This window comes from Arachis ipaensis, chromosome B4, assembly GCF_059453495.1.
Source record: "Arachis ipaensis isolate K30076 ecotype BB chromosome B4, ASM5945349v1, whole genome shotgun sequence".
Taxonomy (NCBI): Eukaryota; Viridiplantae; Streptophyta; class Magnoliopsida; order Fabales; family Fabaceae; genus Arachis; species Arachis ipaensis.
Window position 1 is genome coordinate 7,146,664 of NC_142439.1, and position 128,127 is coordinate 7,274,790.

General features: G+C 35.7%; 16 protein-coding genes and 1 pseudogene across 21 annotated transcripts; 7 read left to right on the top strand and 10 right to left on the bottom strand.

Moving 5' to 3' along the window:
• Positions 1-524: 524 nt before the first annotated feature.
• LOC107638681 (CASP-like protein 2B1) lies at positions 525-2,018 on the bottom strand. Its single transcript, XM_021120607.2, has 5 exons — positions 1,887-2,018; positions 1,727-1,788; positions 1,344-1,431; positions 892-1,127; positions 525-785 (listed from the first exon to the last, which is right to left on the bottom strand). Exons 3-5 carry the CDS (start codon positions 1,416-1,418, stop codon positions 635-637), a joined length of 462 nt encoding a protein of 153 aa, XP_020976266.2. The 5' UTR covers positions 1,419-1,431; positions 1,727-1,788; positions 1,887-2,018; the 3' UTR covers positions 525-634.
• A 422-nt stretch (positions 2,019-2,440) lies between these two features.
• Positions 2,441-22,813, top strand: LOC107638685 (umecyanin-like). The gene is made up of 3 exons (XM_088485753.1): positions 2,441-2,618; positions 3,366-3,468; positions 22,552-22,813. Exons 1-3 carry the CDS (start codon positions 2,441-2,443, stop codon positions 22,811-22,813), a joined length of 543 nt encoding a protein of 180 aa, XP_088341879.1.
• LOC148566572 (protein FAR1-RELATED SEQUENCE 5-like) lies at positions 19,554-22,096 on the bottom strand (annotated as a pseudogene).
• A 748-nt stretch (positions 22,814-23,561) lies between the features above and the next one.
• On the bottom strand, positions 23,562-28,160 carry LOC107638684 (uncharacterized). 6 transcript variants are annotated; one of them, XM_088485748.1, is made up of 6 exons: positions 27,961-28,160; positions 27,170-27,416; positions 26,750-26,792; positions 24,517-24,693; positions 24,050-24,280; positions 23,562-23,899 (listed from the first exon to the last, which is right to left on the bottom strand). In XM_088485748.1, exons 4-6 carry the CDS (start codon positions 24,685-24,687, stop codon positions 23,792-23,794), a joined length of 510 nt encoding a protein of 169 aa, XP_088341874.1. In that variant the 5' UTR covers positions 24,688-24,693; positions 26,750-26,792; positions 27,170-27,416; positions 27,961-28,160; the 3' UTR covers positions 23,562-23,791. The 6 variants fall into 6 exon arrangements, with proteins under 6 accessions (XP_088341874.1, XP_088341875.1, XP_088341876.1 ...); XM_088485749.1 differs by having other exon boundaries at positions 27,170-27,450; positions 27,961-28,101; XM_088485750.1 differs by lacking the exon at positions 27,961-28,160 and adding an exon at positions 25,164-25,196 and having other exon boundaries at positions 27,170-27,642.
• A 1,166-nt stretch (positions 28,161-29,326) lies between these two features.
• Positions 29,327-31,669, bottom strand: LOC107638680 (E3 ubiquitin-protein ligase UPL5). Its single transcript, XM_016342037.3, has 3 exons — positions 31,522-31,669; positions 30,545-31,319; positions 29,327-29,812 (listed from the first exon to the last, which is right to left on the bottom strand). The coding sequence occupies exons 2-3, from the start codon at positions 31,169-31,171 to the stop codon at positions 29,549-29,551; spliced, it is 891 nt and encodes a 296-aa protein (XP_016197523.1). The 5' UTR covers positions 31,172-31,319; positions 31,522-31,669; the 3' UTR covers positions 29,327-29,548.
• A 7,454-nt stretch (positions 31,670-39,123) lies between these two features.
• Positions 39,124-40,732, top strand: LOC107638682 (umecyanin-like). The gene is made up of 2 exons (XM_016342039.3): positions 39,124-39,486; positions 40,233-40,732. The coding sequence occupies exons 1-2, from the start codon at positions 39,309-39,311 to the stop codon at positions 40,598-40,600; spliced, it is 546 nt and encodes a 181-aa protein (XP_016197525.1). The 5' UTR covers positions 39,124-39,308; the 3' UTR covers positions 40,601-40,732.
• A 541-nt stretch (positions 40,733-41,273) lies between these two features.
• On the bottom strand, positions 41,274-45,695 carry LOC107638678 (transcription initiation factor IIF subunit alpha-like). The gene is made up of 9 exons (XM_016342035.3): positions 45,273-45,695; positions 44,884-45,042; positions 44,442-44,587; positions 43,941-44,317; positions 43,217-43,332; positions 42,965-43,108; positions 42,505-42,726; positions 41,776-42,009; positions 41,274-41,622 (listed from the first exon to the last, which is right to left on the bottom strand). Exons 1-9 carry the CDS (start codon positions 45,441-45,443, stop codon positions 41,524-41,526), a joined length of 1,668 nt encoding a protein of 555 aa, XP_016197521.1. The 5' UTR covers positions 45,444-45,695; the 3' UTR covers positions 41,274-41,523.
• A 3,904-nt stretch (positions 45,696-49,599) lies between these two features.
• LOC148566573 (uncharacterized) lies at positions 49,600-50,904 on the top strand. The gene is made up of 6 exons (XM_088484309.1): positions 49,600-49,786; positions 49,883-49,982; positions 50,085-50,293; positions 50,388-50,458; positions 50,650-50,773; positions 50,888-50,904. The coding sequence occupies exons 1-6, from the start codon at positions 49,600-49,602 to the stop codon at positions 50,902-50,904; spliced, it is 708 nt and encodes a 235-aa protein (XP_088340435.1).
• Positions 50,904-51,763, top strand: LOC107635940 (uncharacterized). Its single transcript, XM_016339488.2, has 4 exons — positions 50,904-51,002; positions 51,084-51,281; positions 51,384-51,464; positions 51,578-51,763. Exons 1-4 carry the CDS (start codon positions 50,904-50,906, stop codon positions 51,761-51,763), a joined length of 564 nt encoding a protein of 187 aa, XP_016194974.2.
• A 13,117-nt stretch (positions 51,764-64,880) lies between these two features.
• Positions 64,881-69,271, top strand: LOC107638686 (fumarylacetoacetase). The gene is made up of 14 exons (XM_016342040.3): positions 64,881-65,339; positions 65,794-65,872; positions 66,068-66,126; positions 66,222-66,346; positions 66,441-66,515; positions 66,863-66,938; positions 67,127-67,226; positions 67,316-67,375; positions 67,542-67,612; positions 67,733-67,795; positions 67,935-67,999; positions 68,229-68,325; positions 68,456-68,581; positions 68,858-69,271. Exons 1-14 carry the CDS (start codon positions 65,136-65,138, stop codon positions 68,918-68,920), a joined length of 1,263 nt encoding a protein of 420 aa, XP_016197526.1. The 5' UTR covers positions 64,881-65,135; the 3' UTR covers positions 68,921-69,271.
• Positions 69,272-83,892: 14,621 nt separating this feature from the next.
• Positions 83,893-85,166, top strand: BAG5 (BCL-2-associated athanogene 5). Its single transcript, XM_016342042.3, has one exon. It carries the CDS (start codon positions 83,893-83,895, stop codon positions 84,448-84,450), a length of 558 nt encoding a protein of 185 aa, XP_016197528.1. The 3' UTR covers positions 84,451-85,166.
• LOC148566574 (uncharacterized) lies at positions 84,548-85,096 on the bottom strand. The gene has a single exon (XM_088483765.1). It carries the CDS (start codon positions 85,094-85,096, stop codon positions 84,785-84,787), a length of 312 nt encoding a protein of 103 aa, XP_088339891.1. The 3' UTR covers positions 84,548-84,784.
• Positions 85,167-85,603: 437 nt separating the features above from the next.
• Positions 85,604-87,132, bottom strand: LOC107638688 (putative long-chain-alcohol O-fatty-acyltransferase 5). Its single transcript, XM_016342043.3, has 2 exons — positions 86,223-87,132; positions 85,604-86,058 (listed from the first exon to the last, which is right to left on the bottom strand). The coding sequence occupies exons 1-2, from the start codon at positions 87,072-87,074 to the stop codon at positions 85,816-85,818; spliced, it is 1,095 nt and encodes a 364-aa protein (XP_016197529.1). The 5' UTR covers positions 87,075-87,132; the 3' UTR covers positions 85,604-85,815.
• A 3,325-nt stretch (positions 87,133-90,457) lies between these two features.
• LOC107638689 (Immunoglobulin E-set superfamily protein) lies at positions 90,458-93,589 on the bottom strand. The gene is made up of 5 exons (XM_016342044.3): positions 92,938-93,589; positions 92,794-92,860; positions 92,091-92,309; positions 91,728-91,852; positions 90,458-91,121 (listed from the first exon to the last, which is right to left on the bottom strand). The coding sequence occupies exons 1-5, from the start codon at positions 93,181-93,183 to the stop codon at positions 91,050-91,052; spliced, it is 729 nt and encodes a 242-aa protein (XP_016197530.1). The 5' UTR covers positions 93,184-93,589; the 3' UTR covers positions 90,458-91,049.
• A 7,030-nt stretch (positions 93,590-100,619) lies between these two features.
• On the bottom strand, positions 100,620-102,598 carry LOC107637544 (uncharacterized). Its single transcript, XM_016340951.3, has 5 exons — positions 102,068-102,598; positions 101,778-101,889; positions 101,607-101,688; positions 101,180-101,231; positions 100,620-101,053 (listed from the first exon to the last, which is right to left on the bottom strand). The coding sequence occupies exons 1-5, from the start codon at positions 102,479-102,481 to the stop codon at positions 100,898-100,900; spliced, it is 816 nt and encodes a 271-aa protein (XP_016196437.1). The 5' UTR covers positions 102,482-102,598; the 3' UTR covers positions 100,620-100,897.
• A 4,527-nt stretch (positions 102,599-107,125) lies between these two features.
• LOC148566575 (uncharacterized) lies at positions 107,126-107,760 on the top strand. Its single transcript, XM_088483185.1, has one exon. It carries the CDS (start codon positions 107,126-107,128, stop codon positions 107,570-107,572), a length of 447 nt encoding a protein of 148 aa, XP_088339311.1. The 3' UTR covers positions 107,573-107,760.
• Positions 107,761-111,948: 4,188 nt separating this feature from the next.
• On the bottom strand, positions 111,949-112,845 carry LOC107635942 (uncharacterized). Its single transcript, XM_016339490.1, has one exon. The coding sequence runs from the start codon at positions 112,843-112,845 to the stop codon at positions 111,949-111,951; it is 897 nt and encodes a 298-aa protein (XP_016194976.1).
• Between the last annotated feature and the right edge of the window lie 15,282 nt (positions 112,846-128,127).

Sequence of the window (128,127 nt, forward strand, 5' to 3'; positions counted from 1 at the left end):
AACGTGTTCTTACACGTGTCACATCCAACACCAGCCTTTGAAAAACAAAACATACTACCATTAGTAACTGATATTATAACTAATACCGAAGCATTCATGATACCTAGTAAGGATGGATGAATACCTGAAAGCATTTACAGTATTTCTTTTGGCAGAATGATTTCTTACAGTTACATCCTCTCTTGTGGTCATTCTGAAAGTGAAAAAAAAATTAAATCAATAAAGTTTTAGAAAGTGTGTATGAGTATTAATAGCTCAATAGTTCAGTGTACATTATAGAAAATTTAGTATTAAAATCAACAAAAAATTACAAAACTCAGATTTAACTACACAAAAATGCTCCGAATAAGTTTGAAATCGCCATGGAAACACGCAAACCCCAGTGGAAAATCGGAAACACAATTGCAAACCCTAATAAAATTCCTGCATACTGAAAATGAACCTAACAGAAAATCGAAAAAGAATCTCTCTTCATGAAGACAGAGTTCAGAAAAAGAATCAAAATTATTCAAGGCTACTATGGATTACATATTAGAAAACCAAATTCAATATGATGCCTACAATTTCTAGGATATTCGGAGAGCAATTGAAGTGTTTTCATATGGAGTGTATATAGCTCTTATTATGTGATCTTTCAAATATAAAAGGGTACCTGATCAGCAGAGAAAATGGCCCAAGCTAAGGGCTTGTTGAAGAGAACACTTCCCCTAACCAAACTCACAACACAACGAAGTCCTTGAATCAAAGAGTATCCAGTAGCCAAACCATTAGCAACTACCAAGAATCTGCAAAGTTTTTTAATCCATCAAAAACTAATGAATTAGGACAACAAAACATGCAACACTTTTATTGCTAGAAATTAACATAGAACATAGATTAATAGATACTTACACCAAAGCCTTAACAGCAGTGAATTTAGCTTCCTTCTCAAAGGAGAAAACCACCTTCACTTGTGAATCAGTTCCAATAAGAACAGCTGTAACAACTCCAAGACCAAGAATCATAAACCTTAACACCAACTCAGCTATCTTGATCCTCTTATCCAACAATTTCAGGTTTGTGCTATGGTACACTGGAACTGTTCCAGGACTAACACCTACACCCAAATAACTCATTTTCTCTAGACACTAACAATGCAAAAGAAAACAATGGATATGAACACCAACTACTAAATTCTTCACCACTTAAATAGACACGGGTTTTAGTTCAACACCCAAGAAAACAGAAGGAAAAAAAGATTCAGACAAGGAAAAAAGAAATAAATAAGTCAAGACGACTTGTAATAAAGGCCATAAATAAACCTATCAATCTGCAAACTTTCATAAAAAACCAGAGTTTTGTACCTTTGTTGGAAATCCAGGAGTCCAATCCATGGCATGTTTAAACGACTCAAATTTAGACTTTGCCATTTCAACCATTTTCCACCAACATCTGCAGTTGTAAAAATCAGAAAGTCAACTATCTTTGGTCACCAACACAGAATCTGAGCCAAAAAACCAATGATCCTTCCTTTCGGGATCGAAAATGCAATATGACACTCAGACACAACCAATCCAAAAAAGCTTAAATTAAATAAAACGAAAGCACTTGCAAAGGATAAAAAACCAAAGAATCAGAGAAACAGAATAAGCACGAATACAAATTAAGCTCTTTGCCCTAATACATGACTCAAGTAACACAATAAGCACGAATAAGCTACAACAGAACAACAACCCACGCTACTTACCCGAATCGGCTAATCGGCTATGTTCAACTCGCCTTTTCAATTTCCGACTTTGACTACTTGAGCTGCAACCAACGAAATTAGGTTAGTTTCGTTGGCGTTAAATTGAATGAAACAACAAAAATGAAGAAGAAGTAGCAACCACTGAAAACAACATACAAACCAGATTGTGGAGATCGAATTTGAAGACCTAGGGTTTCAGAGACACAGCGCCAGAGATGACCACGCTCAGAGATCAAGACATCTATTCTCTTCTCTCAGAATCCACTCCCAAAAATGGGATCTCATCTCTGTAAACCCTTACCTACCACCACCCCAACGCTTTGAACTCCAACTACCCAAAGCACAGAGACAAGCAGAATACACCCGACCACATATACATCGTAATCCAGAGAGATACATCAACCACCACTAGAGAGGAGATCCGACTCAAATGGATAGCAAACCCCATCGAGAGAGAACCAAGGGAAGAAAGGAGTGTGGGGTTTTTTTTGAGATGTAGTGGGCGGAAGAGGGGCGCGTCAACTAAAGAAGAGAGAAGAGAAAGGGGAAAGCTGAGATGATTGAGAAACGCGTGAAGGGTTACTACGTTTTATTGTTTTTTTAACTCAAATGAATGTGAGACTGACGCGTGGCTTCTGAAGCCACGGCTATTATACAAGTAGTAGATATATATATATATATACTCTTCACTTTCTCCCCTTCGCTCGACGGAAAATGAGTCAGGGAATGTCTGGTGCTCTTCTTCTTCTTGCTTTTGTTATGGTTGCAACCAGCAAATGGCGCGTGGTGGCGGAGCTGCACCATGTCGTTGGTGGTGATCGTGGCTGGGATCCCAATTCTGACCTCCTTTCATGGTCTAATCACAGGGTCTTTAGGGTCGGAGACCAAATCTGTAAGCTTCTATCTATTTCTTCTTCTTCCATTTCTTTACATTATTTTTCTTGCTTTCTATATTTAACACTATTAAATACGATTAATACTCATCTGCAGTTGTCTTAGGTGAAGTGGATAGTTAAGAGATGTTAAACAATAATTTAATCAAATATATTAAATTATTTAACTATCAATTTCACGTATCATTAAATCTTTATTGAGTTTATATACCATGGATAACTCGACCTCACACTCTCTCTAATAATAAAATATTTATAATCTGTATAATTTCTCATATATATGTTAGTCCCTTATTTGTTAAAAAAATCATATTAAAAGTTAAAACATGACATAAAAGTTTTTCATTGTTGGATTTGGTTGGATGTTCATAGACACCTCTTTTAATGTCCAAGTATCTAAACAACTCTTCTAAGGAAAGAAAATAACTGAAAAAATGTGATACTTTTACTTGCTTGTTTAAAAATCTCTTTTGTATTATTACCTGTGGGTATTGCCCTTGATTTTGTTCTTTTTCAATATGGTTTTGATGATTCTCAATCAGTTCGAAGCTTCCTATTCGTTTGTCATATAACTTGGGACCTGGAGACATTGGGACCTCTACTTTGTGTCTTTTAACTTATATGAGAAAGAATGAGAAAAAATTAAAAATGATCTTATACTTATAATTAAAAATGACTAGTTTTAATTGATACATTAATGTTGTTAAATTTTTGGTGGGGTACGTGGCACGTGCCAAAATGGGCAGGGTTCACATACTCAGTGGCACAGGGACTAATAGCTGAAGTGGAAAGCAGAGAAGAATATGAAGCATGTGATGTGAGGAACCCTATCAAGATGTACAACGAGGGATTCCATATCGGTGAGTTATAGCATGCACCGGTCCAATTGAAGAAAATGATGTACCGTATTTTTTCTATATCGATGTCCAATTTGAGAGAGTGCCACGCGTAGATGAGGTACGGTGGCATTGTATGTGTCTGGTGCAATGTTCACCGGTGAAGGGAGGGAGGGATTAATGGGTGGATTTTGTATTTGGCCTCCATTGAGGGATGGTTTGTAACTGGAAAAAAATTATGGGGTGGAACTGAAATCGGTTTTTTAGTGGGCTGGTGAAGTTGTTTGGTCCAGTTATGGCCTATATTATGTTAAAATTTGTGGGCTTCATTTTTTTTATTTCGAAAAAAAAATAAATTTCAAGGGAACGGGAACAAAAATTCCAAGGAGGAATTGAACTTCATAAATTTGATGAAACGTTAATAATCATGTGTGACCACAAAAAAGAAAAGAAAAAGGTTTACAACCAAGCACCTAATTTCGAATGGACAATAAATGTTTGGGAGTTTATATATAGGCACATGGAGTTCACATTCCAACACTTCAGTCTGAAGGATAGGAGAGATGGAGGAGAAAATGCAATGCTTCTTGTTCATTACCGTTACGAAGGGGCACAAGCCCGGTGTATACACGAGTTGGGAGGAGGCGAACCAGCAAGTTGTGGATTTTATGGTTCCTGAGTTTCACGGATTCAATAGTATTGAACACGCTTGCTCATGCTTCAAAGCGAGGATGTCGTCCATTTGTGCTGAGAAAGGTGGTTGTGGTAAGACTGTTAGAGTGAGGGCGGATGGAGGTGGAGGCAAGAAATTGGCTATCTCCGGCAGAGGCTATCCTTGCCGGCCAGTTGTTTCATGTAAGACTTCTGAAATGGCATTCGGTTTTCAATAATTAGTGTATTTATGAAGCTATGCTTTGCAGTGATGGAATGTGATTTTATTCGAGTTAAAGATCTGTTAGTGCTATTTATTCTGATCAATTTAGGTTTGGAAATTTATTAATTTATGCAATTTTTGTTGTTCGATGACTGTGCAAAAGGGCTTCCTGTAATTCCGGTCGAGGAGCTTAACGAGATTTCGCAGTTGTGAGCAGCATGGAGGAGTGATTGCTGAAAGTTTGTCTGGAGGCAGAGATCCCTTGCCCTTGTTTCTTCAAGATGGAACGATTTGTCGGAGAGCAAAGCCCGTTCTTTGGCTTCACGGTTGTTATTTCTGGGCATCCATTTGAGATAGAGCTATTTGTCACTGGTCGTTTCTCGATGGTTGAAAAAGCTGCAAGAGAAGATGCTGCTTATGAGATGCTATGCGTGTTGCTTGATGTAACTGGAAAAGAGATTCAGGATTATAACTACAGAAAGGCGAAGCTTCTTGGTGACTCAAATAACGTGCTTCGAGCTAGGGTAGGTCAACTGGAAGAATCTTACGAGAAGCTGAAGGCCAGTTACGATTCTCTTGTAAGACGCCATGTCGAAGGAGAAAGAGTTTGATGTGTGTGTTCTGAATGTGTCGTTTGTGTTTGGTTATGTTGTAATTGTTCAGTTATTGTTGTGTGTCTTTTACTTTCGGTGATTAAAGCGCAAAGTAGTATGTAATATGTTTTAGTTTGTTGTTGAATGGCAAGGTTTAGTAGATAATGTGGGAAAATTTGTGTTAATTACTGATGATCATGTTATGATTAATGATGTTACCTTATAATACAACGAAGTACGATTCGGGTGGAATCCTATTTGTTTGACTCTCAATTTCTATTGTCATTATTGTGTAGTGGTTGTTTTAAACGTTGGCAGAGATATCTCTGTACGAGAAGAAGATTATGCTTACTTTTGTTTTGTCTTTTTCTATGGACTGGCTTGGACTGTACGGTTGTACCTGCGGTTACACAGTGTATAGAAGAAAATTTGTCGTGGGGTAGCGTTTGGAATGCATGTTCCGTATGTGTTCAGGTGTCGTAAACAGAGGATGAGGATAAATGGATTAACGGGTTAAAGTACTAAAATCACGTTTGAATAATTATACTTCGCTGACTTAATGACAGTTAGGCTGGAATAACAACGTGATGTTATGCGTGAACTGAGTATTAGATTAATTAATACAATAGATTATATGTTAAAAAGTAAACAAACGAATACAGTGAAAAGTAAGCCTGCTACAATGCAGGTAACATGGTGGTAGGTGCTGGTTTAAGGTTAAGAGGAGCCTACTTCCTAACCAGAGCTAAGTATAGGACCAAGATGCTAACAAAGATAAATTGGAGTGTTGGACTAACCGATTCTTGGTTCGATGAATGACAAGGACCTGGTTGAACCAATATATAAAAAAACCGAGTTGTTATAAAAGAGCTGTCTTAGGTAATTAAAATTTTTTAATATGGTTTGTTTTCATAATTTATTTATCTTGACATATAGAAATTATAACTTGTTTTTTAGTTTTGTAGTGTTATTGATGAAAAAATGAAGTCAATTTCAAAATGAAGTTAATTTAGAAACTAAAGCATGTTGCTTAGTTAACGAAATTTGATTAATTAACGAAATTTGATCTCACTATCGAATTATGTGGTACAGAACTTGTACAGACAAAGTATAAACACCAGAATATTAAATAGACATGGAAACCCAACTCATGGGATGTTGACGAAGACTAGCAACTCGTAGTCCGCGCGACAGTGGATGCAGGGGATATGAGCGGCCCCTCCAAAAGCATGGACGGAGTTTCGCTCTGCTGCCCGTCTGCGATAGTCATACAGAAGACCCATGTGGCCCCTGCTGGAGCACCTCGGCGAGGCACACATCGTGTGTTGTTCTTCTATATGGGGCATTTGGATATCAACCGGCCACGATATTGTCAGAATTGAAAAGCACCTTGCGTTACAATCGGCGAGTAAACCAGCCGCATCAAGCTCGCGATACAATTCGAGCCCTCTTCGGTTTCCCTCGTTGTCGTCCCTGTGAAGTAGCAACGTCATCAAGAGTGCGTATTTGGCTGCTTCATGGCCTCTACTTGTTGCACTATTCAGCATTTGGAAGCCAACGTCTTCGTTTCGTCTCATGAAGAGTTCCCGAAGCGCCTCCCAAAACAGAAGCTCTGGATGGCCAGTGGCGATACAGTGGTCAAAGAATCTCCTTGCCTCCGTGTCGCGGCTCCACCACCACGGCGTGGCATGCGGTGGTGGTATAGAAACACTGCGGTGAACAATATCGACGTCTCTCGCATCGCGTGCAGTCATACAAGTCATTCTGAGACTGCACAGGTCCTAAATAGAGTTTGACGCAACTTTAATGGTTAAGGCAACCCAAATGTCGTTCGGAAGGAAGGCGGTATTTGAGAAACGGTCGATTGTCATTTTCAGTTTGTTCCTGTTGGTTCGTATTTTGATGGGGATGGGGATATGTATATAGAGTTCCGAATATGGAGTGTGGCAAATGAGTGTGCCTCCATATTTATAAGTCCACGGATCCCGTTGGAATCCTGAACTGGAGTGTAGCAAATAGGTTTTCACTAATGTATGCGTAATATTAAACGTTAAAGTAAACGTAAATATATTAAAGTGAAAAACTCTAATTAGTAGTATAGATTCTTCCACGTGTAGTCAAAATAATGTTAAACGTTGGGACAAATATTTTATCGTTTACTATATGAATAATTAATTAGCTTTGTAATCTGCATAGTTAAGGCTTTTAGTGTTATCAGGTATTTGAATTTTTTTGTTTTTAAAAATTGTTTCGTACAGCACATAGAAAAGAGAGAGTGTGACGCGTTTAATTTGAAGTAAAAAAGCTTTGAACTTATTGTGGAAGGTGAGAAAAACGGATACGTGAGCTTAACACATTTATTATCGAATTTAAAGCCCTGGAGAAGTGGTGTGACTGTCCAAGGAGAAAACTGTGTATACATTATTGGATTGGAGAAGGTGATGAGGCATGTCATCTATAAATAAGTTTGATGTTTGAGATAAGTTCGCTGAGCATTTTGTGAATAAGATTGAAGGTTGTTACATCTTGTTCTGAGTGAATCGCTGTTTATTGGGTTGGAACAATGTCGATTCCCAGCGTTGGTCATGGAAGTAGTTCTTCCGGAAGAAATGCTCCTGGCGTCCTTCCCGGCGACGAGGGTACGCGGTTTTATATTATGTTTTTTCCCGGTTATGGTTGAGGTTTAGTTATTCTTATTGTTTTTTCGCGTATGAATGTTCAGAGGTTGTCCCCACAGTGAATCATGAAGAGTATGTCATCATCGAGGACTTTGAGCAGATGCTGCGCAGGGCATGCGACACCCTTAAGGCAGAGCCTCCAGTGTTTCTGCCGCGTGATTGCGTACATGTCGAGGGTGAGCGCTATTATGGGTATATGGTGCTAGTGCGTGGCACGCCGGAGGGAGTTAATTTTTCTGCCTTCGAGAGGTACTCAGGCGACAAACGCATGGCCAGGCAAGATGCCATTTTTGTATCTCTGCAGGCGTTTGTGGCAGAGTTCGGGAAGGAGATCCTGGACTTCAATTACCAGGTAGCTCACCGTTGCAAGGAACAGTTTTTGGAGTTACAGCGGGTTTCCAGTCTGTCCGTGGACTCCCATGTCGCTGAACTGGAGAATGAGAACGCTCTGCTGAGGGAGCGGCTGGTTTCTTACGAAACCTTGCACGGCCGTCGCGAATGTTAGATTTCTTGTGCTTTGTTTATATTTATGTTGTTATGTGCAGTCCGGTTGTAGTTAGTGAACTTTCTGAACTCTGAACTGCTAAGTCAGTACGTCGTGGATAATTTAAGTTGGGGTTTAGTGTTTACGGTTTAGTGTTTAGGGTTTGGGGTTTCTTGGTTAGGATTTATGGTTGACGATTTTAGGATTTCTGGTGAATGGTTTAGTATGCAACTTTTTGGGTGTAGCCGTGTAGGGTTTCTGACTTTTAGGTTTGTGTTACATTGTTATGTAATATTTATAATTTATTTCTTTATGCGTGGTTTACAAGGGTTCTTACACAGGAAAAAGGAAAATTATCGTTACATGCAGCTTCGAATATGTTATTGTTTTTTCATTGCATAATTAGTTTTGAAGTTTGGCGTTATTTTGATGTCTGACAGTGCATCGCATACAATTGAAGTTAATTTTAAAGTCATTCCATGTCAAGTTGAAACTAATTGAGAGTTTGACGTGTAACATTTAATACGGAGTAAAATTGAATAACACACAACTTTGTTTCATAAATGTGGCAGCCGAAAGGGTTGTAAGTGTTTGTGGAAGGTTAGAGAAACGGATAATTGACATTAATGTATTCATTATGGAATTTTATTAAGTCCCTGGTGAAGTGGTGTCATGTGACTGTCCAATGAGATACGCGGTAGTGGTGTGACTATCAGTTCCAATTGGATTCGAGAGGGTGAGGACATGGTTTATGGTATACGGTCCATGGTTCGTTATCGAGGGTTCATGGCTTAGGGGCTAGAGTAAGGTAACCCGCTCGGGGGTTTCATGGTTCGGGGTCAACGGGTTCATGGTTTCGGGTTCGGGTTTGAGTGTCTTAGATAAGGCGATTCGGGTTCATGTGGTTTCGGGTTTAGGGTTGCATGATTAGCACTCATGGTTTATGGTCTACGGTTTGTAGTGTACGCTTCGGGGTATGTTGGTTAGGGATCACGGCTAGGGGTTGATGGTTTAGGAATCCAGGTTTAGGGTTTAGGGTTTCCTGGTTATGGTTCATGGTCTATGGTCCAGGGTTCTTTGTCGAGGCTTCATGGCTTAGGGGCTAGGGTAAGGTAAGCCGCTCGGGGGTTTTCATGGTTCAGGGTCAATGGGTTTATGGTTTCGGGTTCGGGTTTGAGTGTCTTAGGTAAGGCAGTTCGGGTTCATGTCGTTTCTGATTTAGGGTTGCATGATTAGTACTCATGGTTTACGGTCTACGGTTTGTGGTGTACGCTTTGGGGTATGTCGGTTAGGGATCACGGCTAGGGGTTGATGGTTTAGGAATCCGGGTTTAGGGTTTCCTGGTTACGGTTCATGGTATACGGTCCAGGGTTCTTTGTCGATGGTTCATGGCTTAGGGGCTAGGGTAAGGTAAGCCACTCGGGGGTTTTCATGGTTTAGGGTCAACGGATTCATGGTTTCGGGTTCGGATTTGAGTGTCTTACGTAAGGCGATTGGGGTTCATGTCGTTTTTGGTTTAAGGTTGCATGATTAGTGCTCATGGTTTACGGTCTACGGTTTGTGGTGTACGCTTCGGGGTATGTCGGTTAGGGATCACGGCTAGTGGTTGATGGTTTAGGAAGTCAGGTTTAGGGTTTAGGGTTTCCTGGTTACGGTTCATGGTATACGGTCTAGGGTTCGTTGTCGAGGGTTCATGGCTTAGGGGCTAGGGTAAAGTAAGCCGCTCGGGGGTTTTCATGGTTCGCGGTTAACGGGTTCATGGTTTCAGGTTCGGGTTTGAGTCTCTTAGGTAAGGCGGTTTGGGTTCATGTCGTTTCTGGTTTAGGGTTGCATGATTAGTGCTCATGGTTTACGGTCTACGGTTTGTGGTGTACGCTTTGGGGTATGTCAGTTAGGGATCACAGGTAGGGGTTGATGGTTTAGGAATCCGGGTTTAGGGTTTCCTGGTTACGGTTCATGGTATACGGTACATGGTTCGTTGTCGAGGGTTCATGGCTTAGGGGTTAGGGTAAGGTAAGCCGCTCGGGGGTTTTCATGGTCCGGGATCAACGGGTTCATGGTTTCGGGTTCGGGTTTAAGTGTCTTAGGTAAGGCGGTTGGGGTTCATGTCATTTCTGGTTTAGGGTTGCATGATTAGTGCTCATGGTTTACGGTCTACGGTTTGTGGTGTACGCTTCGGGGTATGTCAGTTAGGGATCACGGCTAGGGGTTGATGGTTTAGGAATCCGGGTTTAGGGTTTCTTAGTTACAGTTCATGGTATACAGTCCAGGGTTCGTTGTCGAGGGTTCATGGCTTAGGGACTAGGGTAAGGTAAGCCGCTCGGGGATTTCATGGTTCGGGGTCAACGGGTTCATGGTTTCGGGTTCGGGTTTGAGTGTCTTAGGTAAGGCGGTTAGGGTTCATGTCATTTCTGGTTTAGAGTTGCATGATTAGTGCTCATGGTTTACGGTCTATGGTTTGTGGTGTACGCTTCGGGGTATGTCAGTTAGGGATCACGGCTAGGGGTTGATGGTTTAGGAATCCGGGTTTAGGGTTTCTTAGTTACAGTTCATGGTATACGGTCCAGGGTTCGTTGTCGAGGGTTCATGGCTTAGGGACTAAGGTAAGGTAAGCCGCTCGGGGGGTTTCATGGTTTGGGGTCAATGGGTTCATGGTTTCGAGTTCGGGTTTGAGTGTCTCAGGCACCCTCACTCAACAGAGATGAAGTCGACGAACCTGTTCAATGTTTCCGGCGGGACACAGCAACCTCCGAGGCTATGGTAAGGAAATCTATGGTGCAGATACATTGTGTTGCATACATCGTTCCACTTATATGTTACATGTGTAGATACCTAATCCCTTATGTCATCATTTGTAGGGCAGAAGATGCGAGCGGAGCAGCATTAGTCGTGCAAGCTACGCCTGAGTCGGCTGAGATTTTGTCCCAGGAAAGTGGTGTTGCTTGCGGTGCAATGTTAGACGTCACACCAATGGGTGTCCCAGTAAGTGGTCATGCGACTCGGCCGATAATAGCCCCTGACACGGACGAGGACCATCCTAATAAATAGTCTACAGTGCCAGCTATAAAGGGAAAGAGGCTATTTCGATCTCCTTCAGCCAAAGTGAACAGATCAGCACCTGCTAAGCGTGGCAAATCCACCTCCTCGACGGCTAACACATGGGTATGAGGAAATCATCTCCTTAATTAATTCCTCCATGTTTGCGTACTTGTTTGAATTGCATTTAACCCCGTCTGTTTAACGTAGAAGTTTAAGGCAACCTACGCTATGGACTTTAACCGAGCGGAGACACTCCTGTTCAACTTCCTTTTCTCAGATGGTCATTCGATGGAGTATGTTATAATCCCTGATTATTTTCACGTGATGTTTGTACAATTCTGCATCCTTAAACAACAACAATAACCATCCCATTTGTTGTAGGGACACTCTTGTGAGAATGCTCCAGTATAGACTAACCAGGCGGCAAATCCAATCCCTCATACTTGTGCGTTCCATTGACGGTGCCATCGTCGAGATGGTGGCTATGCGTAACGCTTTTTCTATACAGCACCTTAAGCATCTCTATTTTTGGTGTTTCCTGCCAAGCTTCGCTGTGAGTGGTTAACGCAACGATGCAACTACGTCTACATATGATACTGGAATCTGAACTAAATTTATTTGTTATTATAGGATGACGTTAGTAAGGGATTGTCTACTGTGGAGCTCAACGAGATATACGTGCCTTTCTGGTTGAAACCAACCAGATTCCTGAACAGGGTTTGTATCTCGATCCATACGGATTTTTTGGCATTCCGCATTAATTTCACGGCTGCTGACCCCATTCGAACTAATTTCGAGTTTTTTATTTTCTTCGTTTGCTGTCAGATCTTCATCCCCATCGAGGATATCTTCATGCACTGGTACTGCATGATGGTCGAATTTGGGGAGAAGACCGTGTACCACCTGGACTCTTTCCTGGACGTGAATATGGTCAACAACCGAGAGCAGCTTATGAAACGCGTGGTAATGTGACTTGTTCTTGTTTACTGTCCCATGTTTGAACCAAAATTATGCATTTTTGGTTGCTAATTTGGGGTCTATGCCTCACTCAGCTCGAAATGCTCTACGCGATGATGACTTCTCCGACATTTGGACCCCTGCGACAGTACACTCCTGAAGACATAGGTCGGTGGCCAATACAGCGAGGAAATGGGATACCAAATTGTAATACCAAGTGCATCTTGTTTTCTGAGTATTGGGTCTGTATATACGAATATTGTGTTAGTGTCAGGTATTACCCGCTCGAGATTTACATTCTGCAGCGACAGCTCTGCTGCCTGGGTGATACAATGGCTCCACCCTGAAGGTTCTTTCAACCCGTATAAAATTAGTGGCGTTGTAAGTACATGCATATGAATGTAAGTAAAACATGTCCATGTGCAGTAATTTACATCCCCATAATGTTTGTCTTTTGCAACTTGAGGATTCTACACTCCGCGGCAGAACGGCCGTCTCCCTTGCATGTGGACCCTTTAACGCAATCAGCCTCTTGGTTAGAATGTGTGCAGATCAGTGGCAGCGACGACGGACGCCGTGAAATCAGCTTCCTCTCAGGACGGACTTCTCGACGGAACGGGGGAGGACATGGTGGCCCAAGGCAATCAGTTGCTTGTGGATAAAATAAGGTTCTGCGAGACTACAACATGCCCCCTAGAATAATTTAGTTTGTCGATTTTGGTATTAGTTAAGCGTTATGTACTGCCTTAACTTTGAAACCGGATTAGCTTAGTTTATTAGAACAAAGTCTAAGATAGTTGTGATTCAAGGAAAAGTGTAATCAGGTGTGGCTTGTTGCAATTAATGTTCTACAGTGATAGTTGACTTTACCTTATTTGTCCTATGTTGACATTGTCTTTATGACAGTATGTGCAATGATAACTGGGAAAAAGTTAAGGATGGGACAAAATGAAGCCTGCAGAGAGTCCTTCTTCGCTCCCGTCGAGGTTTCTAATGTTGCAGCATTCAGTTTATTCTTATTTTGGGGTGGTTGAAGCTATCTTTTTGTCGCTTTAAACACTCACCCGAATAACAAGTTAAAAATATTTTGGATACATGCATGAAATTTCAAACGAAAGTGTAACCACATCAGGGTTGTCACTCCTACGAGAAAATATAATAACGCTCTTTTTCCAATAATAAAAAAAAAAAACACATACGTATTAAGCGTAGTAAGCATACATGCTAATATGTGGAACATGCTAATATGTGCAACTATGATATATGCATACATTAGTGGGCCGTAACATACATAACTGTTCTGTAGTATAAAAAATAAACAAAAGAAAAACCAAACCTTTTTGTGGAACATGCTACTAATATTAGCGAGCGTATTAAGCGTATTAGTGCGCCGTAACATGCATAACTGTTTATAAGGTGCAATTATTAAGCCTTATAAACGGTTTAATGCATACATGCACATTGCAATACAACGTTTAATTAGGGTTGCGTTAGGTGCTTTCCATGAACCCAAGCGAGCTTGCCATTGTCTTGGCATTAGAAACGACAATTTGGACACTTAATGAAAGTATGATTGATCTTTCCTCCTGTTCGGAGCCCATCCTCGTCCAATGCATTGACAATGACCAGTGAGCAGCTTTGGGAGTCTTTCACCTTAGTAGTAACTCCTTGCTGGAAACTTTATACGATACTCAGACGGAGTGTATACGAGAATGGAACTCCATTGGAAAGGTAGATGGCGCGAGATAGCAAAATATTGATTTCCTCTGGTTTAAAAGGGTTGTAACACAACAGGCGTAGAGCGCCCATATTACTCCCACTAACTTAGTCTTTCTTTGGAAAACAACATTCAACAACATGGCCGTTGTCGAGTCACCACCAGCCGATGACCACTTCGACATGACGGACGATTTTCCCGATATCCCCGGAGGAGAGACGTTGACCCAGCCACCACAAACTGTAAGTACAATGGTTAAGCCCTGCCTGTTCAATACGTACTAAGGAAGGGTACATGTAGATGATCTATATGTGGTAACGGCATCTTTTTTTCAGGATATTTCGTACAATGGTGACCTAGCCAGCAGCGTGAAGGATCTTGTCAAGACCATGCAGGGCATGTCATCCAAGGTTGATGAATGCAAGGGTCGTCAGCAACAGCGCGATGACGCCGTGAGCCTACTGTGTTTCGTCGTCAACATGATTCAGCAGAACGTGGTGAAGTTGACATCCGATAACACTGGGCCTGAGCTGCGAGTATGTGCCATTTCCAAGAGAATGCAAGCCGACAATGAGGCCTCTGACGCAAATGTTCTGTTTGGCGACAGGGCGCTCCCCTTCGTAAAAACATACACCTCAATCTATGGAGACCCTGACAACTACGACACCATGTTTCTCGTAACTATTGCGGATGACCATGACACACCAGTTCTCGCTGGCAATATTCCCCCGATGGGTGCGGCAGAGTACCAAAACCAGACAAGCATTAGTTGTAACTGGGGCTCGAAGGTATGTATGTTATTCAGTTACATATTTAGTTAGTCAGTATGAGTATAGCCATTATTTGTCATCTTTTGTTCCCTCAATAACGTCGACATTTTCTACACATAGAATATCCGATGGCCAGTAAAGATATTGTCTTCATCCTATTAGGTATACCTTGTTTTTTCCTTATTTTGGTTCAAGAGGTATAACTTTTTACTTTATAATTTTTTTACAAATATTTCATTTTTGTGTGGTTTCTCGTTGGTATTTCCAACGCCGTTTTCATAGAGGTTATTTTTTCTTGGGTCATAAACGCTGTTTTCATAGAGGTCAAATCGATTTTAAGGATTTATTTATGAATTTCTTGGCCAATATCTCAAATTTTAGTTCATCATCGATGGTATTAGTATATCTGTCACCGTTTTAAGAGAAGATACAAGGCTTTTTTTTGCTACACATTTGTGGCCCACTTGGTTGGCATCCTGGCCCAAACAATAACCCTTAACTGACGCAGGTTGTAGGGGACGGTTCCTCCTCTCATACAGGACAAGTGTCACATTCAAGCCGTATTACAGTTCCCAATCTTATATCAGGTAATGGGCTCCATTTTCTATCTGAACAGGGAGCATCCTTCTTCCTTCCGGGGGGAAGTTGTCCGGCAACACAATCGTGCCGGATCCACCACGTTCCCCGTTGATTGGTCGACCGACCAAGATACAGGGGAAAAGCGTCGGGATCTCCCATCCATTGTTCCCGCGAAAGGGCACTGTTGGCAACAGCTTGAAGTCGATCGTGGCAGGGGGCATCCATCATGGGAAGGGACTGGCCCCAAATCACGCTATTGGAATGCCTGCTCCGGCGCAAAAGGCCCCACCAGCCAACTCACTGAAACTGTTCGGAAGCCAGCTTAACACTGCGAAACCACTAGATATAACACTAAGCGAGTTCCAAATTAAGGTCGCGACATATGCTTTTGACCTTCAGGCAGATCCAATGTAAGCCTTTTAAATGTTGTATTGTCTTCACTGTGGAATTGGTTGTGCGGCCCTGTTAATCGCGCATTTGGTGCAGGGAGGAGCTAATCAAGTTGGGGGACGTCATCGTCAGGAGAAAAGAACTCCTCACACTCCGCCCAAGGAAAATGCCTGACGATATCATTTTTGATGCTCTGGCCATGAGACTCATTCTGGGGAGTCAGACTCCAGATGGGCCGACTTTTTGGTGCTTGCCCCTCTCATTCGCAGTACATCTCACGTAACTCACATTGTGGCCACTAACAACTTGTTATGTAATTAGAACTTACTTTTCCCCATTTTGTTGCTTTTTTTTTTAAGAATGAAGTTTTGGAGGCAAAGCTGCTGGCAGAAATGGTTAGGACTTATAAGGACACCTGGATGAAGCCCTCTCACAATCTAGCTTACGTGAGTTGCTCTGTTTCTGTTCCTTTCCTGGAAAACAAACCTAACCCCTAACATCATTTGTTGCATATAAGCTGATCTCCTTTACAGGCTTATATCCCAGTCAAAGGCATATCAAGCCATTGGTATCTGATGGTGGTCGTGTTTGATGAGATGAAGCTGTATCACTTCGATGCATGCATGGGAGATGAGAAAAGCACCACGAGGAAGATCATCATACGGAACTTGGTAATTTCCGTCCATGCACATACATTGCTTATAATCATCATTGTGTATATATATTTGGAAATCACCTTCACTTTGGACCGCAGGGAGATGAACTATCCAGGATTATATCCACCCCTGCATACCCCGCATATTTTTGCAAGAGGCCCAGGGGAGTGATGTGTTTTGGCATAGCAGAGCCAGATGGCCTTGCATCATGCCAACCCTGGTGAGTTCCGAAAGATAGATGCACTTCACGTTAACCAAACAGCCTTCATGCTCATGCCTAATACAAATTCTCCTTGTGCAGTCATGTTTCTGCTGCATGTGTTTTGAACTGGATGGCCATAGGGGGATTCCAGAGAAATTTCCTACAACAAGTTAAACCTGTTTACTTGGTTTTTCTAATTATGTCACCTCCATTGCTGGTCTCTCGAATTAATGAACGAAATCCTTATTTCGCAGGTGGACGACAAATCCATAAGGATGCAGACCACCCTTGGCCTGCTGCTGTCGCCCTTTAACGAACAAAGAGGCTGGATTGGGAAGTTTGGGTCAGTCTCCCGGAATTGACGCTAGCAACCTATTGGCGGCCTTACTCTTCACTCTTTCATATTTTTTGTTAAATTTTTTTGGTGTTCATCTTAGGCAGAAAACTCTTGTTTCCTTGTTTTTCTTGTTTCGTTGTTGAAGTATGTCATCTCCACTAGCAGTACTTGTGCTCAGAACTCAGTAAACTGTGAACCCAATCTTGTTAATTCGGATTCCTTTTATAACTGCTATTTTTGTGAAATTAATTAGCATTTTCTTGTTTCGTTGTTGAAGTATGTCATCTCCACTAGCAGTACTTGTGCTCAGAACTCAGTAAACTGTGAACCCTATCTTGTTAATTTGGATTCCTTTTATAACTGCTGTTTTTGTGAAATTAATTAGCATTTTCTTGTTTCGTTGTTAAAGTATGTCATCTCCCTCCACTAGCAGTACTTGTGCTCAGAACTCAGTAAACTGTGAACCTAATGTTGTTAATTCAGATTCCTTTTATAACTGCTGTTTCTGTGAAATTAATTAGCATTTTCGGGCCCAATTAACACTACGGCATGATTTACGCTTTCATGGGCCAGGTCAACGTAATAATGTGAGCCCAATAACCACTAACTCAGATACTCTATGCCCACAATATATGGGTCTATGGTTTCTTCTGCGAACCAAACTCTAGCTTAACAAAACCAAAAAAAAAATTTTCAATGTGACCCATCAGGTACGAAACCTTTTGGCTTCTAGAAGAAGACTACATGGAAGGGTGATGGCACATAATCCTAGGGAGTGAAAGTCTAACTACAGTAATTAGATAGGATTCACCCTTCATATCCCCCCGATTCACACGCTATCCAGTGTGTTGGTGTTCTTGTAAGTTGTGCTTCTCATAATTTTCCCTTCTTCTCCGTTGGTGCCTCGACGAAAAACTGGCCGAAGAAAAGGCAACATCCTCGCATGCACAGGGGCAGAACGATGGGAAAGCTGACGTCGTTAGGGTTATCAAAGCGGCAAGAGAGCCATCGCGACCGATGGTAGGTTAAAGCTTCCTCTTCTATTTTATCCAATATTTCCGATTCTACTCTCCCCATTTAGTACTATCTATTACGCTCTGTCTTAATATACCCATATCTGCAGCGTCTTCCATTACCAAATGGTCTCCTACCCAATGTTAGCAACAATATCTACATCACAGTCGCCGTCGAGTCAGACCGAACTTACAAGATTGCATGCAGCCCGAAGGGGTTGGGAGAGATCACTCTCGGGAGGGGTTGGCAAAGGTTTTATCATGAATACAAGATACAACCTTCTAACATTCTGCTGTTCAAGCACAAGGGAAGGGACGACTTCAGCGTTCGCATCTTTCAGTCACCGGGTGTAGAGAGGACGTGTTTTACTTCCGGTGGTGACTCTGCCGACATGACAACCCCCCAGGTGCCAACAAACCGTCCACGCACTCCTCCACCGCCCAGGCGTCGAACGGCGTGCATCAATGTCTCCAGAGCGCGGCTGCCGCCGAGGTGGAGCAGACATTTAGGTCCGAGAACCCCTTCTTCATCATGCACATCACAAAAAGGCTATTGGGCGTCCACTTCCTGGTAATGGCTTTCCCTCTCCACTATATATACACCTATTACGTTGGCAGTATTTGGGGTCCATATTATCTGTTTTGTTCTCCTGTTGTTCGCTCTATTGAAGGTAATGTGGCGGCCTAGGTGGTCCACATTAACTGTTGTTCTTTTGCTGCTCCTTATTTTTTATTTGTTGGGCTATGTGCCGTTGTACGTGGTCCACATCTTGTGTGTTCTTGTGCTGTTGCTTAATTGTTAATGGTTAGTTATGTGGTGGAGTAGTTGTTCAGTTGAAATTCATTAGACAAATTTGTTGGTAATGCCTTGTATCTTGTTGTTAAATTCCAATTTGTTACAAACAAGCACCCGATTGCATGCTAACTGTTCATAATGCCATCATCAATAGTGGCCGTTTTATTCTGGTTGACTTCATGCACATTGAATTCATGTTACACATGGATTTAAGTACATCTCCTTCTCGTTTTTGGTTTACCCAGCCAAATGTGCCGCACTTTGGTGACGACGTCAGCAATGATGTGATAATCACTCTGCGCGCAGGGGACATTTCTATCCGGGCCGTCTATGGCAGATACGGGGGCAACAGAAGGCGCAATTGTGGAACGATCAGTGGAGGGTGGGCGGATTTCTTACGCAAGTACAACATCACTGATGAGAAGCTGGCCGTGTTTGAGATCTCCAAGACCAACCCAGACGTGGAGCTATTGGTCCAATTTGTTGACTATGAATGATTCCAACTCGGTTGATGAACAAGCTGACCATGTTTTTTTGGATTGCCTTTTCTGATTTGGCAAAAACTTTATCTGTTAATATGTTAGAACTCCTTGACTTAACTTTTTATTGATGATACAGTGTTATGTTGTTTAAGTAATTTTATAAATATCAGTCTTCTTTATCTTCAGTTACTACAGATAATCTTGCCTCCTACAGTCTCATACAGCACCATCGATGCTCTAGATTAATGCACAATTTCAATTCATACAGTACCAGGGATGCTCTAGAATAATTTCCAATTTCAATATAGTGCGTTACAAAATAATGTCATATGGCGGCCTTAATATGGTCAATTTCGAAGTATAACAGTCCAAAACAGAGTTTTCTATAGCTAGCCATTGTTTCTCCAAACATAGAACATTACGCATGATCATCTAAGAAACTAAAACACCTGCTGCATAACCTTTGCCTAATATGAAGACCCATGTTCCCACTGGATTGAGCTGTGAGCGCACTAACCACATGAATGGTTACTAAATTGTGCCCTGTGAATCATAGCCCTCGTCCAAGCCAATGTATGCTGCATCGTCCCATGCCAGCTACAATGATACATTTCGTTAGCCATGAACTACCAATCGATAAATGGTCAATACATTAGACAAAAAGGACGACTAAACAAATTTGTTGACATAGTGTTACCTCCTCCTTCTCAGACGAGTCCTCCATTGTGCCAGTTTCACCCTCACCCTCAGCACCAAAGTATGATGCACCCTCTTGTGTATTCATTCGGCTATTGGGATTTAAGTGGCAAGATAGTCGATTATGCCATGTCTGCCAACAAAGACAGCACCTCTTCACCCCCTTCACCGTTTCCTTTTTTTGCCTCTTTCGACACCGCACCAACTATGAATCCCTCACACAGCCCTCTAGTGTTGAAACTTCCCCAACTTCATTCAGACCTCCTGCATCACCATAATCCTTAATCTCTTTCAGCTGCGCTATCTCATGAAGAACTTTATCTGTCATGTCGGCAAATTCAGCTTCATGACGACACGCCAGAACACACATTTCTCTGCATAGATCATTCAACATCCAATTGCGGTAGATGATCGTTGAATCCCAGCAAAACGAACCTTTCTCCACAAAGGCCCTTACTTTTGAGCGAGCACTCTTGGACCAACGATCCAGAACAAGACTGTCTGGTATGTCAGTCATCTCCAAATGTACCAACACTGCTACAATGTGATCACACGGTATGCCAAGGGACTCCATTCGCAAGCAAGAGCACTTGAAACTGTTACTGTCACCATAGTGACACACTTGCCACTCCCTACGCGCATTAGCTTACCTCGACAAAGTGAATGTATCAGAAGTCTGGCTCTATGTGTGTGTTCGTACCTTCAGTGTGCAAGCACGGAAAAGTATGGGCCTGAAGTTGAAGAAAATCGCCTTTGTGAGCTTCTTTGCAGCTGAACTCTCCAAATCATGAAACGGACTCTGTAGCACTGGTTTCCCAACCACGGATAACAGATCAGAGTGTGCTTCCCTGGACCTCATTTGGGATATGCAACGCATTAAAATGCTCAACAAAGTCCCTCAAATTATGGCGAGACTGGACAATTTACCGAGCATTGAGTGCAATCCTTCACACCTTGACGTTGTACGAAAACCCCCAAAGAAGTTGCCACGTATATGTGCAGTTGCCCACATCCTTCTCCTAGAGTAAAGGTCAGAAACCCATTGATTATCAGACAGACCTAGCGCATCGACCATATAATGCTAATGATCTTCAAACTCTGACACCTCATAATCGAACAGCATGCATTTCTTAAATTCAGAAGTAAATGCGGGGTTGCTTAGGTTAGAAGTGGCATTCTTCAGCAGATGCCGCGCACACAAACGGTGATAGGCCCCAGGAAACACCGCTTCGATTGCCTTTTTCATCACTCCATGCCCATCTGTTATCGCACACCCAGGTGCTTTACCCTTCATGGCATTCAGGAACCGTTGCAGCAACCACGTGTAAGTCTGCTCATTCTCATTTGCAACTAGCGCAGCGGCAAACACAATTATTTGATTATGGTGATTCACTCCAGAAAACACAACCAGTGGATACATATACTTATTCTTCCGATATGTCGCATCAAATGCCACGACATCCCCAAACAAACCATAATCCAGCTGATTGCAATTATCCGACCAAAACAGGTGCACCAAACGACCGTCCTTGTCCGCCAAATAACGCACAAACATTCCAGGATTAGCCTGGGGAGTTGATTCGAGGAACTTAAGGCAAGCCGTGGCATCCCCGCCAATGAGCCTCTGTTGCTTCCCTATCTGGTTTTACATATCCCTCTTTAGAAACGGAAGGTTTTGGAATCCCCCGGCAGTTTGCACAAAAGATGAATAAATCTGTGGCGTTTTAATCCTAACTCTAAGCATCATGTTCATTTGTTCCAAGGCGGCTGTATCCATTTTCCTATGCCCCGGTAGCATGAAATTCAGTCTATCGTCCAGCAACTCGTGGTTGTGTTTGAAAATACGATATTATCCATCTACCACTTTTCGAGTGCATGTGGACGCGCATTTCAGCCTCACAGCCGCATCTGGTCTCCGCCTTTGGCTCACGTCTCCATCACATTCCGTCGTTAATGGACCCCATTTCTCTGAACCCCTGCCGAAAACATACAAATTCTTGTTGCGTAATCTCATTCCTCACATTTTGCCAAATCTTATTCTTCCCCACAGCGAAACCATTCATCTTCGCATACAAACTATAAAACAAGAATGCCACCGATCGATCTGGAAAATGGCACATCATAATCTCCTTTGCAGTTATTTCCTTGAAATTTATACACCCCAGCTCTGCAATACCGTCGACTGCTCTCTCTTCCCAGTTGTCAAAGAAGCTGTCCGCGAAATTCTCCTATGCATCCGACTCCACCCCTAATTCCCCATCCTCAACTTCTTCACCGAATTTGTCGCCACCAGGACCAAAGGCATCACTTCCATCGCCTCCCTCTTCTTCAGCAAACAATGGCCGATAACATTCGTCCACCACGGATTCTCCCTCCATGCAGGCCTGCGCATAAATCGCGTTCACAGATTAACATGTTTTTACATAAGACATAATGCTATGTAACAATAAATTGCCAAAACTCTATCATGCTCTGTCCTAACTTGTTTGCCACCCAGAAATTAGATCATGAAATAATATCAGCGTCAACAGTCGCGGAAACCACTTAGCCTAAATCCTTTAAATCTAGGGCTTCGTCGTCACTTGAGACGCTGGTTCATGGTCGTAGCTCTTCATCGCGTTGTACTCCCAAATGGGCTAAAACTCAGTCAACAGCCTATTCATATGGGGTTCGAATGCAAATATGTATATATTTAGGTGTCATAATACTATATGCAGAACTATATAGACAATGTTGTAAAAAACAAAAAGACCTGACACCAAAGCAAAAACTTGTGTCAGCGGTCACCGGTGCATCATTCTCCTCAATTGGACCGGTGCAGGCTATAACTCACCCTCCATACCGTACCACTTGAGAGGGAAGGGATCAGGTACTTCGCCAACACAGACCCTCAAAACTACAAGACTGGTCTTAAGCTACACCTTCACGTTCTTCCCGAGGATCCTGATCATCATGATAATGCACCCCCAGTCACCAAAATAGTTGAGGCTGTTGCACCCTCTACCCCTTCTGCTTATTCTCTCTCTTATCATTATTGTCATGGAACAATTCTTGCGCTTGTGCTTATGTTCTTTGTCACCATGCTCCTTGCTTAGCTTCATGCATGGTACAAGCAAGCACATATATTTACATGTATGAGAGGAGAACAATAATACAGAATATTTTCAGATCTTTCCTCTTATGTATCTATTTTTTTTAAAAAAAAGGAACATATTATTGTTGTATGAATGATTAAATTGGTTACCTGTGCTTACAGAATTTCTGTGTGTTCTCTAATTTGTGAATTTTACTAAGTCCGCTGATTCTGTTTGTTCTACTTTTGTTGGTTGCATTTTGTTTCAAATAGTAAATATTATGTAAAAAAATATATATATAAATGCTTTTCTCATTTTATAATGAATTTAAATTTGATACATTTGCAACATAAAAAATTTTAAATTGTTGACCAATTAAAAGTTTTTAAGCGTCTAAAAGTTGGTGTGACGAGAAAGGGAATTATATATCCGTTGTTATTTTGGCGCTAATACTCCTAAACCGAAAGAATGCAGACTTCGGATTCTAAAACCCAATGGAATTATATAGCAGAATAAGGCAGTCGAGTGAGTAAATAATTTCTGATTTTTTTTTTGTCCCTATTTTGCTAGCAAATTCACCTGCTTCATCAACTTCATATGAAGAGAAGAATGGAAACCTGGTAAATGGGTATGGAGGCAATTCTAATAAAAAAAATATTATGTTTTCTGATTTATTATTTTTTTTAAACTTCGTAGCAGTGCCTGGAGAGAACCCTTGTGCAGCGTGTGACAGTGAATGGTGCGTGTGCTTGTGTCATGACCAAAAATAGATTAGAAAAAACTTAATTGATAGAAAACCAGTCATAATGATGTCCAAAAAGTGAAGAATTTACAAGGCATATTAAGTATCAACTGTTCTTTTGTTTTCTATATGAAGCTGCATCATCAGTCGCAGCCAAATACATTTACAGCCATCTCTCAGGACAACAGAACTGGATCCATTTTTTCCGTTTGAATGCTACATCATCAACCACATTCAATAGGTGGGGCAGCTGATTTTCACTTATCTCTCAGGATAACATAAGTTACATAACTGGATCTATTTGAAGTTGGAGTTCTCTGTATTTTAGATATTCTTTTCAGGATCTCTGCAAATGCATACTTATCCTGCACATAGAAGAGGCAGAAACCTTCAAAAACTGAACCCGGGAGAATACCAACAGTCCAATATAACTCACAGATGTATTATAGGAATAATCAAGCAAATATATCAGTTTAAAACGAGGGTAAAGGCATATTAGCAGAAGCAGAGCTTACCTCTCTACATCTTAGTCTTGCCTTAAATTTAGCTACAAGATACTGTGTGGTCACTCGAGTCTTTTGCTTTAACACAGCTCTGATTTCTTCTTCACTCACAGGTCCAGAAGCTGCAGTGGAAGTCCCAACTTTTGACGATGATGATGATGGCAGTGGTGGGGCCGAACCTTTTGCAGATGCATTACTTTTAGAAGCAGTCCCGTGTACATCTTTACCGGATGACTTTTGTTCCTGAGTCAATAAGATAACAAAGAAAGTTCGATAGTAGTAATCCTAAGTTCCTCTTGTAATCCAAGAACCGGAAAAAAAATATTTGACAACAATACATTTCAAAAATCCGGAAAAAAATATTTGACAAAAATTAAGTATTTTTTTATGTAATTTCCAATCCAAATCAACAAAGTGTGCTGTCAAACTCATATAAGTAAAATTTTAATTGAAGTCCAAGTGTTAGTGGTTAGACATACTCTATCACAATTTGCCGAGAGAAAATCTTGCAACTTCATCTTCTCGATAGCATTCTCTATATCAAAATGATCCCAGACAGCTGACCGATTCTTACGAACACCTGACAGTGGAGAAGATGGTTGAATGCTAGCGGACATCCCTGCTGCTTCAATATTATTGTTTTCAGTCATCTTACTCTGCATATAAAGCAAGGTGTATATAACTCAAAATTTGGTGCCAAACATGCTAAAATTAACACAAACTAATCCAAAGAAACAGCAGCCAATAAAACTTCAGCATGATTCATAAACTAATCCATGTTCATATATCTCGCAAAGAAAACACGGCCCAAAGATTATGAAATTAAAACTTCATATTAAGAATGATTTCAGCATGATTCATAAACTATACACAGCCCAAAGAGAGACAAACAACTGATTGTACCAACTTAGTGTCTTGCATTTTATGAAAATAACATTATATTTGCAAAGAGATATATGTACATGGATTATGAGGCTATTTCACATAAACTTACACAGTCTAAGCAAAAAATACTAAAATATTTTGCTAGCCATTCAAGTCAAGAGCCAATCTAGTTAGTAAGCTAGTTTTGCTCCATTCTACCATCATCACACAAATCATAAAGCCACTTGTACGTGGACCCCACCTCTCTAATACCCTGCCTTCTTGAATCCGTTTGCTAAGTGAAAACATAGAAACAATTAAAAAAAAAAGGTGTTACAAATAAGCAGGACTAACGAAAAGCATAATAGTTAATAACCTCTGCAAATTAATTCTATTTTACAAACTGGCTACTAGGTTCGAAGAAAAATTTGGCATACTTACTAATTGATATTTACAATATTTTCCCAAAATATCCACAACTAATAAAAGAAAGTGACTATTTTCTTGGATCGATGCAAAGCTTCTCTAGAAACATAAATTCCTGAGCGTAAAATTCAAGCCAAAAGGGATCAAACTCTGAAGGAAATAGCTAAAATCCCAACTAGCTATTAACTCTGATATTAGAGAAATACTTATAAATGAAATTCATAAAATCGAAGAATCATAGTCCTAAAGTACAAGAAATAAGGTCAACAGAATTAACCGCCTCCACATTCTTTTTCACCCATCTTAACCAAGACACCCAACAACCGTTGGATTTCTCCGAAAACATCATCGGACGGCACAAATTAGCAACCACATAAAAGTAAAACATCCCAGCCCAGTTTCTCATCAAAACAGCCCAGTTCCAGCAACAATTTCAGCAATTTTGCAATAACGTAGTAAATTTTCACACAAACAAACAATGTTCAAACTATGAAGGCTAGGATTGGTGGAAGCAATTCATTCCCTCTTGATAGAAAAAAAATCACATTAAAGTATTCTAAAATCTAAAAGCATACAGAAAAAACAATGTCACTATCCATATTTAATCAGAGAAGAATGTAGCACATCAAGAAGGAAGCTTTCTAAATCACAAATCAATAGTTAGAGTAGTTTTGTTATAGCTAGTTATGCTTTAGAGTTTAAGTCACCATTTGAAGTGCTATTTGGTAAATTTTCAAGTAAACTGCAGACTTTTATATTCACAACTCCTACTTCAACTGAAAACACCGCACCAGATATGAATCTGTCCTCCACTACTATTTATGTTACATAATTGCTAATTTCAAGCAATAAGACTGTTATAGATGTAAGACATGAGATTTAGTTAAGTTCCCAAGCAATAAGACTATTATAGGTTCTAAGTGGATTTTGCTATCAAAAGGGACCATTTAGGGATAACATTATACATTATACATTTGCTATCAAAAGGGACTGTTTAAAGGCATCACCATAGGGATAACATTATACATTTGCAGTATATATGCCATGTATGATTGCCTATGACATTTTATGATCTCAATGTAAAGACTCACAAATCATGGCTAATTTATAAAGCCAAAGAGAAATTATGTTGGAAGACCAATACCACTTATGTTCATGGAAATGCAAGCCAAAAATACAGAATTCAATATAAAATATCATTAGCTTCCCATCTATAAAGTATGTAGCAAGATTCTTGGTATTGATACCAGGCCATAATGGTGCTACTTAGAGGCAATAATATACATTAAGAACCACTGTTAAATCTTGAAACTAACAACAAAGAGTAGAAGCAAGCAATCACATCACAATATTACCAATTAATAGCTGCTTCGTTACTCAAATAATGATGAACAGAACAGAAGGATATCCAGAGATATCTACCTCAGCAGCACCCGAAGAGGATTCCAACCCTGATGAGCAATCCCTGTGAGCATTAAAAAATTTGCATCAGTAAATAACTAAATATTTAGCATATCAATTTTAAACTTCAGGAAAAGTTAGATTCAGAAGCATCATTGTCGCATGTTCTTTTTCTGCCTGTTTCAAGATTCATAGCCACCTATGATTTTTAGAAAAAAAACAAACATGGTGATCTCAAATTCACTCAAGGGTGAACTGACTGTCCAACCCTCTTGAAAATGAATGAAAGTAGAATCCGAAAATTTACACAGGTAAGTCTTTCGCACACAATAAGAATATTTTAGAAAACCAACACAACCCAGTGAACTCACTTTGTTGGAACTACAAAGTTGTGAACGGGTAAGGCATTTATAGTAAGAAGGAGAAATGGGTGGTACTAACCGTGTGAGGCGGTGACCCAGAGGCAAGAAGCACGAGCAGAGGCGAATGGAAAGCAAAAGAACCGGAAGCCCACACCTGTGACGGCAATCGGCGACGGTGAAGACGACGGCGGAGAAGACCAACGGCAGAAGAAGAGAAACAGAGGTGAGGCCCGTTCAACGTTGAATGAGACAATAGGGTGCCGGTGCCAGTTGCTTGCTCCGGTGCCGGCTGCAGCGGAGACTACCCGATCGAAGGAGAAGAGGAACTGGATTTCAGAATTTGTGCGAGTTAAGGTAGAACTGGTTCCCGAATCAGAAATTCAGAATTAGGGTTTTTTTTTTAGATTTGGATTTTAATTTGGAGGTGGATTTAAAACCATTTAAATGGATTGGATTAAAAACATGTAAGCACACCACTTGCATGCCAAGTTGGTGGATATGAGAGAAAATTGTATGGTTTGTTTTATGATGCCTCCTCCTCTAGGGTTACATGAGTTTGTTATGGTGTGTTCCATGTATTTCTCTAGGCTTCAATAAAATATTCTTATTTTATATTATATTATATCATTCTCTTGCTTTCTTTTTTTCAGATCGTTCATTGCCAAGTAGTTTTCTTTTCTATGATATGTATTAAAGTGATAGTTATAATGGCTATAAATGGACCATCAACTATGAATTTGACATATAGTTTTATTTTGAACTAAAACAAGTTTAACCGATAAACTAATGACAATAAATTTTTTATCTTTTATCACAAGAACATAAAACGTACTTTCCATAACAAATAATATAGATAAATAAAAAACTAACTTCTTAGAATGTTATCGCTTTTTGACGGTGAATCTCTACTGGAAGTAGAGATGAGAAATTTTCCTACAGGCTGTGTGGTGCAGGCAGCATGTTGTAATCCTCTGATCTACGAAGGAGAAGGGAGGCAGTGACCAATTTAAGGTTCCTGCAACAAAAAAGAGAGCAAATCGTGTCAGGTGGTCATACCCAAACCAGTTCATAGCAAAATAGAAAGCCCAATGCGGCTAAATAGAAAACGCTCAAGAAGGGTCTTCGAGCAATAATGGGCCAAAAAAATATACAAATGACCGAATTTTTTTTCAATTTAAAAAAATTATAAAATTATGTTTTTAGCGTAGCAGTTAGTGTGATAGTGTCTCATTTTGACGCTAAAATTAGTTTTTAATATTTGTTTCAGAAATTAGTAATAAAATTTTACTCCTAAAACACAATTTTAATCCATTTAATACTTTCAAAAAGTGGAGACAGATTTGTCTTTTAATCTCAGTCTTCCTTCCAAATACAGTCTTACTGACACTTTTTATAGTCACAGTAGAATACACCTATCTATATAATAATTTCGTGCGTCACTGGGTGAAAGAAAGGACTTTTCTAAATCAAAGACGCTGAACTTCCACAAATTAAGTGCAGCAAGAGGATATTAAACAAAAGAATCAATTTGGTTAAACATGCATAATGGATTTGAATATTTAACTAAGCACTACTATTTTGATCAGAGTTTTTAAAGCAGAAATAGATCTACCTTTAAGAGCATGTTTAGTTAAGTGATCACAACGGGTAAAAAATTTTCATAGGCACGTCAAAATCATCCATCCATAGAAGATTTACCTCATGTTTACTCAACTAAACATTCTTGAAAAGTTGGCGAAAAACCGAATGTAACTATTTAGCAAAATTACCAATAAATAAATTAGAAGAAAGAAGCCAAAGAACTCCCAACTCCCAAGTATTATAAACTGCTACATAGAAATATGAAGAAAATAACTGAATTTCCATTCTTTCTTCTTTTTCCCTAAACTCATCTAGAAGTATTCATACCAACAAGATAGGAATATCTAAAATCTAATGTAAACCCATATTTAAGCCCTTGACATCTAATGATTTTCTGTCACTGAAACAAGTGCAGTTTCTCTCCTGTGGGTTGCCTTGGCTGGAGTAGACGAGAATGCATAAGCCCATAAATAGGTTAAATAGTGAGAATGTTAGAAATTCTCAAACTCCTAATAGATTAAAAGGAGGAAGAGTTGCCCCTTGAACATGATTTTGTCCAAACTTACATGTCACCGGGGAAGATGAACCAACACCTATTTACCAGAACAATGACCACATCACCACCAATATAATGAAATTTTCTTTTTTAATCCTGTTTTATTTTTGACACTAGACCCCGATATAAACATTTGACAGAGCAGCAATGACATTCCAACCCTGAATTGATTCGGGAAACAGAACTACAGAACCTTCTCACATTATCCAATTCAAGGATAGATGGAACAATGATGCTATAACTGTACAAAGCAGAGCAGTGATACTTCTCTGTGCAGTCAAAACGAAAACCACTTGTAGCCCCCAAATTGCAAATGTATTCTCACCAGGTACCGAAACTGCAACCGATGTGTTCTTGAGTGATGATTCTAAGGCGATCTTGCATGACAGCCTTGGATGAATATGGCGGGAAACACAGCCTGTAAAAGCATGTGTGCGATGAAGGAAGGCGGTCTTCAGTTTTCATAGACCTGTAAATGTATAAACGGGAAGCTAAACCACGGAAACCTTCAACTGGCAGATATTTCACGGATGTCCAAAAGAACAGAAGAATCTTCCTTTGTTCTGCTGGCATTCTACCAACAATCTGCCAAATTTTTTTGGACGGAATATAATGTTAGATTTATTGTATTTCTGCAATTCATGATCCAAATAGAAAAATTTATAATATTAGATAATAATACAGTATAGCTCAAACTGGAAAGAATATGAAAAAAATGCAACTCATTAGCATATGGCTTCACAAAAGTACAGTGGCCAAACTATAGAAGTACTTTTTTTTTTCTTTTTTCTTTAAACAAAGCATCACCAATTATGATTAAAGTTAAATATTTTAAAATCATAGTATTTGGGGGCAAATGAACTGAAGGGAGACATCTGTGTGAGTGTGATATGTACTCTAGAACTGGTACCAGTAAGTGGCTATTATGTAAAAGAGTAGTGTGTAGAAAGAGGTGTTCTCAGCATGCGCTGAACATTAGAAATTTCGGAAGAATGTATATGTTAATCTGAGAGATTCAAGGAGGGAGTTAGGTAGCACCTAAAAAATTGAAGATATCAGGACTAAAGGAAGAGAGTTAGCTAACAAAATAGAAGAAGTTGTATCATAAATTCATAATTGTATCAGTGGCTGATTTCATGGCTTGAACCCAAAACCGTGAGGTCATTCGGAAACAACTCAACTGTTGCGCCAAGTTCTTCAAAATGGGGAAGTAAAATTACATTCGCAAAAGAAAAAGTTAACAAAAAGGGAGAGGAGAGAGTGGAGCAGAAAGGATGTAAAGACATGTTAGTTCCAGAAAACCAGTATCATTAATACCTCCCAAAACCAAGATATTTGACAGTCAGTCTCTTTATAGCCATTATACTCAGTATGAGCCTTCCAATCTTCGACAGAAATAGTACTTTCGCTCCCATGGAGCATCCAATCAAGGTCTTCAAGCTCTAAACTTTTAAAGAAGAACGGCTGTTGCCTTGAGTTAGAAAGGATATCACCAAAGCCCTTGGCAAAATGTGATACCTGCTCAGATATCGATGTCTCAAAATAATTTTGAATGAGAAGAGAAACATACTTCTCCCTGTTCGTACTATTCACTACAAGGTTTTTCCCACCAGAGCAAAGTTCAACCACTTTCCTGTGTCCTAATTCATCCACCTCTCTCACAAACGTCAGTCCTAAAGCATCTGAATCAATGAAATCAGCATCCATCTCCAATATTTGCTTGCAGCTACTGTACAAGTAAGGATCTGCCGCCTGTATATCTTCTAAAGTAACAGACTTTCCAGCCAATTGCTTGAAAAACAAACGGTCAAAAACAATACCCACTTGCACCTTATGCATTAAAGCTAATGCAATAACACGACCAGCAAAACTGAAGTACTTTAGATGCAGAGGATCTACCTTAGATGCTGCAAACAAGAAGACATAGTAAACTTGGCTATGCATGAGTGCTTTATTAATATTCACAGAGGATTAATGCAAAGCCACCAATCATCCAAATGGATGAGTATGCACGAATTAACATGGACTTGTATTTGCTTTTGTCATCAACAAGCAACTGGCCTCCATTTGCTTTGGTAACTTCCGGAACAGCCTGAGATAAAAGACAATGAAAACCAAATCACCTCAAATAGCAGAGAAAAATTTGCCCAGATAGATACCACTGGGATTGAAAAGAAGTCAGATATTGCTTCCAATCATTTGGTTTTTTTCAATTAGTATCTTGACAATTTTTCACTCCAATATTTTATGCAAAATATGGTTTACAGTGAGAAATCAAGGTTTAAACAAATAACCTCAGTTGAGCGTTTTCGGTGCCTAATCTTGGCACCAGTAGATGACGGGGCACTGGTACTAGTATCCTTCTGCATAGCTCTTCAATAAGATTTCACCTGATTGGAAGACAATGTGAAAATCACATGTGTAGCCAGAAGATGACACCTGCAAAGTAAATAACATAAAATATACTTCTCTATACATATGAAGCAGACAACTCAATACGCTTATCACACTATGTCCTATCACCTAACAAAATATCAGGGGGTAAAAGAAAATTCAAGTGAACTGAATCAGTGATTCCCGTTGAACGAAATTAAATTCTGCAAAAGAGCCTTAAATATTTTGGTATTTGATCTCATTTGCTATTTACGTATTACATCAACTCTCTTGTTGTCACTATCATTTTCATGTACTTCTTCTCCATTAGTACACCTACATAATCTGCCAAGGAACTTGATTATTTCCCATTAATTTAGCCACTTTATTTGGTGTGAAATATTGAATTTCACCTAAAAAAAAGTTTATAATCATGATCAGTCATCCCTTCTTATCAACTAGATACCTGATACAACTTCCCTAACTTAGTGGACTATAAAACAGAATTTAATACAAAATGCCTGATATGCCTTTTTTTATATATAGAGAGAGAGATACAAAAGGTGTCATCAACCACAGAAAACTCAATTTAACACTTTTTTATTTCATTCACTAAAGCTCAGAGATGCTACACAAAAAGTTAATCATGTATTAGAATGGTTAAATAGGGCATCACTAGAGGCCCTAATAGTCATATAGGAGGGGAGAGGTTAGCCATTGGGAGATGCTGGGTGTCAGGGATGACCCTCGGCCAAGGAATGTCTGCCAATATGGAGAAACCTATACTGGGAACTACCCATACTGATGAGCCATGGAAGGCTTTTAGCCTTTAGAGATTTCACACTGCCTTTGCAGTCAGCCTACCCTAAAGGACTCTATTTGAATTCTTGTGGATATCAAAAGTAAATCCCTCTTGCTGGCAAGTTCAGACAAGGGAGGCCATCCCCCCCCCCCAAACTTTTGTTAAAAAAATTAGTATACTTTTTTAGAAAATAAAAAATAGTTTAGTTTGTTTAAATATTTTACTTCTTACTTTTATTGTACAATAGTTTTTAGTTTTAAACATTCAAACCTTGTTAGATTTGAACTGAATTGAGTGTATTCGCATTTCGTATCTCTCTATTCAATAAGCAACACTTCTTCTACCTTTAAATTTAAATATAACAAATTAGGTATTTTTTATTTATGTAATTTAATATTATTTTATATTTTACTGTTTATTTAATTTAATTTTTTATATGATAAAAAATTTTAGAATATTCAATAAGTATTGATATTATTGTATTTGTATAAATTGATAAAAAAATTCAATAAATATTATAAATTTTAATATTTATTCTTCTAATTTTTTTTTTTACATATTTTATAGGATATATATTCAAATTTTTATATAAAATAATCATGAAAAATTAAAGAATTGATGCATTTTTAAGAGAAAGGCTAATATTCAAGAAGGAGAATATATAATTTTTACAATATCAACACATGTAGATAGTTCTTCTACTTTGATGAATCACGAAGAAAGTGAGATACAACCTTCAAAAGTTCAAAGAGTTAATCTAATGAGTTTGACCTTAATTCTTCGAGACACTGGAAAACGGCTTTAAATTTAGCAATATCACCCAAATCAAAGAGATGAGGTTAGAAGAGCTTATCTTAAATGGGATCCATATCATTTAATGAGTTACGCGTGCATACCATTTATACACTCCGACGGACACACTATTTTTCGTGTTTATTTTTTTAAAGAAGAATGGACAAAAATACACCTAAAAGTTCACACGCTGAATACAATTACACTTCAATCATTTAATGAGTCACGCGTGCACACCATTTATATACTCCGACGGACACATTTACCCTTCCGGCCATGCACACCATTTATACACTCCAGCGGACATATTTACCCTTCCCACCATTGGCGTGTGCCGTCGTTAAATGATTAAAGTGTAATCGTGTCCAACGTATAAATTTTTAGGTGTACTTTTGTCCCTTCTTCCATAAATTAATTCTGATGACACTTTAATTTTTCTATAATATATATTTACATTATTATTTAAAATGTGTTTTTTCATTGTATTAAGAAAAAATATTTTACTCTTGCGTTTGTTACTTTAAAATCTTATGTGTATCTATACTTTTATATATAATAGGTAAATTTTCTTTTCAAAATGTCTTTCATCATATATAATTTATAAAAGTAATATTTTGTTAATTAATATGTGTATCCTCTATAAAGAGCCGAAATGCGTATTCACCATTTTCTCTATAACGTGCAGAGATAGTAAGGGTAGAATGGTAGATAATTAGATATATAACGAATTTTAATGGTTTTTACTTTTTATGTTATTGTTATTACAAATTATTATTGTATTAATACAAAAAAAAATAATTTCTAGCCCAGCTTTAGAAAAAGAAAAAATAAATTGAAGAGATATATGGTTGAGATTTGTTGCTGAGGACATTCGTTTCTAGGATCGCAAGTTGCTCAAAATTCCAATGCAGGGTTGATATGCTTCCTCTCTTTAACAATTCAAAAAGACATTGCATATTTGCATTATATTTTAACATTGAGATTCTTCCAACTATAATCAATTCATCCCAATTAATTAACCAACGTGGGTATTAGGATTTACCTCCCAATTTTGATTAATTGGTAATTATTGGAAGCAACGAAGTTTTGGGAGTCCAAAATGGAAGAAGCTATAAGAACAAGGAAGAATTTTGGGCACAATATAAATACGCTTCAGAAATACTACTATATTGCACATGGAGATTTAATGGTCCAAAGTTTTATAATTAAATTACATGAATAATATAGCACGGAATTGAAGCCAATTCAGGAAATTTCCCATTCTATGCTTTAAGGTAAACCCTCAAATCTGTAAGTTAAAACGTGTTTGGCAATTGTTAATTATCAGAGGGAAAAAAACCATTCAAACAGACATATATAAAAAGATACTTATAATTTGTCTAATTTTTATCTCTAAAAATATATTGAAGATAATAAAGCAAGAATAAGAACACAGTACAATTGTTTTCTAATTTTATGTTTATCTCTATTATGTGCAATAATTTTGTACTTTCTATAATGAATCACATGTTAAGCACAACCTTAACTACCTTTGAAGTAACAGAAGGCACATATATAATAACGATCAATTTTCAAATTGTAGCAGAAAGTGACAACGCAAAAGACAAAATAGTCTAAGACACAACATAATTAATTTTCAAAATGATTTTGATATATTCAATGTTTAGTATATTTAGAAATGCTACATTATATGTTTTGGAGCTGAAGATTAATTAATTCGAAGATTAAAAAGCATAAGTTCAATTCTGAAAAGTGGCTCTTTATTCTAAGATGCTCTGCTTTTCAGTTGGTCTAAAATCAAAAGTCAAAATGTTTCATTCCAACCAATTGTGGCTTCTGCAATCATAGTAGCTAGAATCTCGATTTAACTCTTAAAATCTTCCGATATTACAATTTTAAATGAGTTTATCGATTTTACGAAATTTGTACTAAGTCTGACGATTTTACGATTTAAATCTTGTTAAGATTTTACGTTTTACGTTTTCTATTTATTTTTTTGATTTCACGTAAAATCTCGATTTTCTCTACCTTGTCTGCAATATCTCAATTCGCTGGTTTTAATATAACTCTGAAAGAACGTTACCCCTTTAAAAATGCGATAAATTATTGTTAGTGTAGATTTTATGTAGGAATCACAACTCAGCAGCTCTAAAGTAGATATTTAACTAATAATTAAATATCCTAATTATAACTGATTTTAATTTGTCAAAGTTCTTCAGTTGCATGGCGAACAGAACTATTTAGGTTGTCAAGTTTTTAAACGAATACAAAATATATTAATGTCACAATTTTAGTTATGCACATGCGGATTTTGTCATAAAGTCAAATAGTTACTAAAAGTTAATAAGTTATAGTTCAAATGATATAGTCTTTTTATACTCATCTAAAAAATTGGGTTCATTTTATATATGATTTATCTTTTTTGTGTTTTTTTTTTATTTTTTTGGTTTGTATCAGGGTATCCATCAAGTCGGAAGCCTAATGACTAATCTCTCGGGTACTGCAGAGGCAAAGTGGGCGACCCTCCCAAGCAAGCAAGTTCCATTCCCATCCTCCAGTGAGTATCGAACCCGGGAGAGATGGTTAAAAAACATAGACCATCATTCATCTGTGTTAACTTGCGTTGGTTTGTGTTATTTTTTATGTATGACTAATTTCTTCTCTCCCTCAACAAAATGATGTGTATCTTGTTAATATTTTGGGGTCCATAGAAAAAGCCATGAGTGGCTTCCTTGTGTTGTTGTTTTGTTGGGCCTTAAGCTTACTTACAACCAACCCGTTTGTAACATAGGTTAATAATCTCACTATCCAAAAACAGAAAATAGAAACAAAATCTCCAGTTCAAAAGAAGAAAGAAAATGAAAGAAACCCAGTCCCAAAAAAAAAAAGCAATTATTTGTTTTCCTAATTTTAGTTGGCCACTCAGCCACTATTACGCTTTGTCAGTTTGTCTAACTCTCAGCATAAAACTAATGTATTGAATAATGGAATTTACCTGAAATTAATCATTTTATATTACTAATTTACTATATCAAAAGGTTACACACTATGAAACTCATTCCATTATTAATTAAGTATTCTTTTGAAATTTTATTTTTCGACAATAAATATTCACTTAGTAAATTAATCTAACATTTTTACTTTTTCAGGTACTTCTACATTAATGAATACAAGAGAATAAAAGGTTTGGTTGAGGTTTTTATAAAAAATTAAAAATAAAATTATTTTATTAGAAAGATAAAATTTTCAATAGTAATAAATGTTTATAAATTAACTTCATCTAAAACAACCTTTCCATTTTTTTGAGTTTACAAATCTTTCTCTTTTTAGTTTTTAATAAGGGTCCTAAAAACAGAATTTATCAAATAAAAATAATGCAGATATATTAAAAATTTATCAATCATTAAATCAATCATTATCTATTTATATATATATTGATTCAGTCTCGTTACACATCTAAATTTTTATAACAATTAAATTTAATTAAGTTAGTTCAAACTTAACAAAAATTAATTTCATTAGTGAAAGCGTATAGACACACTCCAACTTTCAGCGACATCTTGCACTTTCTCCTCTTTTGTGTTTTTTTTTTTTTTTTTTGCCTTTCTTCTTCTTTTCTGCATGCAATTACTGCGTTTTTCTTTTTTTCTTTTTTCTCTTCATCTTTGTGGTGATTTTTTACAGTATTATATATGTCTTTTTTTTTTCTATTTTTTTTTTTAAGAGGGTAAAACAAGGAGAATTATGATAACGTGAGACAAAAAAAGAAGAAGATGATGATAATGAAGAAAGAGATAATGAAGAGTATTGAATTATGCAAAATTTATTAAAAAATAATACCGAAATATCTTAATAATAATAATACTGAAACTTCTTAATTTTGACACCGAAATTTAACTACAAAAATATAGTTTCTTTAATGCTGTATTTTTTTTTGCTTCTTATTACGATGATGATGGTGATGATAATAATGATGATGATGATGATAAAGAGGAGGAGTAGTAGTTTTGAATTGTTATTCTGATTTTTTTAGGAGTATTGCTTCTCATAGTAGACTTGAATAAACATGTATTACAATATTATTTAATTGAATGAATGTAAAAAATAAATTGCACATTAAAAGATTACAAGATAGTATCGAAATTACTTGAATGAACATGTTTATACTATATTGCAATCTTATTTGGTTGAATGAATGTAGTTTTATACTTATTGGATTGAATTTTTGACAGAAACCAAAAATATAAAAAATTTTAATTTTGACATCGAAATGTTGCTACAAAAACTAAAAATGTCTTAATTTTGACACCAAAATTTTACTACAAACACATAAATGTCTTCTTAGTGTTTTTTTATGCTTCAATGAGAGATTTTTTTCTTCCTCTACTTACTAACTAAAGATAATGAAAAAAAAATATTCTAATTTAGTGTTCTAATCTTGTTAAGTAATCATGATATAACGAAGAATAAGAGGAGGAGGAGGAGTTGCTGTTGTTTTGAATTGAATTGTTATTTTTATTTTTTTAGGAGTATTGCTTCTCATACTAGACTTGAATGAACATGTATTACAATCTTATTTAATTGAATGAATGTAAAAAATAAATTGTATTTTAAAAGATCACAAGATAAGGCCGAAATTACTTGAATGAATATGTTTGTACTATATTAGAATCTTATTTAGTTAAATGAATGTAAGTTCACACTTATTGGATTGAATTCTTGTCAAAAACAAAAAATATCAAAAATTTTTTATTTTGACACCGAAATGTTGCTATAAAAATACAGAAATCTCTTATTTAATATTGAATTTTTTGTTTTTTATTCTTTTTTTTCTATTGCTCTTACTTCTTTTAAAAGCATTGTTTCTCAATTAGACTTGAATACACACTTATTGGATTGAAATCTTACATGTGCAAAAATTTGAAAGAAAATGAAGGAGAAAAAAAATACTGTAATTTATGAACGGCATTGATGATGATGATGATGATGATGATGGAGGAGAAGAAAAAGAAAGAAGAAAAATAAATTCAAATGAAAAAGAAAGGAGGAGAAGGTAGTGATGGTAACGACCACGACAATAACAAATGAGAGAGAAATATGAGAAAAAAAAGAGAAGAATACGAAGAGGCAGTAACAACAGCGATATATGAAAAGAAGAAGCATGTGAACAAAAAATACATTATAATAATTTAGTTGGATTTAGTTAAATAAATGACTTGGACGTAGAGCTTTTCTTACCTAATTTTTTTTACTAAATAATAAACAGAGAGAATAACTAAATATATTATAAAAATAATTAAATCTGATATCAATATAATAATCAAATTTATTTATAATATTATAATAAAAAATATGAAATATTAAATATATTTTTTATAGAATTTAATTTTGTGTACTGTAAAATATTTTACGTAATCATGTAATCGTATCTATTTTTTTGGATGACTATTCACACAGTTAATATAAAAAATAATTATTTTTATTGATGTGATATTATCTAATTAAATATATATATAAAATTGATAATATATCAAAATTAAAATTTTTTTTATATACAATAATTAGTTGATGATTAAGTTTTAGTACACATGTAACATAATTGACAAATAAAATTCCGAAAACAGTTAAAACAACCTGATGCAATTAATGAAGAGAGAGAGAGAACTTTTTACAGTTTTATATATGAAAGAGTAGAATTGATATTGCTTAGCTTAAAATAATAGAAAAATGTGATATGTATTATTATATACGTTGTGTGCAATGAGGAAAAAAATTATACAGTAAAAAAAAAAAAACTATACACTTAATAATGTACTAAAAAATAATAAAAATATAATTTTCCACAATAACAATGATGATGATAGTGAAAAAAAAAAAGAGAGAGAAATGGAAGATAGGCATGTATAAAAGCAAAGAGAGCGTGGGAGGGAATATAGACGATTATTGAGAGTGTGAGCGTGTGAGCGTGTGATCATGTGAAGTGAAGGTACCATGCATCAACATTTTCCTCACTACATTTCGTAACTACCATTCTTCTATCTTCAGCTACGCGCAAATTAAACTCATCATATATATATATATACTCTTCACTTTCTCCCCTTCGCTCGACGGAAAATGAGTCGGGGAATGTCTGGTGCTCTTCTTCTTCTTGCTTTTGTTGTGGTTGCAACCAGCAAATGGCGCGTGGTGGCGGAGCTGCACCATGTCGTTGGTGGTGATCGTGGCTGGGATCCCGATTCTGACCTTCTTTCATGGTCTAATCACAGGGTCTTTAGGGTCGGAGACCAAATCTGTAAGCTTCTATCTATTTCTTCTTCTTCCATTTCTTTACATTATTTTTCTTGCTTTCTATATTTAACACTATTAAATACGATTAATACTCATCTGCAGTTGTCTTAGGTGAAGTGGATAGTTAAGAGATGTTAAACAATAATTTAATCAAATATATTAAATTATTTAACTATCAATTTCACGTATCATTAAATCTTTATTGAGTTTATATACCATGGATAACTCGACCTCACACTCTCTGTAATAATAAAATATTTATAATCTGTATAATTTCTCATATATATGTTAGTCCCTTATTTGTTAAAAAAAAGCATATTAAAAGTTAAAACATGACATAAAAGTTTTCCATTGTTGGATTTGGTTGGATGTTCATAGACACCTCTTTTAATGTCTAAGTATCTAAACAACTCTTCTAAGGAAAGAAAACAACTGAGAAAAAATGTGATACTTTTACTTGCTTGTTTAAAAATCTCTTTTGTATTATTACCTGTGGGTATTGCCCTTGATTTTGTTCTTTTTCATTATGGTTTTGATGATTCTCAATCTGTTCGAAGCTTCCTATTCGTTTGTCATATGGCTTGGGACCTGGAGACACTGGGACCTCTACTTTGTGTCTTTTAACTTATATGAGAAAGAATGAGAAAAAATTAAAAATGATCTTATACTTATAAAATGACTAGTCTTAATTGAATACATTGATATGGTTAAATTTTTTGTGGGGTACGTGGCACGTGCCAAAATGGGCAGGGTTCACATACTCAGTGGCGCAGGGACTAATAGCTGAGGTGGAAAGCAGAGAAGAATATGAAGCATGTGATGTGAGGAACCCTATCAAGATGTACAACGAGGGACTCCATACCGTACCACTTGAGAGGGAAGGGATCAGGTACTTCGCCAGCACAGACCCTCAAAACTGCAAGACTGGTCTTAAGCTACACCTTCACGTTCTTCCCAAGGATCATGATCATCATGATAATGCATCCCCAGTCACCAAAATAGTCGAGGCTGTTGCACCCTCTACCCCTTCTTCTGCTTATTCTCTCTCTTATCATTATTGTCATGGAACAATTCTTGCGCTTGGGCTTATGTTCTTTGTCACCATGCTCCTTGCTTAGCTTCATGCATGGTACAAGCAAGCACATATATTTACATGTATGAGAGGAGAACAATAATACAGAATATTTTCAGATCTTTCCTCTTATGTATCTATTTTTTTTAAAAAAGGAACATATTATTGTTGTATGAATGATTAAATTGGTTACCTGTGCTTACAGAATTTCTGTGTGTTCTCTAATTTGTGAATTTTACTAAGTCCGCTGATTCTGTTTGTTCTACTTTTGTTGGTTGCATTTTGTTTCAAATAGTAAATATTATGTTAAAAAAAATACGAATGCTTTTCTCATTTTATAATGAATTTAACTTTGATACATTTGCAACATAAAAATTTTAAGTTGTTGACCAATTAAAAGTTTTTAAGTGTCTAAAGGTTGGTGTGACGAGAAAGGGAATTATACATCCGTTGTTATTTTGGCGCTAATACTCCTAAACCGAAAGAATGCAGACTTCGGATTCTAAAACCCAATGAAATTATATAGCAGAATAAGGCAGTCGAGTGAGTAAATAATTTCTGATTTTTTCTTTGTCCCTATTTTGCTAGCAAATTCACCTGCTTCACCAACTTCATGTGAACAGAAGAATGGAAACCGGGTAAACGGGTATGGAGGCAATTCTAATAAAAAAAATTATGTTTTCTGATTTATTATTTTTTTAAACTTCGTAGCAAAAATAGATTAGAAAAAACTTAATTGATAGAAAACCAGTCATAAAACTCATAATGATGCCCAAAATGTGAAGAATATATAAGGCATATTAAGTATCAACTGTTCTTTTGTTTTCTATATGAAGCTGCATCATCAGTCGCAGCCAATTATTGGGCTAATACATTTACAGCCATCTCTCAGGACAACAGAACTGGATCCATTTTTTCCGTTTGAATGCTACATCATCAACCACATTCAATAGGTGGGGCAGTTGATTTTCACTTATCTCTCAGGATAACATAACTGGATCTATTTGAAGTTGGAGATCTCTGTATTCTAGATATTCTTTTCAGGATCTCTGCAAATGCATCCTTATCCTGCACATAGAGAAGAGGCAGAAACCTTCAAAAACTGAACCGGGGAGAATACCAACAGTCCAATATAACTTCACAGATGTATTATAGGAATAATCAAGCAAATATATCAGTTTAAAACGAGGGTAAAGGCATATTAGCAGAAGCAGAGCTTACCTGTTTACATTTTAGTCTTGCCTTAAATTTAGCTACAAGATCCTGTGTGGTCACTGGAGTCTTTTGCTTTAACACAGCTCTGATTTCTTCTTCACTCACAGGTCCAGAAGCTGCAGTGGAAGTCCCAGCTTTTGACGATGATGATGATGATGGCGGTGGTGGGGCCGAACCTTTTGCAGATGCATTACTTTTAGAAGCAGTCCCATGTACATCTTTACCGGATGATTTTTGTTCCTGAGACAATAAGATAACAAAGAAAATTTGATAGTAGTAATCCTAAGTTCCTCTTGTAATCCAAGAACTGAAAAAAAAAATATTTGACAACAATACATTTCAAAAATCCGTAAAACAAAGCAAAAAGCCACATTGTGTTTATGCATTGAATGGAAAGTGCTTCCAAGCTAAGGTTAGAACCTTTGAGAAGTTGGAGTGTATTGGGTTATCAACTTCTATATTATTCTCACAGGGCCCACAAATAATGCAAGATATTTATCCAAGGGTCTACACAATCCCACACTTTTCCATTTAAATTATACAACCTCAGCTTTGATAATTAGCATATAACAGTTTTCCAGAATAAGCTGAAGGCCAACTTAATTGCTCAATTCTGAGTTATTTACTTATTTTCAAAAGTTATCCACTATATCTTTCAAAAAGCCAAAGTAGAGTAGTAATTACAATAGAGGGTCCTCATAATCAAGCTAGCTCAAAAAAGAAGCAAGGACTTACATTTTCGGACTTAACCTTCTTTGGTGTTGCAGCATTCGATGGTTTTGATTCCTCGATTGTTTTTCTCTTTGCCTTTGAAGACTTCGAAGTAGAAGGTGCTCCCCGAGTTGCCCCTGCTGCAGCTGGTTTTGAAGGGCTGTTGTCAACAGGTTCTTCCTTAGGTTTAGGTGCATCCTTCTGCTTTGTAGCTGTCACAGGAGGAATGTTGACCTCATCATCCATCTACAAAAACAAATGTGTGTCATAAAGGGATAAAAAGGAGCTTATTGTCCAATTATAAATCTGAGGTATTCACAAACTCCAAAGAAATAAAATAATCAGCCACTTCCCCATTAGAGAAGTTACAGAAAATGCAAAACGATATCCGTCCTACTCATCATAGCAAGTAGTTTGCATTAAGCTATGCTTATCTTTCATCCTAGACATTGCCCAAAATTAAAAGAAGGAACAAAGGCCATACATCATCGTCGTCGTCATCATCCTCCTCCTCCTCCGCATCAGATTCATTCATACCACTTGCTCGCCCTAGCAACTCCTTCAGCTCTTTCCCAGATTTACTCAGACCTTTCCCCTCTTCATTATCTTCGTCTTCTTCCTCTTCATCCTGCACGTATAATTCAAGAAAGAATCACCAAATATGCTACAAGGGTAACTGAACATGAATATGTCCCCAGGTCACTGCTCAAAAGTGTTGGTGGAGATGAAAACTAACCTGCTTGATTTCAGGAGGAGCAGGAACTTCAGGAGCCAAATCTTCCCTTTCCTCGGGATCATTGCCTACAGCTTCATCATCATCAGTGAAAATCTCTTCATGCTCCCAATCATCACCTGTATACTCGGGAGAAAGAATGCTAAGCATAACTTACTGCTCTGTAAGTTTGAATAACAAGCCAATTAGCTTATGCATTTCATGCTTAAATTAACTGTCTATTAATGCTTTTTAGTTCTAATTCATTTCAAAAAATAAATATTTTGGTTCCTGATGGCTATGCCAAAGAAGGGGTTGCAGTAGGAAGTTATTTTTCCACACAAAAATAAAAAATAAAAAATAAGCAGAATATGATCACTCTTTGCATAACATTCCGATGAGTCAGCAAACATTCCAATGAGTCAGGTGTATAGACCAATGTCAAACTAATATGGAATTCTGTAAACTCAACACTGTTATTGGACTAAACCCGCAGCTATTCATGAATGGACTTTTTAAGTTCTGGTATGAGAAAAATTCATGCTCTGACATTTCACATTTCATAAACAATCGTTTATTATGGCTCACCTAGTATGACATGCAAACTGATTGATGTTTTCTTGACACAACAGCCAAGCCTTTTCATAAACTACCCAGATATAAAATGATATGATATGACCTTCACCAATCATCACCATTCTAATCAAAAGATACAATGACTAACGAGCAAACAAGGCAAGATTCTCACCCTTCTCAATATCATCATCATCTAGATCAAGGTCTCCACCCCTTAGACCTTCTTCATCATCATCATCACCATCTCTTTTATTAAGTCCAAGTCTATTCTTTCTTTCTGCTTCCTCATCTTCGTCCTCCTCCCCTTTATCTGAGGCTTGACCTTCATCATCCTCGCTAGTTTTTTTACGGCTTCTTCCTCCACCACCGCCTGTGTTGCTTTCCTTGTCATCTAACTTCCCATGTTCCCCGAATGCAGCAGGCCCATTATTTGCTGCTTTCATCATCCATCTTTGATATCCATCTGCAGTTTTCTTTCTATTCCTTATCTTCTCTTCTGCTTCCTCCAAAGTCAATTGCTTGTACTGTGCAACCTTGTTAAAGTTGTACCTAAAAAACCAAACATGGCATATTACACATCTGCCTACTTTCTCTGACTGGTAATTAAAATAGAAAATTTCAAGAAAATAAAATCAAGGAAAACTAAAGGAAACTTCTAGCACAGCCACAATACCAAGAACCAGAGGGGATGGCAGAAAACTCCTTCTTTTCCAGCATAAGCAGGTAATATGAAGATGATTGTGCACCCTCTAGATGACCCTGGTACTGGGATTGACCAGTTTCATCCTCAAGGAGCCAAGGCTTGTTCTTGTACTTTTCCTGCATAGCACAATAAAAAATTATACACCAAAAATAAATAAATAATCACAATTCACCTCAATTGTTCACATCCTTCCTAACTGAATATAACCATATATGAGAATCCTCAACAACCATGCACTTAGCAACTCAAGCCTCCGTTAAATGGCACAACAAAACATGGGTTTCTAGAAGCATTTACACGTTTACAACCTCTAATTGAGCATTTCCTCTATGAAAGATAGTGTTTAGAAGCCATACAAAAATAGATGACAAAAGCAACCAAAGAATCAATAATGAAAGTATAGACTCAATACCCTCAAAGAATCAGTAATTTGGCGGTTCTGGAGCCCGTCTTTCTGCAAAGACCACTTGTTCTCGGCGCTTTTTTTCTTCGAAAAATCTGGCAACCCAGACATGAATCTCCCAATAAAGTAGTTTTTGTCACTGCTAGAACTCGAACGAACATTATATTCCTGTCACAAACACACGTATGTAATCAAAACCTCCACTCCCAACGACCAACAACAACAATAGCCCTACAGTAATAATTATTCTTGCAGAAAACAATGATAAAAAGAATTCCACCAAAATAAGCATATAATCGAATTTAGAATTTCAAAAAACAGTAGAATATAGTAACAGCAAGAAAGGTAAGGGGTAGGGATATTATACGAGGGGAGTAAGAGAGGGAGAGAAATCAAACTCGAATCAAGCGAGTGAGGGTGGCGCCACAATCGTGGCACTTAGCGCGTTTCTGTGCCATGGCCTTGCCGCAGTTCAAGCAGAGAGTCATGTGCTTGCAGTTGCTTCCGTAAAGGTCAGTCGTCGATCCACAACCGCCGCAAGACGGTTTCAGAACGAGGTCTGCCGACATTCTGAGTGGGCAACAGAAAAAAGATAAGGAAAAATAAAGAAAGAGAGAATGATTATGGAGATGAGGGGAAATTGCGGAGTAAGATGAATGGGAGAGATTCTAGGGTTTCATGAATAGGATTTTAGGTGAAATGAAAGTTGGGGAGGTGCTCGGCGCTCGCTAAATGAGTTTCGAAAACGAATCGCAGAGTTCCAACGCAACCCCCCCGCACCATGAGACACCGAATAAATCATCTTCCGTTACCAAAATTTCTATTTATAACTTTTTAATCTAACTAATAAAGTTTAGAGGAAAAGACAAATAGGTCTTTGACCTTTTGGTCCACTAATATTTAAATTTTCGAAAATTTGAAAATATATTTAAGTTCTTAATATTTTTAAATTTTGGACTTATCGATTTCTCATGTTTACTTGAATTTGTCATACTCAACGAAAAATCAAATATAACTCTTATTGTACTGACCTGATTGATATAAATCTACACATAAGAGTTTTTAAAATAAAAACACTTAGATTCAGATGTGTCCAAATTTTAAAAAAATAAGAATTTTAAATATATTTTTAAATTTTTAAAAACTTAAATATTTGTGCAGAAAAAATCAGAAATTAATTTGTCATTTTTTTATAGTTTAAAATAAAAAAAAAAACATAATTAATTTACTTAAATTCAAACTTTTTACTTGTGATATGTTTTCTTTAAAGAATGCCCTTACGATATTCAAGAGTCAAGACACTTGTTTCCAGTCAAAAAATAAATAAATAAAGACCCTTGTTAGGATAAAATTAGTGGAGAAATGATTTTGCTTTTTAAAAGTAAGTATTTAACTTTATATTTGATGAATAAAAAAATACGTTATTATATTTTTTATTTTTAAAAATTAGTGATATTTTTAAAAGGATCTATAAATATAATTTTTAAATATAGTTTATGTTTTTTAAATAAAAAACTTAATAGAATTTTATATTTATTCTTATTTTAAAAATTACAAATTTACCTAACTTACATTTAATAAGACCATTGTAATAATGGATTACACAATATATCTTGAGTAATGTTAAAGTTTTGTCTTAGGTAAAAGAAAAAGAACTTAACGATAATTTGGTAAGAGCGAAAAGATTATTAGAATACAGTTTTGAGAGCTTTTTAGATGAATTCTAATTTATTAGGATAATAAATCACATTTATATGAGATATAATTTTTTCTTATATACAAATTATAATAAATTTAATTAATAGTTAATTATTTGTACTATATAACTAACTATTTATTATGCATTACTAAGCTAATTTTTTAATTGACTAACAAATCTAAGTAACCTAGCTTGTTAACTGAATTCTATTATATTATCAAGGAGTTAACATTTCTATTCCCCAACATTCCCCTTAAACTTGGCGTGTGAAAATCTATTAAGCCAAGTTTGGAATAAAAGGTTGAAAAAGGTCATGGAACAAGTGATTTGGTAAGTACATCGGCAGTTTGATTTGCTGAATATATTGGCAGAAGTTTAAGAACACCTTCTTGAATCTTGTCACGAACCACATGACAATCAATGTCTATATGTTTGGTTCTTTCGTGAAAAATTGGATTTGTGACAATATAGAGAGCTGCTTGGTTGTCACAATACAAAGTGATTGGTTTTTCTTGTTGAATTTTGAAATTATTGAGGATATAAGTTACCCACAAACCTTCACGAGTGGTTGCTGCCAAAGCTTGATACTCTGAATATGCGTAGGAGCAAAAAAGCCAGAGCTCGATACTTTGTCTCTGCGGAGGAGCAAGAAACAGTAGTTTGCTTTTTTCTTTTCCAGGAGATTAGGGCTGATCCGAGGAAGAAGCAGTAACCTGTCATGGATCTCCTCGAATCCAGACACGTCCTCCAATCTGAATCTGAGTAACCGGTGAGTTTAGAATTTGATTGAGCTGGGAAGTAAACTCCCTTAGTCGAAGCTTGTTTGAGGTATCTAAGGATGTGTAGGGCAGCCTTAAAATGAGCATTTATTGTACAATCTAGGTATTAACTCAATTTGCTAACAGCGAAACAAATGTCAAGCCTAGTGTTTGTGAGATATATGAGTTAGCCAATTAATATTTGATAAGGTTGGAGATCATCCAAAGGAAGCTCTAGTGACTTCGAGAGAGTTGGTGTGTAGTTCATGAGAGTGGCAGCTGGTCTTGCATCTAGTAATCAATACTCCTTTAATAAATCTAAGGTGTATTTCCGTTGATATAATGAAATTCTTTGGCTGTTTCGAGCCACCTCTACCCCAAAAGAACTTTAGTTTCTCAATATCCTTAATTTTAAATTTTTCATCCAGCAACTTCTTCACAAATTCGATCTCTTGCATATCATCCCTAGCCAATATTAAATCTTCAACGTACACCAATATTGATATAAAGTCAGAACCTGAATTCTTGGTAAACAACAAATGGTCAGTCTTTGACTGCGTGTAACTTAAACTGAGGAGTTAGAATATAGTTTGGAATTCCATTGCCTCGATGCCTGCTGCAACCTATAAAAGGACTTCTCAAGTTTGCAAACCATGCCATAGGGGCTTCAAGGCCTGGTGGGAGGTTTCGTGTAAACGTTCTCTAGTAAATCACCATGCAGAAACACAGTAATAACATCTAGTTGGTGAACGTGCCAATGCTTTTTAACTGCCAAAGCCAGCATGATGCACAGTGTGGCCATGTTAATCATAGGGCTGAACGTGTCGAAATAATCGAAGCCTTAAACTTGAGTAAAACCTTTAACTACAAGTCGGTCCTTGCGCCTTTCAATGGTGCCATCCGCTTTGAACTTTATCTTGAATACCCACTTGCAGTCGATCGCTTTCTTTCCGGGTGGAAGTTTAGTCAGTTTCCAAGTCTTATTTCCCTCTAATGCATCAAGTTCGGTTTTGATTGAGGCTGGTGCTCGTCTTTGCAGCTTGTGATTGAAACGACGAGAATTGTGCCATTATTTTCGCAAACTTCTAAAAATCTGACACGGTAAATTCTTGATTCTCTGGATTTGTTTGATCCATCGTTCTTTTCCGTGTGTTTGTCAAAATTGGGCTTGAACCACAGTATCAGAATTTATGAAGCAATTAAACCTTGAATGGTGGAAGGTACTCACGGATCTTTGCAATCGTCTATGCTCACCGTACCATGATGAAGTTTTGTATCAGGTAGCAGAAAAAGAACTTGATAATGATTTGGTGAAAGCGAAGAGATTGTTAAAGCAGAATTTTGAGAACTTCTTAGATAAATTCTAATTTATTAAAATAATAAATCACACTTACATCATATACAAGCTTTCCTTATATATAAGCTTAACTAATAGCTAATTATCTGCATTACTAAGCTAATTTTTCTAAGTGACTAATAAATACAAATTACTTAGCTTACTAATTGAATTCTATTATATTATCAAGGTGCTAACAATTTTATTCCACAACAAGTAAAAGTCTTAACATATTAAATTAATGAGTGTCTTTATATTATATATTTTATTTAATTCATTCTCAAATATCTCAATCGTTATTAACGAAGACTTCGTTCGATTAACTAAAAAAGTTTAAGTTTTTATTAGTAAAAAATAATCTTCCTATATATAATAGGAGACTAGTGGCTGGTTTGGTGCTCGACAAGTAGTGGATCTATTCACTTGACACGTGTTGGGTCATATAGTAAAGAAAAAAAAATATACATTCACTAATAGATTCCAACAAAAAAAACCATGAGGATACAGTAAAGATTTATATCTTCCTCTCTTTTGTACTCGCTTTCCATCAGTCTTATATAAAAGGCTGAAGGAAGAATAGTATGCACAAATCATTCTCACAAGTAAACAAAAAAAAGGAGAAAATGTCTCAAACCTTTGATTACCTGACTGATTTAAATGCAAGAAAACTACAATGGAATTTCAAAGTATATATAATAAGGGTGTGGGAACTCCTTAACAGATATAATGAGAGAGAAGTTGGCACCATTGAAGTGATTATTCAAGATAGTCAGATAAATACATTCATTCTATTCAAATTTCAAAATTTGTATTGATATAAGCAAGTTCTAAATATATTCAAAACACTGCAGGGCACTAGGTTGCAAGTTTCAATCCCTAAATCCTTGGTGAGCAAGTGGCGGGGTGTCTTGGTTCAGTTTCAAATGTATATTATGACCAACTTCGTTGTTGTTGACAACCAAAAGGGTAACATATCAAGAGGGAAGTATTTATTATTCTTCAGTCATAGGACAATCGTCAGTCATGTCGAGAATCCCAGTTTTCTGCTAAATGCTTTCCGATTCAAAACCATCCGTGAGTTACTATATGCTGAGAGGATCGATGACTCTGCATTGTTTGGTAAGTTGGTTTTATTAAATAGTTGTTCAACTTCTTTCATATTCAAATGCATTGTATAGCTATGGTTCTCTCAAATGTATGTTTTATTCTTTTTAGACATGATTGGTGAAGTAGTTGGTAAAGAAGATCCAAAAGAGTTTATCACCAGCAAAGGAAAGGAGACTAAACGACTGGCTATTATCTTGAAGGGCCTCAAGTATGTACATTCAACACTATAACAACTATATTGCTGTGTGTATAAAGAAATTTCGGTTTTTAAAGAGTTAATGTGATGTCTTTTATATTTATAATGTTTCAGAAACAATAGGATTGGGTGCACTATATTTGGTGAAATGGTTGACCAGCTACTTCAACACATGCAAGATGGAAGGGTTGAGCCACTAATAGTTGTGGTCCAGTATTTTAAGGCAACGAGATGGAATGGCAAGACATCTATCCAAAGCCATTTTGACATGTCACAGCTGCACATAGACCCGACCTTAAAGATGTTGCTGAATTTAGGAGTAGGTGAGTTGATTCTATCTTATATAATCATTAAAATGGCTTGATTTTATAATTTGTATGAAAATGTTGTGATCTATATGTATATTTGTTGATGAAGTTGATGATCCTTTTGAACTAATGTGTAGGCTGCTTGGCGGTGAACCATCATCCTCTGTGAGGATTAGTCAAGTTCCATAAAAAACAGCTTGGTCAGGGGCTGAAGAGCTCAAACAAGGTGCTGTGTCAGTGAAAATAGTTGAAGAAGTTCTTATCCAATATGAGGTAATCACAGTTATGTTTTTGTGAATGTTTTTTTTCCAATGTCTATTTGGATTGGTTGTTGATGCAAAAGTAATCAACATTTTAATATGGCTTAATAGGAAGGTCCAGCTTGGATTGCTGCAACCATTGTTGCGATTAATGTTACAAAGGATGATTGGTTCTATAAATCATGTAGAAAATGTCCAAAGAAAGTAGAAATTCCTATTGAAAACAGATATGAATGTGGGAAGTGTGGCCATACACATGGATCTACAGCCCTAAGGTTCTTTTGTATAATATTTGTATGGAACTTTTTAAATAAACTACATGTTCATTTGTATTTTGTTTGTATTATAGGTTCAAAGTCGAGGTGATGGTTTTTGACAGAACCAGTAGCATCTGCTTGCTACTGTGGGACAAGGAAACAAGTATGCTTTGTGGGAAGAGAGCTGAACAGATTATGGAAGACCATGTAAGCACCTATTGTTATTCTTAGGAATTACTATCTATAAGCTATATAGTAAGAGTGAAGTGTTGTTTTATTTGTTTACAGGTTATAATGGGAGATGAATATCCCAAAACACTTGATAACATGATGGACAAAAGAGTCCTTTTCAAGATAAATATCAAAGAAGCCAACATTAATCAGTTTGATCATGTGTACATAGTTATGAAAATTTGTGATGATGAGGATATCATTGACAAAAATCTTCCCAAAGAGTTGTTTACTAATCTTCCGAGTAATGTCAGTGTAAGTTCTCTAAACGATTGAGTGCTACCAATAAGCGTATATTCTTATACATGGTCAATTCACTGTAACATCTAAGCAGAACAATTCATTCCCTAAACACAGGAAAATGGCTGCAACAACTATTTGGAAATTTCAGGAAATGTGGCTAATCTTAAAACTGATTGTGATATTGAGTCTTCTATGGTATGTTCAAAATATCTATTTTCTTTTATGTTGTTACAAACAAGTGCAGATTTCTTGACAACTTTTAAGATGATAGTTTAACCTAATAGTTGTCTCTTATTTATGTGCTATAGGATGTCGTGGAGGAGTGCATCTCATCCCTCAAGTACCAAACACCATCTAAAAGAATTACCAATGTATTGAAGAATTCTTCCCCAAGTCTGGATGAACATGAGGAAGAAGGCCAGCTGTCAACCAACAGGTTTAGCAGGCAGATGGGAAATAGACAGAAATGTGTTAACCTTGATGCAGATATATGAGTAGTTGAAAATTGGGTTTATATTTTGAGTAGTAAAAGAAACTCTATTGCAATCACCTAATTATGTGTTTTAATTGTATGACTTTGTTATTATCTTTCTATAATGTGAGACTTTGTTAGTCCGGTGGCATTCAATTTATGATGAACTTACCTTAGAAATTTGATTGATTCCTAATATGATTTCTAGATAGTTAACTTTGTTTTGACATGGTTAGTAGCTACCTACATACACTCATTAAAAGAATTGTTTTTAGTAAGAATTCTTCTTAATGAATTTAATCATCTAATGTATGCTTTGGCTTATATCGGTAGTTACACTAACTAAAATTGTTTCACATAGTCGGAAATAAATCATGTACACATCAGAGTAAAAAGAAGTATGCATTCACCATGAAATTCTGATATATACTGTACAACTACTTAGTTAAGCATGAAATATGTATGAAATGCTAGATATTACAAAATAATAATTTATAAAATAAGTATGAAAAGCTACTATATAGATCGTGATTGAGTTGAAATAGTATAACACATGATATTGGACCAAAACCTATATAAGGATAAAAAAATCAGTTAAATACAATTATATTCTTATCTTACAACACTAATAGAATTTAATAGAAAAAATGGCCAGGTGGAATAGAAAGCAATATCCAGCTCAAATACGTAAACCAAACATTTGTGATGGACTATGTTACGAAAATTTTTATCCGTGAAAAGAGACATAATTCAGTTTCATAATGAATTTCTATGTACTTTTACTAAAGTGGGTTCACTGAATATAGTTTGAGTTGTACCCAAGTGATTAAATATTTTGTTTGTTTAATCAATATTGTAAAAATATTAGAAGAAATAAATATGCCAAAAATTAGAACACAGTGAAAAGTGAACTTTACGAACTTATTTGTTAGGGATGCTGACAAATAAATAATTTGATCTAAGCTATTTAATATACTAACTTGGTAGTGGAAGTGAAATTTTTGAAAGGAAAACTATCTATATTGACATGTAAGGTTAAATTTAACCCGATTTTAAAACAATGAATATAAATATTTAAAATGTAACTATCAGAATTTTATTATCACTGAAGAAATTTGTCGATCACATGAGTAATTTCAATTTATGGTATAAGAGATATTACATGAGGTATATACCCTGAAATTTTTCCTGGGCTATAGACATAGTATACAACAAAAAAGGATAAGTTTATTTCAAGCATTTCCTGTGTACATTACGTGAAGTAGAAGGGTCAAAACATGTAAAAACATGTTAAACCAGATACAACGAAGGGATGCATGATGAATACTCTGAAGATTTTCCTGGGCTATAGACGCAATATAGATAATAAAAGATAAATTTATTAATTGTTATTATAATCAGATCCTCCCTGTGTACATTGCATGAAGAAGAAGCATCTTTACTATGTACAAAAACTTAACAAAGCAGTGTTAGATGAGGTAACCGATGTACATGTTTTGAGTATACGTTGCCATATATTACTAACAAATAACACTACAGATTAAAGTAATATTGTTGATAGCACTTTTAGCGTTTAAAAAACGTCAACTAAGACAATCTACCACTGATCCTATTGTCAATAATCGGATAGCTTTTAATGGGATGTGATAGTTGTGTAAAGTGTAATTGCTTTTTCAATGAACAATGCTATCTTGATAGATTTTACATAGTAAGTATATATTATTCGAAGTTTTCAATGCTTGGAATTTATCTAAAAGGATGAATGTCAAATAAAGTCAACCCCTATTAGTGGCATATCTTAGGTTCAGAAGGTAATCACGCAATGCTATATGACCCAGTAGTTAATTTATTTTTGTTAAAATAACTTTCTCAGACTAATATAAAATGTTACACATTAAATAAATTATGTGTTTAAAAGTTTTGTATTTATCATTTATCTATCATCCATCACAACTCACAAGGACCAACTAAATAAATACTAAGCTTGGATAGATATGGTCAGAATCATAGGGATTTATATACTTTTTTAAATACCAAGTATTTTCAAAATCATAACAAAATTGGTATTTTCAAGTTGGTCTTTTTCAATCGTTGCATAAAAGTGCAATGTTTAGAAATAACGTTTACTTGCGTATGACGAAAGCTTAAGCACATACATAAATGTATATAGACAAAGAGAGTAGAAGGCTAATGATACAAAATAATCAAGCTCTAACCTCAGCCTGCGAAGCTGAAGCTAAGCCGGAGAATATTTATATACATACAAATAGAGGTCCGAGTCCCAAAGTACACAAAAGAAATCCTAGTTCTCCATAAACCTCTAGGAGGTACAAAAGTAAAACAAGTCTATAGGAGAGTTCTATACATGAGCATATATCTAAACAGAACAAAACATAATATTCCAAAAGTCCAACCTCGCTGCAGAAAACTCTAGACGCCTAATGAGGTGCCTCTCAACCTGTATCTGAAAAACACAAATATCCGTATGGAATGAGAACCAGAGGTTCTCAGCATAGTAATGGTGCTACACATAATTAATACATAAGGTCCCGAAAAAGCCAGAAGCATTCCTAGAACTTCCAACATTTGATTCAATCTTATAAAACACAACTAAACTAAAAATTTAGGCGACTAACTAAGGACCTTCCTTCTAACTAACACTCCCCTTTCCAATTCCTTTGGACCTCCCAACTGCCATTGGAATTATTTGTTTTCAAACACAGATATTACATGCAAAGAAATCACAATTAGAATACAGATACAATAGATAAACAGGTAGCAAGTAGTTTATGAGATCAGTTAGGCATTTCAAATAAAGCACATCAAACAAACACATAAATGCATATAATGTATGCATGTCCTATGGCTGATGAGTCTCATCTATCGGTTATACAGCCAATCCGACGTAACACCCTACCACACTGAGCTTTACGCTTAAGTCGTAAAATAGAGGTGATGTAGTATTACAACCTCTAAAATAATATGTGTGTGTGTGTGTGTGTGTGTGTGTGTGTGTGTATAATAATTGAAAAAACGTAGTATATGAGGAGCCTTAAAGGATAGGTAAAACAAAAATCGCGAAATTAAAAGCGCAATGCTCAAGAATAGGATTACTTGCGTATGAAAAAAGCTAACGTTTATAACATATATATACAGAAAACGAGAATAGAGAGTCAAGAGTACAAAATAACAAGCTCATAACTCAGCCTGCGAAGCTAAGGCTGGCTGGAGAATATTTACATACATAGATATGAAACCCACAACCCAAAATATACAAAAGAAACCTTAGTTCTCCATACACCTCTAAGAGGTACAAAAGTAAAACAAGTCATTAGGAAAGTTCTATACATATGGTCATATATAAACAGTACACAAAATAATGTCCCAAAAATTTACTTCGCTGCAGAACTCCAGACGCCTAACGAGGTGCCTCTCGACCTGCATCTGAAAAATACAAATATCCGTATAGAATGAGAACCGGGGATTCTCAGCTTGGTAAAGGTGCCGCATACATAAGATATAAGGTCCTGGATAGCCAGAGGCAATCCTAGAACGTCGATACTCAAGTTATAAAGCTTAAAGAGCCTAAGGTTCTAAACCTAATAAGAGCCTAACTAAAACCCTCAATTTCTCCACCTTTCCTCCGATCCTCCATCTCTGGTAAAACCGCATAGACAAACAAGCAAACAATTGGCAAACATAGGTAGAAAACAAGTAATGCAAATAGCATATTAAATTCATTTAGGCATTCCCAATTAATGCACAAGCAAGCAATGCAAACAATATGCATATGATGTATGCCTATCCTATGGCTGATGAGTCTCATCTGTCAGTTATAAAGCCAACCCGACAAGTCCGGCTACTAAACCCTGGACTGTCCCCCGTCGCGCATCCCCAAGAGTCTATGTATAGATTTTTCTCATATATAAAATATGCTCATTGGGGGTATCCTTCCTGGGAATTTATACGTGCCCGGTCACCCTTACGACGTAGGGTCAACAGAGTATCGAGTCTCGACCTGGAACACGTGGTAGCAAGCCACGGTACTTTATCCAGGAAAACTCGTATCTCAGATACAATTGAGTGCATATGCCACATCAACATTCATAATCATTGCACAATTATTCATTATATCCATGACATCACATATGCTTCACTTCTTTGCACTTTTCATACATAATTCATCATTTTTCAACCATATTTTACATCCCCAAGTTACCACATTTTCCTAACTTCATCTAATTACTAGGCATACCAGTAAGATATAAGGCCAAAAGAGTAAAAATAGAGGTTTAGAGGTTCGAAATTAGGTTTTAAAACACAAAAATTAATTTTGCTGAAAACAGGGGTCACACGTACACGTGGACGTACATTTTTCCCTGCTCGCGTACGCAAGCACCAAGATTGCATACGCGAGATGCCCAAACCGGAAAAGTTGGTCGCGTCGCGTGCAGGTGGTCGCGTACGCAACCCCTCAAAAATCACTGCTCACATACGCAAGCACCCTGCTCGTGTACGCAAGATGCCAAACCCGAAAGGATTGGTCGCGTACGCAAGATATGTAGAATGGCAAAAATGCTGAATGCTGCAGAATTTTAGTTTTTGCACTCCGAACTTTCGACGCGCGTAACTTTTTTGTTTTAAAACATTTTTCATCCGTTTTTCAAATGGCATGAACTTCACAAACCCAATTTTCATATGAAAAAAATTTGAAACAATTTGGAAGTCCGGAAGTCGAATTGTGGCTCACCGAAGTTCGGTCAAAAATAAGATTTTCATAAAAGTTCATAAACCTCTATTTTCACCAAAATCAACTCAATACCAACACTTCAATGATACAAATAGCACCATAACACACCATTTATAGCACCAAAATCTCCACATCCAACCACAATCAACCATACCTCAATATTACACAATCTCATACATAAATTCCTCAATTAACCAACAAGATCATCAATAATTCATCACATATACATATTTATTACTATCAACTTGTCAATCATCATTAAATAATAAATTAGTATTCTATTTCCATCACCATCATCAATCACTAAACTAATGCTCAACCTATTTCAACAATTATCATCAAGGCACTAAATAATTAACATAGTCATGCATTTTCACTTATTCTATGGTCATCTAGCCTAAGTTTTCACAAGACATTATATATTAAATACGAGAAACCAAAACCATACCTTAGCCGATTTCTTCGTATAACCTAAGGCAACACAAATAGGCAAGATCTCAAACTTCACCACCAAAATTCAACAACTTGTACCAACTCCAAGATTCCAATTAAGCTTCCAATATTTTCAATTTGCTTCATATCACATATATATACACACCTAACACATTTTATCACATATACATACCCAAAATTCAATACCCAATACATATAATCAATGAATTAACTAGGGTTCTAGGATCCTCACCTTACTTAAGCACCAACGAAGCAAGGTTGAGCGTTTTCCTCAAGTTAATCGGATCCTGTAACATGAAAGAATCAAAATCTCACACCCACTCTATTCAATTTTCGAAAATTAGGGGAAAGTGAGGCTGAGAGAGAAATGAAGGTTTCTTACCAAATTATGCACCGGGCTTTGTAGAGCTCAACGACGTGGATGCGTGGCCGCAAACGATGTGGTGATCGGAGCTCAGAGTAACATGACATGGTGATTTAAGGTGGAGCAAGGGTTTTGAAACCTCACTTCTTCCTCCCTTATGTTTTGGAACGTGAATGATGAAATGGGGGAAGGAAATGAGCTGAAGCTCATTAGTTAGTGAAGTGTGGGTTAGGCCTTGGGCCCAATACGAGTCTGGTTTGCCCGGTTCGGCCCAATTTTGGGTCAAATTCTTATTTTAATTAGCTCTATCTTATTAAGCTATAAAATTCACATTTCTAATTTTTTTTATTAAAAATTAATTTATTGATTATTTATTCGTTAATTTTACGGGATTTACACCCGACATGTCCTGGTGGTTAACCATTGGACAGTCCCTCTGTGTGCGCATCCCCAAACTCAAAAATAATATTCTATAGAGTCAAACTCCAAGCTCAAATATAATATTTCGTGGATTCAAACTCCAAACTCAATAATATTCCATGAAAAAATCCCAACCTCAAATTTATATATATGCATGCCTCGGGAGAACCCGGGAAGTTAAAGTGTCCGGTCACATTTTGCGACAGAGGGTTAACAATTAATCTCAAAATATACAAGCCACATAATAATCTATTTTCTTTTTTAAAATAACACTTCAAATCAAATCTTTAATTTTTATAGAAATTTCGACAGCATCTCCTTTAAAACTCAAGCTTCTGCCACCCTTCAAGGGTCCCAACCACAAAACCAAACACCTCTCAGTCATTCAAATCATTTCCAGTATCAAATTATTTCAAAATTAAACCAATTTCAATATTAAATCTTTTTCCAAAATCAACCAACTCCAATAACAAATCGCTTACAAAATCAAACCACACATCTCTCAACCAATCCATTCAATTCAATTTCACAAACTCACCATCGATCCTCAACACATCAACAATCTTCATTATTTTTGTATACTTATCAAAGACATAATCCAACACATACAAATTCATTAATCCTTTATACACACATCATATGCCATATACATAATCCATCAATAATTTATTCTGTTCATTCCTATCTTAAGGTCTTCTAGCCTAAGTTTTCACGTGACATTAATATTAACTACAAGAAACTAAAATCATACCTTGGCCGATTCCTTGAAAAACCTAAAAACGTCACAATTGACCACCATTCCACAAAATCCAAGGCTCTAAACCTCTCTAAACAGAAAATTCAGCAACCAAGTTCCAAAGCTCAAGCCTCTAACTCTATAAATTTGCCACCAAGACATATAATTCAATCTAATATCATATAAACACTACTAAATCAACATAGGGTTTGCCATATACACAATTTCACATGGGTTAAAGATATCTCGCCTTACCAACGGGAAATTGGAACAAGACCTAGCAAGTCCACGAAACTAATTCGACCCTAAACACTGAAATTACACAATTTCTCAACACTAAACTCAATAACTTTCAAAATTAAGGGATGACCTGTTGGGAGTAAGAATGAGGCTTACCTATAAAATTGTTAGATGGGTCTTGTAGAGCTTGTCGCGGTGGCCGCGTGGCCACAAACGGTGCAGCGATCGGAGTTCCAGATTGAGAGTTATGGTGAATTGAAATTGGAGCAAAAGTTTGCTCTTCTTTCTCCCCCTTTCCTTGTGTTTTCAGCATGTGTGTTTATGAATGGGAAAGAGAAGTGGCTGATGCCATTTTATTTAGTGGATTGGTAAATCTCTTTCCATCAATATAATAATTGTAGATAGTTGACCTCTTAATATAGAGATATGACCTTCTCATGTGATAATACTTGAAGCTAAAGTAGATATAATTTTTGCATAAAAAAGTGAATAAGATTGATAAAGACAAAAATCTCTCAGGAGTAGAATATTCCAAATATATCTCATAGGAACTACATTCAAGATGAATTAGTTATTCACAAAATAAGAATATATATATATTTATTATGACTACATATAAGTAATAAAGATAGAAACACAAAATTATAAAATAAAATTAAAGGAGGTAGATATGTGTCACATTATGTCTTATATCCACTAAAGCAACTCAATGAAATATTAGTACAGTATTAGATCAGCAATATAGGATGAATGCATTCTAATCATTTTTTCAAGTTGTATATATTTAAAATAAATTGTTAATTCTACAATATTAGGGTAAAATTCATGATATAACTTTCATGTGAACACATAATAGCTACACGAGCATATAGTCATCTATTCGCCCATTTCATAATTTATTTTATTATACAGACGGAGAAAATGTCAGCTGATATTATTTTGTAAAAAATTAAACAACTATAAAATCGAAACTTATAAAAATATTATGTTGGATTCCAAATGGATCTACTGAAGACTTTTTAACCGTTGAACATGGCTTGAAAATATTATTTCTTGTAAAAAAATTGCTTAGATAGTTCATCTTTTAATATAGTTGCAGAGTATGTTTTTGATAAAGAATTTTACTTTTTTATAGGTTTGCATAAAATCATAAATAATATTGAAAAGTGATGCTTATACTCAGAAGGAACATCAACTATAAGGATGATATAGGCACTACATTCAAGGTGCACCAATCAATCAGAACATTCATTTACTATATATATATATATATAGTAGACAATATATTAGTAGTGACAAAAGTGATTAATATATAATATAAAGTTACAAGTAATATGCTCAGATATGCCTTCTAACTACTTCGTTCATACTAAGAAGGTACAGTTAGACATTGCTATAAGAGTTATGACAGTAAATATTTCATTCATGTAGATTTTCTCCAAAATGTTCATATTTATCGTTAATAAAAAATGATAGTCAGGAGATTAATTTAAAAATAGAGCATGGTTATTTATATGAAGCTTATATCCATAATAAAAATCAAATATTTTCAAAGGATAAAATATTAGATTTTATGTATTGCATTTGCCTTTGTAATGTAGGTAAAAAATAAGTTCAGATACAAAAATGAGATATTTTAAAAGATGAATGAAACACTTTCGTAAGAATTATCGGTTATGATGTATATAGGATATTTAGCTATAAATACCATTTATGGTCTTACGGATAAATCTACCAAAAAATATATTACTAATCCTCTGTCTAGCTAAAAACCTTTTTAAAATCATTTCTAAGATGAGTGACATTACATGTAATCACCCTACTCTACGAGGCCTGTGATTTTTTATTCTTTACAATGTTCACTGACACGCATAGGTATATATATATATATATCATAGATAATAAGTTAGTAAAGGAACAACCTTAGATGTGTTACCAACTATTAACTCGATTTTTTCTTTCTCCATTGCAAAGTCACGGTTTTTCTTTTCCTTCTTTTAGTTCAACCAAACCAAGCTTCCTTTAACTGAACCAAAGTCCAAGGGAACTCTGATTAAACTCATTCCCTCTTTCCCTCTCACAACTGAATGGCACTCCAGGGAGAACCATGGTCAACTCTTCATGCAATGAATGCTGTGATGTGATGTTAAGTTAGTAAAGGAACAACCTTAGATGTGTTACCAACTATTAACTCGGTTTTTTCTTTCTCCATTGCAAAGTCACGGTTTTTCTTTTCCTTCTTCTGGTTCAACCAAACCAAGCTTCCTTTAACTGAACCAAAGCCCAAGGGAACTCTGATTAAACTCATTTCCTCTTTTCCTATCACAACCGAATGGCACTCCAGGGAGAACCATGGTCAACTCTTCATGCAATGAATGCTGTGATGTGATGTTGCAAGGAGAGGAAGCCATGAAGCCTTGCCACACCAGCTCACCTTTTCCCACCTCCAATAAATATAGATAGATAAGCCCAGCCTTTCAGTTCCCCTGGAAACCACATAAAGAGAAGAAAGGAAGCAAAAGTGGCGATTGATCAAGGAAGAGAAAGAGAAAATGTCAACAGGATCATCATCATTTGCGTACATCACCATCAAGAAGGAAGAAGAGGACCATCAAAGGAGTTGCTACCCAAAGCCAAAGAAGAAACCCTACCCTTTTTCTTTGATTCCCTTGGTATTTTTCTTGCTAGGTAGAATCAGTAACCCTGTGCTCTATTGTTCTTCCTAATTTAAAGGTTCTACCCTTGTTAAGCTTCAATTTCTTTAATTGATGACCAAACCAATCAAATTCATCCCATCACAAGAGTAAGAACTCTTTTCTTGCTCCATATGCAGCTCGACCAATTGGCCCTGTGAATTGACAAATCTTTTTAATTATGTTTATTAGGGTTTTCTGAGTAAAGATAACAAAGGAAAGACTTTGGTTTGTGAAATTCTTGAAGAAAGATAAGGGTTAGACAAATTAGATTAGTGTTATGTGCAATTGGTTGTTATAGTAATTGATGATAATGATTGTGTGTATTCTGAAGTTGTGTTGGCTGTTGGTACCAGTTGATGATGATTTATTATGTGATTGAATGATAACAAGTGCATATGGAAAATCCTGTTTTTAACATGATGCAGAAAAATAAATGTTCACTTGTGTATAAGCACTTGAAAACTTGAAAAATATTGACTCTAGATTTTTGGGGTTGTGCTAATCACTCTAGCAACTTTGGTTAGTCAAAAGAAAGATATAATTTTGGTTTTAGAAGAATTTTAGGCTTAATTATAAGGTTCGGTATGTGAGGTTGTTAAATTACTTTTAGAAGAACTTTTTGCATATTTTGCATAGAAGGTAAGGTTCAGTTTTTCACACTCCATCCTTGAGAAAAAGGCCATGAATCTTATTATGCTTCCTTCGCACAAGAGTTTGAATATGAAAGAATCTTGTATTCTTATCCCCGAACCTTACCCACTACTCTCTGGACTTTTGGAACCATTGGAGCTCTTCTTGCACTAGAGTATTATTATAATCATCAAGCAACTGTTGCTCTTTCTGACACAAATAAATGCTATCCACCACTTCCAAACGTTTTTTGTAAATAATTAATCTACTGCTCTAATTCACATTTCTTAACAAAAATGTTACCAAATACCTTCGAGTTAAACTCTAGTGAATTCTTCTGTACTTTCGAAAACTTGCCACGAATCCCTCTATTACCAGACCACCATGACTGATTCACAATATCCCTATACCTAGGATGAGTAGCCCAAACAGCAACAAATCGGAAAGGTCGATTCCTTTTAGGCTGATGACGACCTTTACAACGCACCAGTATAGGGCAATGATCAGAATGAAGCCTATTTAAAACTTCTGCATAAGCCTCTGGAAAGATAGATAACCAACTATTTTATACAGACTCAGTTAAGCTTTTTTGCCACGTCAACATAATTTTTCACCCTCCTGTACCAAGAAAACTGTCTCCCAATAGTCTTCAGATCAAACAAACCACTATCCCCTAATGAAGTAGCAAACATGTTTGCTCTTTGATAAGAAAATTGACAGCCCTTAAATTCATGAGAAAATATGACTTTATTAAAATCATCAAGAATAATCCAAGGTCTTTGAAAAACCATGGATTGTGCAACAAGATAATTCCAAAGGAGAACCCTTTTATTAAATTGAGGACTACCATAAATACCACTACACCTCCAAATTAAATTATCAGATTGAACCTCAATAGTAACACCCTGATCAAAAGCATCAATGAACTTACAACAAATACCCTTCATAGAGGATAGAAACCAAATACCCCCCTTATGCCCTTCTGCTTCCACTATACCAATAGAGTGATACCCCAACCTTTCCCAAAATAATTTTAAATGCTAAAAAGGGGAGTGAGTTTCAACCACAATAAAAAAAATAGGTCTAAATTTTCTAACAAGTTCCTTACAATGCACCCGGGCTAACTTATTAGAAGCACCCCTAATATTCCAAATAATCATATTTAAACTATTCATAAATAATAGAAACAGAATAAATAAGAACATAAGCTCTAAATAGAATCACCAACCTCAATAGGTGGTTTGTCCTGCGATACTGACACACTCTGATCTTCAATAATTGCCACCTGCGGACCCCCTAACGCTGCACCTGCCATGCTTTCATCTACTAAAGTTTTCTCCGTTGCGCCACCATTTTTATCAACTGGCGAGTTCTGCAGGGAGGAAGGCCGCGGACGCTTCCGAAGAGAAATTCCACGACGTGCAGGAGTTCTGCGCGATGGAGATGGCGCAATTTCATGTTTTTCTCGCTTCCCCATCCTAATGTCAATTGATTTGCCTCCATCACCATGCAAATTGGGCCTTGGAACCCTTCTCGAACCATACTTGACTACTTGTGTTGCTTTTCATCTTGGTCTTTCAAACCTGATGGCTGGCCCATTGTAAATTTTTTCTTACGCAACACTTCTTGCCAGCCCTCTCCATCATCCATGCATGCCTAATTAACATGACCATTAGGCATGTGAGGAGCCAATGATTACGAGAATTCTCACCCAAATCGCGAGCTTCCGATTCAGCCTCTTTTTGAATCTCATAATTGTTGTGTGGCACCAGTGTCGGGGCTTCATTATTTTTTCTATCACCAAAAGAATCACTGTTTTCTTTCAAGAACTCTTTCTCCATGCACAATGATTTATCATGCCCATACCGTGCACAAGTAGAACAAATAACTCTCGTACTCTACTTCATGGGTCATACCCTCCACTATAATATGTTTGATTATAGGCAACCCAAGATTAATTTGAACACAAGCTCGGGCATATTTTCTCTTTCTGCAAGTTTAGTGGCCAAGTCTACTTTCACCGGAACCCCTATTGCAGAAGCCATTCGCAGCATTGCTTGTTTCTGGTAGCATCAAATTGGAAGTCGCGAGACTTGAATCCATACTAACATTGATCCGAAGGATTTTCTGCACGGCCTAAAATTCACGTCCCAAGACTTTACTGCAACATAATGACCATCTATCAACCACGGGCCACCAAGAATGACTTTCTCACGATCCGTAGCAATATCAAATTTAACCAAAAAATACCAAAATCCCACATCCAACAAATCAAACCCTCATTTGATGCGTCATACTATCCGAACCTTATGCATAAGAGCCGTGCACTAGACAGCTCTTTGCCTCCTTAGTAAAACTGACATTTGGTGGACGAGAATCACCCTTCTTACCTGTCACCCCAGATAAAGACTCTACTAATGCAAAGGCAAAAGACTTTTCTGCACCAATGACCTTATCTCTAAAAAGGACCTTGAATGGCTTTTCTAAACCCTCTAAAAAAAACTCTCGTTAATACCGGATACACACCCTCCCACGCTCTCCTCCTTATCTCTTCTGATGGCATAATCATCTTTCTCACCGTATTTTACTCTCAACATTTTACCCTCAACCGCTCACTTCCGCTCTCTCATTCTCTCATTTTCTCGAATACGAAGTACATCCTCTTTCTCTACTAAAATTTATGTACTCTTTCTCTGCTAAGGTTTCTTTAATTGATATTAGTCCGTGGCAATAAAATTCTTAAATAAAAAAGCGACTAACTACGCGGATATACTCGAATAGTTTATTGAAATAATATTGACTAATGTGATGTAAGTCATTGAAAAATGATGATTGCACAATGTGCGTAGTGAAGCGTGGTAGATAGACTATAGACGCATCTAATCATCTCTCAAATCCACTAAATTAACATTTGCCGGTCCAAGTAACCCGGGGCTCAAATCACGTTCCTTACGTGTACTCTCATTCTTCGCATCATCATTTTCATCTTCTTCTTAAATCTTACGTGTGTATAAAATCGCATAAACCAAACCTTCCTTCTCATTGTTGACTAGGAAATAGGGATCACGAAAGCTTCATCTTTTTCACACCCTGCTCTACTCACTGATGGCTCTGAAATCGTTCATTGAAGTTCACCCTGACTCTCATTTCCCCATACAGAACCTACCTTACGGTGTCTTCAAGCCCCAACCAGGTTCTTCACCTCGACCCGGCGTAGCCATAGGCGACTACGTCCTTGACCTCTCTGAAATCGCTTCTGCTGCTCTCTTCCATGGTCCTCTCCTCAACAACTCTGATTGCTTCCACCAGGTTCACACAACTCTTTCTTCTCTCTCTCTCTCTCTCTCTCTCTCTCTCTCTCTCTCTCTCTCTCTCTCCAACACAGCAGAAATCTGAAATTGAAGCTTACTTTCACTGAAATCTCAAGTTTGGTTTAGTTCAAGTGGTTCGGTTATTGTTTAACTGAGCTAATTAGTTCTACTCCTTTCGGATATCGATACTAGCACTAAAGGTGCTCCCATTTTTTGGGGCTAAGATATCGTAATTTATGAGCTTTTTGCTTTGCTGTGAAACCGGAAGAAACGCAAGGAATGTATGTACCTGTTATTTAGATGAACTCTTTTGAGTTTTGACCCCATATTTTTCCGAAGATTTTTCCTTTTTTTTTTCAATTGAGAAAAAGTTTTGAACAAGGCGTAGTTTTGGAACCTCTGTAACTACTAACTACTAATTGGTTCCCATGTTGTGTTTGTAATTGAAACAGCCTAATCTAAATAAGTTTGTATCCCTTGGAAGACCAGCGTGGAAGGAAGCTCGTGCTACTCTTCAAAAGCTCCTTTCAGGTACATGTTACAACCTCAATTTGTTCTTCTTTTTTTTACTTGCTTTATTATTATTCACTCTTTGTTTGTATATTACAGCATTTTTTTATGGAAGAGGCTGATGTATCTTTTAAATAGCTGATTCTCATGTCAAAATTGTTAGGGTCTTTTTTTTTTGGCTGAAAAACAAATCTATTTTCTTTTTGTTATATGTAGCAACTGAGCCAACCTTGAGGGATAATGCTACTTTGAGGGAGAAATCACTTGTGCCTATGGTATGACACATTGTGATTCTTGTTTTGGTTATTTTACTACTTCGTGTTTGACACTTCTTACAATGGTTTTGATTTGTTGATGTATACATTTTCAGAGCCGTGTGGAATTGCTTCTTCCTGTTCAGATTGGAGACTACACCGACTTCTTTTCATCTTTGCATCACACTAAAAATTGTGGCCTCATATTTCGCGGGCCACAGAATCCTGTCCTAGAAAATTGGTATGTTCATTTGAAATGGAAGCCTTTTACAAATCAGCTAAGAGAAAAATTGTTTGTAATGGAAGAAATGAAGAATGTGAAACTTCTTTTGTAGGTATCACCTACCCGTTGCCTATCATGGACGAGCATCTTCTGTTGTTATATCTGGAACTGATATTGTTCGACCAAGGTTAGAAGTTCGGTTGCTAATTCTAACTTGGTTCTATTCCAAGTCAATGTGCTTAAGCTACTTTTTAAGATATCTGCATTTTGTCGGTCTTATGTTTTTGAAGTTATCAAATTTCGCTCCATCCAAGTTGTGTTGGTTAACATAGGAAGCTTTGTCATGCACCTAAATATAAGTAGGCTAATATAACTTTATGTCAAATGCTTTAAGAGTAATTCTCAAGTGTATATTACATGAAGATTGAGAAAATTTAAATGAAAGAACTAAGCTTCGGCTAATTTTAGTTCATACAATGTTCTAATTGCTCTGCACCCTATCTCACAATGTATGCCACTTTGTGGTAATTCCAGAGGTCAAGCTCATCCAACACCCGGATCTCCACCTTACTTTGGTCCTTCTCGAAAGCTAGATTTTGAGTTGGAAATGGTTAGCCTTTTTTCTTTGTGGATATTCTTTTGCCATTTTATGATCTAAATACATGTATATGTTGTTGTTTTGAAGATATAAAACTCTGGATTAGATATTCATCCATTTGATTCTTCCCTTTTAATTGAGCTGTCAAGGTTCTTCTGCATTACTTTTCTCTTCTAGTAAAATTCTTAGTTTTCTTACAGGCTACTATTGTTGGACCTGGAAATGATTTGGGGAAACCTGTGGATATCAACAACGCAGCAGATCATATCTTTGGTGTTGTTCTAATGAATGACTGGAGTGGTAAATATCCAATTCAATCTCTTTTTGATGTCAATTCGCGGTATAGTTGACAACAATGTGCTGGCAGCTTACTAAATTATGTTTTGCAGCTCGGGATATTCAGGCATGGGAATATATTCCTCTTGGCCCTTTTCTTGGCAAGAATTTTGGTATGAAGCTTCAATTAATTACTACTTCATATTCTTAAAGACCAACTGGGGAAAAATGGGAGTTGCATCTTGCATGTGTTATTTTTTCTAGAAGGAAAACTTTTGGTTTATAGCTGCTATTGTGTTAACCTTCCGTTACGGTCTTTGATCATCAAACATTGTGTAGGCACAACAATATCACCTTGGATTGTGACCCTAGAAGCATTAGAACCTTTTGCGTGTGAAGCCCCAAAACAGGTGAATGGTTTCTTCCTTTGGATATTAACACTGGAGGAACTGTATTTTGGGCCTCTCACTTCTAATATTCATCATATAATGATATGGCATACTATCTAATCTGTTGTGTGTGAAATGCAGGATCCTCCTCCACTTCCATATTTGACTGAAAAAGTATCTAAAAACTACGATGTCGCACTTGAGGTATTTCAGAGCACTTTTATATCCATTTGCTTGAATAGTATTCCTTCCTTTTAACATTCAGATTGAAATTGATGGTTTTCTTAGGTGATAAACCTTTTATATTATTATTCTAAATCACATAATTGTCTCCTTCCGCAAGGTTCACATTAAACCAGCTGAGCATGAGAAGCCAAGTGTGGTGACACGGAGTAATCTCAAGCACTTGTAAGAGTTTCTTTCCAATTAGCGTCAAAAATTCAGCACATTTATTTAGCTTGTTTCCCCACTGTTTAATTTTTATACCTGTCATTTTACCTCAACGCACAATTAGGCTTACTACATGACAAATGCTTATGCTGACCTGTGAAAGTTCATCCATGAAATAATTAGCGCAAATAACACGTCTCTCATACATAGTGTATATATTCACATATGTAACCCTCTTACTCTGCAGATATTGGACACTGACTCAACAGCTTGCTCACCATACCATCAACGGTTGCAATCTGAGACCAGGAGATCTCCTTGGAACTGGGACAATTAGTGGTCCTGTAAGACTTAATATCTTATGTAGTCTCGAGTTTTGATTCCTCACTGCGGGGTCTTCTTCAATCTTTTGAGTAATTGTTCCTTGACATTTGTGCGAGGAGATTCAGTTAAAATGGGTGTTCTTTATTGCAGGAGCAAGAGTCCCGTGGATGCTTGCTGGAGTTAACGTGGAATGGACAAAACACACTGTCATTGAATGGGGTAGATCGGAAATTTCTTGAAGATGGAGATGAAGTCACCTTCACTGGATATTGCAAGGTTACAAACTTACTATAGATTAAAGTGTTCTAGTTATTTTCAATATCTCTCTCTCTCTCTCTCTCTCTCTCTCTCTCTTCTTGGCTATCACTAAGTGCTTGTTCAACCGAACAAGTCCTTAGCCATCAACTCAATTTTTTTAGTTTAATAATCCAACAACATAATTTATCCCACAAAAAATAATAAATTCTGATGATCCTCTAGCATAACTCTGCTTTTATTTTGTAAAATGGAGTTTGCATAGAGAATAAGCTAAAATTCTTTGTTGCTTTGCAGGGAGACGGTTACACAATTGGGTTCGGCAAGTGCTCCGGCAGGATAATTCCATCAGCTCCCTGAGGACGCCATTTTTGTTGCATGCTTTTCTGCAGCTAAGAGTAGTTGAACTGTTGAAGATCCAAATCTGGTATGCAGCCTGGTTTTCCATTATCACGTGAATTGATGTGTGATGAAATAAGTATACACATTTCTTCAATATAATAAAACTAGTCCTAATCTTTTATCTTCCGGTCCATACTGTGGTCTGTGAATGTGATTCATTTCGCAACAGTGGACCTTATGACTTCATCTCATATTGTACTACTAGAGGGCTGCACGCCAACCCCTCAAGGCTCGTGTCTATTGTAAATGGAATAATGCCATGGTTAATTGTAATTTTTAATAAAAAATGAAAATTGTTTTCTTACAAAATGAAAATTATCAAGGGAAAAAAAATGTGCATTGCACATGTTCTTTAGAAATTTGGTAAACGATTTCCTTCTTCACTCAATTTTACTTTTTATAAAAAATTTATCTTGAATAGTTAATAGTAACTACAATGGGCTTTGTTAACCAAAAAAAAAAAAAAAAAAACACTACAATGGTCTTCGTCGCGTGTAGTCCTACTAGTCGCCGGTAGTTTTTAGTTAATTCCTTAATTTGGGTTCAAAATGTTAGCTTATTCTGCTTTATGACAGACCGGTGGGTTAGTTTGTTTGATTTTTTTTGTGAAAAATAAAATTTATTAAAATTAATAAAAAAATAATAATTAAAAAATTAAATATAAATAAAAAATAATTAAATTATAATATAATTTTTTTTATTTTTAATTTTAATAAAATTATTTAAAATAATGTCAATTGAATTATTTTTATTTTAAAAAAATAAATTACATAATTTGAGTATATATACAAAATTGTAAAATAAAATAAATAAATTTAATAACTAATAAAATAAATAAATTTAATAACTAAAAAAAAATAAAAAGCAAAAAATAAAAAAAAGTATTTAAAAATTATATAATTATTAATTTTATAGTAGTAATTATTCTTTTATTTATTAAAAAAAATAAAAACCTTTGGTCCGGTTCACCCACCTCCGTCAAAACCCACAAATTTGATGAATTTTTTATTCAGTGGATTCTAAATCCTAGTCCGACCTGTCTTTTTTTAACGAGTTCGGCAGATCAGCCGGGCAGGTTCGACCGTTTTGTCACCCCTAGCTCTTCAGCACGTAATTTCCTAATCGAGCAGCGTTAACTTCATTCAGCTACTACTGTTCCAAAATAATAAGATTTGTTAACTATTCATACCTTAACTCAAATTATAAACCAGATTTAAATTAAGCTAAAAGGCTCAATCTAAAAAATTGGTCTTTGCCGTCTATCCGACTTCCACAAAGAGATTGGATCAACACCAGCAGGCATTCATCGTTTATCCAAGAGAATAACTGTCTCATAAATCTCTCTCCCACTTTTAGAAGAGAGATCTCAACCACTCTAAAATAAAGGGATGGTTATAGGAACGGTTATCCACCATTAGAAGTGGAACTATCCAACAGTGGTTATTGACTCATCACCTATAAATACACTGATACTGGATTATTTAAATTAATTTATTCCAACAAGTGGTATCAGAGCCATCCATAATTGAGTCATTGAAAATATTAAGGTTTTTTTTTCACGGGATCAAAACATGTTTGCTTATTACTTTCTGTTTGGATCGAATTCGATTTTCTGGATCCGGTGAATTTATATTTGTTTTAGTGTGTATACATTAACTTTATAAATTGAAGTGCCCTCTTTATATGTTGATTTATTTGTTAATGTCATGTTCGAACAACATATGTGTGTGGATAATGATTATTCATGAATTCGTTCTTTTTTTTTGAAGAAAACGGTTGAATATAAGTTGCCGATAGTATATATGAAATTAATCGGCGTTCTTAATTTCTTTGAATATATATATATATATATATATATATATATATATATATATCTATACCAATATATAAAACCAATACCAGAGTTTGGTGTCCAATTTTTATAGACACCATTTGCCCTCAAATAATTCATTTTACAAATTAAATTTATGGACAAAATAGTAATAATATATTTTTGTTTATAATTAAAAAAAAGTCATTAACCCATTAAATAACTGCTGTAATCGTGAGGAAATTAAATAACTGCTCCACTTATAAATATTCCTCACTATCGTCGATCATTTTTCCTGCATCTTGCTATCTTTTGGTTCTGACATGCATTTACTAAGAAAGGGATACCTGCAAATCATCGTGAGAGGATTTGACAAGGAAGTTGATACAATTTTTATGCCAATTCCATTGCCAAATACAGGTACTTTTTTGAAAAATAATAATAGACGTCATGATAATACAAGTGATTGGTATTTTATATTTACCGTTTATTTTATTTTTGAGTACTAATTTTTAATTTTTTAAAAAAAATTCAAAGAACAAGTACTCTTTATCTTATTCTATTTTTACATCTAAAGTTTGTATTTTTTTTGTATAATTATAGATCGAGCACTACTACTCAAATATATTCTATAGTACTAAAATTTATCTATAAATATATTCTATATTTACTAAAATTTATCAATATTTTTTTTTTGCATTGTTTGATACGTGTTATCAAAGTCTATGTTTATTAATTGATACGTATTATTAAAGTCTATGTTTATAATTTCCTAAACTATCTAAACTATTAATTATGTAGAGTATTGAATTTGACATTTATTTATAAAGAGTACTAAAATTGACCTTTACTAATTTTTTAAATTATTGTAAAAAGATTAATTAATTTAATATTATTCATTGTCATATGATTGGCATATAAAAGATGTAAAAAAATTTATACTTACCAATGGTAGAATAAAAAATCTCTACGTATATTTTGTTAATTTTTTTCTTTATTTTTAATATATTTTATATTAAAAAATATTATTTTTCAAGATAATAAGTTTGAATTTTGGTAATTTATTGAGTCTAATTGAAATAAACACATTGAAATATAATAAACAGAATCGTTAATTCAACATTTATTAATGAATAATTACTAAAAAAATATTATCTATACCAATATATGATGGGATATGGAATTGTGGTATCCAATTTTTTCTTTTCTTCTTATTTTACCCCTGTTTTCTTTTTATTAAAAATTGACTTTATCCTATGACAGGACTTAAAAACAGATTTCAATCAAAAAAATTGCTACTACGTACTCAATTCTTTTTATTTTATTTTATTTTTTTAAAAACTGGCTTTAACCCACGACAGATTTAAAACTGATTCACTTTCAACCCACGACAGAATTTAAAGTTGATTCACTTTCAATAAAAAAAACTATTAATACGTACTCAATTTAAATACCGATTCACTTTCAATAACAAAAACTTCTGCGCCTTCAATCGTATTTTACTCAAGAGAGTTAAATATTTGTTTCACTTTCAATCATGCTCTTGCAATCATTCTTTTTCTTTGTGTCTTGCTACCTTATGTTCTGACAAATATAATTGAAAAATTCAACGAATCAGCAATCATAATATATCAACTAATATAATTCCTATTCCAAATCCATTGTCAAGTACAGAATTAACTACAATTAGACAAATGGTAAGAGCCACCCATCATCATCATCATTTTGTTTCAGGTAACATAAAACTTAATATGTATTATGATAATTTAATTTTTTCGGCTATAAATTCAATTTTTGCTTAATATCTGTATTCTACTCTTTGAAAAATCTAGAATTGAAAGCGCATGATAATGGAGTTGGTCCAAATAACAGAAGTCATAGTAACATAATTGGTTGGTATTCTATAACAAAATTGATTAAATTAATATACACTATTTATATATTTCTTATGCTTATTATTTAACTTAAAAAAAATTACATATATAACAGAGCACTCCTTAATAAAAAATACAAAAAGTTACTAAAATTTGGTGTCCAATTTTTTTTAGACTTCGTATATCCTTACATAATTTATTTCATAAAATAAATTTAGTGGACAAAATAATAATTTTTTAATATTTCATCTTTATCATATAGTATATAAATAATTAAAAAATTAAAATAAACAATGTATTCATAAAACTAATAATAACAAATAGAATAAAGAGAAAAAATATTAACATATCGCTTATTTTTTTGTCATGTGTATTTTTTAATTTGAGTGATTAAATATATTTTACAAAGTAATAACTATAAAATGAAAATAAATTTATTGCTCTAAATTATTAAAAGAAGTATTGAGTACTCTTTAACTAAAACTTTTATTATAAATTTATTACAAAAAAAATATATTTATGTTTCAAATTAATATAGATGCTTGGGATAAAATATTAAAAATAAAAAAATATGCATTTATATTCTCATATTAAAAAAATAAATGAAGTCATTTTAAACACAAAAATACTACGTTATAAGATAATTATAAAAAGTTGTCAAACATAATAATTTTATTATCAAAATAATATTTATATATTGTGTTAAATTAATGTAACATAATGATTTTTAATATACTTTAATTTAATTTTTTTAGTTTTTATTTTAATTTATATATTTTCATATTTTAAAATTTTGGTAATAATATATATATTTTATAATTTTAAAATAAAATCAGGAGAATTCTGACTTAAATACAAACATAATGATAGAAGAAGAATACAAGAATATTGATATTTCATCTCATGTATTTAAATACATGGCATAAATAAAAATTAATCCTTCTTATTAAAAAATTATTTTCCATTTAAAAATTTAACAAATACCAAAATTTGATCACAGTAAAATGGATCATAACTTTATAAAAAATTTAAATACTATATTAAATATTACAAACAATGATTGGATAAATAATTTTCAAATTCTAAAATTAAAAACATAGATAACGCTTTACATATTTATATGAGTTACTGAATCAATTTTTATTGAATAACTATCTTAAATATCAATTATCAAAAAATGCTACTATATCAGCCAATAGTAATAATAATCATGAGACACGTAACATTATTTATTATTAAAAAATATATTAATTTAATAATATTAAATATGTAATAAATTCCTAATGTGAAATGTTAAAATATAAACACAAAAAATAAAGATAAATTAGAGTATAACAAATAAACTATTTTTTAAAAAATATTTCTGCAATCTTAACGGACAAAATACTCATCATATTGTTAATTTATCATAATAAATTAAAAAAATAAATTTAAAAATGTCACAAATTAATGGACGATATTCAAACTTTGAAAAAAATCAATGAAAAAAATATAATAGAAGAATATTATTTTTAAAATATTCTCTGTTTCGGAATAAAATTAAACAAATTTAAAATAATTAAAATCACCTTTATACGCGACATAAAAGTTAACTTTAATCATGATAACTAATTTTAATCTTATGAATTCAAATTATGCTTATTATCTGTATTGCTCTTTAAAAATATAGGTCTGGAATCACATTATAATGAAGTTGTTCAAGTAAAAGATGTGGTGATGTCCTAACTGGTTAGTACCCTATATACTCAAAACATGTAATAACGTCGTTTTAAGTCATTTTGCCTACACATTAAATCTTAATATAGAAGATTAACAAAATTAATTAACTTAATTTACGCGATTTGATTTGGTTTCTGAGAACTAATTTTTAATTCTTTTAAGATAATCTAAAACATATTAAGTTTGTATTTTTTTTTTTGTATTAGTGTAGGTCGAGACATACACCACGGCTACTAATTCAATGCCTCAATCAATCTCTTATAATGAACCAGTTACAAACAATCCTAAAAGCCATGCAAATATGAAGTTAGTACTCATTTACTCTACTTATATTTTTAATATTTTATCTTCATCGCATAATATTCATTTAAAATATTTTTTGTATTGAATAAATTAAGAGGTTTGATATTATGCACTACTATATAAAATGCCTAATGTTAAACAAAATGATGAATTCTATAATAACAAAAATAAAACAAATAATTAACAAATACTATAAATTTTAAATAGGCAATACATTCATAAGACTAATAATAACAATAACTTTGTAAAAAAATTTGGTAACAACATATATCTTTTAAAATTAAATAGTAAAATTAGAAAAGATCTACCTTAAACACAAAATAACAATTATTGTAAAATAGTACAAAAATATGTCTTATTTTATCTCATGTATTTATTAATGTATTGTATAAATTATATGGATCCTTTTTATTATAGAATCTTTACCAATTAAAAATTTAATAGATAGTAAAATTTGGTCATGGCACAATGTGTTCTAATTTTTTAAAAAATATCAAAATACTATATTAAATATTATAAGTCAATAGGTAACTAAACTAAAAATCCTCAAATTAAAAATATAGATAACATTGTATATATTTTTATGAGTTACCGGACAAATTTTTATTGAATACCTAATCTAAGTACAAACTAAAAAAATGCTACTACAAATATTATTTAATATTATTTAATGGCAATAACTGTAATACACATAACATCATTTAGTGATGAAAAATAAATCTTAATTAAATTACAGTAACTAAATAATAAGTCCTTGATGATAAAAAAAATTATCAAATTAAAATTTAATAATGTATGAGAATATAACATAAACACAAAAAAAAAAACAAAATAAAGTACAATGAATAAACTAATTTTTAAAATATTTTTGCAATTTTAGCGGACAAAAACTTCATCATATCGTTATTTTGTCATAATAAATTTAAAAAATTAAATTAAAAATATTATAAATTAATAGACGACAGTCAAAATTTTTAAAGAAATAAAATAGAAGCATTATCATTCTGAAAATACTTTTTGTATATTTTAGAATAGTTGAGAATAAAAATTTACTCTATCGAATATTTCACCTCATATATTACCTAAAACTTTAAACTATGACGATTTTATATTACCTCTTTAAATAAGATCACGTCAATATTAAAATAAAAAAATATTTATCTAATAAATTTGAGAAGTAAATAATATATTAACAGAAAAATAAAATTAATTTCTTAAAAACAATAGAAAAGCGGCTGAACAGGCACGTAAGTGCCTGTTGAGCCGCTAGTATTAATAAAGAAATAAAATTAATTTCTTAAAAACAATAGAAAAGCGGCTGAACAGGCACGTTAGTGCCTGTTGAGCCGCTAGTAAAAGATAATATTAAAACTTAAATTTGGATACTAAAATTTTGAAGTGAGTCATGTAAACTATGTACAATTACTCTCACTTACAATAGTAGGTGTTTTATAAAATATTTATTTATTTATTTTTAAAAATATAATTTTTTAAATTCTAAAAGTATTGGTATTTTTTATTTAATTTATAGTGCAAATAATATTTTAGTTTATTTTATTTAATACCTAATAAATTTAGATTCGATTTTTTTTTCACATGATTGAATTATAACTTTGCTATTGTATCATTGACAATTTTAATTTTTGTCTTAATAACTATTTTCTCCTACTATAATGTTACGGATTAAATATTTTTTAATTTAATTTATATTGTAAATAGTAATATTTTATTTCATTAGTTACTTGATAAATTAAAAGAGATATAAGAGTTTGGTGTCCAATTATTTTTTTTATTTTACTTCTATCACTATAACCCAAAACAATCGAAACAGTTATCATTAATTACCATATTCTCCTATTTTATTTATTAATTATTCTTATAGTTTGATATTTAAAAATAAAAAAAATAAGCATTCTCATTTCTTTAATTAATTTTTTCATTATTTATAGAGAAATAAAGGCCTATCCAGATTCAAATCTATATTTTAGCATACCACTTATAAAAAATAAAAACAAATATAAAAATCCATGATATTTAAGTAAAATTATCTTTTATAAATAACTAACATTTATTTTCGTTTATATATACTCTTTTTAAATCAGGATAATATTATTATCATTATTTTTTTAACTATGTTTTTTCTTACCTCTTTAGGTGTGCTTTTATAATTTAACATTTTAAAACTTTTTATAGTAATTTTATGGTAAAAAAAATATGATATAAATAAGATTACGTCAATATTAAAATAATATAAAAAATATTTATTTAATAAATTTAAAGGGTGAATAATATATTACCAAAAAAAAATTAATTTTTTTAAAAAAATAGAAAAGCGGCTGAACAGGCACGATAGTGCCTGTTGAGCCGCTAGTATATATGAGAAGAATCATTCGATCGTATTATTATTATAATTATCATTCAATTATATGAAATCCTTGATTCTTGTTGTCCTTCTGAAATTGACGCAATACTGTGAATTTATATATATCACGAGGTTCTCAAGAAAATTTTATAAATTTTGATCCTGTTACATCAAGCATGACAATTGATATATTAATCGAATATATGTATTTTGTATTTATTAAATTATAATTGTCTTCAATTTAATTATATGTGCCATTAATTTGGTATAAAAGTAATGGGTTATCCTCTTAGGATATAAGGATTAATATGTATATGTCACTTATGCAAATATTAATTGATCTAAAAAGAGATTTATATTTGGCCAAGTTATGTGTACATAATAATAATAATAATAATAATAATAATAATAATAATAATAATAATAATAATAAGAGTAAAGTATCGTTTTTGTCTCCAACGTTTGGGATAAATTCTATTTGTGTCTCTAACGTTTAAATCGTCCTATTTGTATCCCTAACGTTTGTAAAAGTGATTCGATGTTATCCTGCCGTCAATTATATATCATGAACGCTTTAGTTTGAGTTTTAAAAATCTCTTCTTGAAGTTAGAATACAAATATCTGGGATAGAATCGATGATCCACTCAGAAAAATAGCTCATCAAAAGTTGAAACTAATTCCTACAACATTTACATAATTCACTTTTCTAGGGAGATAATTGAATCTAAACACAAATAGTGGGTATAATATTAAAATCGAACACATCCAAGTGAGAATAATTGAAAAATATAATCCGATTTGTTAGTATAATTGATAGTAGGATAACATTGAATCACTTTTATAAACGTTAGGGATACAAATAGGACGATTTAAACGTTAGGGACACAAATAGGACTTACCCCAAACGTTAGGGACAAAAACGATACTTTACTCTATGATTGTTACATAAGAAAACTAGTAACAATTCAGATTATCATACCCATCTTTTATAAAGATTTGGTTTTAAAATAAATTGATTGAACATTATGCTGCCAAAGTAGTCTCTGTTGTGAAAATTAATTTATTCAAAACATTAGGAATAAGATGATATGTAATTCATGCCAATATTGGTCAGCCCAAAGGAAGGTCTATATTTGGCCGAATTACATACACATATTGATAGTAAATACGTGTCTGGGTATAACTAATTAAGAATAAAGTAATGTTTATTATTTATACAAACAATAATCGGCCCAAAGGAAGTTTATTATTTGGCCAAATAATAAGCATTGCACACTTTTGTTTATTTTCTATTAATTATGCGGTCAATAATCGGCCCAAAGGAAGGTTATTGTTTGGCCAATTAATAGAAAATATATGCGGTAATAAATAGGTTGTGAAGTTTAAGTTTCCATGTGCGCATTAAGTCGGTCCAAAGAAAGGCTTAATGTGTGACAGGAATTTTGACAATATTTGATTACTGCAATGAGAGTATCACTTACAGTTAATTTTTCTATCCAAAGATTGAAAATTAATGTTGTGCTAGATATCTCAATATAGATTTTTACCCATTAATTAACTAATATTTACTGCATGTTCTTTTGTTCTAATCCAGAAACTATGGCTTTAGCTACCAATGTTTCTGCGCAAATTAGCAGTATTCCTATGCTGAATGGTTCAAACTTTAAAGTTTGGAAAGATACCGTGGAGATTGTCCTCGGTTGTATGGATCTAGATATAGCTCTTCGAGAGGAGAAACCCACTTCCACTCCGGAAAACTTCAATGAGGTTAAAATAGAGAAGTGGGAGAGATCCAATCGAATGAGCATTATGATCATGAAACGCTCAATTCCTGAGGCGTTTTGGGGCTCAATTACTGAGGATAAAGATGCCAAACAGTTCCTAAAGGATGTTGAAAAATTCTTTACTAAGAATGAAAAGGCGGAGGCAAGTAGCCTTTCGAGCAAACTTGTCTCCATGAGGTATAAAGGTAAAGGGAACATAAGGGAGTACATTATGGAAATGTCTCATCTTGCTTCAAAATTGAAAGCACTAAAGTTAGAGTTGTCTGAAGATTTACTCGTGCATTTCATTTTGATTTCCCTTCCTGCACACTTTGGGCAATTCAAAGTGAGTTATAACACTCTTAAGGACACTTGGTCCTTAAATGAGCTTATATCTCACTGTGTGCAAGAAGAAGAGAGGCTGCAGCAAGATAAGACTGAAAGTGCTCACATGACTTCATCTTCTCAGTATAAAAAAAAGCGTGATACTACTCCGGATGTGCCTTCTAAGCAGATAAAGCTAAGAAACAAGATCAAGTTTCAACTTGTTTCTTCTGTAAGAAGGTGGGACACATGAAGAATGATTGTACCAAATATGCCACATGGCGTGTAAAGAAGGGTATAATTCTTACTTTCGTTTGTTCTGAGGCTAGTTTAAGTTATGCACCTGTTGATACTTGGTGGGTAGATTCTGCTGTTACTACTCATGTAAGTGTTACTATGCAGGGTTGCCTGTGGAGCCGACCACCAAATGATGCTGAAAGATACATCTATGTGGCAGACGGCAATATAGTTGCAGTCGAAGCTATAGGAACCTTTAGATTATGTTCCACGAGTGGATTTTACTTGGATTTATTAGAGACATTTTATGTACCGTCATTTAGATGGAATTTGGTTTCTGTTTCTTGTTTGGACAAATCAGGTTATTTTGTTCGTTCGGAGACAATAAAGTCAGTCTCTTCTATAATTCGAATAATATTCACTCTGGTCATTTGGTGGATAATCTATATAGCCTTGACTTAAATTCCTATAATAATGAAATACTGCAAACGGGTACAAAACAAAAACTAAATGAGAATTCGACATCATTATGGCACAAACGCCTGGGTCACATCTCTAAACAGAGAATTCAGAGGCTCGTGTCGGATGGAATTTTTGGACCCCTAAATTTGGCGGACTTTGAAGTCTGCATTGAGTGCATAAAGGGGAAAAGGACAAACGAAAGGAAATTAGGTGCAGAGAGAGCTAAAGATGTCTTAGAACTGATACATACCGATATATGTGGCTCATTCCCTACTGTCTCTTAGAATGGACAACGGTACTTTATTACGTTCATAGACGATTACTCTCGTTATGGATATCTATATTTAATTCATTAAAAGTCCCAAGCCTTGGATGTTTTCAAGTCTTTCAAAGCTGAAGTTGAACTTCAACTTGGAAAGAAAATTAAAGCTGTCAAATCTGATCGTGGTGGTGAATACTACGGAAGATATGATGGTACAGGTGAGCAACGTCCCGAGCCTTTTGCTCTTTTTCTAGAGGAGTGTGGTATTGTTCCCCAATACACCATGCCAGGAAAACCTAGCATGAATGGTGTTGCAGAGCGAAGGAACCGAACTCTTAAAGACATGGTGAGAAGTATGATTAGTCATTCTTCCTTGCCTGAATCACTCTGGGGAGAAGCCTTAAAGACCGCAGTGTACATCCTTAATAGGGTGCCAATCAAAGCAGTTAACAAAATCCCATATGAAATTTGGACTGGGAAAAGGCCCAGTATAAAGCATTTGCATATTTGGGGATGTCCAGCTGAGGCGCGACCTTATAGGCCGCATGAAAGAAAATTGGACTCAAGGACAATTAGTTGCTACTTTGTTAGTTACGCTGAGCGTTCACGGTGGTACAAGTTTTACAATCCTGCATCAAGGCCTATTTTTGAGACGGAAAATGCGAGATTTCTTGAGAATGTTGAGTTTGGGGGGAAAGAAAATATTAGGAATGTTGCTTTTGATGAGGATTCTGTAACTGACAATGATTAGGTCTTTGTACCTATTATTGTTCAAGATACAGTTATAATACAAGAGCATAATGAGAATCCTACTGCAGATCCAGTTACAGTACAAGAGAACAATGAGAATATTGTTGTTGCTCAAGATACTGCTACAGTAAAGGAAAATAATGAGAATCCTCCTCAATCCCAATCCATACAGCAAGCTCAACAACCTCAAGAAGTGTCATTAAGGAGATCCAATAGAGAAAGGAGAAAATCCATCTATGGTCTCAAACAAGCTTCCCGTCAATGGTATCACATGTTCGTCAAGTCATTACCTCATGGTTTTGAGGTAAATATCATAGATGAGTGTGTATACCGCAAGTTCAGTGGGAGTAAATACATCTGTTTGGTCTTATCTATTGATGACATTCTATTTGCCATTAACGATATAGGTTTGTTGCATGAAATTAAGAAATTTCTATCGAACAAATTCAAAATGAAAGATTTTGGTGATGCCTCTTTTGTATTAGGAATCGAGATACTAAGAGATCGCTCTCAAGGTATTCTTGGATTGTCACAAAAGAACTATATCGAAAACATTTTAAGTAGATATGTCATAGAAAGTTATAGACCAATGGACACACCCGTAGTTAAAGGAGACAAGTTTAGTCTCAAGCAATGCCCCAAAATGTTCTTAAGAAGACAACAATGCATGATAAACCTTATGCATCAACACTAGGGAATTTAATGTATGTTCAAGTCTACATACATCCCGATATATCATTTATAGTGGAAGTGTTGGGTAGATACTTGAGCAATCCAGATATGGATCACTGGATAGCTGTTAAACGCGTAATACGTTGTTTAAAGAGAACAAAGGATTACATGCTTATTTATCGGAGATCAGAAAATTTGGAGATCATTAGGTACTCTGATTCCGATTTCATGACATATGGTTGCGAAACTTTGTCACTAAGCTTCATATAGTAGATGACATTGAAAGGCCATTAAAGATATTTTGTGACAATAAGTCAGCAGTACTATACTCCAATAACAATAAGAGCTTGACAAAATCGAAGCATACAGACATCAAGTTCTTAGTTGTCAAGGAGAAAGTTTAAGAAAAACAGATTTTCATAGGACATATAGGAACAGAGTATATGCTAGCAGACTCATTACCAAGGGATTGACCCCTAAAGTTTTTCATGAGCACACTGCTCGGATGGGTGTCAATATTTGTGATGCCTTGGTTTAGTGAGAGTTTATGCTATATGTTCTATGACAGATATTGAGTTATTTTTCTGCAGAATTAAGTTGATGGTTTATTTTATGTTATGTGAAATGTTCATTTTGCAATATTTGTATTGTGTTTGATCTCAATAAAGTTAGACCAGCTGAAAATAGACATGCATGAGATCACTTGGCATGTAATTTCCATATTACTCATCCAAATTTGATCTATGTCGTTGAGTATATTAGGATGGTGATTGGCGTAGTTTAGTCACGACATTTAATGTGATCAAAGCTGCGGTAGTTCCATATCTAATGTATGAGACGGACCAGATTGTTAAAGTAATGAAAGAAATAGCATTCAGATGTGCGCATAAAGTTTATAAAGATGTGATTATGTCAAGAAATAATATATGTATAGCCCAAGTGGGAGATTGTTAGGAAATTATTTGATTTCCTAACTTATTTGTGGGCAATACATATATTAATTATAATCACAAATTATGCTATTTCAAATTAAATAACTTATATAATGATGATCTCCTTTATTGTTATAAATGCTAAATTGAATAAGTCATTATTACTTTTGATTTGGAATTAAATGAGAATAAAACCAGATATTATTTTTGTTCCTTAGATAATTATCTTTTTGGATCTTAGATATATTATCTTCTGGGCTTTAGATACTATTTTATTTGAGCTTAAGGGTTTAATGGGTGCCATGCTCAAATATAAATAGGCCTACAGGGTTTTGGTCCCCAATATGCCAAAGCCGCCTTTGTTACTCTTTCCCCATCAAAAGAGTTGCAGTTCAGCCTCCTAGAAATACAGAAGGTTTTGGCTGAGGAAGATCGAAAAAACCACAAGATCCAAACTCTTCCGGTCGTATGATTTATGTTTATGAATTCAGGTACGCTTCCGCATTCGAGTATGATATATATTTTTGATGATTCAATATGGATGATCTGGATTATTTAAATTAATTTATTCCAACAAGATCTACAGGTATACTTAAGTTCCAATATACTTAAACTTGCTAACTTAGGCATCAGAGTGTCTTGTAGGTACCACCTCCTACCTTTTCAAACACATAATTCGAACGGCGGCTCTCAGGACAAATCGAAGACCCACCCTTTGAACGTTTGGGCCTCGTAATCAAACCCAATCCACATCCGATTTCAGATAATCCCGAAACCACTAACCATAGCCTGAAACTGAGTCTGAAACCTCACTAAAGAGCAAAGACTTGAGACCGCAGAGCCATGAGCCCTTTACGCATGAGGAAAATAAACGAAGCCCATTGCCTTTAAAAAGTGAAAAAGGAGCATGAGAATTAAAGCATTTACGCGCTAACACCATTCAATCAAGAACCAACAGTCAGCAGTCAGCACTGCAAGGCTTGTTCAAGTGGCATGACCGTTGGTCTATGAATCCATATAATATGCGTGTGAGTGTTATGAACCCAAAAAAAAGAAAAGAGAAAAAAAAAAAAACAGTCAAACCCCCATCCTCTAAACTAAAATTAAAAAATAAGCATACATCCAAATAAGCTTTTAAAATATTTTATATCAGTTTTGCCTTTAAAAAATATTTATTATATTAAAGTTCTTAAATTTTATGAAAATTAAATATATAAATTTTTATTTTAATTAAATTAATTATTTTTATTTAAACAAATAAATTCTAAAAAATATTACGGAATGACCAATATGACATAGAGACTATTTAGTGATATACTTAAAGTAAAATAAAATATTTGTTTTTTTTTTTTTAATAATTTTCCTTCTCACTCTTTTGCGCACACAGAAACAGTCACCTACAAACTTTCTCTCTGCGACTGTTGCTGTCTGCAATCCCTGACTCTCAAGCACTCACTCCAATGAACCATTCTTCCAGATCCACCACCGCCGTTTCCCACCATAATGACCATTCTGCCCCTCCCGAATCCAAAATCTCCAACCCCGCCCTTACCATCCAATCCGCCTTCCGCGCCCACCGCATCCGCACCCTCTACCGCAAGATCTCCACCGTCAATTCCGAGGCCGACCGCCTCCAGCGCCTCATCCAGAGGCAAGAAACCGTGGACGCTGTCCGCACCAACCCACTTCAGAAGCTCGCTATCAACGAGTCCCTCATGTCCCTCCTCCTCACTCTCGATTCCGTCCCCGGATTCGATCCAACGGTCAGGGAAGCTCGCCGGAAGATAACACGCCGGATCGTGAGCCTCCAGGAGATCCTGGACTCCGTGTCCGAGTGCAAGTTCGATGAATGGGGTTGGTGGAACAGTTACGACGACGTTTTGGTGAGGAATTGGGACCAGGTGATTGAAGACATGGAAGAGAGTGTTTGCAGGGAGAGAGGTGGCGATGATATGGATAAGTTCTGCGCCCAATATTTAGGGTTCCGCTGCCTTCAAAGGTTCCTTCGTGAACCCTGATTTCAATTGCCCCCTTCAACATGTATAAGTTACTTTGTTGCTTGTGTATGAATATTTTAGTCTCTATAGATATGTGCTTTAATTAGCAAGTGTTATATGGTGAAATGAATAGCATGTATAGATCTGTTAAAATACTACTAAGATAGCATTTGATGAAATTAATACACAATATATGATGTTATAGTTCACAAAGTACAGCATCCTTCAACTATTGGATTTGCCACTGTTCCGATTTAAGGGTGAAGTAGAAACTTTTATTTTCTCACATGTTATAGTACCTTTAGATCTAGTAGTGTGGGTGATTAGGTGTGGAGTAGTAGAGTTGATGGTGGTGCTAATTGAGGCAGTTGCATTTGCACTTGAACATGCATCTCTTGCAGTCAGAGAGTGTAGGGTAGCCGCCTTTGTTGCAGTCGCACTTGCTGATGCAATCGGGCCTTGAACCCCCACCCCACAAGCACCGAGCCATGCAGTGCAGGATTGGGGTGCATGAGGGACATGAACTTCTCATCTGGTTCACTATGCAGTCCTTGCACCCCATACCATCTGACGGCATGCAACTCAGTGCAGGGGAAGCCATAACCACTACCATTATCACCAACACCGCTTCTACTTGGACCCCCATTGCATTCTTCTTTGCCTCCATATTAACCAGAGTTACCAAGTTATTCTTTTAGGTATCTATCTATATACCAGTTTCAGAAGCTAGTATATAAATTTGGGGAAACAGTTTAAGGTAAGACTGAATTTAAGATCCATATGAGGGCATCGAAAAGTGGGGATGCATTCATTTGGAGAGGGTTGCCTGATACTGATATTAAACTCGCACTTGCTCTCATAAAGTCTCTGGCAGCACAAATCTGTCTTGGTTTGCACAATACTCATATTTGTCAACGCTATCATCTATGGATTGCCATGGACATTTGATTTGGATAAATACTTGCATGATCTTATTAAAGTGGGATGTTGTTTTTAATTTTTTACTAACTCTGTCATGAGTCATCAACTTTGAGTGTCAGCATAAGGATATGTTAAGTAGCAGCCTGATTGTGTGTGCATTGTGTCAGCGAGAATACATCACCAAAGTTTTTATCTTTTGATTTTTAAATTGTATTTTCAGGACATTTATTGATAAAACAGTAAAAAAACTAACAAAAAAAAAAAAGGTTTTATTGCATTTGTGAATTTTTTAACAAATGTCTTGAACAAAATCTAAAATTAGAGACAACGAATTGAAGGATCTAAAATGATTCCTCCGATAAATTCAATAAAATCTATGCAGATCCTCAACTGCATGTCCAAAATACGCTCGATTTTCCAATCAAACAAATGTACTGAGTAGGAACTCAAGGGTTCTCCCAAATCTCATTCTACATTTCTAGTCACGTGAAAACAAGCAAACCTCAAAACGCCATAAACTTCCTTCCCAAACTCCACTACCGCATTCAGCTCTCCCATGGCCTTTTCATAAACCCGGCACCTTGCCAGCGCCGGAAAAAACAGCCGCAACGCTGTCTCGTACACAAACGCCACTGTCAAAATCCACGACACCACTCCCGGCAGACGCCACTTGCTCCCCCTGGCCCTCAGCCACTTCTTCACTGCCACCTGTAAGTAACATAATCAACCAGAACGAGTTTAGAAAAACAGAAATTCTAAACTGCCAATATTTTATCAATTTTTTACACGTATACCTTTATGAATATAATAATATCAAATCAATAAAGAATATAGACAGATAAATTATTATTATTTTTTAGGAAGAAATGAACCTCAAAAGCCAAACAAGTCCCGTGAAGCATAAAGAAACAAATGGCATCCCAGGAAGGCTCCCACGGTTCCCACGCGCCGCGCCTCTCACGCTTGATGTAATAGAACACGAGCTCGTGCATGGCGGCAGACACCGCAAAAGTGGCGAGTATCGCGGGGAGCGGCGCCCACCTCGTTCCAAGGAGACGGGTGGCGGCAGTCACGACGGGCTGGTACACCGTGGGCTGCAAGACTTTGTGGACCACGATGTTCCACCTTCTCCCCCAGAAATCCTGCAACGACGTGGACAAGTAAGGCTGGTCGAACTGCGGCTCCAGCTGAACACCGAGAAACTTCCGTGTGAAGAAGGAGAAGACGAAGAAGATGAACTCGAGACCAATGTACATGTGGAGACTGTACAAGAACAACACGAACTTTGGATGAAGACTCTGTTTGGCAGTATAGAGAGGGATGAGAGTGGCTAACACCACAATCGCTGTGGGGAAAGCGTAGTTGAGGGATGGTCTTTGAATTTCAGGAGGGTAGTTTTGTAATTTGATAGGGAAGAGGGAGAGGGGGACGAACTGGCGGAGGGGGAGGAGGTGGTGGAGGGGACCTTTTCCGAAGGAGAAGAGGAGGAGCTTGAAGGTGGTGAGCCAGCAGAGGATGAAGGCGGTGGGGCCGCCGAGGTGGACGGAGGTGACTCGGAGAGGGAGGAGGAGGAGGATCACTATGGCGGGGAATATAGCGGCGAATCTTGAAGACCCTCCCTTTGGGATGAAGTTTCCGATCGTACGGCAGTAGCATACTGTTGCTGCTGCTGTTGTCCATACCATTATCAAGTTCAACGCTTCTCCTTCCATTAAATGCCTCATCAAAAATCAACTTTATTTGCACTTAATTATAAACTCTCCTTTATCAACTTATCAACTTAAGCGCTCTTGTCAAATATATTAACATCATAAAAACAAACTTCAATTAAGAAAATAAAGTGATGTTAGTGACGTATGACCAAAGAAATTATATTTACACCTTTCTTTATTCAAAATAACACACATTCATTATATGCTATAATCTTTAATTAATTACTATATAAAGATTTTTTTATTGAATAGTTGTGTAAATAATACATCAAAAAGCTTTTTATTAATTACTTTTATTTTAATACCAGAAATAAAATTTATTTGGGTTGGATAGTGGCCTACTGGCCTGAATTTATATTAGATAAATATTAAAATTAAATGAATTTAATATATTATAAAAATTAGATTAACAAATAAGAGGTGTTTCTATAATAAAATATGATCGGATCCATCAAAGTACAAACTATTTAGAAGTAATCCAGTAAGTAAGAAGAGAATTGAGTATAACAGGGCCATTTCAATTAACAAAACAACTTTATTTAGGGTTAATAAGATGGTTTATGTACTCTGTTATGATACATCCTTATTTAGTTATTTATAATTTTCCATGTACAAATATCGTTACTTCTTGGCTATTTTATTTTAAATGGATTAGACAACTTCTATTTCTAAACATTACAAATTTACTCACACCACACTTATATACTTAATATTTAAAGGTTTCATACTTTCATCTCTACTTGTCCTAACTAAATTTGAACCCAAATACATTTATTGTAAGACATATGTAGTGACCACTAGCTAGACCAAACTCTTGCAGCCTCCTTGGCTATTCTAGAAACCGTGACTCGTGTAACATGCGGATATTACATATTCTATTATTTCATTTATTTGCAATAGCCCACATGTTCTTTAAGAGAAATCAACCTCAGTCGTTTTATTCTTCTTGCTTTGCGATTTTTACTTTTTTTAATATCTCCCTTTACTGTATAGGAGAATGTGATGCTTAAAATTTTTTTTAATTTTATTATTTTTATTATTAATAAAAATATTATTTATACATTAAAATTAATTATATATTTTGTGTATAAATATATGTGTTGTTTAATTTATTTTTAACATATATTTTGTATTTTTTTATGAACATATATTTTATATTTTAATGTATATTTTATATTAATAGTTTATTTTAATGTCTAATTTTAATATAAACTTAGTTTATGAAATGCAATTTGAGTCTCTAGCTAGCAATGCTTTTCGTTTAATTTTGGAAGACTCATTAGTCGTGAAGATGATTTTTCATACCGTGACAAAAGACAACGACAAAAATAAGCTTATACTAAATTAATCGGCAATAATTAAGGTGGAGGATTCGCTTGGTACGTTTTCTTGGTTATGACTTATGAGTGTTACCAACCACCATTTTCCTTCATAAACTGTAAACAAAGTTATAAAAATCAAGAATGGCGTCCTTTCCCGTTCAAATTCAACCAAGACCAGGTTAATTTTAAAATACATCATGTAAAGTAATGAAATCAGTATTATATTAATTTATATATTTTTTAATTAAATAATCAGTCATCAAAATAATTAAACTTAAAATAAATCAATAATCAAATTTATTTAAAACAGTATGATAAAAAATAAAATAAAATGTCAAATACATATATTTTTTTGTGAACCAAATACATATTTATATATATAGTGATTGAATGATAACTAATTTTTTGTGTACGGTGTACCCATAATATCATGGTAACTTAAACTTAGCTTGACACACCTTGAGCTCTTGGCATCAATCATTTTTGTCTAATATAAAATTTAATAACAATTTTTCAAACATACCTATCTAAAATTTTGATTAACCTAAAAGAATTGAGAGAGTAATTAACCATAGTTAAATAGTGTACTCTTGCATAATATTAGTTAAGTAACTCGTTTGCCCTCAAAGGCTCAAACCATGCCTTATCCACAAAGAAGAAAAAAAAAAAAAAGAGTAAAATCCCACCCCAACCTTTAATTATTTTGCAAACTTTCATTTCGTCCTTCGTCAATTGAAAAATGATACTGTAACTTCTAACCATTATTTCTGCCAAATTTTTTGTCTCCTCTATTAATATTTGTCTATAGTTAACGGATGTTACTTATATATACCGTTAACTCAACATGTGTCAAGCAACTATTTAAAGAGATAAATCGCCTTCTATGACTCAACAAAAATGCTGCATTTTGCCCCCCTCTTCAATAATTTTTCCGAACCTGATTTTGCTAATGGTTTAGATAATTTCACTATCAGCGAAAAAGTAGGACAAATACAAATCATGACGGTAATTGAAGGCAAAGCCTCCGGTACAGTTCTAGGGGGATTGAAATTGTACAGAAATTGCAGTGATGAGCTCGCTATGAATGTGCTTGATTCGTCGGAGTTGTTAGAATTTAGTAATGATAGAATTGTGAATTGTAATAATAATGGTAATGCTATGGTTGAGGTTAGTGAGGTTAGTGAGAATTGTGGGGTTGGTGATGGTGATGCGAAATCAAAAAGTAGAATGGATCAATTGGATAATGTGGAGAGAGCAGAGGTAATGGATTATCAGATTTGGAGGAAGAAGATTCAATGCGTATGATAGGTAATAGTGATATAAAATTGGAGGATGGATTGTGTGATAAGAGTAGGGGGATTGAATCAATTTGATAATTTTAGCGTGCAATTGAGGTTGGAAGACAAGGAGAAAAGAGAGAATGAGAGAATGAGAGAATTAAGGAGGGAGGGTTGTCCGATTTTAAGCATTCAGAGGATGAGGATGAGGATAATAATAGATAATGATAGGTTATTCCTCTATGACCTTTGGCTCAAATGACTTGGATGATTTTCTGCTAGATAATGATGGATTTGATCGAGGTTCTTAAATGTCTATTTTTTTCTGCGAGAAGCAAAAATAGAACAATGAAATTGAACAGTAAAAGGAAGAAGAAGTAAAGTGTTCTTGACCTCTCCAAAACGCAACGTTTTGCTGAATTATCAGGGGACGATTTGTCCCTTTAAATAATTGTTTGACACGTGTTGAGTTAATAGTACACGTAAGCAACATCCGTTAATTATAAACGGAGACATTTATAGAAAAGACAAAAAATCCGACAAAATAAAAGTTCGCAAAATGATTATAGACCGAAGAGGAATTTTACCCAAAAAAAAAAAGACAAATAATCAGGGAGCAATTTTTGGGATACAAAATTGCCAGTGGGCCTTAAAGGAAAAGGAGTGTGTGTGATAGGGTCTTGACAAAAAAAAACCCCGAAATAAACCCCACAATCAACAAATCGTTTGAGTAGACAGAGGGCAAGATTCTACGGCCAATTAGCCCAAACTACTTTGTATTAACAACAATTATCTATCAAATAAACGAATAGCAATTTCATTTCATCCTTCAAAGTCAAATCCTCTCATCATTGTTAAGATTACCCGGTCTCAGACAGGATTAGAAACAAATAAACAATGGAAAAGTAAAAGGAAAAAAGCATTCAAGCAAACACCGAAGAAAATTTCAGCCGAAATAACAAGGACTAAGGATTAAAACATAATAAGGATAAACCACCAAAAATGCATCCGAATTATTTTGTCGCTGATAAAAATCTCTCAAATTTTGTTATCGACAAAAATATTCTTAAATTATTTAAAAACGTAATAAAAATGCACATTCGTAAATTGAGACGTTCTTTGTTAACGGGAAAGGGTAATGTGACAAACACAACTTCTTATATGACAAGTGAAACTTAGACATTGGTATGTGAACCACGTCACGCTTTCCCGTCAACGGAGCAAGTTTTCTTTATCATGACTGGGCATTTTTGGCACGTTTTAAAATTATTTGAAGATATTTTTGTCGATGATAAAAATTGGGGACATTTTGTCGACGCAAAGATAATTCGGGTACATTTTTTGTGGTTTACCAGCACAATAATCATAATGGAGAAGTAGGTCCACTCCTATTGCCAGTCCTTGCGGATATCAAAAGTGTAATTGATCTCCAAGTAGCATATATTGTCATCATCAACAAACTGAAAAAGGCAACAATAACAAATAGGAAACAAACAAATATGAAAAACTTAGCTATCTACAATAGAAGTTTCTACTTTCTACACAAGAATTTAATGACTTGTGAAGCAAACAACATTTATTAAAATAGTAAAACAAAAGTGTCTCAAATTTGAATTTTAAATTAGTAGTTGAGGGTATACACATGAAATCCGGCTCCAAATTTATTAGAGCATTTATCCTTAATAAGATCATATATCATATATTTTCTTGTTCTCGTTATCCTGAATGGATCAAACTCTTCTAAAGTGAAAAAGTAGGTAAAGTGAAAAAAATGAGGATCTAATCCCCATGGAGCAAGGTAATCGGACTCACACATGATGAAAATTACAAATTTAACTGTGATTAAATTCTCACTTTTTAATTTTACCAATCTCTTTACTTTAGATGATCTATTTTCTGTCTCTAGATACTAGATAGTGCCTCATGAAAAAGTAGGATAAAAGTAAGTAAATTCACACACAAGTTACCGTTTTTGCTTTTTGTATTTTTGTCTTTGTCTTAACTCATTATCCAAGAGTATGCAGCATGCACATCATAACCATAATCATAATATGGTAGAAGTTTACCTTGCTTTTAGCTACATATGTCCCTCTGGCAAAAATCCCAGAAGGTGTTGTCTCTTCAGGCATCTCATGCGTGTAAGGTTCTGTTTGGGGGCTGAATGTTCCAATCATCTCTTTCGTGCTATCAACTGCATCCAACCGAGGCTCAACAATCACATTAGTTCATCTACAAGTAGTTATCTCTTTGCCATCATAATTTGATTCAAAGTATTTCATCACAACTTGTGTGTATCATCATTCAAAGTATATATGATCTTAGCATTATTGTCTGCTTATTTGTTCAAACGTTCAAATTAGATATCAGCCAAAGAGATTATGACAAAAGAAACAACAAAGTTAATAATGTGGTGTGTAGAAGTTGCATACCCTTTAGACCAGTCTTCCAAACAGTGTTGGTGTATTTGAGGCCTGAAACAATGTTATTGAGGACCTGGAAAGTGAACATAAGCCTGTATTTGCTACCTTCTTTCAAAGTAAACCACAAACCATTCGGCGTCCCTCCCTCTGGTATTGGAAGAACAATATCAGGTCTACCAGCTGTCTTTATTGCAAGGCTCAAGATCTTCACTTCTGGCTCCAGAGTCTCTGATGAATCATCAATCCGATAACGCATGAGAATTCAGTTCATGTGAGGAAATGAAGCAATTGAAAGTGTTTTCAGTTTGAATTTCATATTTCAGAACTTATTAGTATAGAAATAGAGAGACATTAAGGGATAGAATTATACAAATTTGTTTGGAGAAGAAAACAGATTCAGAGACAAGAATAAAATGTCTCTTGTCTCCATCCCAAGAATAATATGGATATAATGGGACAACAAACAAACATAGAAGAATCAAGGCTCAGAAAGATTATACCAATGAAGAATTAAATCAATTTAGGGCAAAGTGACATTCATTCTGTTCTGGATCATGTTTGATGAAATGATTGAAAAAATGTCTAAACCTACCTTCATCATACAGAAGTTCATACTAACCTGAGGCCCAAATACTACAAAATTTCATAGATAACAATATAGAGGGACAAAAAATTGAACAAGTTAAATTTAAATGAATTTAAATAAAATTACCTCCAACAGAATTGATGTCAACACTTCCAAGAAGCTGCTCCTTCCACCTCCTCAAGCTCTCATCATCCTAAAACATATCATTAATTAAGAGAAAAGAAAGTAAAAGAAAGAGAATAGTTAATTAAGGGAAAGATATTATGGTACCTTATCCTTTTCAAGCTGCTCCTTTAAAGTGCACTGAGGACCCAATTCAATCTTCTTATCATGATCATCATCTTCATCCTCTGTTGCAACAATGGAACTCTCACTCCTGTGCCTTCTGAGTGTTCCTCCTTCTCCTCCTCCAGAAGCTCCTTCATCGCCACTCTCATAACCCCGAGAAGGGGTGTTATCATCTGCGGCACCTCCCATGATGTTTTTGGAATTCAAACCCACTCCAATGCTCAACATGAATCAATATCCCATATAAAAAACACGACAAAGTTGTTTAATTTGTTGGATTCTGTAACAGAAAAAGAGAAGAAAAGCAACAAATAAACCCCCACCAGTGGTAGAATCTTCCACAGAACGAGAAAAAAGAAAAAGAAAAAGAAAAGAAAGAAGGGTTTGAAGTTGGAAGAGGTAGCTCGAGGTGCAAGAAAAGACGCCAAGAAAGCAGAGGGAGAGAGAGAAAGTTCTCAACTTTGTTTTGTTAGGAAGAGAAGTGAGAGAAGAAGAAGGAAAGGGTCATGTGGTGATCCGAAAAGAGAAGAGATTGAAGCAGAAAAAAATGGAATGGAGTGAGAGAACGTGGCGCTCACTCTGTTTTTTTGTGTAGAAGCGACCTTTTTCTTTCCCTCATCTTCAACACTTCAACGGATAAATTACATCATTTATTTTTGTTTTATGCACAATTTTTATCTAAAAAATGTTTTGTCTTTTTGTGGTTGTTTTGTATGAAATGAAATCATTGTAACTATAATAACGTTTAGGGAGAATGATAAATTAGTCTATGAGTATTTAATTGGTGGATAAATTCGTTCTTGAAGATTGAAAAATATAAAATTGTCTCTCACCATTCAAAATGTGTGATAGATGGATTTTTTTGTCCAAAGTACTCCCTCAAATCTAATAGAGACAGCTTATGTGAGATTTATTTAGTGTGTTATGTGCCTATTTGTTAATACAGTATTATTAAAAAAATTTTGTGTGTCTGTTGTGAAAAAGGTCTAGAACAAATAGGTGTCTATCACTTAAAATGTCACCGTTTTAGAATATTGAGTGTAGTCCCTGCGTTTAAATGTAATTTCGCTCATATGAATTTTATACAATTACTTAATGTCCTAGCACATATATCTGTGATTTTTTCCTCTAAAAAATACAATAATTGATCTTCTTCGTGTTGTCGTTTTTGTATAAAGTAACACCATTAAAGTTTTGTTAGTATAATTTAGGGTGTCATATATACTGGTAAGTACTTTTATTTCGAAATTTATTGTATTTGTGCTTTCTAACATTATTTGTTATGCATGTCGTGGGTTGGGGCTTTTGGGTAATGTAGTTAGTGAGGGACATGGAAGATAGGTTATGTGGGGTTTAAGGTTTAGGTAAGTGCTGATTTAATAATATTTAGAGCTAATCCTGGTAGATAAGTTTGGTTTTCGGTGTTAACTATTTGGATTTTTTGTGATGAACAATATTGTAGATGGATGATGTTTTTGTTGTTCCTATTTTTCATCATGGGACTATTTTTCAAAGGTTCTTACTGGTGAGTTAGTTTATCTACATGATAAAGTTGAGAGGTTCCCACAAATGGACTTGAATTTTGTAAATTTCGGTAATTTGATAACATTGTTTAAAATACTGGAATATCAAGCATATAAAGAGGGATACTGGTATAATCTAAAGAGTAAGGATATAGAGTCAGGGCTGTATATACTAATGGAAGATGCAGGAATCAACCAGATACGACAAGTTAAGATGAAAAACAAAGACACTGATGAGTTCTATATTCTTTTTATCATCCTATTGATGATCCTGAGCTTGCAAAGGATGCTAATAAGGAAAATACTAAGGTAGAGGAAAATGTTCGAATTGAAATGGAGAAATTGGATAACTCGCCGTCTGATCATGATAGTTATGAGAGTGTGGAGGATGAGTTATATGCACCTCCAACTTCCGGTTATAAAAGTAATAGTGAAAATGGCGAATATGGTGTCAGTAGGACTATAACTGCCAAAAGAAAGAGGAAACAACTGCTTGATTCCTCTAAGAGAACGACCCAACCCAAGAAACAACCAAAAGAAAAGCAAGACGTGTGTCTCAGAGGACAAAGTCTAATGCAAGAAAGAATGAGCCTGCTCATGAGCCCGACACAGCTGGGCCTGCAAGACAGCCCAATGGAGCTAAGCCTGCAAGGGAGCCCAATAAAACTAGAGTTGCAAGGCCAGTAATTCTAGACTATGTCAGTGATGTAGACACAGATTATAATGACATTGTATGGAAGTATAAATTTGAGGAGCTGCATACACCTATTTCATTTGAGGAGTAGGAAAACAAACATCATTGGCCTGAGTTCAATGACCAGTATAGTTTCGAAGAAGGAATATTTGAGCTTGAAACAATATTTGCTACAATTGAAAAGTTCAAAGAAGTTGTAAAGAATACCTTTATTGCTGAAGGCAGAAAATTGGCTTGGATCAAGAATGACAGAGAAAGAATTAGGGTTGGGTGCAAAGATGAAGATTGTTCTTGGATTGTCCATTTGTCTTACAATGAGCAATTACAATGCTTCCAAGTGAAGACATATAGAAATGAGCACACTTGTGCTAGAGACTCGAAAAACAATGCAGTTGATCAACACTGGATCAGTAAGAAGGTGGAGAAAAAAAATGCTAACACCCACATATAACCACTCACAAAGCTATTGATTTTCTGAGAGAAGAGTTTGATTTTACTCCGCATCCAAAGATGGTGTATAGAGCTGTAAAAGAGACAAGAGAAAGGATGATGGGTAGTGAAAGGGAACAGTATAACAAATTGAGGGACTATTTGTTGGAGATACACAAAAGTAATCTTGACTCTTCTGCATTGCTAGGCGTAATTCTTCAACCACAAACACCCTCTACATTTGACAAATTGTATGTTTGTTTTGAGGCCTGCAAACTTGGATTTAAGAGTGGCTGCAGACCGCTACTTCACTTGGATGGAGCATATCTTAAAACCTAATAATCTATCATAGGGGACAACTACTCTCGGCAGTCGCACAAAATGCTAACAACTAGTTCTATGTAGTTGCATATGTAATTGCAAGATCTGAATCGAAAGAATCATGAAAATGGTTCCTAACACTTTTACAAGAGGATCTTGGTGATGTGAGTAACCATGGTTAAAATTTTATATTAGACCAACTGAAGGTTAGTTTATTTTTTGTCAATTATTCTATGTTCTGTGAGTTTTTGTGTAAATTGTATTTGTTTGTAAACTTGACAAATTGATGATTGTTTCAATTTTATTAGGGCTTGCTATCTTAAAATTATTGTAACTATAATAATGTTTAAATTAGTTTTTAACAAATTTTAGATTCCATATTTTATTTTTTAACAAAATTTTATTTTTAAAATATCTCAAAAATTAATTTTGTAGAAAAACTATTATTATTTAAAAAAGTGTTATGCTCTTCAGATTATATGATTTTGAATATTATATATAAAAAACATTTAAAATTATAAAAATATAATTATTTATTAGTCAACTTCAATTAATTTTTTAAATTCGTTTTTCTTTCATTTTTATATTTTCTCTTCTCACTTATATTTTTCTTCTTTATTTTTATTCCATATTTACATTTTTTCTTCTCACTTATCTTCATGTGTTCATGCTATTATACTGAATTTTTCACAATTTTATATTAGTTTATAATTTTTTGCATTAAATTAACATTGGAAAAGGGGAGTAAATAAAAAATATATTTTTTAAAAAAGTTGATTGAAAAACTAGTTATAAAAGTACTTACTTACCTTACATTTGTATTCTTCTTATAAGTTCTACAATACAAATCCTGAAATCCATAATGAGAGATATGATATCTATAACAAACCCATGACTAAGGCAGGAAGAGAAATTTTCTAGATTACAACAAAATGCATCGATTATTATTTTTTCTCTTTTCATAATGGAAACTTTAATAAAGACAGTTTATCTATCTATAATCTATGCTTTAACTAAAGTAATGCATCATTATGTAGAACATATAAGACATAATAAATTCTTGAATTAAAAGGATGTCCATAATTTATTCGAAAATGGTAACATTAGGTAGCAAAGCATGCTTTAATGATGGATTTAGAGGAAGGGAAGTTTCTTCAAACGTTTGCATCTGAAAGCACTATATATAAACCAATCACCACCACTTGCTGTTCTTGGATTCATTGTTCCTTCCAAATTCATCAACTTCCTTACGTCCAAAATGTGGATCAAATCATATCATCAAAGTCACAATTAACTTTCACATGATATATGATCATCAATTCCACTTTTGAAACCTTGCATAAGATGTCAAAACAGGGGAAGAGAAATGACTACAATATTCTTTTTACAATTAAGAAATAATGTTCAATTTCTGAACTAATTTTTTTTTTGTATTGAATTAGATTTTCAGTCAACTTTAATAACATATAATAATAATAATAATATAACAACGAAGATACAAGAAATAGTCAAAGAATTTTTTAAGAAATCTATGCTACTAACCAAAGAAAGAAATCCTCATAAAAAGGTGAATTATATTCGGTCTTATCTTGGGCTAACTTTATCAACAATTTTATATGTAAAACCCACAATTGTTTCACTCTCTTCCACACGTGTTTAGGTACCGTGACGAGGCTGCAAACCAAATAGAAACTTATTAATTATATATAATTTAAGGGAAAAAATTAAGCACATTGACTTTTAACACAAAATCGCAAATGCAGAAGCTATAATTTTAAATTTTTGAGTCATTTGAAATCGAGAAAAATATCAAAATTAGAAGCCAAATCATCGATAACGAGTTTAATTTGTATCATAATTATGTTCCAAGTAAAGTCAAGTGATTGAAAAAGACATGAGAGAACCTATAAAGTAATAATTAATCTTAACGGCATAGTGTGTGGTCCTAAGGGGTTAAATTTATGATACCCGACTCATACGATTGTGAAATGCATTCAATGACGGACCTTGATATATCTATATGATTACATGATATCATCATGATAATATGATTTAATATGAATTAACTGAGTGAAGTTATTATATATTGAAGGAGGCAGCAGCATTTTTAAGGTTTTTGTATACACTATTCGTACCCCAGGATCCATTTCCCGAGACAAATTTAATTTGACATCATGTTGTTTGACTTTAGCCTTTCATGCCGCCAATTTTTTGTGTCCAATCCAGATCCCAGAATTCGAAGAAAATAGTAAATTCAACATATACTTCTAAATTCAACGGATTATGGAATTATTAGAAGTATTTAGTGTATTTATTTGAATTCGATCCAAAAATTATAGATATGGATCCGATTCGCATACTAATAAAATCGGATTATAAATTTTGTGTAGGTATTTGCATATTTGCATATCCGCAAAATAAAAAAATAAATAAATAAATATATTTTTATATTTTATTTTAACTAATAATTATTATATATGTTGTATTATTTTAATTTGTTATTTAAGAAAAATATGTTTAATATTATTTTAAAAGTAAACATATTTAAAAGAATAAAAAAATAAATTTTATTGATATTTTTTAATAAAAATAAATTTTTTAAAATATTTTTGTATTTTACGGATATATCTGATATGGATATATCTGATATCCGATCCGATAATCAAATGTACAGATCAGATCGAATTTAAACTTAAAGAGTTTTTTACTTAAATAAATTGTATGGGAGTCAAAATTACCTGATTCTCCTGAAACGGATTCTGCAACGTGAATCCCCTCTTGGTATTATTATATAAATCGTCCTAGGCTGCATAGGATTACATAAAACGTGAATCATCTCAGCCTAGGACGATTTATGCATGAACATGTTAGGCAAATCAAACGTAAATCGTGGCAGGGTCTCCAGGGTTAGAAGAAGAGCATAAATCGTCCCAGGGTGGTAGGTTTCAGGTGTTAATGGGCTAACTCTCACTGGGCTACCATGATTTATGCATTATTGGAACCCTATTCAGCCTGGCACGATTTATGTTTGTGTTCGTAACACTAACTGGGCTGGGACGATTTATGCCCAAGTTGTAAGAACCATAGAAGTCAGAACCGAACCGGTGATCGAACCGTTCACGTAACCGGGTTAATGGTTCAACCGGCAAGTAACCAGTTAAACCGATTGACCCGATCCTATGTAAATAAAAAATAAAATATATAAAAAAATTTAAAATTAAAATTCAAAATACATATTTTCACTATTAACCCAACTTCAACATTTTAAAAAAAATTTGAAACTCAAGCGGTTCGGTCGAACCGGTCTCACCGAGTGATATCGATTTAAACCAATTCACTCACCATTTTGACCGGAGAGGAAGTTTGGGGGGAGAAGTGTTTCGAGCGTGGGGACCAGCTCGCGGCGGAGGTGCAACTGCTGGTGGGCAGAGGCGCCTGAGTGGCGCAAGTGGTGGTGGCAGTGGGCCGCCAGTGACCGGCTGGTGGAGGAAGTAATCTGTCCGACTGTGATAATGGCCGCGAACCAAGGAGATATGTACTGCCTGAACGGCATTGCGCATGTTACCGGATTTATTGATCAAAAGGTATGTTTTTGAATTTTGTAATGTTGTTGAGTCGAGGCCATGAGTATGTTAAGTACATTGATATGTTGGATGATATAGTATGTTGGATGATATTGTATAGGGTGAATATGCATCTTAGAATATTTTTTTATTAAGACGTTGCCCGATACCATGTTTAGTGATTTAGTTAGTTTTTGGTTTAGTATAAGACGTTAGAAATCAGGGTTCTTAGTAGATTATGGAATTCACTCATGATAGGGGGATGGTTCTGATGGCAGAATCCCCAAAAATTCGCTGTTGTTACTATTGTTAGCAGGACCGGACTGGACCGGAGTGAATTGGTTTAATCGATATCACTGGGTTCGACCGGTTTGACCGAACCGCTTGAGTTTCAAATTTTTTTAAAAATGTTGAAGTTGGGTTAATAGTGAAAATATGTATTTTTAATTTTAATTTTAAAATTTTTTATATATTTTATTTTTTAATTACATAGGATCGGGTCAATCGGTTCAACTGGTTACCTGCCGGTTGAACCATTAACCTGGTTACGTGAACGGTTCGATCACCGGTTCGGTTTTGACTTCTATGGTTCTTACAACTTGGGCATAAATCGTCCCAGCCCAGTTAGTGTTACGAACACAAACATAAATCGTGTCAGTCTGAATAGGGTCCCAATAATGCATAAATCGTGGCAGCCCAATGAGAGTTAGCCCATTAACACATAAAACCTACCACCCTGGGACGATTTATGCTCTTCTTCTAACCCTGGAGACCCTGTCACGATTTACGTTTGATTTGCCTAACATGTTCATGCATAAATCGTCCTAGGCTAAGATGATTCACGTTTTATGTAACCCTATGCAGCCTAGGACGATTTATATAATAATACAAAGAGAGAATTCACGTTGCAGAATTCGTTTCAGGAGAATCAGGTGATTTTGACTCCCATACAATTTATTTAAGTAAAAAACCCAAACTTAAAAGCAGCGAATATAATTTTAATGCAGATTGGTTATATCCAATCTATTGACCTCTAAAAATTATTTGCCAATTGTCTACTAAAAGAACTCTTTCTGTTTTTTGGTATTCACTTGTGCTTAATATGACAATAAATAAGAGGAGTTGATGGGCTTTTTTTTTTCGCTGCTGCTATTTTGAGGATCCATTTTATAAACTTAATTAGCCAAATGCATGCATGACCTTGTTAAATTGAATTTGTTACTAATACTATTGTGTTAGTATTTAGTTATTTATACGGTGAAAATTCAGGTGTAGTCGACTTCACGGGAAGTTGATAACTGAGAGTGGTTAGATAATTTGACTGATTTGACTAAATTTTCATCTAACGGCTCTCAAATATCAACTTCACGTGAAGTCGACTGCACTTGAATTTTCATCTATTTACACGGCTCTTATGAAGTAGCAAGTTTCATGAACAAGAAGGAGGCAGTTACGGATAATAAAGCAAGCACAATCAACAAAACTTTTTTTGCTTTTTTGTTTCCAGATTTCTCCGCCGTAAATAAGGCGATCTTCTCCGCCAACTGTGTCAGCCTTGATGTTATTATCTGCGTCACAACAAACATAGAAACAATTTCACAAACAAGCATGTGTGCTACAAGGTTAAGGTTCTCGGAAAATATATATAATAATAAACAAATTAAAAAGAAAGAAAGAAAGTTGATGATGCTTACCAGCCTATATGGTTCCAAGTGGAGTAATGGCTCCATAAACATCTCAATATTTCTGAATTAGATATAAAAACTATAAGAAAATACTTATAGGGAATTAATTTTATTCTAATATAATAAAGGAAATATTAAACCACTGGCATGAATATATCTTTATATGATGATAACTGAGATATGATAGATAATTTGACTAAATTGGTTAACAAAACATGCATACACAATATAACTATTATCTTTACATAAAAATATCTTCACGTGAATAATCGCCGGTAGAAATTCAGGTGCAGTCGACTTCACGTGAAGTTGATAACTGAGAGGCGTTAGATGATTTGACTGATTTGACTAAATTTTCATCTAACGAAAACTATCAACTTCACGTGAAGTCGACTGCACATGAGTTTTCACCATAATCGCCTTAAGCTAAACATACTTAATTACAGCTTTTCCGTGGTAAGTTTGGCAAATGTGGAAGCTGAAACCATTGCCTAGAGGGACATGAATCTTTTTCCATTCTGCACCCAACAAAGCACATAAGAATAGCTTGGTATGCAAGTAAATAATATAATTATGAAGAGCAGAGAGAGAAGGAGAGAGTAATAACCAAATTTCCAATGGACACCAACGTTCATGCCATCATGCAGAGTTGGTTTCACCACAATTTGGATGTGGTTTCCAAGTATTTTTATCAGATAACCGAAGAATTCCATCACTTGCTGCAATGCAACATCACACTAATTTTACTTTGTCTCTAACTATAGAATTTTGTGAAGGAAAAATAAAAAATTAAAACAGAACATAAAAGCAAAATACAGAATTTTATTGTGTTTATTAATTTTTCTTCACAGAATCTTAAAAACAGAAAATATAAACCAAATGCACCCTAATTTGTACCGTTTTTCCATGGAAGGCTTGGAAGAATGAGAGAAAATTGCAGACACAGCGGCATTCATCAGCAAGTATATCAGCTAAGTCTTGTGTGTCTTTATTCTTGAAGGCTGAATACAATTTCATAACTGCATCCATGGCTTCATTGTTGTTACCTTGTGATTCTGATTCTGAGTAGTTCTTATTATTAGCATCATATGCAATGAGGGACATGCTACCTCTCTGCCTCTCATCACAACACAAGTTTCTATGCATCAATGAATTGTATGAAACTAGAGAAACAGAATTTCTTCTATTCACAAGAACATTTCTTGACAAGTTCCTAGCTATTGAAACATGACATGATGAATTATAGGTATGTGAAAAGGAGATTATTTCTCTGCATTTCATGGGGCCAGTGAATGAAAGTAATGGAGCCATGCAAGATTGGCAAAATCTAAGAATGTTATGTTCAATTCATCACAAAAAGCAAAGTTAAAGAACATTTGATGGCATGAAATAAAGGGAAAAAAAAAAGCTGTTGGTCCCAAACTTGGAAGCTTGGTATCTCCTATGAATTGATTCATCAATATCATTGCTTCATATTTATATTATTTCAAGCACTCTCCTCAGGAAGACACTTTAACTTTGGTTTTAAAATAATAATAAAAGGTGACTTTTATTTTATAATTTTTATTATTTTTCATCAATATCAATGCATTTTGATGACTTTTCACTATGTTTTGCTCTGGGTCATTTATACATCCGTAGGTCAAATAAGAATTAGAGTTGGCCCAATAGAAAAAAAATGTTTCGAGTCTACACCCGAAAAAAAAAAGTGAAGTGCACTTAGTTTTCTATTTTTCATGGATTGTGAAACAAGTCCACTTCATGTAGTGTAATTAATATCGAGAATAAGATATAAATAATAAAAATATAAAAATTAATATTTTTATATTTTATTTGGTGATAAATTAAAATAAATTATTAAAGTTTAATTTTTTTTATTTTTTTATTTAAAAAATATAAAAATATATAATAATAAAAAATATAATTATAAAAAATTAATAAAAATAATAAAAATAAATTAAAAATAAATTATATTTTTTATTAGTGTTTTTGTATTTCTTTTTAATAAGAATAAATACAAAATACATAAATTCAATGTCTTTAAATATAATATTTTTATTTATGTTTTATCTGTCAAAAATAATTTTATATCTCAACATTCCATACATATAAACAAAACAAACGCAGCCTTACATATGTGCTAGTTTTCATTTTTCATACAATTAAGATGCTATGGGCAATTCCACAGTTCAATCTTCGTCTAAATTTCTTTTGAAGGGACTTAAACCCCACTTCGATTGTTTTGTTTATCACGATATATCAAAGTTGTTCCAAGATTTTTCGTGCTAAAGAAACATTTTTCGTGCAAAGTTTGCACAAATCTAATCATCCATCATCATCATCGTTCATATTTCATCTTTTTCTTTACAGTTTCTTTTATTTCATTAACATCAATGCTTTTGACAATGCCTCAGATTGCGGTTTGAACGCACCTTTGTCCGTGCATAAATATAAAAAACTATCGTTACTGAAATTACGTACTACTGTTCACTAAAATAAAGTAAATATCAAGAAGAATTACGATTAATCTACCTCAGATTTTGATAAAAAAAAAAAAGTAACAAAAAAAGAAGAATTCGATCTTTCTTAACCAATAAACATTTCAGTGTTAATTATAGTGATTGAGCACGGGTGATGAGTGTGAAAATTGTTGCAGCGCGTGCTGAAGCAAAATTGAGACAAGTTATAAGTAGAACAATTCATGGAGTGGCAGCTTATTAATTCTGCATTCCAAAAACGGGATATCTATAATATCTTCAACTTTTGCTGTTATAACTTTTCCATATATACTTCATTTTTTTATTTATTATTCAGCTATTTATGATTTATTTTATAAATGTTTTTGAGAACTAAGGTGAACAAAGAGGAAGTCTTGGTAAACAACATTACATAATAACTAACATTGCAGCTAATATTCAATATAAAAAAACATTCGAAACTCTTAAAAATAAGAACTTTCGAAATTTAATTAAAAGAAATATCCGAAATCCAATCTTAACAAAATTTCATTTTTAATATAGAATTCATATTGAACTTGTTTGACAATAGTATTGGTTGAAATTAACTGATATAGTATTAGTTCTTTAATATTACTCATATTATAAAGTATGAATGAGTTGCTTCATTCTTTTTTTTCAGTGCTCCTTTTTATCCATTATGATATGATACAAATAATTTAAGATCCAACCAACCTTAGTTGGCTGAAACTAAATTGACCTCTTGAATCATAGATTGATGATACCATATATATATAAGTCCAATCTAATAGAAATAGCATTGTTACAAGCGCTTTTGTTTAATTTTATTTCCATTATAAAAGTTTCCGAGTAAACGGTGTAAGGGGACCTAGTATGTTTCTAATTTGGGACACAAAACGAAGCACCAAATGCGTTGCCCAACACAATAATATATAATATAATAAAAGGAAAGTTCCAAAAAGAAAGATCAAATTGAAAACGATGTGTTTGCCAATATAAGTGGTCGTTCTCCAAATACATAAAGCATGTCTCCCAAAAGCAACTTGAACAATTACTCCCGGCTCTTGACTTTCAAACTCAATTGCATCTGATTACTAGTGTAAGACTCGCCTTATGTGCGTGTCAAATATTGTTTCATTGTAAAAATTTGTTAATATATATCTATTAATATTAATAGTTGTTAGTTTTAACTTGAAAAAGTCTTAAACACTGAACAAGAACTATTTCTTCCAATAATAATAATAATAATAATAATAATAATATTTTTTTTTTCTTACTTTTCTTCCTAAGAATTGCCCACGAAACGAATGGGTTGGACACTTGCAAAGAGACTCCAACATTCAAGTAAGTAAGGGTATGAAATATTCAGAGTAGAGAGTAGAATGAATTGCGTACCTGTGGCCTAGTAGGTCGCTAGTATATATTGAGTTATTCTGAAGTGGTTATTCGTATCCTTGTTGCTAGTTTTACGGAGTCTTTTGTTAATGCTCCGATATTTGAGATTCTGATGGTTTGGTTGGAGAGATTTTCGGAGGGTTATCTGTTTTAACAGTTTTCGATTCCGAACTTTGCTGGGTTAGACCGGTTTTGGTGGTAACGGATCATAGCCCCCAAGCTAGACCTGTTTTGAGGAACTGAGCTATAACAGGTTGAGTTTTAGAGGTATAGCTCACAATCGGAGATAGTTAAAGCCCCCAAGTTCAACTTGATTTATGCAAATTTTGAAAAATAGGGAAACGCTTGGATTTTTCGCAACAATTTACATGGAGTTATTTTGAAGAGAGAGAGAAGGTTTTGGAAAAGACAGGTTTATTTAATGCTCGTTGGGTATTGAAACGGTGATAAATATTTGACTGTTGATTTGTAGTGTACCTTTGTTCATCGACGGATAGGGTTTGTTGTGATGTTCTAACTTGCTGAAGGTGTGGGTAGTGGGCTAGTGGGTTGTTTTGGTTGGACTCTTTGAATATTTTTTGTGTTTTTACATCTCTTGTATTTTTGCTGAAGATGAGTAAGAAATGTTAGTTACTCTTACTTGGTTTCTGTTTGCTTTATTGCTTTCATTTCATTTTTGAGATGGAAAAAGGGAAAAAGGTTGTGGTAGGGAGGGCTGCTAGGGGTTGGGGTAGAAAGGAAGTTGACGAGAAGGACAAGATTGTGGAGGAAGTTTGGGTCTGGGATCCTAATGATCCTTTCGCGTGGGTGGCTGAGTCGGTGAAAGAGTATGCTTCTGTTTTTGATGATGATCAAAGTTTATCTCAGTTAGGTTTAGCATCTTCGTGGGTTAGGGAAGGTTGTGGTATAAGTCTGAAATTTTTGTCTTGCAATGCTGATGATCGCGTATGTTATTGTGGTGAAGGGTTTGAGTTTTTCTTTATGTATAGTTGCATTTTTGTAGACCTAGGTGTTAGGTTTCCCGTTACTGAGTTTGAATGTGGAGTGTTGATACAACTTAAATGCGCGTCCTCTCAATTGCACCCGAACTCGTGGGCTTTTGTTAGGGCATTTGAGGTGTTGATGGAATATCTCAAGTTCGAACCGTCACTGGAGGTGTTTTTTGCTCTTTTTTCAGTGTAAGGGTGTGAAAAGGGGTGGGTGGTTGAACTTGGCCAGTGCTCCTAGTCGAGCTATATTTAGCTTGTATAAGTCGTCTTATAAGGGGTTTAAATCAATGTTTCTGAAAGTTAGTGTTACTGAGGATGAGTTTCCCTAGTATGTGGATGACTTTTTGCTGGAGAAGTTTCCTTTATTTTGGTGTCCTAGACCTAGGTAGATATTGGGGATGGATGAGATGGAATATAGAAATGAAATGGTGGTGAAATTTTTGGTTAACAGTATTTCCTCTTCTAGTTTGTTGTCCATTGTGGAGCTTCTTGAGTGGGAATCTGATAAAGATGATGTTGCAGAGTATATAGGTAAAGATTTTGTTTGGACTTTCCTGCTTTATTTTATGGTTTTTGATATGTCTCTTATATTTGTATTTTGCAGTTGAGAAGGCTCTGAAAGTGACATCGAGTAGTTTGAGGGCGTTCTTTCGATCGAAGGACGTGGATAAAGAGGGGTCTAGTAGTCATGCGAAGGCTGAGAAAGGAGCTGAGGTTAATCAACCCTCTCCTACTAAGAAGGTAAGTTATAAGCGAAAAAGGGGAGATGGTAAGAAAGAAAAGATGGTCGGTTTGGCTAATGACAAAATTGGCGGGAAGGATGTCGACTTGGATCAGGTGAAGAGGTTTACGGAAAATCAAAAGGTATTGCATGGTTATAAGGGAGATGAGGATCTCACCTCTCTGTGGAGTGAGCACTTTTCTCTGTCGATGGTTGCTGATAAATATTGTCAAAGTCCCGCCGATGTCAAACTGGTTCAGGAGGTTGGTGATATTGGCATTTGTCAGTATCTTCAGGTATAATATCTTTGCTCGTATTTCCTTTGCAATGTTAGTTTGTGTTGGTTTGATTTTATTGTTTGTTGTTTCAAGTGATGGGAGCTCGGTTGATGTCTCTCGGCCAAACTCAGGAGTTAAAACATACCAGGGACTCGTTTGACAAAGCTACTATAGACCAGCTGATGCAGGATAATTTGGATAAAGGGAACAAACTTCGCACTGCTTTGGACTTGGTGGACTCTTTGCAAGAGAAGCTAACTGCTGCCGAAAATGTCAGAAAGAAATTTGATGAAGAAAAATCCGTATTGGAGGCTAGGCTGGCTGTACTGTTGGCCGAGAAGAAAGAGCTCGAGACTGGTAAAGAAGACCACGGCCTTGAGATGTTCGCTGTTGGTTTTGAGAGGGCTATTGAGCAAGCGAAGCTTCTGGCGCCTGCTGCTGATTTATCTGCAATGGATCCGTGTAAGGTTATTGTTGGCGAGGAGTTAGTTGATGATGATGAAGATGGTATTGAGGGGGAGGGTGAGAACCCAAATGTTTAGTTATTTTCTGTAGTAGACTTTTGTCCTTGCGTATGTGTTTTGTAGCTTCTTGCTTATAGCCAAAAATTGTGTTGATGTAGTTGTTTTTGTTTAGAACTGTTGGCTTGTAGTACTTAGCCAAAAGGATTTGGTATTGTTAGAATTTGATCGCATGTTTAAATTACATGTTTGGTTGTGTGATTTTCTCATGTGAAGAATCTTTTTGAATACTCATGCTTTGAGTTAGTATTATTTGTTGGTAGTACTCGGCCGAGTAGGATAGATAATTTATTATGGAAAGTAGGTTATGTTTGTTGTATTGTAGGATGATAATTGAGAAAGTGCGAGGTGGTGTGCCTCATTAAAACCTCTCCAGCAAAACCCTCCTTAGGGATAAAATCTAGTAGTAGGAAAAAGAGTGCATCACCATGCCCGACTTATAGACTAACTGAAATACATTCTTAAAGAAGATATGTTCCAATTGTTTGGTAGGATAGTTCCATCAAGTGTTTGTATTTTGTAGGCTCCTTTGCCGATGACTTTATAAATCCGGAATGGGCCTTCCCAATTGGCGCTTAGCTTACTGTGTCCTGGTGGCTTTCATACGTTCTCTATTCTCCTGAGGACAAGGTCGCCTTCTGAGAATGTCCTCGGTTTGAGTTTCTTGTTGTATTTCCGAGTTATAGCTCGCTTTGCAGCGAGTTGTTGTAATGTTGACTTGTTTCAGTTTTCTTCGATGAGGTGAAGCTCTGTTCTTCTGTTTTCAATGTTGTTGTTTTCATTGATGCTTGCAGTTCTGGTACTTTGTAGAGAGATTTCAACAGGTATCATGGCATCACATCTGTATACCAGCCTAAAAGGAGTTTCATTTGTTGATGATTATTCTGTTGTGTTAAAGCTCCACAGTACTTCTGGGATGAGCTCGACTCACTCTCCTTTGGAGTCTTCGAGTTTCTTTCTGAGACTCTGTAAAATGATCTTATTCACTGCCTCAGCTAAACCGTTAGTTTGTGGATGTTCTACAGATGAGAACTGTTGAACTATATTGAAGTTTTGTAAGAATGTTGTGAATTTTTTATCTATGAATTGTCTACCGTTATCAGTTATAATGGATTGAGGAATACCAAATTGGCAGAGCATGTTTTTCCATACAAAAGAAATCATTTTTTCGGAAGTTATTTTTGCCAATGGTACTGCTTCTATCCATTTTGTAAAATAGTCAATAGGAACAATTAAAAATTTAACCTGGCCTGGTGCAGGTGGAAAAGGTCCGAGGATGTCCAGCCTCTACTTATTGAATAGCCAGCTTATCTCGGACGAATGTAATTGCTCAGCTGGATTGTGAATGACTGGTGCATGACGTTGGCAGTGGTCACAATGTTTAACCTTATACATGCAGTCTTGTTGCAATGTTGGCTAGTAGTAACCTTCTTGGAGGATCTTGGAAGCTAAGCTTCGTCCTCCTATGTGCGTTCCACAAACGCCTTCGTGAACTTCATTCATTGCCAATTTAGCTTCTGCCGTGTTCAGGCATTTTAGAAGAGGTCTTGTAAAGCCTCGCTTGTATAGTTCGGCCGAGTAGTGTGTAAAAACTGGCTCTTCTTTTGAATTTTCTTTTGTTTTGGACGCTATCAGGTATGCGACCTATTTGTAGGTAGTGTATGAAAGTCGTCGCTAGTCTTCTTCCTGTGAGATACTCGAAATTGCTGTTAGCAAAACACTAGGTTCATTAAGCGTTAGTTGAAATAATATAAATGTTTTAGTTTTACTTCTGATTGTTGCTAATTTTGAAAGGATATCTACTCTATCATTTTGTTCCTGAGGTATATGGGAAATTTCAAATTTTTGGAAACCCTGGACAAGGTTATTAACAATAGCGTTATACTTTTCCAACAGTGGGTCTTTTACTTGGAAGTTACCTGTTACCTGCTGTACCACAAGTAAGGAGTCACATTTGACACGCAGTTGTATTATGCCTATTGTGTGGGCTAGCTTCAGTCCTGCTATGAGTGCTTCATATTTTGCTTGATTGTTGCTTGCATGGAAGGTGAATTGTAGAGACTGTTCTAAATCTGTGTCGTGTTCATTCTCAAGCAAGATTCCTACTCCTGAGCCTTTGTTGTTTGAGCCTCCATCAACGTATAGTGTCTATGTGTTCTCTATGGGATTAGATTCTTCTAAGGTGAGTTCTGCGATGAAATCGGCCAGCACTTGAGACTTTATTGCTCCTCGACTTTGGTATTGGATATCATACTCAGATAGCTCAATTGACCATTTAATCAGTCTTCCAGCCAGCTCGAGCTTCGTCGGGATTTGCCGAAGGGGTTGTTCTGTTCTAACAATGATGGTATGACTCTGTAAGTAGTGTCACAAATGTCTGGCCGTTATTACTAAGGCCAAGGCAAGCTTTTCTAGTTTTGGATATCTGACCTCGGCGTGTTGGAGGGATTTGCTAACAAAGTATACTGGGTGTTGTTGCTTTTCTATTTCTGTTTCCAAGACATAACTGATAGCATGGTTAGTAACAGATAAGTATAGATATAACGGTTTACCAGGCTCTGGTTTTTGGAGTATGGGAGGTTCTAATAGTATTGTCTTAAGCTCAGCGAATGCTTCTTCACACTCCTCGGTCCACTCAAATCTTTCTTGTTTTCTCAGGGTCTTGAAGAAGTGATGTGATCGATGTGCTATACGAGGTAAAAATCTGGCCAGGGCTGCTAGCCGACTAGTTAGTTGTTGAACCTCCTTGACCGTCTTGGGGCTTCTCATGTTTAGAATTGCTTGGCATTTTTTAGGGTTGGCTTCAATACCTCGGCATGTTAGTATGAAGCCGAGAAAATTCCTCCTTACACTCCAAAAGCACATTTTTCAGGGTTGAGTTTCATGTTGTATATACGGAGTTGTTGGAAGATCTCTTTTAAATCATCTATGTGGTTTGTGGCATGTAGTGTCTTCGCGACCATGTCGTCAACATAGACCTCTATGTTTCGGCCAATTTGATTTGAAAAGATTGTGTCCATCAGTTTTTGATATGTTGCACCTGCATTTTTGAGTCCAAAGGGCATGACCTTATAACAAAAACTTCCATTGTCAGTAACAAAAGCAGTCTTATCCTGGTCAGTCAAATGCATTAGTGTTTGGTTATAACCAGAATAAGCATCCATAAATCTTAAACATTGGAAATCGGAAGAGCTGTCAACTAGTTTATCAATGCATGGGAGGGGATATGCGTCCTTTGGACAAGCCTTATTAAGGTCTGTGTAGTCCACACACATCCTCCACTTACCGTTGTTTTTTCTTACCATTACCACATTGGCTAACCAAGTGGAGTATCTGAGCTCTCTTATGAATCCAGCATCGAGGAGCTTTTGGGTTTCTTCTAAGGAAGCTGCCCTTTTATCTGTGCTGAGATGTCTTTTCTTTTGAGATATAGGTCAGATTGATGGATTGATTGCCAACATGTGGCAGGTGATGTTCGGGACTATTCCTGGCATGTCTGCCGGAGTCCATGCGAATAGATCGACGTTTTGCCTCAATAGCTCGGCCAGGCTTGCTCGTTCTTCGTTTTTCAATGCATTGCCGAGGTATGTGCATTTGCTTTCGTCGGCTGTTAGTTGGACTTTTGTGAGATCGTCTATTGGCATTGGTCGTTCTTGATGATTGGTCCGAGGATCTAAGTCGGCCAGTGGGGGTAATTACTCTGAGTTGTATACTGCTTGGACATGTTGTTGCTCGGGTCGTCCTGAATATTCATTTTTTAGGCTGGCGTTATAGCACTGCCTGGCTTCTCTCTGATCTCCATGGATTGTCACGACTTTATTATCCTGTGAAAGAAACTTGACACACAAATGCACAGTGGAAATAATATCATTGAATGCGTTCAAGGAAGGTCTGCCTAGAATTATATTGTAAGGACTTTTGCAATCAACTACTAGATATTGTATATCAATGGTTTTGCATTCGGGATAGTTTCCAAGTGTGGTCTGTAACCATATATAACCTCAGATAGAAACTCGCTCACCTGAGAAACCTACCAGTTCTCCAGATGATGGTTGTAGGGATTTGTCACTTATCTTCATTTTCTGGAATGTTGAGTAGAACAGTACGTCTGCGCTACTCCTCGGATCCATCAGGATTTTCTTGACCAATGGCTCTACAACCTGCATAGAGATAACTACGAGGTCGTCGAGGTTGCGGTCGGTTGCCTTATTGTCGTTGGGGAGAAATGAGATCTCTGGTTTGTCTGGATTAACGGGTTGAGACGAGGTTGATGCTGTCACAATCATCATAGCTCGGTAGCATCTCTTTCTGGCCGAGTTTGTACATCTTCCTCCTGTAAAACCACCAGAAATGCAATTTATTATTCTGCGGGGTGGATTAATATCACTGTCTACCTTTTACCCTTTATCCCGGGGATTGTCAGTTGTTTTGGGATGTTGGCCGAGGTCTTCTGTGTTTCGCTTTCGTCCTCGGCTGTCGATATATTTGTCCAGTAGGCCTTGGCGGGCTAACTTTTCGAGGAGATCTTTCGCTATTACACAGTCATCTGTGGTATGACCATATTTCTGATGGAAGGCGCAATACTTAGATTTGTCTACGTATAGCTGGTCTTGGTATGTGCCTTCCCTATTTGGGGGTTTGATGAGTTTTAAAAGTAGAATGTCTATGATGATTTCATCTCTCTTGGTGTTGAGAGGGGTATAGCTGTCAAACTTGGGCGTGAGCTTGAATTGCTTTTGTTCTATTTGGTTGCTTGGATATTTATTTCGCTTCTCCTCTTCTCTATTTGAGTTGGCTTTGTCTGCCCTTCGAAGTGCTTGGAGTTCTTCAATCTCGATTTGGGTTGTTGCCTTTTCTTGGAATTCAGCTAGGATTTTTGGTTTTGCGATGACTATGGCATCTTGGAATTTTCTAGAGCGGAGGCCGCTTTTTAAGGCGTGAAGATAGACTTCTGGGTTTAAGTTGGGTATTTCATTAGTTGCTTCAACGAATCTGGTCATGTAGTCCTTCAGGCTTTCGTGCGGCCCTTTCTTTATAGTGCTCAAGTAGTCAAAATTGTGCACATATATCTTGGATGCAGCAAAATGGTTGACGAACTGGTTGGCCAGCTCATCGAAGTTGGAAATGGAACCCTCAGGGTGGTTGGAGAACCAGATCAGGGCAGCTCCATCTAGGAAGGTGGGGAAGGTACGACATAGGATTGGATCGAATTCTTTGTTCAAGAACATCATGGTATGAAATTTGGTGACGTGGATATTTGGGTCCCCTATTCCCACATAGGGATTCAAGGTCATTGGTAGGGTCAAATTTTTGGACATCTGAAAGCTCATGACTTTTTTGTGAAATGATTAGTTCTTTTGGTTACGATTTTTGGGGGAGTGGGTATGGTGTGCTTTGCCTTTGACGTGTGCTCGTCATTGTCGTCCTTATTTTCAGTGTTCTTGTGCTCTCCTCCTTTACTCTGACTGTTTTGCTTTTGACGCAAGAGCTCGGTCATTCTTAGATTTTCTGCTCTGAGAGATTTGTTGATAGCTAGTAGCTCGGCCGAGTTGGGGTTTGAAGGGGCATTGCTGTGAGCATCCGCCATGTGTCGTGACCTGCAAGGGAAAGAAAAGAAGAAGGCACAGAAAATATACAAAAAGACGTGGGGTTAGAAAATCTCAGGCCCCACGATGGGCGCCAAATGTTCCTGCATGAGAGTGGGTATTCCGATGTATAGCTCGTCCCGCTAACGCTTGAACTAGCTTTCCTTGGAACAAGGGGGTGGAACGTCGTCTTCTTATAGGAGAGACGGCATTGGACACCTGCAAAAAGACTCCAACACTCAAGTAAGTAAGGATGTGAGATATTCAGTAGAGAGTAGAATGAATTGTTTACATGTGACCTAGTAAGTCGCTAGTATATATTGAGTTATTTTGAAGTGGTTATTCTTATCCTTGTTGCTAGTTTTACGGAATTTTTTGTTAATGCTCCGATATTTGAGATTCTGATGGTTTGGTTAGAAAGATTTTCAAAGGGTTATCCGGTTTTCGATTCCAAGCTTTACTGAGTTAGGCCGGTTTTGATGGTAACAGATCAATTTCTATTATTGATCACAAATATTTCCAATCATTAACTCTATCAATACTCTAAATTGGTTTTCAAGAAATATTTGCTCGAATACTTTAATTTTAACAAATTTTAATTATCAAATCAATATCAAATTTTCTATATTGTTAAATAAATTAGTCACTCATCAAATTTGCTACAAGATATATATTTAAATTTTAGTATAGAGAGTTTTATTTAATTTGATCCTCGTTTTGTAAGAAAAAGTTTATTATATTATTTTGAGTGAAAATTAAACTTGGTTCAACCCCATTCAAAGTTTTCTCGTATTATGACGTTTGTTTATATTCTCATACAAACTGTTCCTGCGCTATAAGTCGAGGAGAGATATAACTCCTCCTATTTAAAATTGAGCTTACCTTCATTTGAGAGGGATGAGTTATACGTCGACTTCAAGAATAATGGTGGTTGTAGGTGCCTACAAAAGTATTTCGACGTTTAAGTTAGTAAGAATAGAAGATGAGTATAATTTATAGAGTAGTATAATCTTTTGTAGAGAGGTTAAAATATTTATCTAATCTCCTTAGTTTATTTTTGAATAGATTATTATTAGCGAAATTCTCTCTAATTGAAGATAAGTAACGTTTGTTATTGTATTTAAATTTCGATTTATAAACATAATTAGACCGAATTATAATAACCGTATCACAAATCATTTTCATGTTGAGCAAATTTTTAAGAGAGATGGAGCACGTGAAAAATAACTTTTTCGCCATTAACCAGAAGTTCCATTATATTCGTGTTGAGAATGAAAAGAGAGAACTTATATTAGCTAGCCAGAGAACGTGAACGGAAAAAAGACCAATAATTATAATGAAGTGGAGAATGAACCCGATATTGATGTTGAGATGGTAATAAATTAGGAGGAATGCCGAGGAGTCAGCAATTTTGGTATTTTGTAATCATCAATTAGTTATTAATAGTGTTTTTAATGGTGTGAGATTACATCTAATGGTAGAAAATTATTCACTTTTGTTTTAATGGTTAAGTGCTGGCCAGAAAATACAAAAGTTACTGGATTCTAAACTTTTCTATAAATTAAACAAGGGTAGAAATAAACCGCTCAAAAGAATTAAGAAAAATAAAAGATAATAGAAATAAAGTGATTGGCGTTTAGTTATATGAATAAAATTTGAAATACCATTGTGATAGTTAATGTACTTGAAACCAAAAGATATTTTTTTAGGAAAGATGTTTTAAATTCTTTTTCAAGGATTATATTAAATCAACCAACAGCTGATAATGATGGCAAAATTATTAAAGCTAGATATATAACTTTTAACAATTGTTACCCCTTCAATCGACATCAATAGGAAGATTAGCAATTCATCTTTGAGACCTCATGAGCTGATATATGAATTGAGCTCGAATCAGTGTGTATGTTAAGATAAGATAAGATGTGGTTATAGAAAACCAAATAGAACACTCTAAGTTCTAATATACTATAGTTGACAAATCACTATCTGAAACCAAACGAAGCAGCAATTTCGGGTTTGATGAGTCACAAAAGTGATCGTGTCACAGCCACCATGCACATGTCACTCCCCATTATTACGTGTTTACACGCTGGAACCATCATTATTATGCTTCATTATCTAATGTTAAATTGATATACGGTTCTTCTTCTTAATCAATATTTTGAATTAAAATTTGAAAAATTGACAATATAATTTTAATTTTATGTATTTTATAATAAATTTAATTCTGATATTATAATGATGTAAAATATTTTATAAAATCATTTAATTATATATATTTTTTAATGATTATTTATGCAATTGATGAATATAATACTAATAATGTATTAAAATTAAATTTATTTTATTATATATTTGATGTTGATCAAAATGAATTACATCTTACAGTAAGTCAACCAAGTCTTATAAAATAATTAATTGATGAAAAAGAATAGAATAAATAGGAAGATGAATACATGAAGCATGCACGAAAGGAATCTAAGTCCACGTCATCAAGTTTGGAATGATTCAGATTTCAGAAAGCTGATTAGAAAACCGTACCTAAGCAAAGCATGTTAGGGTAAAAGAGGGAATCAATCACGCCATGAGAGTTGATGAGACAGCCAAACAAGGAGACATTCAAAGGTGATATCCTAGTAAGCGCTGACGTGTCTTGTCCTTATTGGAGGATGGTCAAGTCTTTCTTCTTCTTAATGATGATATTATTTCACGGCCAATTAGTGTGGCCACTCTCCTCACCGCCCTCTCTCAACTTTTTACCTAAGCTTTGTTGCTTTACAGGCAATTCCTTTATCACCTCAAAGATTTATTAGGTTAAATACACAACAATTCGATTTTAAATTGATTTATTTATTAATATTAAGACACATTCTTATATTCAATGAAGATTTATAAAATTATTCGTTTTTGATTAACTAAGAATTATTACTATTATTCTAATAACCGAATTGACTAGCAAATTGATCGGTTTAACCGAGTTAAATAAAAAATTCGTTGTAATAAACCGGTAAAAAAAATGCATAAAACCAATTAAAAATTGGTGAATTAATTCAACTTGTCAGGATTTTAATTGCAAATATTCTATTCATATTTACAATATGAAGCGTTACTAGTCACCAAAAAAGAATATGAAGCGTTACCGTTGGTTTTTGGTCAAGATCGTTATTAAAAAATGTGGTTAGATACAATAATTTACTACATCACATACCTTTATCAAGATCTTGATTAAAATTATTTAACATCTATCTAGTGGTGGAGCTTAGTTGAGACAAGGAGGAGCCATGACCTTCCAAATTTTTGTTAAAAAAATTAGTAGTATTTTTTTAAAAAATAAAAAATAGTTCAATTGGTTCAAATACTTTACTATGACTTAAAATACCAAAGTTTAATTTTCATCTCTTGTTTTTATTGCACAATAGCTTTTAGTTTTAAACATTTAAAACATGTTGGATTTGGACTGAACTGAGTATATTTGTATTTCATAACTCTCTATTCAATAAGCAACACTCCCTCTACCTTCGAGTTCAAATATAAAAATTAGGTATTTTTAATTTATGTAATTTAATATTATTTTATATTTGATTGTTTATTTAATTTATTTTTTATATGATAAAAAATTAGAATATTCAATAAGTATTGATATTATTGTATTTGTATAAATTAATAAAAAAATCAATAAATATTATAAATTTTAATATTTGTGCTTCTAACTTCTTTTCTACGTATTTTATAGGATATATATTCAAATTTTTATATAAAATAATCGTGAAAAATCAAAGAAATGATGTATTTTTTAAGAGGAATGCTAATATTCAAGAAGGAGAACATATAACTTTTACAATATCAACACCTGTAAATAGTTCTTCTACTTTAATGAATCACGAAAAAAGCGAGATATAACCTTCAAAAGTTTAAAAAGTTGCATCCGATGGATTTGACCTTAATTCTTTGGAACGAGACCCTGGAAAACGGCTTCAAATTTGGTAATATCACCCAAATCAGAGAGATGAGGTTAGACAAACTTATTTTTAATGGGATCCATATCAAAAATATCTTAATAATTATTTTCTATTTGGCCCCCCAAAATTTTGTTTCAAGCTTCGCCACTGCTGATCTATCGTCCATCTTACTTAACAAAATATACACACTATCACATATTTTTCTTAGTTTTAAACTTAACTTTTAGAGTTCATTATAGATAAGTTATAATCCGATCCTAGTCCTACATATATACTGTACTCATAGTACCCCTTAGGTGAATATATTACGAATTCATGCATTATTTGAAATTGAAGTGCATCAACTTGATTAGATTTATTTTACTTATGTTCTGATACACCCCATAGTAAAACAAACAAAACTAGAAAAGGAACAGCAGCAAGAATTATGGAAGGGAGAAAAGTACATATATAGAGTAGCACCCTTTGCATGCATGTGTGTCAATAGGACATATAGGAATGGACCTATCTCTCTGCCTGGGGTGAAAGGATATTATATTAGCGGTTCAGCTCATAAATAAGTTATATTCTTGTTATTAAAAATAAGAAATTATAATTTGTTAGTGTTAAACTTTTATTATCTATCTTCTTCTGCTTTTAATTTGTATACTACACGAGCACATTATATATCTAACAACTATATTATGTACATAAAAAATTAATTACTCGTATAAATAATAAATCAAAATACAAAATATATTGTTTTGGCTCAACCCAATAAGAGTCGAAGGTCCACCATACGAATCTGCAACTTAACAAGTCTATGACCCGTCTGAGCGGCATGTCCATCACGTGACACAATCTTGTCAATAGAAGTCTGGACAACTGGTAGAAGCATTTAGACAACTGGACTCAAATAGGAGGGCCCATTCAACGAAGAGGAATAAAAGAGAGGGGCTTACCCTACTCCACAGATACATCACCATAATCCTAATCTAACCACCTTATTGTACGGACACTTAATTTGACATTAGAGTATCCTTGCAGGTGGTCCCACCTGCCAATCAACCGAGGACTTACAGGCTCAATTCTTCATCTCAGCTCCCGTATTCAGGTCCTGACCTACACTCCCCACGACCACTCCTTAACTGATCCAACGAACAACCGAACAATGGCGCCGCATGTGGGAACTTGACGCGAGCTTAGGCTCCTTCACCTGGAGGATGAGCCAGGAGAGGAGGCAAACAATGAGTGGTAGGGGCACTGTTTCATTTGTAGACTAAGTACGGGGACCTTCCAGAGGCGACCAATCCCTTCTGATCATGGCCACTCTCACGAGCAGTCTCCCAAGAGGCGTCTATTTGGGGTTACAGGCAACAACAACTCCTGGATCATGCAGGAATTCAGGCACAAGGTTCAAAACCTCGAAAGAGAGTTGACGACGAGAGACCGCTACAACCCTAAGGTCAGCGAAACACCCGCTCATGCGTAGAGGCTCGACTGAGCCATTCTCACACCTAGTCCCCGTTGAGGAGATTGGGAGAAAGACAACATGAGGGAGAGGAGGACGATGGGCGTGACCAAACCGACGGTCGTACCCAGCCCTTGTACTCCCGAGACAAATCGAAAAGCTGGGAATGTAGGGTGGAGCGAAAAAGAAAACTCTTCCCGTGGTAATCAGCGCTACTCCCTTCCACTCTTCCATCCTAAATGTTCGCCTACCTAAGAACTTCGACAAGCCGACGAACATGAGGTATGATAGTACCAAAGGCCCACAACAACACATCACGACTTTCGAAGCCAGGATGAACCTGGAGGGCGTGGGAGATGCGGTCAGGTGCCGGGAATTTTCCGTGATCCTGGCTAGGCCGGCGATCCATTGGTTCAATTTCCTCCCACAAAGTTCTATAACCACCTTCTCAGACATTTCTCTAAAGTTTTTAGCTCAGTTTACCACTCGCATTGCTAAGACAAAATACCTGATCGACCTCTTAGGGATAACACAACGAGTTGGTGAGTCCACGAGAAAGTACCTGGATTGTTTCAATGATGAATGCTTAGAGATCGACAACCTCACGGAGTCTGTGGCCATCTTGTGCCTCACTAACAGCTTAGTGAACGAGGACTTTCAAAAACACTTAACTACCAAGCCTGTTTGGACAATACAAGAGATACAATGCGTAGCAAGAGAGTACTAAATGACGACGAGGTTAGCCAAGTGGTAGTTGCCAACAAACAGCAACAAACTATCCCTTCCTTCCGTTAGGCCGATAACCCAGAAAAGCAGAGGGATGCTCCAAGAGAGATGGTGTCAGGGAAGTCATTTAAAACCTTTCCTCAGATTGGAAAATTTACGAATTATACCCCCTGACCCGCCCGATAGTGAAAATTTTCCAGCAGATTGTGGATAGAGGCATCCTGCCTAAACCAAGGCAATTGAAAGACCGAACTGGAGGAAACAAGGTCCTCTATTGTGATTATCGCAAGGGTTTTAAGCACAAGACATAATATTATTTTGACCTGAATAACGCGCTAGAGCAAGCTATCCGACAAGGAAAGCTGAATAAATTTTCGCGGTTCATCTAAGAACCAAGAAGAAAAGAAAGGGAGCGTTCTGAAGAGGATCGGGGTCGGACTATCAAGCTGACGCAAGACCCTCTGGAGAACCCAGACACAACCCCAACAGTGGTGGTGAATGTGGTGGTCGACAACAAAGAAAGATGCCAAGGTACTTGCCGTAACAACGGGGAGAAACTTTCTCCCAGAGAACTACCCGAAATATCATTTGGCCCCGAAACTGCTCGTATGACGACCTTCTGGAGGACCCGCCAATGGTGGTTATAGTGAGAATCGTGACATGTTTGGGTCAAGCGAATTTTAGTTGACACAGGGCAAACTCAAACAGCATGTTTGGAAGTGTTCAACACCCTGGGATTGAAGAAAAGCAACCTAAAGGACCACCGTCATGGAGTCGTAGGGTTAGGTGACAACTACATCAAGCCGGATGACTACGTTGTTCCATCGATCTGCGTTGGTTCCGGGGCAAGTAGGAAATCCACAATGGCTGAATTCGTAATCCTGAGAGATTCTACGGCGTACAACGTCATCCTTGGGAGGAGAATAATTAACGACCTACTAGCGGTCATTTGCACGAAGCTATTTACAATGAAGTTTGTGGCAAATGACGGGTCGGTAGGGACAATCCAAGGAGATCTGGAGATGGTTGTCGCTCGTGATAACGCAACTTATCCTTACGAAAGAGTAGGGGTGTTATCGGTTCGGTTTGGTTCGATTTTAGACCAAAAACCAACCGAACCAATTTATTCGGTTTTTACATAATACCAACCAATCGGTTTGCTGTTTGCGTAACAACCGAACCGAACCGAACCGAACCAAAAGCAGTTTGGTTTGGTCGGTTTTTTCGGTTTTTAAATTCTAATTAATAGAAAATTAATCTTAGTAAAATGATGTTCAAAACAATCAATAAACTGAAATAATATTACATTACATTCAAATTCAACACAATTTCAACTCATTCCAACAACTAAACATAAAACAAACACATTTGTTAAGTCTAAAATTTCCATTTCATGTATTACTAAACCACTTCTGCGGTTCGGTTCGGTTTCTGCTGAGCCAACCGAAAACCGAACCGAACCAATCGGTTTACTTCAGAAAAAACCAAAAAAACCAATTTTTTTCGGTTTTTATTCGGTTGTTGTAAATTCCGGTTCGGTTTTGCGGTAAATTTCGGTTTGGTTCGGTAACTTACACCCCTACGAAAGAGGTACAAGGAAGCGGCCGGTGTGATCTTGGCAGATCTGGACGCTATGATTGACGAGCACCTGAGGCCAGAACCCCAAGGCGACCTGGAAAAGTTCTGGGTAGGGGAAACAAAAGACGAATTCACATTTGTGAATCGCAACCTACCCTACAGATTGAAAGGACCTCTGATAGAAGCCATCCAAGCTAACATAGACCACTTTTCCTGGACTCCAGTCGACATGCCCGGGATAGACCTAGATTTCATGTCCCACCGGTTGGCCGTAAGATCAGAGGTGCAGCCCGTCGTTCAGAAAAAGAGGAAGATATCCTCAAAAAGGGAAAACAAAGTAGCAAAGCAAAGGACTAGTTTATTAGAAGTCGGTTTCATCAGGGAACTAGATTACTCCACATGGCTCTCGAATGTGGTTCTCGTAAAGAAGGCAAATGGAAAATGGAGAATGTGCGTGGACTACTCGGACCTTAACAAGGCCTGTCCAAAGAACTAATTTTCCCTCCCCAATATAGATGCTCTGGTGGATGCAGCGGGCTGATATAATTTTTTGAGTTTCATGGATGCTTACTCGAGATATAATCAGATCCCGATGCATTGACCTGACGAGGAGAAGACGGCGTTTATAACGCCAGAAGGAACATATTGTTACAAAGTCATGTCGTTCGGCCTGGACAACCTACCTAAGGTTGATAAATAAGGTCTTCAAGGACCATATAGGTAGCTCGATAGAAGTCTACGTCGACGACATGCTAGTCAAAACGGCCGAGCCAGACAATCTACTAGCCAACCTATAGGTCATCTTTGACTCTCTTCGAAAACACAATATGAAATTGAATCCCTTGAAATGTGCTTTTGCGATAGAAGCAGGGAAGTTCTTGGGATTCATGATCACCTAGAGGGAGATAGAAGCTAACCCGGACAAATGAAGCTGTGCTTCACATGGCAAGCGCCAAGAGTGTGAAAGATGTGCAAAGATTAGCAAGCAGATTGTCATCCCTATCATGTTTTCTCGGTGCGTCGACTGCCAAAGCATTGCCTTTTTCCACAGTAAGAACTGACCAAACGATCAAGCAGATATTGCAGAAACTTGACCTAGCGGGGTAGATGATGGCTTGAGTGATAGAGTTGTCTCAGTACGACATTCAATACGACCCCTGCCATGCCATCAAAGCCCAAACAATAGTCGACTTCTTAGTAGAGGTGGTCGGCGAATCGCCCGAGACCCAGAATACACGATGGAAACTCCATGTTAATGGAGCATCCAACCAAGCGTTTGGTGGAGCAGGGATAATATTAGAAAGCTTAGAGGAAGTAACTTATGAGTAATCCATCAAATTTGAGTTTCCGGTAACCAATAATCAAGCAGAGTACGAAGCCATGATCGGAGGCTTAATGCTAGCGAGAGAGGTTGTGGTAGCAATATTTGAAGTCAATAGTGAATCCCAAGTAGTAATGGCTTAGGTAAACAGGACATACCAAACAGTTGTGCAAGGGCTTTGAGGAGGTGATGGTCCAGCATGTACCCAAGAAAAGGAACACTAGAGCAAACTTCTTGTTGAAGTTTGCCAACACCAAGCCCGGAGCGGAAAACCGGTCTCTCGTCCAAGGCTTGGTGAAGGAGCCATCAGTGGCCCTATGCTTGGCCCAGAGCCAGGAGGAACCACCTTCTTGGATTGACCCGATCCAATGATTCCTCAAGGAATAAGACCTGCTAGAAACCACAAAAGAAGCTAAGGTCGTGAGAAGAGAGGCTGCCAAATATATGGTAGTGCAAGGTCAACTGTACAAGAGAGGGCTCAATCAACCTTTGTTGAAATATTTGCGGCCCGTGCTGGTAGAGTATGTCTTGAAAAAGGTACACGAGGGGTGTTGTGGACATCATATTTGAGGAAAGTCCTTAGCCCGAAAGTTCGTTAGAGCTGGTTATTATTGACCCACCATGATGACTGATGCTAGCAAATACGTGAAGAAGTGTCTCAGATGCCAAGAAAATGCAAATTTTCATAAGGCACCGGCAGAGGAGCTGAGCTCCATTATGGCCTGTCGACCCTTCTCCAAGTAGGGAATTGATCTGTTAGGCCCATTTTCGACGGTCCCAGGACAAGTTAAATACCTAATCGTAGCTGTTGACTACTATACCAAATGGGTAGAAGTAGAACCATTGGCAAGTATATCATCCGCAAATTGCCAAAAATTCTTGTGGAGGCAAGTGATTGCCAGATTCGGAATTCCTGAGATTGTGATATCAGATAGCGGAAGGCGATTTTGTGATAAGAGGTTTAGAGAGTTCTAATCAAGTCTTGGTATCAAGCAAATGTTCTCCTCGGTGGAGCACTCTCAGAGTAACGGGCAAGGAGAGACAACGAACAAGGTCATCCTAAAAGGACTGAAGAAGCGCTTGGAGCAAAGGAAAAGCTCGTTGGCAGACGACTTAGCTTCGGACTTATAGTCTTACAGGACAACGTTGCAATTGGCTACCGGGGAGATGCCTTTTTGGCTCACCTGCAGCGCAGATGTCAAATCCCTTTCGAGATAGGGAAACCCAGTACAAGGCTATTGCTGGGAGAAGGTGACGAGGTGAGTGAAAAAGACCTAGTAGATGAGACCACAACAATGGCCCATTTGTCGGAAGCAATACTAAAGCAGAGGTTGGCACTGCATTACAATCGTAAGGTACATAGCTAAAGATTTGAAGAGGGAGACTCGGTGCTGCGGCGCAATGACATCGGTCAGTCCATCCTAGGAGAAAGGAAACTATCCCCCAATTAGGAAGGACCTTACAGGGTGAACGAGGTACAAGGAAAATGTGCATACATGTTGGAGCGACTAGACGAAAAGGAGACACCGAGGACTTGGAACGTGGCGAACCTTAGGAGATTCTACTCCTAACGCCCAGGCGAACTCCTGACCACGCTTTGTCTACCGATCACACTTTGGTTATTTTTCTTCCTTATATTTTGTGCTCATTTTTATTTACTTTGTTTTAATTTTGCAAGCCTACTTGTACTGTCGTGATATATAAAAGAAGGGGTGCTCTTTCCCCTTGCTGTTAGCACGGAATGGCGCCAAAGAATTTTGATGAGGCCCATTTTTGAAAATTACTTGTATTTTGTTTGGAAATTATTACCAAGTTTTGAGTATGGCTTGCCGGGACTAATCAACCCAGGAGCCCCCTGCGCAACAGCATACGGATATCCATTGAAATATGGCTAAATGGCCAAAAAAAACATAAACAACGCATGAATAAACAACCAGAAGTAATTAAACATGCAAATAAATCTACAAGTTAAAGAGTACAAATCCACAAGTTTAGAATCCCACAAGTTGGGAATTTAAAAGTCTACTAAGAGGGCAACACATTGGCCCGGCAACAAAACAAATAAGAAGTTCATTACAAATACAAAGGCAGCCACTTCCTTGGCATGTCGATAATCTTTCCATCTTGGATCATTTTGATAGCAGTAACAGTAGAAGTGTCGAAGTCGGGAGCAAGCAGCAAGATCTGGGCCTTGATCTCCTCTTCGATAGCTGAAATGGCATCCCGAGCATCTTTTATTATCTCTTTATTTTTCTTTCGCATACTGGTGGCCTCAAGACGAGCCGCGTCTGGCAATCTCATGGCCTCATCCAATTCTTTTCCAAGCTCTTTCACTTTGCTCCCGGCCACGTTGGCCTGACCCTGAGCATCCTTGAGTTGCTTTAAGAGGGAGAGATCCCAATCAACGAGGCACCTGATCTCTTCGCCCACCACTTTCAACTTCTTATCAGTTTTACTCAGTTTGGTCCCATGGTTTCTCCCTCAACCTTCAATTTAAAAACTTCATGTTGGGCGACCCTATACTTTCCTTCTAAAATATGGCACTAGGCCAAGACCGGATCCACCTTCCTCATAATGGCGGCAGCTCGAAGATGGCTCCGATACATCCACCTTGCGTGGGCGGCCATATCTTCTTCACGAACGAAGTTTTCTTTACCTGGCAGTAGTTGGGAGTCAATGAAGCAGCCAGCATCAAAGTTTTTCTCCATCACAGTAAGAGCTTATCCCAGACTAGAGCTGGATTTTCTCTTCTTTGGATTGGGGATCACGATAATGTCTTCTTCCTCAACCCGAGCACTCGGAGAGTTCTCAACTGTCGCCGGCTTGCCCTGGTCAGCCCCTTCAGCTACACTGTTCCCAGGTTGGGGCTTAAGTTGAGGCTGAGATTCGATCTCTGGTTTGGTAGGTTAGAGGTTATTGGCTTGAGAATTGGGGGAGTCAGAAGCGTCGTTATCTCCATCAGAAAAAAAATGGGTCATCAATCGTCTAAGGGAAGTGTTCCCTGTGGCCATCCCAACTACAAAAGAAAAAGAAAAAGAAAACCAAGTTATGAAGTCGTCGATAAAATAACAGTATACAAATCGAGAAATTGGAAGAGTGATAGCGGGAAAAATGTATTTACCTACATAATTCCGACCGGCTTCACGGTCACCCATTAGGAGATAAAGGTTAAAGGGGTTTGAGCCAAATATTGCCAGCAAGACATCGACAATTTGCTGGTTCTGCCAACCTATACCCTCGTACGTAACCTTGATTATGTAATTAGAGACGGTGCCAAAGCTCAAATAGGCCAAAATGCGCCTTTCTCCTTCAAGTGTGAGCCAAAAGGAGTGATGGCCTCGAGCCGGTCTCACCATAAGAAGGTTTCCTTAAAGTCTTGGAAGGAGTCTTCGAGGAGGCCGAAGATCCTCCGGTTCTGCATGGTCTGGAAGGAGAGGTATCCTTTTTTGTGTTTACCCTCTCGAGAAGGGTTTGTGAGGAGGAAGAAAATGAGAAAAACCTCTACAGTGGCCAGGAGTTCCAAGTATTCTCAAACCATCTTGAAGCAATAGATGCCGGCCCAACTGTTCGAGTAGAGTTTCAAAGGCAACTATTCAAGAGTGTCATAATGAATGGGAAGAAGGTAATTCGAACACCCAAGGTGATGAACATGAGTTTGTACACTCACATCCAGTCAGGGACACCAGGAACATCAAGATTGAGCTGGCAAACACATTCTCGGGGCCCGGTACTAAGAGTTCGTAATTTGCCTCCTCGAGACCACCTCCACACAATGCTCCTAAACCGCGGAGCTCTTGTAGCTCTTCCATGGTTTCCCTGGAAGATGTGCTCGTGACATCGATAGTGCACTATGCGTAACGATTCACAGGAACTCGCTGCGCCATACCTATAGTGGGGGGCATCGCTTAAGTTAAAATATGAGGTCGAGGGTAGGTCTTAGGCCAAAGATAAGTCATTCTACACTAAATCATTCTAGCCTAAAATCACTATAGCGTAAACCATGATAATGACACCTATGGTACCCCCCTTAAAAACTACTTAACAGATACCAGAGCAAGAGGCAATAGTAGTAAAAGGAGATATAGCAACAATGGCAAAAAAAGAGCAAAATAGGCACAAAAATAGTCACTTACCAATATTTGTGATGAAGAAAAACGATGGAAGTAGAAAATGACAAGTTTCCTACGGTGGCAAAGCAAAATTCCCAAACAGTTCCAACGGTAACAGTCGCAGCAGAGAGGATGAGGAACGACAAGAGTGGTGATGGCAGTTGTGTGAAAGAAAGAGAAAAAGGAAAAGAAATGATAGAATGAAGTGGGGGAAGTAACTGTAACTGAAGGAGGAAAGACGTGAAAGGTCACGGGCAAAATTGACCTTTACACGCACTTTCAAATCACTCTTAAAAGGAATTTAATGCTTCGTACACGGAAATCAAAGCAACGTCTCAGAGCAACGGTTGGGAGCAACTCACGCATACAAGAAAAGTGTTAGAAGCGTGAGTCCCGCAGCGAAGTCGCGATTAGATGAAGACTATATCACACGAGAACACAGGCTAAGTTAATGCGCTAATCGTAAGTTCTACGAATTGACGCATTGGGGGAACTATTCTAGCCCAACCCAACAAGAGTCGGAGGTCCACCAGACGAATCCGCGACCCGACGAGTCCACTACCTGTCCGAGCAACAACGTGTTTATCGTGTTACACGATCTTGTTAGTAGAAGTCTGGACAGCTGGTAGAAGCTTCCAAACTATTTGGCTCAAACGGGAGGGCCCACCCGACGAAGAGGAATATAGGAGAGGGACCTACCCCTCTCCATAAGTACGTCACCATAACCCTAATCTAGCCGCCTTATCGTACAGACACTTACTTTGATATCAGAGTGTCCTTGCAGGTGATCCCACCCACCGATCAACTGAGAACTTACGGGCTCAATTCCTCATCCCAGCTCTTATATTCAAGTCCTGACCCACACTCCTAATAACCACTCCTCAACTGATTTAACGAACAACTGTACAAATGTTAAAAATGAATTAATTAAACAACATAAATATTTATGCATAAATATACATATTTATATAAAAATATATATTGGTTAATTTAATGGTTACTTTTTTGGGTGCATATAGCTTTTTTTTATTATCTAATTACTAGACTAATAGTTAACTAAACATATATTCAAATTATATACTTTTTTTAAATTATTCAATTAAAAGATGTAGAAGAATCCGTGTGGCAGAAAGAAGCTATATATTGATTCATTTGAAACAAATGAAGTAGCTAGTTTTACCCTACTCTTTATAAAATTGGTTGGATTACCCAATTTACATGTTACTTATAGAAGTATTATTTTGGTTTTTTAAAAAAGAATAATTCTATTATCAATATAAATGACATATGAATTTCACTATCCGTCAACCAAAAAATAGTCGTGACATAAGTTTTACAAAAATATCCTATCTGTGATTATGAAAATTTGCACTTAATTAGGATAGTTATGTTCGTTAATTTCTTTTTTAAAATTAAGAGCTTCAATTACAAATATAACATCATACAAGTTTGGGACACGCAATTATATAGAAGGAGACATTTTAGCTTACGTTGATGATTGGAATATACATTATCTTGGTACTATAGATGATGAGGGCTATCATGGAGATCCACGATAATGTTCAATAATTTTCTAACAAACATAATAGTGTCTTACCGCTGGGGAGTAATAATAATAAGACGTATATAAAAAAGAAATAGAAACAAGAGAGAAATACTAATTGTGTTTATGGTGATATGTCGCGCAATGCATCTCTTGTTTTATGAACTTAAATTACATATTCTAAGAGCAAATAAGTGAATATATAATAGTATTCATTCTGTTATGAAACCGTAAAACTGATCTGAGCTTTGATATATACAATTAAGAGAAATTTTAGGAGGTTAACATTTTTCTTTGATTTTGCC

Bases quoted from the DNA above. Each gene is read 5' to 3' on its own strand.
- LOC107638684 (XM_088485748.1), bottom strand. From the start codon at position 24,687: ATGACTGAAAACAATAATATTGAAGCAGCAGGGATGTCCGCTAGCATT. The intron at 24,281-24,516 runs GTATGTCTAACC...TTATTGACTCAG, and splicing joins TCTCGGCAAATTGTGATAGA to GAACAAAAGTCATCCGGTAA. The intron at 23,900-24,049 runs GTAAGCTCTGCT...TTCTATGTGCAG, and splicing joins CAAGACTAAGATGTAGAGAG to GATAAGTATGCATTTGCAGA.
- LOC107635940 (XM_016339488.2), top strand. From the start codon at position 50,904: ATGGTTTTTGACAGAACCAGTAGCATCTGCTTGCTACTGTGGGACAAG. The intron at 51,003-51,083 runs GTAAGCACCTAT...ATTTGTTTACAG, and splicing joins AACAGATTATGGAAGACCAT to GTTATAATGGGAGATGAATA. The intron at 51,465-51,577 runs GTATGTTCAAAA...TATGTGCTATAG, and splicing joins GTGATATTGAGTCTTCTATG to GATGTCGTGGAGGAGTGCAT.
- LOC148566573 (XM_088484309.1), top strand. From the start codon at position 49,600: ATGACCAACTTCGTTGTTGTTGACAACCAAAAGGGTAACATATCAAGA. The intron at 49,787-49,882 runs GTAAGTTGGTTT...TATTCTTTTTAG, and splicing joins CGATGACTCTGCATTGTTTG to ACATGATTGGTGAAGTAGTT. The intron at 49,983-50,084 runs GTATGTACATTC...ATAATGTTTCAG, and splicing joins ATTATCTTGAAGGGCCTCAA to AAACAATAGGATTGGGTGCA.
- LOC107638680 (XM_016342037.3), bottom strand. From the start codon at position 31,171: ATGCATAGCCAAGTTTACTATGTCTTCTTGTTTGCAGCATCTAAGGTA. The intron at 29,813-30,544 runs GTATTAATGATA...AAAATTTGGCAG, and splicing joins AAATATCTTGGTTTTGGGAG to ATTGTTGGTAGAATGCCAGC.
- LOC148566574 (XM_088483765.1), bottom strand. From the start codon at position 85,096: ATGGAGGCAAAGAAGAATGCAATGGGGGTCCAAGTAGAAGCGGTGTTG.
- LOC107638681 (XM_021120607.2), bottom strand. From the start codon at position 1,418: ATGGTTGAAATGGCAAAGTCTAAATTTGAGTCGTTTAAACATGCCATG. The intron at 1,128-1,343 runs GTACAAAACTCT...TTGCATTGTTAG, and splicing joins CTCCTGGATTTCCAACAAAG to TGTCTAGAGAAAATGAGTTA. The intron at 786-891 runs GTAAGTATCTAT...AAAACTTTGCAG, and splicing joins ACTGCTGTTAAGGCTTTGGT to ATTCTTGGTAGTTGCTAATG.
- LOC148566575 (XM_088483185.1), top strand. From the start codon at position 107,126: ATGGGAGCTCGGTTGATGTCTCTCGGCCAAACTCAGGAGTTAAAACAT.
- LOC107638686 (XM_016342040.3), top strand. From the start codon at position 65,136: ATGGCTCTGAAATCGTTCATTGAAGTTCACCCTGACTCTCATTTCCCC. The intron at 65,340-65,793 runs GTTCACACAACT...TAATTGAAACAG, and splicing joins ACTCTGATTGCTTCCACCAG to CCTAATCTAAATAAGTTTGT. The intron at 68,326-68,455 runs GTAAGACTTAAT...TCTTTATTGCAG, and splicing joins CTGGGACAATTAGTGGTCCT to GAGCAAGAGTCCCGTGGATG.
- LOC107638689 (XM_016342044.3), bottom strand. From the start codon at position 93,183: ATGTTGAGCATTGGAGTGGGTTTGAATTCCAAAAACATCATGGGAGGT. The intron at 92,861-92,937 runs GTACCATAATAT...GATATGTTTTAG, and splicing joins AGCAGCTTGAAAAGGATAAG to GATGATGAGAGCTTGAGGAG. The intron at 91,853-92,090 runs GTATGCAACTTC...GGTTGGATGCAG, and splicing joins TTGGAAGACTGGTCTAAAGG to TTGATAGCACGAAAGAGATG.
- LOC107635942 (XM_016339490.1), bottom strand. From the start codon at position 112,845: ATGACCTTGAATCCCTATGTGGGAATAGGGGACCCAAATATCCACGTC.
- LOC107638688 (XM_016342043.3), bottom strand. From the start codon at position 87,074: ATGAGGCATTTAATGGAAGGAGAAGCGTTGAACTTGATAATGGTATGG. The intron at 86,059-86,222 runs GTTCATTTCTTC...TGTTACTTACAG, and splicing joins GGACTTGTTTGGCTTTTGAG to GTGGCAGTGAAGAAGTGGCT.
- LOC107638678 (XM_016342035.3), bottom strand. From the start codon at position 45,443: ATGTCGGCAGACCTCGTTCTGAAACCGTCTTGCGGCGGTTGTGGATCG. The intron at 44,588-44,883 runs GTATTGAGTCTA...TGTGCTATGCAG, and splicing joins AAATTACTGATTCTTTGAGG to GAAAAGTACAAGAACAAGCC. The intron at 42,727-42,964 runs GTATGGCCTTTG...TTGTTTTTGTAG, and splicing joins ATGATGACGACGACGATGAT to ATGGATGATGAGGTCAACAT.
- LOC107637544 (XM_016340951.3), bottom strand. From the start codon at position 102,481: ATGGCTCCATTACTTTCATTCACTGGCCCCATGAAATGCAGAGAAATA. The intron at 101,890-102,067 runs GTACAAATTAGG...GTTGCATTGCAG, and splicing joins AAGCCTTCCATGGAAAAACG to CAAGTGATGGAATTCTTCGG. The intron at 101,232-101,606 runs GTATGTTTAGCT...TATCTAATTCAG, and splicing joins CACGGAAAAGCTGTAATTAA to AAATATTGAGATGTTTATGG.
- LOC107638682 (XM_016342039.3), top strand. From the start codon at position 39,309: ATGAGTCGGGGAATGTCTGGTGCTCTTCTTCTTCTTGCTTTTGTTGTG. The intron at 39,487-40,232 runs GTAAGCTTCTAT...CAAAATGGGCAG, and splicing joins TAGGGTCGGAGACCAAATCT to GGTTCACATACTCAGTGGCG.
- LOC107638685 (XM_088485753.1), top strand. From the start codon at position 2,441: ATGAGTCAGGGAATGTCTGGTGCTCTTCTTCTTCTTGCTTTTGTTATG. The intron at 2,619-3,365 runs GTAAGCTTCTAT...CAAAATGGGCAG, and splicing joins TAGGGTCGGAGACCAAATCT to GGTTCACATACTCAGTGGCA. The intron at 3,469-22,551 runs ATTCCATATCGG...GCTATAACTCAC, and splicing joins ATCAAGATGTACAACGAGGG to CCTCCATACCGTACCACTTG.
- BAG5 (XM_016342042.3), top strand. From the start codon at position 83,893: ATGAACCATTCTTCCAGATCCACCACCGCCGTTTCCCACCATAATGAC.